General features: G+C 46.1%; 1 protein-coding gene and 1 long non-coding RNA gene across 2 annotated transcripts; both read right to left on the bottom strand.

The window, feature by feature from the left end:
* Nucleotides 1-29,664: 29,664 nt before the first annotated feature.
* On the bottom strand, nucleotides 29,665-30,761 carry LOC134983135 (uncharacterized). Its single transcript, XR_010191606.1, has 4 exons — nucleotides 30,730-30,761; nucleotides 30,225-30,323; nucleotides 30,006-30,119; nucleotides 29,665-29,887 (listed from the first exon to the last, which is right to left on the bottom strand). It is a non-coding gene; the product is annotated as an uncharacterized LOC134983135 (long non-coding RNA).
* Nucleotides 30,762-56,630: 25,869 nt separating this feature from the next.
* On the bottom strand, nucleotides 56,631-94,677 carry LOC134983120 (gastrula zinc finger protein XlCGF26.1-like). Its single transcript, XM_063948849.1, has 2 exons — nucleotides 94,589-94,677; nucleotides 56,631-59,345 (listed from the first exon to the last, which is right to left on the bottom strand). Exon 2 carries the CDS (start codon nucleotides 59,302-59,304, stop codon nucleotides 57,595-57,597), a length of 1,710 nt encoding a protein of 569 aa, XP_063804919.1. The 5' UTR covers nucleotides 59,305-59,345; nucleotides 94,589-94,677; the 3' UTR covers nucleotides 56,631-57,594.
* Nucleotides 94,678-144,179: the final 49,502 nt, after the last annotated feature.

Here is a 144,179-nt window from a genome sequence, read left to right as displayed (position 1 = left end):
TGGTGACCATCCCGGCTGGTGGATTGTAGCACCTTTGAATTGAGGCGCCATCTGTACACTTCTTTGTTTGCTAATTCCGTGACTTGCCCGCCCCCATCAGAGACATCCCCTGATGCCTAGCAAGGCTGGAACAGGTAGTGTGTCTCTCCTCATCCCCCTCTATCTCTCCCCCCCCTGCCCTCCCTCTCCCTCTCCCCCTCTCTCTCTCTCTCTCGCTCTCTCTCCCTCCCTTTCTCTCTCTCTCTCTCCATCTCCCACTCTCTCCTCTCTCACCCCTCTCTCTCCCTCTATCTCTACCCTATCTCCCTCTATTTTTACCTTTCTCTCTTCATCTCCCTATCGCACCGCCTCTCTATCTCCCCCCTCTCCCTCTATCTCTCCACTCTCTCTCCCTCTCTCTCTCCCCACTCTCCCTCTATCTCTCCGCTCTCTCTCCCACTCTCTCCCCACTCTCCCTCTATCGCTCTCCCTCTATCTCTCCCCTCTATCTATCTCCCCCTCTCTCTCTTTCCCCCCTCTCACTCCCTCTCCCTCTATCCATCTCCCTATCGCTCCCCCTCTCCACTCTCTCCCTCTGTCTCTCCCCTCTCTCTCCCTCTATTTCTCCCCTCTCTCACTCCCCTCTCTCTCCATCTCCCTATCGCTCCCCCTCTCTATCTCCCCCCTCTCCCTCTCTCTCTCCACACTCTCCCTTTATCTCTCTCTGTCTCTTCCCTCTCTCCCTCTATGACTCCACTCTCTCTCCCTCTATGGCTCCCCTCTCTCTCCCTCTATCTCTCCCATCTCTCTCTCCCTCTATCACTCTGCCTCTATCGCTCCCCTCTCTCTCCCTCTATCTCTCTCCCTCTATTGCTTCCCCCTCTCTCTCCCTCTATCGCTCCCCCTCTCTCTCCCTCGATCTCTCTCTCTCTCCCTCTCTATCTCTCTCCATCCTCTATCCATCTCCCCTCTCTCTCCATCTCTCCCTCCCCCCTCTCTCCTTCCCTCCCTCCCCCTCTCCCTCTCCCTCCCCCTCTCCCTCCATCTCTCTCACTCTCTCCTTCCCTCTCTCCCTCTCCCTCTCTCCCTCTCCCTCTCTCTCTCTTCATCTCTCTCTCCCATCTCTCTCTCTCCCTCCCCCTCTCTCTCCCTCCACCTTTCTCTCCCTCCACCTCTCTCTCTCCCCTCCCCCATCTCTCTCTCTCCCCCCTCTCTCTCTCGCCCCCCCCCCTCTCTCTCTCTCTCTCATTCCCTCTCTCGACAGAAAGAAACTCTTGTTGGGGCACTCTTGTCTATGAAAAAATGGATTTAGTTAAAACGTAACTTCCATTAGTTCTAATTAAAATAGATATACAATAGCCTCTGAGATACAGTTTTCATGGGGCATAACTCTAGAAAGACATTTCTAGTGTTGGTGAAAATATCAGGAATAATTTTAAGAAATTTGAGTTCAATTGCTCAATTCAAAACAGGGCACTGCAACAGGGCGCGCTGCTAACTCACTGCTCTTCATAGCTGCCCGCTCTTCCTTCCTTCTATCTGGTCACAGCTGCGGCAGGACCCGCTCACTGCTGTCCACTGTGACTATACAGCACACACAGCAGGCATCAGTGGCTCTCCAGAACCTCACCGGAACTTTGTTCTACCCCCTCTCTAGCTGTATTCCTCTCCTGTGACCACACCTTATCTCATCTCTCTACCTCTCCAATCCAAAGTGCTGTCATTGGATCATGTGTCAGCAGTGTCCCTGCACTGAATTTAATTAATTAAATTAATCAGGGACAATCTGACAATTTTTTTTCTAATAGCAGACATTCTATATAGCCCCGTCTCCTCTCTAGAGTGCCAGCTCTGCGAACACGGTCACTCTGTCACAACCCTTTACATGTGACAGAGCCGCAGCTGCCCTACAGAGCTCATACACCATGAGACCTTTTCTATCACCACTGAGTGTACCCATGCAGGGTTTTATGGATACTGTACATCACTGAAACTAAACTAATCAGTAATATTTTCACTGCTAGCTAACATATATTGTATCCATCTATGCGGCAGACTTATTTTGAACTGTACTTTAATGATTCTGATTTGTTTCTTTCATTACCCTTACACAGCAGTATTGTATCACATTAAGTTTTACATTGACACATTGTTAGCCAGTTCAGCAACACACTATTGTTTGTTACCATATAGAGGGAATCTGTTAGGTCAGTGGTTCTCCAACTCGGTCCTCAGGACCCCACACAGTGCATGTTTTGCAGGTAACCCAGCAGGTGCGCAGGTGTATTAATTACTCATTGACACATTTTAAAAGGTCCACATGTGGAGCTAATTATTTCACTTGTGATTCTATGAGGAGACCTGTGAAACATGCACTGTGTGGGGTCCTGAGGACCGAGTTTGAGAACCTTTGTGTTAGGTTATTGAGATGGACTGCATATGACACTCATGTATTTTGTGACTGCATGCATGTGTTACTAATTTATTGTGTGTGTGTGTGTGTGTGTGTGTGTGTGTGTGTGTAAATAGCTTCGGCCTAATATGGGTAGTCATTCCGAGTTGTTCGCTCGCAAGCTGCTTTTAGCAGCTTTGCACACGCTAGGCCGCCGCCCACTGGGAGTGAATCTTAGCTTCTTAAAATTGCGAACGATGTATCCGCAATATTGCGATTACAAACTTCTTAGCAGTTTCAGAGTAGCTTCAGACTTACTCGGCATCTGCGATCAGTTCAGTGCTTGTCGTTCCTGGTTTGACGTCACAAACACACCCGGCGTTCGCCCAGACACTCCCCCGTTTCTCCGGCCACTCCTGCATTTTTTCCGGAAATGGTAGCGTTTTTTCCCACATGCGCCCATAAAACGGCCTGTTTCCGCCCAGTAACACCCATTTCCTGTCAATCACACTACGATCGCCTGAGCGATGAAAAAGCCGTGAGTAAAAATCCTAACTTCATAGCAAAATTACTTGGCGCAGTCGCAGTGCGGACATTGCGCATGCGCACTAAGCGGAAAATCGCTGCGATGCAATGAAATTTACCGAGCGAACAACTCGGAATGACCACCATAGTGTCAGTCTGACCTATAATTGATGAAACTCCTTATATCGAAGCATCTGGCTTTTTATTATCTATATTTCAGGTTCTGGACAATTTTATAACAGTATCAGACTGTCATTATATTTATATAGGACTGCCTATATGTTTTGAATTGAGTCATTGAACTCCAATTTCTCAATATTATTCCTGATATTTTCGCCAACCCTAGAAATTTCTTTCTTGTGTTATGCCCGAAATTTATCTGAGAGCTATCATATATCTATTCTAATTCTAACTAATAAAAGTTAAGTTTTAACTAATTCAATTTTTTCATAGACAAGAGTGCCCCAACAAGTTTCTTTCTGTCTTTTTTCTGTTAATACTATATTTATTCTCTGGGTGCACCTCCACCTGCTATATGAAATATACGCTAGTTATTTGATGTCATTTTGATGTGGACTGTTCTTTGACCCCTTTCTAACTACTTTGACTTAAATTGCTGTGCTCATTGACGGTTTCCCAAAACCTCCCCTCTCCTTGGTTGACACCCTCTCTCTCCCTGATACCCACCCTCTCTCTCTCTCTCTCTCCCTGACACTCTCTCTCTCTCTCTCCCTGACACCCTCTTTCACTATCTCACTGTTCTCTTTCTCCCTGATACAGTCTCTCTCACTCATCCCCCACTCTCTCTCCCTTGCTCCACTCTCTCTCTCTCTCTCTCTCTCTCTCTCTCTCTCTCCTCCCCGTTCTGTCTTACAACCACCCCTCTCACCTTTCCTAGATGGAAAGAGGGTATTGGGAGGGGAGGGGGGGGGGGGGGGGGCAGTAGGCAGAAGTTTTGCCTAGGGTGTTGAGAATCTTTGCACCGGCCCTGTGTATCATAGAATATGGCAAGCCTATATTCATTGGTGTACCGGGAAAAAATTCAATCCGAGATCTTTTAAAATGTCTAGGATTTTGGATTTCCTCCAAGCAGGATTGGATAAAGGTTTGAAAGTTGCTTCCTTAAGAGTTCATGTTTCAGCGTTAACTGTATGGTTTCAGCAGAAGATTGCTGACCTACAGGATGTACGTACGTTTTTCCAAGGAGTAGTACATATTCAACCTCCATTTGTTCCTCCTGCAGCTCCCTGGGATTTGAATTTAGTTCTTAAATTTCTCCAGGGTCCTCTGTTTGAACCACTTAAGAGAGCAGATCTTAAAAGGCTAACGGCTAAAGTGCTTTTTCTACTGGCACTGACGTCAGCCAGAAGAGTGTCAGATTTGGGAGCGTTATCGTGTAAGTCTCCTTTCCTAGGTTTTTTTCCAGACAGAGTAGTTCTCAGAACGAGATCTAGTTATCTTCCAAAGGTGGTATCAAAGTTTCACCTGAATGAAGAGATTGTAGTCCCAGCTTTTCAGGTATCGGGACTGTCTGCGGGAGAAGCGTCGCTGGATGTGGTCCGAGCTTTAAGAATCTACATAGATCGTACTAGTGCCATCAGAAAAACAGATTCTCTCTTCATCTTCTACGGATTTCATAGAAGAGGATGGCCTGCTAGTAAACAGACGCTGGCGAGATGGCTCCGAATGGTAATATCAGAAGCTTATTCTCATGCAGATCTCCCTACTCCAGCTAATGTCTCTGCACACTCTACACGTGAGGTAGGTCCTTCCTGGGCAGCACAACATGGTGCTTCAACAGAACAGATTTGTAAGGCAGCCACATGGTCTTCCGTAAACAAATTCATTAGACATTATGCCTTGGATACTTTGGCCTCTCATGACGCAGACTTTGGGCGAAAGGTCCTCCTGTGCAATCAGGAGCATCCCCACCACTAAAATGGCTTTGGGAATCCCAATGTTATCCTGTGGATAATCCTGTGGACCCAGCCAGAGAAATAGACGTTATGGTAAGAACTTACCGTTGATAACGTGATTTATCTTATTTCCACAGGTATCCACAGGGATCCCACCCTGACGCATCTGATTTGAGGATCTTGACAATCACTAAACCTCTTCCTTCTTGTATGGAAGGGTGTGCATGTGTGTCTTATCGCCTAAACAGGTCTCTACCTGGTGTTCCTGCCTAAATCACTGTGGAAAGAACTGATTTGAGTGAGTCAGTGGGCGGGACTATATGGTGAAGGCCCCAATGCATCCTGGGAGGCCAGAAAGCTCGTGACCGTGTTAGTGCCATTTCCGCTGTCGCTCAACCATATCCCAATGTTATTCTGTGGATACCTGTGGACATAAGAGAAATCACGTTATATACGGTACGTTCTTACCATAACGTATATTTTGGCTCATTCTGTGTACTATAATGTGAATTTTGGCTCATACTGTGTGCTATAATGTGAATTTTGGCTCATTCTGTGTACTAAAATGTGAATTTCATCTTATACTGTGTGCTATGAAAAGGGGGAGTCCAAGGACAAAAGTGGGCGCTGATTAATAAGATTTTTCTTAAAAAGTAAGATAATATTAATACTTCAATTTTATATATATATATATATATATATTTTTGTATTAAAAAGAAAAGAAACGTATCACCCTTCTGGCTGCCCACAATGGTGGACCTGGGTATCCACCGTACTAAGCAGAAACAAGGAAGGAATATTGTGGGCGCTCGGAGGGGATCGTAATACAACGGCTGCTGGTTTTGTAAATATAAAATTTTGTTTATTGGTAAGAAAATTCTAACGAATAGACATTATAACATTATGGCTGAAGTGCCATTAGCAATTCATATACACAATTGAATAAGAAAAATATAAAAATCAAATTAAAACAATGATTAAAAAATAATAATGACTGTGTCCTGGGCCTCAGAACTTTGTTAATGCTTAGGTACCAACTCTGGTTATGTTAGTTCTCTTGCATGCAAAAGCCAGCTGTTATATTAATAAGAGTTAGTGCATATTTAGCTCATACTGCACTCTGCAGGAGAAAAGGCTAATTATTGAGTAAAGCCTGTTGATACTTCACCAAAAAGAGCTGATAGGTGTAGTCTTCAGTAGTATAACTGAGTGCAAAACGTGCCAATCCCACAACTGTCTCCTGTCCGTGAGGTAAATTTGATCCACTCACTGTTTAGATGGCGAGCCGCACAGCGGCGGTTCTCTTTAGCAGTGCCTGCAGTAGATGGTGTAGTGTGCAGTCATTAGCACTGTGCCTGAGCAGGAGCGGAGACAGGGAATCGCACGTGCAGTTCTGGGTAGCAGGGGACGCTGTGATGCCGTGATCCGCGGCTTCCGGGTTCGGGGCTTCCGGCTTCCGGTTGCGGTCCACCTGCGTTCCACAGTCATAACAGGTCACCTGACGCGTTTCTCCGCCTCCAAGGTGGGCGGTGTCATGTGAATTTCAACTCATTCTATGTGCAGTGAAATGTGAATAAGATTGTGCTACTGTGTGGCATAATTTGAATTGGGGGTACTGTTGTGTGATCACACTCCTCGGGAAACCATAATCCTTTTTTGCGGCTTTCGGCACACGCTCTCACTTTATTAACTACAGTATGAGAGAGAGGGCGCAAATTTATAGTTTGCAGGGGGGCACCAAACACCCTAGCACCCGCCCTTCTTGTATTGATACCCAGCTGTCATGACTGTATCCAGGGCCGGTTCCAGTGCCGTTGGCGCCCCAGGCGGGAAGTAGGGGGCGTGGTTCTGTGCAGGGGGCATGGTCAGTTACGCCCCCTGTTCAGAGTAGCGCTGCTGAAACGCTGTGCGGTGCGCGATGACGTCATCGCGCACCGCAAAGCAAAGGTCCTCTCCACGACGAGAAACTAGACGCGTAGCGTCTAGTTCCCTTCGTGGAGAGGACCTTTTCTGGGCGGTGCGCGATGACGTCATCGCGCACCGCACAGTAAAGGTCCTCTCCATGAAGGGAAACTAGACGCTACGCGTCTAGTTCCCTTCGGAGCGGGGAGCGGGCAGCAGCGGGTCGGAGAGGGCAGTAGCGGGGGGCAGCTGGGCAGTAGCGGATCTTGCCCTGGTGCGGCGCCCTCCGGATGGCGCCGGCGCTCTCCGGAAGACGGCGCCACCGGGCAAAAGTACTGCTTGCCCGTGGCAAGATCCGCTACTGACTGTATCAGTGATGTTTCTACATTATTATTCATCGATATTGTGAATGATGTGTCAGAACTTTTCTCTTCACCCTGTCCTGTGTCTTTTGTGGCACAGATCTCATACTTAATTATTTCCCTGGGGGAATGTGCTGCCAGAGGCCCCCCTCCCTGTGAGAGAATAAAGTGTGTCTTCTTCCAGGGGGTGGGGAATGCTTGTGTATCCTCACCATTGGCTAATTCCCCTCCTCCCCACCCTGTGTCCCCGAGGGCTTCCTCATAGGGTGAGGAGGGAACTGCAGGTAGGACTGAAGGGATGGGGTTCTCCTGCACTTCCTCATCCACATCACACTTAGCTATTTGCTTGGTATGTGAAACATCTCCTGGCTGCTTTTGTCAGACTATCCATCTTTGAATCAATTTCTCCATTGAGATACCATGAATCTCTGCCTTCCGCACACCAGCATTCAGTAAATCCTAAAACGTTCTTCCCTGTGACACTTTACACTGCTCAGACAAACCTTTCTGTGCTAATACAATTATCTCCTCATTAGCAATATCCACATTCAATGAATCAAAAAGTATTTGTTTCCCAGGTGTTTCATAATGGAAAGGGTATTAGCCTGACTTTTGTGTAACCTGTCCCTGATGGGTGGTATTTAGTATGCCGGCTGTTGGGATCCCGGCGCGCAGTATACTAGCACCGGAACCCCGACACCCGGCATACCGACACCTATTCAACCTCTTGGGGGTCCACGACCCCCAAGAGGTGGGAGAATAAATAGTATGGTGCGCGAAGTGCGCCACCGTGTCCGCAGCGTGGCGAGCCCGCATGGGGCTCATTTGTGCTCACCCAGCTGTTGGTATGCAGGCGGTCGGGATTCCGGCACCAGTATGCTGGCCGCCAGGATCCCAGGCACCGGCAGTAGCGGATCTTGCCATGGGCAAGCAGGACTTTTGCCCAGGGCGCCGCCTTCTGGAGGGCGCTGGCGCCATCCGGAGGGCGCTGCACCAGGGCAAGATCCGCTACTGCCCAGCTGCCCTCCGCTACTGTCCCCAGCTGCCCGCTGTGACCAACTGCCCGCTCCGAAGGGAACTAGACGTGTAGCGTCTAGTTTCCCTTCATGGAGAGGACCTTTGCTGTGCGGAGCGCTACTCTGAACAGGGGGCGTAACTGACCATGCCCCCTGCATGAAACCACGCCCCCTACTTCCCGCCCGGGGCGCAAACAGCCCTGGAACCGGCCCTTGCCACCGGCATACCATACTATACCCGTCCCCGATATGTTCTGTCACCACCCTTCTCCTGTTCACCTAGAGCTGCCAGATCCACAGACTTGCACACATGCAGCACTCTCTTTTGTTCTGCTTGCTCAGTGAACAATGGTACTTTTGTATACGGATACTCCAGATGTTATTTTTCACAAAATAACTAGTCATTATAGAGAAAGAAGAGAAGAATTGGATTTTAATGGGTGCACATTTTTTTTTTTCAATTATTCAAGTAAAACATAACTTTTATTGACCGTTTTGCATTAAAATATCCCAGCAATTCACATACTCTTAGCCTGGCTAGTGTGATGTTTTGTATTTACAAAATAGCCCACTCAGGGGTTAACTGGAGTGAAATATAAATTTAGTGTCAAGTGAATACAAAAATGTGTTTAGGGAATAAAGGAAAAAAATTAAAAATAAATAATAAATTATGAAAAAAATAAATAATTAGATGCGTCCTGTCTTTATTGCGTGGTTATTATATTGTCGTACATATTATGCAACTTGTCTATTCAATTTACATGGGCTTAATCAGCTCCAATCTAATATCACATTCACCACTGTCTTGGCTACAAATGGTTACACTTTAGAAAAGGGAAGGGATACCTAAAAATGTTTCTAGTCAGCCAAATGTATCTTTATTGGCTGCTCATGCTGTCAGAGGTTTCACTGATTCATGCACATTGGGATTTTATACCATAGCCATAATTAATGTGATGGTATTAATGTCTGCTCTGCTTGTTTGGAACATATCTATACAGATATTGTAGTTTGTGATACACACATATGCATTCTTTCCATATAATGTCCCTCATTCCGAGTTGTTTGCTCAGTAATTTTCTTCGCATCGCAGCGATTTTCCGCTAATTGCGCATGCGCCAAGTAAATTTGCTATGCAGTTAGGAATTTTACTCACGGCATTACGAGGTTTTTTTCTTCGTTCTGGTGATCGTAATGTGATTGACAGGAAGTGGGTGTTTCTAGGCGGAAACTGGCCGTTTTATGGGTGTGTGTGAAAAAACGCTGCCGTTTCTGGGGAAAATGCGGGAGTGTCTGAAGAAACGGGGGAGTGTCTGGGCGAACGCTGGGAGTGTTTGTGACATCAAACAAGGAACAAAACTGACTGAACTGATCGCAGTTGCTGAGTAAGTGTGGAGCTACTCAGAAACTGCTAAGAAGTGTCTATTCGCAATTCTGCTAATCTTTCGTTCACAATTTTACTATGCTAAGATTCACTCCCAGTAGGCGGCGGCTTAGCTTGTGCAAAGCTGCTAAAAGCAGCTTGCGAGCGAACAACTCGGAATGAGGGCCTATATCTGTTTGCTTTTATTTGATCACTTGCCACAATTATGATATGCAGTGGTCTGAATGCCTTTGTATGTGTACGTGCGCACCTTCAAGTTGTGGGAACTTAAATCTTTATGATATTTTTATATTTGGGTGTCCCCTATTCACAGATGATATATGTTCAATACCTGTTTTGATGTAAACATTTACAACCATCATTGCCATGAACATGCTTATTCATGGGAACTTACATCCTCGTGACGTACTTTCTAGGAATGTCTCATGAATCGGCAGTCTTATAATAAGGTAAACATCAGTGTCTTATCAGCATCTCATAGTACTTGTTTCCTATGCAGAAATCCTTTATTGTACTATATCATGGAGTGCTAGGGCATTTCACACTGGGCATTAATTGATAAACCTCGGTAACCTTCTGATTAATAGAATATGCACTGTGGCAATACTTCCTTAGTAATGGTTAAGTCAATCTATGCACTAGATAATTATTGCTTATCCCTATATACTGTTCCTGCAAACAGGGTGTGCGTCCCCTTCCTGTGGCAGGTAATGATTGATTACTTGGACAGCATTTAATCTGTACTGCCCGCTGGTGTCTTTTCTGCTATAGCTCCATGTGCTCTAAGCAGCACCGTAAATGCCTGTAAGTGCAATCGATTACAGAGTCTTCTTCCCTTATATATCTGACAGTTGCTAGTACATTATATATTGTTGTATTGATATACTATTTACAGGACGCATCATATGCCGATGCGCATTTCACTTATTATAAGCTTCCTCAGGGCTCATAGTCATTAGTCATGCATGGCGTTATTTCAGTACCACTCTGCACCAATTTCAACTGTGGATCAATGTTTTGTGCACATGCCCAGTATCGGACTGGCCCACAGGGGCACAGGGAAAATGCCCAGTGGGCCCCGATGCCTGAGTGCCCCCTCTACGGATCAGGTTCCAGATTGTGCATTTGAATGATACATTATGTATACAGTATATGTAGTGCACATGACTATAGTGCATTTTCTACAGTGAATTAATCTCACTAATTATCATGTAAGGAATATATTTATAAAGGGGCCCAGACCATACACTCTCTAATGGTTAGCCAAGCCTCAGTGTTGGGTACCCACCTCCTCTGGAGGCTGGCCACACCCCTTAGCATGGGACTTTACCACTGTATTCCTCCGGTGAGCCCTTCATGCCCTAAGTCAGACACTGCACATGCCTTCACACAATCACACTCAACCTCTGACTTGTAATCATCACCGCCGCACTGTCTCTCGGCCTGTGAGATCTGACATCCAACTTCAAACACGTCCTCTATTATACTGCATGCAGTTACACCATGACAAATCTCTCCGTAAGGGACAGAGCAGAGCTGCTGCACATGCCCAGATGCCCAGTGGTAGCAAATTCTTCTACCAAGTTTGCTGTGTGTGTGGATCTGAGTCCTCAATCAGTGCACTGGACCAAAGAGTAGCTACCATGAAGAAGAGACAGGAGCCTTACCATGAGGAGGGAGAATGTGTCCTTAGAAAGTGCAGTACTGGTTCTATTATGTTTGTGTATTTATTTATTATGGTATGTCTAACCTTTTCTGGACCACTTTGGTTGATACAGCCTATACTGTAGACCATCTATAGTGTTAAATATTAATATTGTATTCCATACAGTATCCAGTGTATAAAAAGACCAATGTTTACATTAATATCCAGGGTCATTACTAGGTTCTTCTGCCACTCCCCAGACTGCCGTCCTTGCTCCAAAGTTCTGCAGTGTGTGAGATTGTGAACTGACATCTGAAAATCCCCCTCTCAAAATCCTGCATTTGCCACTGGTTTCATGTATTCTCATTATTGAATCCTGCTTGCTGTACCATTGACATATGCATATCATCAGATTGACTTTCAGGTTCTCTTAGTGTAAATTCTCTATCAATTAATAGTCCCTGTGGAGTTTCAGTACTAAACTTCTCATTTCCCACACAGAAAACATTTTCCACTGTGTGTGTATCAACTTCTTTCTCATGAAAAATACCTCTGTTGGGTATGTCAAAAATCACAATTCTCTGCTTCATTGTTAACTGTTCACAATCCTGTGTTTCAACATTTTGCTGACATGTGGTTACATTATCTGATTGATATGATGCATCTCATACTTACCTACTTTCTGGCAGCTCTCTCCGGGAGAGAGCTGCCAGGTCGGCTCAGTGGAGGGGCTTGGCAGGACAATGACGAGAGGAGGGGGCGGGAAGGAGGAGGAATGGGGCATGGTGGAGACAGGATGGAGGCGGTACGAGGGCGGGGTTACATCATAACACCATTTAAGTCACGCCCCCACTTTGTATAACCGGCATTTTACAGCAGAGGGCGTGACTATGATGACGTTATTAAACAAGAATCACATAATTGACTGTCCGGACCGCCCACTTTACTCTCAAAGTGGGCAGCCGGGCAGATGGGAATTGAAAAATCGGGAGATTTGTCTGCTCTTCTGGGGGGCCGGGAGGGTCACCCGATTTTCGGGAGCCTCCCAGCCATTCCGGGAGAGTAGGCAAGTATAATGCATCTACACAAGTCAGATCATTTGCAGTAAATTGACATGACTTCACATAGAAATTCAACATATCGGACAGAAGAACTTTATCATCTTGGTGTTCCTTATTCTCAACAGTAAACCTTTCATCCTCTCTGCCTATATCAAAAAGCATTTGCTCTGATGTTACATTATTTTGTTTCTCACTCTTTAACCTTTAATTTTGCTCTCTGAGGGCAGAGTGTACTAAAGGAAAAATGTGGTAAACCCCCCTGAAAATGGGGGTTTTACCGCATTTTCAAATGTACTAAGACCCAACTGCCGGGTTTTCACTGTCCAGGGTATCGCAACCTATAGAAGCCTATGGGCTTCTTATCGCCGATGGCTGCAACCCGCCACCTCTGCCGCAGATGCCGACCCCCCTACCCCCCTGGCATACCTTCCTCCAGGCAGCCCTGGTACCGGAAGGTAATCTCCTCCCCCTAGCAATGCAGCCGGAGGTCCTTCCGGTTGCAGGGGGAGGAGGAGGCGCCGGGGACAGCCTGCTGCTGCATCCCAGTGTACGTCAGTGTGAAGACCCCTGGGAGGTGACGGAGACCCTCTGCAGACCACCTCACAGGTATCGTGGGGGGCATCCGTCACCGCATTACGATATTGATCGCATATGTTAGTACATATGCGATCAACATCGCTGCGATAAGCAGTTGTCAGGAATCGGCGCTCTGCTACGTCTCACCTACCAGCGCGCTGGTGTGCGGGCCTCCGGAGGTCATGGCCCCAGTTGCGGCTGCATGTGTGTATGGACCGCAAGCGTCATCTTCCGCTTTGCTGAGTACCTCTGAATCTGGTCCTATGTGCATTCTGCTGTGTGCCGGCGTCCTGCCTGTGAGGTCGTTGCCATGACTCCTGCACTCAGCTGATCCGGGCGTGCAATCCAGCACTGTGTCTCCACCCAGAGTTCAGTGACCAATCACTGCAGAGCCACGGGTATAACTCCCAGTCCGTGGCTCACTCACATTGCCTCAGACAACGAGTCACATTCAGTGTGCCTTGTCCTCCGGACTCCTGTGTTCCTGTTTCCAGCGATTCCCCGTGGTTACCTCCTGTCATCTCATCTCACTTCAGCTCTCCTGTTTTCTTCAGACTTCATCCACAGCCGGTTACCAGCTCATCAAGCCGTAAGAGACTCTCCTCAGGTGTTGCATTCCTTATTACCTGTGCACTGCTAATTGCATACCATCTGTGCATCTCTGCAAGTATACCATCTCATTGCATAGAGACTGTCTCCTGCTTGGGCCTAGTGTGGCCATAAAGACTTTGTTATACAGAGACTGTGTGTTTTTCAAGTTTTACCGGAGTTCTGTTTATTTCATTCACATTCAGCATCAAGTCACTTTATATTTCTGTTGCAAGAGACTTTTCAGTTGTTTTGGATTCAATTACCAATCACAGTTACTTTATTGCCTGGATTCAGTTTGTCATTCACTGCTATGCCATTTACTCTGTGATTCCTGTATAATAAACGTCAGCGCTTATGCGCCGGACTTTCATATTGCCTCCCCGCTTTGTACATTGCACCAACACTGACCCACTAGCACCCCCGCCGGGGACAGACAAACCCAGAGACCTGACAGTTTGTCTGAGGCCCATGGACCCGGACGGCGGTCAGAGTGTGGGGTCAGGGACACTCCAAGGCTTAGTGTCACGACTAGATGGTCAAGAGGCTGCGCAGCAGCAGATTATACAATTTCTGCAAGAAATGTCTTCTCGCTTAGATACTCTGCAACAGTCATTTCCAACCTCAGTCTCTTCAGTGTCCTCATCAGTTTCTGCTCCTGTTCCTAGTTCCACAGTTTCTAATTCTCCAGTTGCTCCTGTTCCAATGTCTCGCATCCATCTACCTACTCCAAGTAAATTTGATGGTAATGCTAAGATGTGTCGTGGATTTTTGAATCAATGCGAGGTTCATTTTGAATTGCAACCACAGAACTTTCCAACACCTAGAACAAAGGTTGCTTATATTGTTTCTCTTTTAGCCGGCTCTGCCCTGAACTGGGTCTCTCCGCTGTGGGAGCGAGCAGATGCTTTGTTGAATAACTATACCGAGTTTGTTGCCGCATTCCGACGCATCTTTGACGAACCTGGGCGTACGACCTTTGCTTCTTCAGACCTCCTTCAGATCCGCCAGGGAACACGTACTGTGGGTCAGTACGTTATCCAGTTCCAGACATTGGCATCAGAGGTGAAGTGGAACAACCAGGCATTGGTTGCCGCCTTCTGGCATGGTCTCTCTGATCGCATAAAGGATGAGTTGATTACCCGAGACTTACCAGAGCAACTGGAAGCCCTGATTTCCCTATGCGTCAAGTTGGATATACGTTTACGCGAGCGAGCCTGTGAACGCTCTCGAGGTGATCTTCGCAAGCACCGAGCTATGCCTCCTGTACAGTCTCTACCTATTATTGCTGATGAACCCATGCAGGTAAACAAGTTTCGTTTAACACCTGAGGAGCGGTCCAGAAGATTAAAGGAAAGACTGTGTCTCTATTGTGCTGCTGCTGGTCATCTGATTGCTTCCTGTCCTGCTCGGTCGGGAAAACGGCAGGTCCTAACTTGTAGAGGAGGAGTCAAGTTAGGGACCTTGAATAAAGCTCCTTCTTTTCAAGACCTTACATTACCTGTCACTTTGGAAATGCCAGATGGACTCCAGTCTCTGTCCGCCTTAGTGGATTGTGGTGCTGCTGGGAATTTTATCACACAAGCTGCAGTGGATAGACTTCATTTCCCAGTGTCTAAACTATGTCGTCCAATATATCTCACTGCCGTGGACGGAAGCCGTATTCCTGAAGGTTCCATCATTCAGCAAACCAAGCCAGTGGTTCTGGGAGTAGGCTTCCTGCATTCCGAGCTTATTGAGTTCCTGGTTATACCTAAAGCTGGCTATGAGATCGTACTGGGTATGCCTTGGCTTCAATATCACAATCCACAATTTGACTGGGCTACGTTACAGTTAACAGCATGGAGTTCCTCTTGTCATCAGTCATGTCTGGCTCAAGTATTTCCAATCAAGTCTTCAAGTATAAAGTCTCAGTCTGGTCTTCCGGAGGCCTATCAGGAATTCACTGACGTCTTCAGTGAGAAAGCAGCCGAGGTCTTGCCTCCCCATCGAGAGTGGGATTGTCCCATTGATTTGGTTCCAGGGAGCAAGCCGCCTAGAGGGCGTACATACCCTCTTTCAGTTCCAGAGACCCAAGCAATGAGTGTATACATTAAAGAAAATTTACAGAAAGGATTCATCCGTCCATCCTCTTCCCCAGCTGGTGCTGGATTCTTCTTCGTCAAGAAGAAAGATGGAGGACTTCGTCCCTGTATCGATTATCGGGGTTTAAATGACATCACGATTAAAAATAGCTACCCGTTACCTCTCATCACGGAGTTGTTCGACAGAGTTAGAGGTACGTCCATCTTCACGAAACTGGATCTTCGCGGGGCTTATAATCTTATCAGGATTCGAAGTGGTGATGAGTGGAAAACCGCCTTCAATACTCGTGACGGCCACTATGAATATCTAGTGATGCCCTTCGGCTTGAGTAACGCCCCGGCCGTGTTTCAAAACTTTGTCAACGAAGTATTCAGAGATCTCCTGTATAAATGTGTGGTAGTTTACCTCGATGACATCTTGATATTCTCTCGTGATTTAGTTTCTCATCGCCAACAAGTAAAAGAGGTTCTTCGACAGAATCATCTGTATGGCAAGCTGTCCAAATGCATATTTGAAGCTTCTTCAATACCTTTCTTGGGATACATTATTTCCGGAACAGATCTTCAAATGGACCCAGCTAAACTGGAAGCTATAGAGAGCTGGGCTCTTCCAACAACACTCAAGTCAGTTCAACGTTTCATAGGCTTTGCTAATTACTACAGAAAGTTTATTTAAGGCTTCTCTACGTTAATAGCTCCAATCACCTGCCTTACCCGGAAAGGGGGGAATCCTTCCCAATGGTCTGACGCTGCACTGTCTGCTTTTCATAAAATAAAACAAGCTTTTATTTCAGCTCCTGTGTTACAACAGCCGGATGTCAATAAGGCCTTCATCCTGGAAGTAGATGCCTCAACGGTTGGCGTGGGCGCAGTCCTGTCCAGGGTGGGCACTGATGGTAAGACTCACCCCTGTGGGTTTTTCTCTCGTAGGTTCTCACCCGCTGAAATTAACTATACCATCGGTGACCAGGAGCTGTTGGCAATCAAATTGGCCCTTGAAGAATGGAGGTATTTGCTGGAGGGTACGAGATTTCCTATTACCATCTACACGGATCACAAGAACCTTCTTTACCTGAAAGCTGCGCAGTGCCTGAATCCTCGGCAAGCAAGGTGGGCCCTATTCTTTTCCCGTTTTGACTTTAAGTTAATGTTTAGGCCTGGCTCACAAAACGTTAAAGCAGATGCTTTGTCTCGCTCTATGAGCTCAAATGAGGAATCTTCCGAACAGGCTGCTCGACCAGTATTAAATCCTGTGGTTTTCGCAGCTACAGGGGTGTCGCAAGTTCCACCTCCAGGCAAGATGTTTGTCTCTCCAGAGCTTCGTTCAAATCTCCTGTCCTGGGCTCATACGTCCAAATTTAATGGTCACCCTGGGGTTCTCAAGACTTTCAAGTTCCTGTCCCAAACGTATTGGTGGCCTCAAATGAAAATAGATATCCAAGAATTTATAGCTTCATGTCCCAAATGTGCTCAGCATAAAGTTTCTCGTCAAGCTCCCGCAGGCCAATTGTTACCCAATTCCATTCCCAAGCGCCCTTGGTCTCACCTATCGATGGATTTTATTTCAGATCTCCCTCCATCTAAAGGGTATGACACCATCTGGGTAGTAGTCGATAGATTTTCAAAAATGGCGCACTTCATTCCACTCATTGGGTTACCCTCTGCTCCAAAATTGGCACAGTTGTTTTGTCACGAAATATTTAGGTTACATGGTCTTCCAACAGAAATTATATCTGACCGAGGTGTACAATTTGTGGCCAAGTTCTGGAGGGCTCTGTGTTCTGCGCTACAAGTTAAACTAAAATTCTCTATGGCCTATCACCCTCAAACAAATGGGCAGACAGAGAGGGTAAATCAAGAGCTTGAGACCTATTTGAGACTGTATATCTCCTCTTCACAGGATGACTGGGTAGAATTATTGCCCTGGGCAGAGTTTGCTCATAATTTTCGTTATCATACTTCTACAGATACAACTCCTTTTTTCGCAGTTTATGGACAGCATCCTAGAGTACCTGATTTCCAAGAGTTACCCGTCATAGACGTACCTGCGGCTGCTTCTGCTCTTCAGCGGTTCGCTCAAATTTGGAAGAAGATTCATTTATCTCTTTAAAAAGTTTCTCAACGATATAAAATGTTTGCTGATCGAAAGAGACGAGCAGTTCCTAGTTTAAAACCGGGCGACAGAGTCTGGTTATCTACCCGAAATCTCCGTCTCAGAGTTCCATCAATGAAATTTGCTCCTCGGTTTATTGGGCCCTTCCCGGTGGAAAGTGTTATTAACCCAGTGGCTTATAAGTTAAAACTGCCTGCTTTTTTGAAAGTTCCCAACTCATTCCATATTTCTCTCCTCAGACCACTAATTCTCAATCGTTTCCAGAGAATGCTTCCAGCAGCTCCAAAAGTTCAAACTCATCGGGGCGTGGAATACGAGGTGGAAAAGATCTTAGACTCTCGACATCGTTATGGTCATTTGCAATACCTGATTGACTGGTCTGGATATGGTCCTGAAGAGAGAAGTTGGGTTAACGCCACAGATGTCCATGCTCCACGGTTGGTCCAAGCCTTCCACAGACTCTTCCCTGCCAAGCCTCATGGGTGTTCGGTGCCCACCCATAAAGGAGGGGGTACTGTCAGGAATCGGCGCTCTGCTACGTCTCACCTACCAGCGCGCTGGTGTGCGGGCCTCCGGAGGTCATGGCCCCAGTTGCGGCTGCATGTGTGTATGGACCGCAAGCGTCATCTTCCGCTTTGCTGAGTACCTCTGAATCTGGTCCTATGTGCATTCTGCTGTGTGCCGGCGTCCTGCCTGTGAGGTCGTTGCCATGACTCCTGCACTCAGCTGATCCGGGTGTGCAATCCAGCACTGTGTCTCCACCCAGAGTTCAGTGACCAATCACTGCAGAGCCACGGGTATAACTCCCAGTCCGTGGCTCACTCACATTGCCTCAGACAACGAGTCACATTCAGTGTGCCTTGTTCTCCGGACTCCTGTGTTCCTGTTTCCAGCGATTCCCCGTGGTTACCTCCTGTCATCTCATCTCACTTCAGCTCTCCTGTTTTCTTCAGACTTCATCCACAGCCGGTTACCAGCTCATCAAGCCGTAAGAGACTCTCCTCAGGTGTTGCATTCCTTATTACCTGTGCACTGCTAATTGCATACCATCTGTGCATCTCTGCAAGTATACCATCTCATTGCATAGAGACTGTCTCCTGCTTGGGCCTAGTGTGGCCATAAAGACTTTGTTATACAGAGACTGTGTGTTTTTCAAGTTTTACCAGAGTTCTGTTTATTTCATTCACATTCAGCATCAAGTCATTTTATATTTCTGTTGCAAGAGACTTTTCAGTTGTTTTGGATTCAATTACCAATCACAGTTACTTTATTGCCTGGATTCAGTTTGTCATTCACTGCTATGCCATTTACTCTGTGATTCCTGTATAATAAACGTCAGCGCTTATGCGCCGGACTTTCATATTGCCTCCCCGCTTTGTACATTGCACCAACACTGACCCACTAGCACCCCCGCCGGGGACAGACAAACCCAGAGACCTGACAGCAGTGAGGGGCGGCGATGTATCTTAATACATCCCGTCCTGAGCGTGTCACATTCAAGTTTCACTTCCTCAAACTGAATCTGAAGATCATTAACAGATTGGTAAAATTCTGAATCTTACTGACCATTTTCCTCTCTTTTTGTCTAAAAATAGATAAATCCACTTTTTGTAAAAAAAAAAAAAATCACAGACAGTATCATCATCAATACTTTGCATAACATCAATTGGATTCTCAACTTCTAAAGTCTGAATGTCTTTACAACACTCATCCATCAATGGTTGCAACCAGACAGGTCTCGCAAACCATGATGGATGTTTGGAGTTTTTTTTTAGAAGCTTCCCTAAACCATTTTTTAAGGGTATGGGTCGTTGGTACAACACAACTTAGGTCGACAGTCATTAAGACTGTATTTAACATGAGTTTGTTTAAAAAATGGGACACCACTTAGGTCGACATACATTAGGTCAACAGGTCAAAAGGTCGACATGAGTTTTATTACTTTTTTGGGTGTCCTTTTCTTAGTACAGTGACGGGGAACCCCAATTAGTGCACCGTGTCCCTTCGCATGACTCGCTTCACTTGCCATGCTTCAGGCAAGGTGCCTCGCTCTGCTACCGCTGCACTCAGCACAGGTTACTATTCCCAATCGTAGTCCACGTGGATCGTGAAGTATGAAAAAGTAACCAAATTTTTTTTAAACTCACGTTGACCTTTTGACCTGTCGACCTAGTACATATCAACCTAATGACCATGTCGACCTAGTGACCCCGACAACCTAATGTAGGTCGACCTAATGACCATATCCTATTTTTTAAACAAACTCAAGTTAAATACAGTCTTAATTGAATCCCTTGTATCCTACCACAGACTAAGCCAAAATGTTGTCGGATGAAAAACTCAAGCGACCAGGTTTTGGCACACAATGTGTTAAGTATGGAGACTGGCACAGGACATTTCATAAAGGATAAGCATTTATATCTCTAAGTTACAATAATGAAAACACACAAATAACAAGTTATACTCCGTTACAGTAATAACAAGAACAAATTAGAATACTCAGCTCTTATCTCAGATGTTTCAAGATCTGTCCCAGATGATGGTCATCGATTAAGTAGTTTAAATAATGAAGTCCAGTTGAATCTCCAGGGTCCCTCTTTAATAACTCTGTCTGAAATTATTTATAAAAGTCTAGGTCCGCTGCAGACAGACCCAGCTTCAATCGGAACTAATTGCTATGCATAATTCTCTAAGCTTTATACCCCTGCAAGGATAGGCTAACATTGTCTTACCAGAAATTACATTCAGGGTCTGTGATGCTGGGTGCAGTAATCATTCAGTATAACATCATTAATGTTATCCTAGACAACTGTCCCCTTTCACCCACTTATGAATACAAAACCCCAAACATCCTACTAGACAGTTTCCATCTGAAATACTGATAATAGAAACATATATTTATAATAATCAGCCAGCCTGAAAGCTGTGTATACTCTCTACTCACTATGTCTTTGATACTAGGTCAAAGGTGAAAGACAGCTGTGGAGCTTAACATAAGACTATATTTCTAACTGGTGCCTATATGTCTGCACAGCACTAATCCTAATAAGAAGTACATATATAAAGTAATGAGGTCATACATATACAAAATGGAGTTACACATTGACAAAACGGTGTATAGAAAGAAGTTAAAAAGATCACCCCATACAGGGCTGAAAACTCTGAAGACGAATGGATACTGAGTATTAGAAGACGTGGCTGAAGAACTTGGATATTCAAAGACGTGGCTGAAGAACTTGGATAGTCGAAGACGGGATGAAAAACTTGGATATTCGAAGATGTGGCTGAAGAGCTCTGAAGGGAGACTGGCAGACCCCACAGGGTCCAAGGGAACCCAAAGTACCAACCGGAGCACAGTTAACTGGGCGGTGTACTGGAGGGCTGAAGGATAGTATGCAGCGGTGGAAAGCAGGTATGCAAAGGGAGAGGAGTGGGAACCAAGACTACTTGGAGATATAGAATCTATATGTGGGAGCACAGAGCTGGGCTTTTGCTAGGCAACAACAAAGCACTGGCAGAGAGAAAGGTGGAAAGGCACTAGTATTGGCTGGACACTCACCCCGAGAAGCGTCATTGGTTCCTGAGCCATTTTGGTCTCCAATATGGCCACCTCCCATGCTGCAGACACAGAGGAATGCAGCAGCCTACCTGGTCTATCCACACATCACCGTCGCTGGCCACGCCATGTCCCTGCCCATCCACACAGCGCTTCCAGCAGCTGGATCGGCAGTGGACTCTGGACACCTTTGAGCCTTGGTAGGATTTTTGGCATGGAAGACCGGGATAAATTTTGGATCATGGACATCCTCAGCAAAGACACAAGACCTTTCCTCCGGACCACAACCCTTCAAATCTAGGAGGTCCTGGATACAACCATAACATCGACGGGAATCTAGAATTTCCTTAACTTCAAACTCCTCACCTTGTAGAGTTTGAACTTTAGGCATAGCCGCACGAAACGGATTGAGAATTAAAGGTTTAAGAAGTGACATATGAAAAGCATTGGGAATCTTGAGAAAGGATGGCAGTTTAACCTTATATGCCACAGGATTGAGAACCTTTTATATTGGAAAAGGACCAATAAACTTAGGAGCAAACCTTTTGGATGGAACTTTGAACTTGAGACTTGGTCCCCTACTTAGGAAATGGAAGGCAGTTCCCAATTACAATCTGCAAAAGATTTGTATTGGTTGGAAGATTTAATCAAATACTTGCGCACTTGACTCCAAATCTTAAGGCCCATACACACTGGGCAATTTTGAACTAAAAGCAGGTAACTTTTGGTGTTTTAAGCTGCTTTCAGCTCAAAGCTGCCCAGTGTGTATGCCCAAACGATGAGCGGTGAGCGCTGATGAGTGCTCCCGCCTCATCGCTGGCAGCTGCCGTTCATCTACTGGTATTACCAGTAGATGAACGGCAGGGTGAGCGGATATCCATAGCGTCCTGCTATGGAAAGCTGCTCACCCCCACTGACATCACTGAGCGCTTTTCAGCCCAGCGATGTCAGCGATCATCGCTGTTCATACACGCTTGGCAATAACGCCCAGTGTATATGGACCTTTAGAGAATTGCTTGAGATCCTGGTCTGCCACTGGAACCTCCTGAGCTGGAAGAGGTTGGAATTCTGGGACTCAAGGAAGGAAACCGAAATTAGTGTAGAATTGTAGATTCTGAGGAAGAATGAAAGAGGCTATTATGAGCGAACTCTGCCAGCGTGAGAAAGTCCAGCCAATCATCTTGACATGTACAGATATAGAAAACTTTCAAGATCCTGGTTTACTTTCTCAGTTTACTCATCTGTCTCAGGATGATAGGCGAAGGAAAAGTTCAACTTGATGTTTAGTGAAGAACAAAGGGACTTCCAAAACTTGGCGACAAATTGCATTCCGCGACTCCATAACAATCTCTTGAGGGAGACCATGCAATCTAATGATCTGAGAAATGAGCAGTCTAGCTAGTAATGGAGCCAATGGTAGTCCCGTTAATGGTATAAAATGCTCCATTTTTAAAAAATGATCCAACCCCACCCAGATGGTATTCTGTCCCTTATTTGGAGGTAAATCAGTCACAAAAATGGATGTAGTAAACCTGGTGGAGAACCCTTGGGATTCTTGTGTTGGGCGCATTTAGGGCAAGCGGCTATAAATTCTTGAACATCAGCTCTAAGATGAGGCCACAAGTAGGCTAATTGAATAAATTTAAGGGTCTTGATGACCCCAGGATGACCCATAAAAGATGAAGAATGAGCCCAAGTAAGTAATCTTTTTCAGAGATTAGAACTAACAAAAGTTTTACCAGGCGGAGGCATTGGAACTATAGAAATTTGAGTTGATAAAAAGGAGGTTGGACTTACAATGGCCTGTTTACTTGCATGATCATTAGCCTAAGAAGAATTGAAAGATCGAGAAAGAGCATCCGCTTTCTTATTTAAAGACCCTTATCTATGAGTTAGTTTGAAATTGAATTGGATGAAGAAAAGAGCCCAACTTGCTTGCCGTGGATTAAGACATTGAGTGTTTTGGAGATACAGAAGATTTTTATGGTCGACGTATACTTTGAAAGGATATTGAGCTCCCTCTAGGAGCTATCTCCATTACTTAAATGTCAACTTGATGGAAAGCAATTCTTACTCCCCAATAGCATAATTTTGTTCAGTGGGTAGGAATTTCCAGGAAAAATATCCACATGGATGGACTCTCTTATCCTCACATACCTGTGATAACACCGCCCCAACTGCTTCTGAGGATGCGTCCACCTCCACTTGTAATGGACAATTTAAATTGGGCTGACAGAGAATGGGTGCAGACATAAATGCATGTTTTAAGTCAGGGAAGGCTTTGGTTGCTTTGGAAGTCCAATTTGAAGGATTAGCTCCCTTACGTGTCAGGTCTGTGATGGGTGTGATGATCGAAGAATAATTCTCAATACATTTTCTGTAGAAATTAGGAAAGCAAAGGAAGTGTTGAATTCCTTTAAGAGTAGAAGGAGCTGACCAGTCTCGAATGTCTTGGACTTTAACGGGGTCCATTTGCAATTCCTATCCAGAAATGAAGTAACCGAGAAACGGTATAGATGTTACCTCGAATGTCCATTTCTCCAACTTACAATACAAATTATTTTTTCTCAGGTGAGTAAACATCTCCATAACTTGGACCCGATGGAACTCCAGATCTTTAGAGAATATTAGGATGTCATCCAAGTACACCACCAAACATTTATAAAGCAGGTCTCGAAAAAGTTTGTTCACATAACTTTGAAAGACAGCATCGCTGTTACACAGACCAAACAGCATTACAAGATACTCATAGTGTCTGTCCTGGGTATTAAAGGCCGTCTTCCATTCGTCTCCTGAATGAATGCAAATTAAATTATAGGCTCCCCATAGATCTAATTTCCTGAAAACTGTAGCCCCCTCCACTCAATCAATCTATTCTGGAATTAACGGGTGCAGGTACCGATTCTTGACAGTGATATTAATTCCACGATAATCTATACACGGACGCAAGCCACCATCTTTCTTTTTGATGAAGAAGAATCCCATTCCTGCAGGAGAGGAAGAGGGTCTAATAAAGCCTTTGAATAAATTCTCTTTTATATAGTCCAACATGGCCTGAGTCTCAGGAATGGACAAAGGGTAAATTTGACCCCTGGGAGGTGTTTTACCCAGCACCAAGTAAATTGGACAATCCCATTCTCGGTGAGGTGGCAAGGAATTAGCTCCTTGCTTACTGAAGACATCCACAAAAGGTCGGTAAACAGAAGGCAACTCGGAAACATGAGCTGTATGGAGAGGTTTAACAAAAGCTAAGCAGCCTTTGGAACAGGATTCTCCCCAGGAAAGGATCTTCATGGTTTGCCATCTGAGCTGAAGATTATGTTTTTGTAACCAGGGTAATACAAGAATAACATCATGAGAGGCTTTGGAAATCACGAGGATGGAGATACATTCAGAATGTAGCATGCCCACTTTCATTCTAAGGGGCACAGTAAGATGAGTGATTATACCTTTGGGAATTCAACTTCCATCCACCGCCATGATAGAAGTCCGAACTCCTAATTGCTTAACTAAGGCTGAAGAAATGAAGTTCTCAGCTGCCCCAGAGTCAAGTAATGCTGAAATAGTCACTAATGAAGACAGAACTTCTGAACAAATGGGCAAAGTTGTTTCCTTCTTGGAACATGATTGAAGGGTAACTCCTAGCTTAAACTCTCTAGAATAAGCTAGGAGCAGGAGTTTTCCAGCCAGAGTTTACAAGACTTGATGAAGTGGTCAGAGGAACCACAATACAAACATTCCTTCCCCTGCCGGCAACGAGTACGTGTGGAGGAAATGAGGAGGACGAAGATAGTTTCTTCTCATATACTTTAATGAGAGAACAACATACAGGTTTACGTATGATAGACACTCAAGAATGAAGGTCTGTGAAATGATTGAAGCAAGAAACAAAGGAGATTGTAAATGACTTGTAGAGTCTGCGTATTTAGATATAGTTCACTAGGAGTGAAGAAACTGAATGTGTAAAGATGGGGCTGAAAACTGTAGAAATATGGTTGCTGGATATCTGAAGACGTGGCTGAAGAACTCTGAAGAAATGTGGTGATTGAATATTTAAAGACGTGGCTGAAGAACTCTGAAGAAATATGGTGATTGGATATTTAAAGACATGGCTGAAGAACTCTGAAGACGAATGGATACTGATTATTAGAAGGCATGGCTGAAGAACGTGGATATTCGAAGACGTGGCTGAAGAACTCGGATATTCAAAGACGTGGCTAAAGAACTCTGAAGGGAGACTGGCAGAACCCACAGGGTCCCAGGGAACCTAAAGTACCAACCGGAACACGGTTAACTGTGGGTGGTGTACTGGAGGGCTGGTGGGTAGTATGCAGTGGTGAAAAGCAGGTATTCACAGGGAGCGGAGTGGGAACCAAGACTACCTGGAGACACAGAATCTATGTGTGGAAGCACAGAGCTGAGCTTTTGCTAAGCAACAAAGCACTGGCAGAAAGTGCAACAAGCTGCCCCATTTTAAAGGAGGAAAGGCACCAGTATTGGCTGTACACTTACCCTGAGAAGCCCCTTTGGTTCCTGAGCCATTTTGGTCTCCAACATGTCCACCTCCCATGCTGCAGACACACAGAAATGCAGGAGCTTGCCTGGTCTCTCCACCTCCCATCCTCCCGGAAGCCGCACATCAATGCTGCCATCGCGCCTTGTCCCTGCCCGTCCACTCATTGCTGCTAGCAGCCGGATCACCAGTGCCCAGATCCTGGTACAGCACTAAGTCTTTGGCTGTGCATGACAGGTGTGCAATAATGTGTAATGGGCATTACGGTGTGCAGAATAATGTCTAATGGGCATTACAGTGTGCAGCATAATGAGTAATGGGCATTACATGTGTCATGGGCATTAAGGTGTGTAATAATGTATAATGGACATTACAGTGTGCAGCATAATTTGTAATGGGCATTACGGTGTGTGATGTGTATTACAGTGTGTAATAATGTGTAATGGCCATTACGGTGTGCAGCATAATGTGTAATGGCATAACGCTGTGTAATAATGTGTAATGGGCATTATGGTGTGTAATAATGGGGGTAATTCCAAGTTAATCGCAGCAGGAATTCTGTTAGCAATTGGGCAAAACCATGTGCACTGCAGGGGAGGCAGATATAACATGTGCAGAGAGAGTTAGATTTGGGTGTAGTGTGTTCAATCTGAAATCTAATTTGCAGTGTAAAAATAAAGCAGCCAGTATTTACCCTGCACAGAAATAAAATAACCCACCCAAATCTAACTCTCTCTGCAAATGTTATATCTGCCACACCTGCAGTGCACATGGTTTTGCCCAATTGCTAAAATAATTACTGCTACGATCAACTTGGAATTACCCCCAATGTGTAATGGGCATTACGGATTTTTAATAATGTGTAATGGGCTTTACAGTGTGTAATAATGTGTAATGGGCATTACACATGAGTAATAATGTGTAATGGGCATTAGTGTGTAATAATGTGTAATGGCCATTATGGTGTGCAGCATAATGTGTAATGGGCATTATAGTGTGCAGCATAATGTGTAATGGGCATTAAATTGTGTGCAGCATAATATGTAATGGGCATTACGGTGTGTAATAAAGTGTAATGGGCATTACAGTGTGCAACATAATGTGTAAAGGGCATTACAGTGTGTAATGTGTAATGGGCATTACAGTGTGTAATAATGTGTAATGGGCATTACAGGGTGTAATAATGTGTAATGGGCATTACGGAGTGTAATAATGTGTAATGGGCATTACACACAATGGCAGTGTCCCCTTTTTACACATTACGGCAGACAGCGCCCCTTTTTACATATTACGGCAGACAGCATCCCACTTTTTACACATTACGGCAGACAGAATAGAGACAGACACTTACCATCTCTCCCCACTGGCTCAGACAGTCAGGCTCCTCGGAGCAGCTGCTGGCAGATCCCTGGCAGGGGAGGAGGGGGACTGGAGCTGCAGCAGCGCTATGTAATTGGTAGAAGCACCGCTGCAGCTGTCCCTCTGTTTCCGCATTGGCTGCCCGCTGCCGCTCTGATGCTGGGATGAGGGAAGCGCATCTCAGCATTCACAGCAGCGCCGGGCAGCAAATGCGGGAGGGACTGCTGCAGCGCCGCCGCGTGTACTAAAGGGCTGGACTTGCAAAAACTACGAGCAGGGGCGTGTTGTGGGCGTATGCAGATTTTAGATAGGCGGGGCAAACGCATTTTATGCAACTGAACGCACATTTATGGTGTGCAGTTTCTGAGTGACTACAGGTCTACCTTAAAATCTGCACAAGCTGACCTCAGTTGTACAATGTTTGATATATACTGCAATCATTGCTTCATTACACCCAGCTGATACACCTCACACTGCTGACCACAATTCAGTTTATTCAGCTGCATTGAAACTTAACATGTAAAGGAGCGTTAAACTATTTAACACACGTATTACTCTAAAATATATGTTAGTAACCTAATAATTCTTTAAGTTAATAACTATGCAGGTTTGTCAAGAACACACTTGTTTTTCTACAACCATGTACAATAACATTAACAGTACAAGCAAGTTTGTTTTTTTGTTTGGTTAATGGATTTTTGTTTAAAAGCCGAGTGTTTTTTTTATGATTTAAAGCAGAGGTTCTCAAACTCGGTCCTCAGGACCCCACACGGTGCATGTTTTGCAGGTCTCCTCACAGAATCGTAAGTGAAATAATTAGCTCCACCTGTGGACCTTTTAAAATGTGTCAGTGAGTAATTAATACACCTGTGCACCTGCTGGGTTACCTGCAAAACATGCACTGTGTGTGCCCCCGAGGACCGAGTTTGAGAACCACTGATTTAAAGCAACAATTATTATCTTCAAAAATCATACCCACATACATGTGTAAGGTTCCCCCCCTTGACAAAGAAACATATGTTCAATAACATCACCACACTAATTGTGATTTTGTGGATATTTTAATTCTGCACCACTTTATTTTTATTTTTTCACATTAAACAATGACATAAGGAATGTTAATAATAACAAAGAAACATTAATAGGTCATGAATTTAAACTTTCAACATTAAAAAAAGTTTTTTATCCTTTTGCCGCCTGCGTTTGTGGATTCACCAACGGAAGTAGCTCATCTTGTTGTTCGACGCATCCTGTCAGTAGGCATGTTATGTGTGGCTGATGTTAAATTGTGACATCAGAAATCTTTATGCAAAAACTGTGACTAAGTGTAAGTTTTTTTGGAAAAAATGCGAAATTTTAAATCTCATCGCAAAATTTGCAAATTTGACAAGTCCACTTTTTTGTAACATTAGTGTTGCAGATTTTGTTTGGGCGTGCTTTCGCAATTTTGCAGTTGGTTACAGTTTTTGTTAATTTGTACTTTTTACAATCCTTACTGAATAAGCCCCTATTTCTTCTTTACCCAATGTATGGTGGCAGCACTGATATTCTGTGGGATATGCCCGATTCCTCTACTGTTTACTGTTGGCATAGGTCTTGCTAAAAAGGCACTTGTTCTCGTGATAGAGTCAATAAATCCAGACCAGAATTGTCGATTTTCTACAATTTTTTTTTTACATATAAAGCATTTTGGAAAAAAACAAAAGTTTTTCTTGTTTGATTAATGATTGTTAATGCAAACGTCATTTTGTGTAACATATTTTTGTAAAAATCCGAGGGCCAGCGAGACGTTATGGAGCCAATGTATCATTTAATATTTGCTGCCAATTCCCCCAAAACAACTGTACCTCCTAAATGTAAGTAGAAGGGACTGCAGCAGGTATCTCCCATACCTTCATACATGTACATTTCCAGGCAGGGTCAGATATGTTTATTTTAAAAAACATCAACCCTAATTCACCTACAACCAGAAAGTTTGTACAGACATAATTTATTTAAAACAAAAATTACACACACACACACACACACACACACACACACACACACACACACACACACACACACACACACACACACACACACACACACACACACACACACACCCCCCCCCCCCCCCCCCCAATGTGAAATTGATTGTCAATCAGTGTTGCTTCCTAAGTGGACAGTTTGATTTCACATAAATGTGATTGACTTGGGAGTTACATTGTGTTAAGTGTTCGACACACACAATTTTGGTTCCCCTACTGAGATAATGACACATATACGTATATATTATACATCTACATATACACATAATATATGTAATTGTCTCAGTAGGGGACCCAAAAATGTGGGATTTTAAATAAGGGATACAATAGATAGATAGATAGATAGATAGATAGAAAAAAAATGTCTTCCACCCCGCGCTCAACCCACCAGCAGCAATATGGAGAAAGTCCCTGTTAGTGAACTTTCAAAAAATAACAAACAAAACAATAACCAATTGCGCTTGGTATAACTTTAAAACACTCAGATTTTAGTATTTCCAGTAGCTGTTCTTGCACGGTGTGGATTCTTATAACTGGTATCACCTGCAAGTATACCCTCACACCAGAGAACACACCCAAACAAAAAGACGGCCAGAATGGCCTAAATTAGATATGATACCAATTTGTTTTTATTAAAAAACATATAGAATTCCATAAATTCATATGAACATTGTTTACAGATAAAAGGTTCCATACATATAAACATTCTTAAAAGAAATACATCCAGATACAGTCAATAGGTTAACTGTTCAAGCCTTTAAAGAACACCCTCACCCTTATAGGTGTATATTCTGTGGGGTTTACTGATGAACTAGATAAGAGACCGTAACGGATTCGACCCAACGCATTTCGTCAGAACGACTTCATCAGGGGTTTCTGTATGGTATCACTAAAACATAAAACAGGTGATTGGATGGTCCTTTAAAATTTCTAGGATAATTTTTATATACACACATATATGCATATACACATAAGGAAGGAAAATGGAGAAGGAAATATATACATACCAAAAAAAGGAAGAAAGGCCTTCATGGATATAAAACATCCATAGCCCATATATATAGGACCAACTTTTAATAGAGATGGATAATTCACCCAGAATGGTTGTAGGATGGTAAAACCTATGGATATTATTACTTGGTTAGAAGTCCATAATTTTAATATTCAGACATATTTTTAATGGGTGCTATCAGGTATGGTGTCTTATCATATAATTTTATACATACCAAGCGTAAACGCATACGCCGTTAAGGGTATTCAGCTAGTTAATGAACCTGATAGCAGACTCTTTTCAGTTTGTATGCAGGGTCTGTTAAATTTGAACCCTAAAGAATATTTAACAACATTTCAGCTACATATACTTTAAAGTGCAATTATATCACAAACTCCAAAAAGTGAATAATAAACGGTGTGTTCAATAAATTTACATATAGTGAATAATTGCACCACTCAGTGTCGATTTCTATAACATAGAGCTAATTTCATATATAATACTAATCATGGTATCCAATCTCATTACAATTGTGTTTCTTTCAATACCACATAGTTGCATCATATCTAACTCGTTTTCATAATATCTATTTAATATTAATTCCATTCATAATTTTAATACATGATAATACAAAAAATCAGGTGCTCACTTAGATCACAATATCAGTGATTACAATTTAAACATACAAGTCTTACATATTAGACAAATACAGTCTAGTACAATGCATTCCAAATACTTACTGCAGCCACCAGGAAAGAGACACAAGTAACAGCCAAATCCAAAATGAACTGGCACAGCACTGAGACTGCTATTTATTAATCTCAGTGCAAGTCTCACTTCCTGTAATTAGTGGCTCTAATTATTCGTTTTTCCTGGATACTGCTCCTATTCTTAACATAATTCCACACTTAAAAGGATTAGAATAATCCCTAGAGTTAGGTGATCTTTTCAATTTGAAAGAAAAAAGTGAATTGTACTTAAAAACAATTTAAGTGTCTATGAACTACCTATCAGGTGTGTGGATACTGATTCCCTGCATGTGTTCCACTCAGCAAAGGCTGGAACGTATATGTAAGGAGACAAAAAAAAAAAAAAAAAGGGTTTAAATCCTATACTTCATTTATATATTGCTAATGCAAAAAAGCAAGTGTATGTGTTCAATATGCCTATTACCGCTAATCTTTATATCTCCATAGTAAATATCTAAATTTGGTATTGAAAAAGAATTTAGATCCTATCTTATTTATAATTTGCTAGAAAAAGTGTCAAAAACCAAATGTTCGTGCTCAAAATATATTTTACCACTAATCTAGGTGGAGCACTAGATAAACTATTCTTGTTTTGCAACAAATTCTACCATATGTATATATACATATACACATAAAATAATTATTCGAATGCAGAGCCCAAGGCTGGTACATTTATCCACATATTCTAACATGCTTTTAAAGACACAGTGATCGTATACTCCGTAATAAAACAATTTCCCCCCCCTCCTTATATATTGCATTTATTTTCACATCATAGTGCTATTTTACATACATAGGCCCTCATTCCGAGTCGTTCGCTCGGTAAAAATCTTCGCATCGCAGCGATTTTTCGCTTAGTGCGCATGCGCAATGTTCGCACTGCGACTACGCCAAGTAAATTTGCTATGCAGTTAGGAATTTTACTCACGGCTTTTTCATCGCTCTGGCGATCGTAATGTGATTGACAGGAAATGGGTGTTACTGGGCGGAAACAGGCCGTTTTATGGGCGTGTGGGGAAAAACGCTACCGTTTCCAGGAAAAAGGCGGGAGTGGCTGGAGAAACGGAGGAGTGTCTGGGCGAATGCTGGGTGTGTTTGTGACGTCAAACCAGGAACGACAAGCACTGAACTGATTGCAGATGCCGAGTAAGTCTGAAGCTACTCTGAAACTGCGACGAGGTGTGTAATCGCAATATTGCGAATACTTCGTTCGCAATTTTAAGATGCAAAGATTCAGTCCCAGTAGGCGGCGGCTTAGCGTGTGTAACTCTGCTAAAATCGCCTTGCGAGCGAACAACTCGGAATGACCCCCATAGTTTTCAAAATAGCCCCATGTAAAAGTAAAACAAAGAAAAAAAAGAAGAATGAGAGGGAGAAAAAAGGGAGGGAATATAATCTGGATCTTAGTTGGAAAGATAGAATCTATAAAATGATGGGAAACTATAGATCTCATAGGAAAGAGACTATATCAATGTTCTCAATAAGTCCCCCTGGTACCAACGTGTTTAAATTATAGATCCAGTACATTTCCCTTTTTGATAGAAGAAGGTCCCTATCTCCTCCTCTATCTCCTAGACATACACACTCAAGGATTGTAAATGAAAATCCTTTTAAATTTGAATTATGACATTCCAAGAAATGCCTCGGCAGGTTGTGACTTATTACCTTATTTTTAATGCTACGCATATGTTCTTAGATTTTAAGTTTTACTAACCGCTTCGTCTTGCCAATGTAGGACAAATTGCATGGACAAGTAATTCTATAAATGACATACTGTGAGTTACAGTTAACCACCTCTTTCAGTTTGTATTCCAAGCCATTATCCAATAGCCACACAAACGGTTTCTTTTCCATGTGTTTGCAGCAAATGCAATGTCCACATGGAAAACAACCTCCCTTTTTCTTCAGTGAAAGAAATGGATCTGGTCCAGATGTGGATACTTTAGTAGATTTAAGTTTGCTTAGGGCCAGAATGCTTTTCAAATTCTTTGCCCTTCTGAAAATAACTAGAGGTATTGGAGGGAGAGAGGGTCCCAACACTGGATCCTTTAACAGGATATTCCAATGTTTCTCCAATGTTTTTTTCACCATCCAATTTTCTTTGTTATATGAATGAATGGTCGACATTGAAATGTTTTTCTACTTTCTTTCTTGAATTATTTGATAGGAGACTTTGTCTATTTTGTTTCAATGCTCTATCAATCGCCTCCTCTATTTTTAAAGCATTGTAACCTCGTGACAGAAAGCGTTCTTTTAGAATCTCAGTTTGAACCAGAAAGTCGTTGACATTACTACAATTTTTCCGAAGCCTCAGGAATTGTGCATAGGGGACATTCTCAATCCAATTTTGATTGTGACAACTTGTAGATGGTATAAAACTATTAGCGTCCACATCTTTGAAAAAGGTTGAGGTCTTAATATTTTCATTTACTGTACTTTCCAATTTGATGTCTAAGTAATCAATTGTAATCGTGTCTGTTCTGAGAGTAAATTTCAGATTGAATTGGTTTTGATGGATAGCTTCTATAAAAGAGGCTATACTTTGTGAGTCACCATTCTATACAAAAATCAGATCGTCAATATAGCGCCTATAGAATCTAATATTTTCTGTAAAGAAAGGGGAACCATAGACAAACGTGTTCTCCCACTCCCCCATCAGCAGGTTCGCATACGATGGGGAGAATTTTGTCCCCATTGCAGTCCCCTGCTGTTGGAGGTAGTGGGCATCTCCAAACTGGAAATAATTGTGTCGCAGAATATATTCAATACTGTGTAGGATAAACTCAATTTCTCCCACAGTTTTGTCCAAATCAATTTCCAAGGTTTTCTTAACTGCAAGGACCCCCTTATCGTGCGGAATTGACGAATAGAGGGCTTGGACATCGATTGTAAGCCAAGTGTCCCCTTCTCTCCATATATAGTTTGCTAATTCCTGTAGTAAACTAGTAGTCTTTCAAAAAAGATGGCAACCTTTTTACATAGTGTTGTAGTTTGAGGTCTATATAGTGTGACAAATTTGAGGTCAAAGAGTCGATCCCCGAAATTATGGGCCTCCCTGGGAGACATTCACGATTTTTATGCACCTTTGGATGGTGATAAAAAATCAGTACTGTTGGATGTTTTACAAACAGATAATCATATTCCGTTTGGCAGATTACATTTTTTTTCCTAGCATCAAAGAGTAACATATAAAGTTCTTCCTGAAATTGTGCAGTGGGATCTGAACTTAATTTAAGGTAGGTTGATTCGTCATCCAGAATTCTACCCGCCTCAGCTAGGTATGAATCTCTTTCCTGGATGACTACACCTCCTCCCTTATCTGCACTGCGGATAACTAAGTTATCATCTTTCTTTAGAAGGGAGAGTGCTTTCTTTTCTTGAGGTTTCAAATTAGAAGTAAACTTGTCTGGTTTTACCTTTAATTTTTCTAAATTCATCCTTAACTGAATCAAAAAAGATTTCCAGATGGCTACCGCTTGATTCAACTGGATAGAATTTAGATGGAAGGGCCACTACAGGTTTTTGTTCAGTAGTTCTAGACATAGCAGAGGTTGGATTTAAAAAAAAATGCCTTTGCACTGTTAGATTTCTTATATATTTATTCAAGTCAATATAAAGATCAAATTTATTGACATGTGCGTCTGGAGCGAATTTTAGGCCTTTACCTAAAACCGTTGTTTGAGCACTCGATAATTGTCTTTTGGAGAGGTTGAAGAGTCCAACCTCTGATTCTCCACAAGATGAAAAAGTGGCCTTCTTCTCTTGTTGTTTGGTGAGTTTTCTCCCCCCTCTTTCCTCTCCTATAAGAAGACCTCTTTTTCGTCCCTGTTGTAAATCTTTCCGTGGACCCTCGTCAAAAAAAAGGTTGTCGAAAGACATTTGGGGACGGAGATCTCCCAACATCATGTCTTTTCCTATAAGACGGATATCTATCCAATGGTTTTGGTTCCATCTCTTTTTCTTCCATAATGGGGAGAATAGTTAGAGGACCGTCTCCTTCTATTTTGCCAATTATCCCTTTTATAATTCTCTGTATATATAGGAGCATGTCTATATTGATCACGTCTGCTCCTACGTTCAGGCTCTTCATTAACTCGTTTTGAAAATTGATTGACGAATTTGGAATCTGTATTTGACCAACTATTTTATTGTTTACATAATCATTTTTATCCCTAGAAATTTTTTGTTGTTTTCTATAGATAATTTCATCCTCAACTGCGTCTAGTTTCTCCTGTAGGTCAGTTACATCTTTTTTAAACTCCTCACTGTTTTCAAATTTAATAAGAGTAGTTTCTAATTGGTTAAGTTCCACTTCAAGTTTATTTAACTCCTTCTTATTTTCAGTTGCTAATAGAGTCATGAGTTTTATGGAACAGTCCTCCAAAATGGAGTTCCAGTTTTTCATAAAACCCTCATCAAGGTTACCAAAGGTTGGTGTTTTAATCATTCTTAGCCCCCTAGGGACTCGACCCACTTCTATGTATTTTTCTAGCGTTATCACATCGTACCAATTCTTAAGTTCTTTGATCGCTAGTTTCTCTATCAGATTTAATTGTGGATAATAATCTTCCGCATCCTCATCCATACCTCCTTCCACATATTCCTTTGAAAAAATATTTCTACATTTTTGTGGTCTTTTAGACCTATCCCTAAAAATAGGCATTATTTGTCAGCAGGAAAATACAACTAACAGAAAAGATACACAGATACAAAAAAATGTCTTCCACCCCACAAAAAAAGTCTTCCACCCCGCGCTCAACCCACCAGCAGCAATATGGAGAATGTCCCTGTTAGTGAACTATCAAAAAATAACATAAACAAAACAATAACCAATTGCGCTTGGTATAACTTTAAAACACTCAGATTTTAGTATTTCCAGTAGCTGTTCTTCCACGGTGTGGATTCTTATAACTGGTATCACCTGCAAGTATACCCTCACACCAGAGAACACACCCCATCAAAAAGATGGCCAGAATGGCCTAAATTAGATATGATACCAATTTGTTTTTATTAAAAAACATATAGAATTGCATAAATTCACATGAACATTTTTTTACAGATAAAAGGTTCCATACATTCATATAAACATTCTTAAAAGAAATACATCCAGATACAGTCAATAGGTTTTCTGTTCAAGCCTTTAAAGAACACCCTCACTCTTATAGGTGTATATTCTGTAGGGTGTACTGATGAACTAGATAAGAGACCGTAACGGATTCGACCCAATGCGTTTCGTCAGAACGACTTCATCAGGGGTTTCTGTATGGTATCACTAAAACATAAATCGGGTGATTGGATGGTCCTTTAAAATTTCTAGGATAATTTTTATATACACACATATATGCATATACACATAAGGAAGGAAAATGGAGGAGAAAATGGAGAAGGAAATATATACATACCAAAAAAAGGAACAAAGGCCTTCATGGATATAAAACATCCATAGCCCATATATATAGGACCAACTTTTAATAGAGATGGATAATTCACCCAGAATGGTTGTAGGATGGTAAAACCTATGGATATTATTAATTGGTTAGAAGTCCATAATTTTAATATTCGGACATATTTTTACTGGGTGCTATCAGGTGTGGTGTCTTATCATATAATTTTATACATACTAAGCATAAACGCATACGCCTTTAAGGGTATTCAGCTAGTTAATGAACCTGATTGCAGACTCTTTTCAGTTTGTATGCAGGGTCTGTTAAATTTGAACCCTAAAGAATATTTAACAACATTTCAGCAACATATACTTTAAAGTGCAATTATATCACAAACTCCAAAAAGTGAATAATAAACGGTGTGTTCAATAAATTTACATATATTGAATAACTGCACCACTCAGTGTCGATTTCTATAACATAGAAACCAGTTATAAGAATCCACACCGTGGAAGAACAGCTACTGGAAATACTAAAATCTGAGTGTTTTAAAGTTATACCAAGTGCAATTGGTTATTGTTTTGTTTATATATATATATATATATATATATATATATATATACTTAGAAACAAAGTCGGCGGCACTCAGGAGACAATAATGCGGTGAAACAAATGGGTCCTTTACTTCAACGTTTCGGGGTTCGAAACCCCGTCTTCAGGACACACACAGTGAAACCGTGAAAAATAACAATTTAAATACCTTACCTGGCGTCTCCCTGGCCGTCCTCACCGCGCCTCCGCTCGGTTTCCGGGATACAGGCTTCCGGTTCCGGCCGCGGTCACATGACCGGATACCCGCTCACCAGGCCGTCATCAGAGGACGTGGAGGAGTGTTGCCAGGATACACCTGACAACAAAACGTGCAAAGACATTATTATTTGCATAAATTACAGTGAAAAAAATGAAAACTGTTTTAAAACATCTATAAAACCATTATAAGACAGGCTAGCAATCACACAGCCTGAGTAGTAACAAACACTTAGTGTCAACAACATATTCTATTAACACTATTTATGTGACCATAATATAGTTGTGTTAATCTTTGTGATAATACGTGAACTAAAAACATGGATTAAAAACATTTTTGGCTCAGTGTTCCGTGACCATATAACTACATATTATCGGCTTGTAAAGCCTAACAGTGGTATTCTTAAAACTACTGGACACACAGCACATCCCCATCACTTAGATAATCCAATCATGAGACCGGAATATGCTACCTGTAGAGGAACTACTGTTCAATTAATTCTAAATACCTATTCCCTAGTCTGTCAACAAATGTACATATATTATCATGATTAATGACACTCAACTCTAGCCCCCTTGTTGGGACCCATGTATCCCCTGAGATGGATACCACCCATGTCCAGCAATCCTTCAAATAAAGTTGCTCATCCCTAGGGATTCATTAAGGCCCTTCAGACTGAGTGTATTAAGCATTAAAATCCACCTTGTTTCTAATTGGAGCAGATGTTTCGCCCTGTCCCCCCCTCTGATTGAAAAGGGGGCCTGGTCTATAATGCGGTATCTAAGTGTAGCCAGGCTGTGTTTAGCTACTGCAAAGTGCCTGGCTACTGGTTGCTCACTTGTACCTGTATTTATGGCCGCTCTAATGGCTGACCTATGTTGGGTCATCCTGACTTTGAAACTACATTCCGTTTTCCCAACATAATGCTGCCCGCAAGGACATTTAAGCAAATATACCACAAACTTGGAATTGCAGTTAACCGATACATGGATCCCAATCCTTTTCCCAGTATACGGATGCTGGAAAGAATCTCCGGGTATCAGAAAATTGCATGTGGTACACCCACATTTATAGCAGCCTTTTTTCTGTTTCAAAAAATGTGAAGCTGCGACAGTTTTTTTAGAGACATCAGATTTTACCAATAAACTCCTAAGATTTTTACTCCTGGTATAGCTAGGCATGAGTTTGCTGTTTTTGAACATCCATAATTCTGGATCAGTCTGAATAATAGGCCACAGCTCTTTAGCCTTTTTAGTGGTATATCTGCTGGCCGTATTATATTGATTGACCCATGGAAAAATATTTCCTTGGGCCTTCCTCTCTTTGCTTTCCAATAACTGATGTCGTGGTTTGCTCATTAGAATTAATTGAACAGTAGTTCCTCTACAGGTAACATATTCCGGTCTCATGATTGGATTATCTAAGTGATGGGGATGTGCTGTGTGTCCAGTAGTTTTAAGAATACCACTGTTAGGCTTTACAAGCCGATAATATGTAGTTATATGGTCACGGAACACTGAGCCAAAAATGTTTTTAATCCATGTTTTTAGTTCACGTATTATCACAAAGATTAACACAACTATATTATGGTCACATAAATAGTGTTAATAGAATATGTTGTTGACACTAAGTGTTTGTTACTACTCAGGCTGTGTGATTGCTAGCCTGTCTTATAATGGTTTTATAGATGTTTTAAAACAGTTTTCATTTTTTTCACTGTAATTTATGCAAGTAATAATGTCTTTGCACGTTTTGTTGTCAGGTGTATCCTGGCAACACTCCTCCACGTCCTCTGATGACGGCCTGGTGAGCGGGTATCCGGTCATGTGACCGCGGCCGGGACCGGAAGCCTGTATCCCGGAAACCGAGCGGAGGCGCGTGAGGACGGCCAGGGAGACGCCAGGTAAGGTATTTAAATTGTTATTTTTCACGGTTTCACTGTGTGTGTCCTGAAGACGGGGTTTCGAACCCCGAAACGTTGAAGTAAAGCACCCATTTGTTTCACTGCATTATTGTCTCCTGAGTGCCGCCGACTTTGTTTCTAAGTGTATGCACAGACTTTGCAGTCTGCCTGGAGGGCACCGGAGCATCGATTCACTTGCAGCCTTTTACCTACGAGTGCCGGACCAGTATTCTATATATCACTCCTGGATACTCTGCAGCAGCAGCGGACACAGGTTTGTGTCAAGGCACCGTGCTATAGCTTTATTATTGAATACCCTACTCAGGACGCTTCCTGGCTTTTGTGCAGCACGTCAGTTGCACAGTGTGAATCTCACACATGATCTTTTGAGCACAGTGTATGTGGCACACTACAAGGACTTGAGCACTTTTCTACACCAGCACATCTCAGCCAGACTCCGCTACCATGGCAGAAGGAGGTGCAGATTTGGATGAGGCTGCCTCTCTACTAATGCTGAGTGACAACTTTGAAATGTTCAGTTTTTCTGATGTTGAGGCTGAAAATATCCTTTACAGTGAACCTGCGTTTGCCATAGATGATGTAACCTCCAACGAAGATCTTTACAGGGAACTCTTCAAATTGAAGAAGAGGGAGATAGATTTTCTCTATCATGGAAAGACCCTCTCTGATTACTACCGAGCAAAACAGATACCCAGAGGATTTCGGATCCACAATATGCCTACCATAGGCAGACACAATGTGGTATTCTGCAAGCGCTGGATCTCCATTTTAAATAAATGCTCGATGGACTTAATCCTTCTGGTTATAGAAGAGTCCAAGAAAGAATTGAGCATCACCAGGGCCAGCATCAGCTCGTTTGAGACCCAGCACGGAACAAGCTTGATGTTTGATACTACCACCAAATGGATGGACAAACTTACCTCGCAAGTGGAACAATATCAGAGGGATTTGATACGATACAAGAAGCAGAAGCTGGCTCGTGTCCAGCAAGATTACACACAACATAGAGTATATGCGTGGCTGGGAGCCAAATCTCAAACACAACAGCAAGGCCCTAGGGGACAAGCGAGAAGGAGACGGACGGTCCAATTCTCCAGCACCTCGGCCAGTGATAATGAGGAGGGTACATCTACCCGGGGAGATCGAGCACAAGATGTCCCTTTAGGGACGCGCACCCGGGCCGACATCTCTGGCAAAAAAAGCAGCCCACGAGGAGGGGGGGCCAAAAGAGGCAGAGGGAGAGGAGCCGCATCAGACAAGAAACCTCCAAGAACGACACGCAAGTGATATTCAACCTCTCATCATTTTCACTAACTAAGGACATGACTGGGGTATTGAGCAAGGGTTTATCTTATGTGCCTACCCATAAGCCAGACATGGTACAATGGAAAATTGACACATATAGACTACAACGTAATTTGAAGCTCAAAGAATATTTTGGTAAACATCCCCCAGCAATTGGCGCAAGCAGCGAGTCCTCAGTACCGGATGCTTTAAGAAAAATTTCTTCCAAGTCTCATTTCGAGCCAGTATCCACCAACCCGTCCATTAAAACATTTAACCGGATGGTGGAAGCATCGATAGAGCATCCCAGTGAAAGAACACATTCGAATTTAACTAAAGGAGAACATCTGGCGCTTAAAGAACTAAGGGCTAGAGATGACATTGTCATACGCGGAGCAGACAAGGGGGGAGCCATTGTCATAATGGACTGGGACAAATATAAAACTGAATGTACAAGACTCCTTGGCGATACCTCCACGTATGCCCATCTAAACCAGGACCCCACGGCCAGGTTCCAGAAGGAATTAGATGGACTGCTATCAGAAGCCCTCGTTGAGGGCGTTATCACGATGGCAGTACATAAGGCATTGGGCAGAGTACATCCAGTGACTGTTAGGGTCTCATGCCCTGTGCTGCCACGTCGTCATGGCAACCGGGAGACAAGTGCTAGTGGAGTAACCTGAGCGCAGCTGATACTCCGGTTCGGGTCTTTTGCTGTGCAGTGGTTATAGGCTCTGTGCACGGCAGGGGATCCGTGCTGGTTTTTGTGCTCACAGTCTGTGAGGTCTGAGTGGGGCGTGGACAGCACCTGCTTTATAAGGCCTCTTTTCAGGGTAAGCAGATGCTGCTGAATCTTTGTTGGTTAGTCAGTTCATGAAAGTTAGCCAGTACTGTGTAGCTTTGTATTTGTTTGTTGCTTACTGCAAATAGGCCTGGGGATTTGGTATTACACTCTGCCAATCCAGACCTAGCAGTAAGACTGGAGTCAGTCGTTTAGCTTGCTGGGGTTCTGTTACTACTCTGTGAACTTAGCAAGTTTGCGGCTGTATTCTAAGACTTGCCTGTCTAATCCTGTCTCACTGTGCTAGGTGTCAGGGGTCAGTTTAGTGGCAGTAAGCTAAAACCTGTGCACTGCAAGTGAGAATTAGGATTGTGGAGACTCTCCTTGTGTCTATCATTCCATCTCTGACCAAGGAGTTTACTGCCACACCCGTTGGTAACCCTTTAGGGTTTTGCTGTTGCCCTTAGCAACAGCATTTCGGGTTCTCTACGTATTAAAACACAACATCTTGCTTTTTCCATCTGAGCAGTTCTAATACAAGGGAGATACCCAGTTCCTTAGCCTCTGGGCTTCTCTGTTCACTTTGTGTGTATTTTGTTACCCTATCACCTTCTGTGTACGTTATGTCATATTCCCCAGTTTGTCTGTGAGTCCATTTGTTTTGCATAACAGTTCAAACACCAGTACATTCCTGCAGACACTGGAGTGCATAACAGTTCTGACACCAGTACTTTCCTGCAGGCACTGGTGTGCATAACATATTCAGCAGCCTAATACTCCTGTTGAAATTTTGTGGGAATATGGAGCATACCCCTCAAAATACGTTGCAACAGGTGGTCGATCAGGTGCAGGTCCTGACTCGACAATTTAATGATTTGTCCATTAAAATGCACACCTCCCAGGCTGCTGGCGGAGCTCCCGCAGCAGCAGCACCTGCAGGGGTTAAGGAGCCGAAAGTAAATCTCCCGGATCGTTTTTCTGGAGATCGCTCGCAGTTCTTTTGTTTCAAGGAGAGCTGCAAGCTATACTTCCGGCTTAGGCCTCAGTCTTCTGGGTCGGAGATTCAGCGGGTGGGCATAGTGATTTCCTTGCTACAAGGAGACCCACAGGTCTGGGCATATGGGTTGCAGCCTGACTGTCCGTCGCTTAAAAGTGTTGATGCTTTTTTTACGGCACTGGGCATGTTGTATGATGACCCTGACAAGACGGCCTCAGCCGAGGCTCAGATTTCGATCCTTAAGCAAGGGCGAAGGCCAGTTGAGGTTTACTGTACGGAGTTTCGGAGGTTGGCCCATGATACCCAGTGGAATGACCCAGCCCTGAGACACCAGTTCCGAAGAGGTCTTTCTAACCAGATAAAGGACCAACTGGTACAATATCCCTTGCCTGATAGCTTGGATCAGCTCATGCAGTTATCCATCCGGGTGGATAGACGGCTGAGAGAGCGTAGGCTTGAAAGGGAGACTGAGATTTCCTTCCTTCCCAAGGGAACCTCAGACTCTGAGGAATTTTCTGAGGAGCCTATGCAGATTGGGGCTACCCGCCTCTCCTCGCGTGAGAAGACGCGGAGGAGACAGCAGGGGTTGTGTTTGTACTGTGGGAATAAAGGTCATGTGGTAGTATCATGCCCAGAAAAGCCGGAAAACTTCAGGGCCTGAGGGTGATGGGAAATATCCTGTCAGGCCAGAAGTCAGAATTTCCCAAGAAGACTTTTATCATTCCGGTGACCTTGAAGATCCTCGGTCAAACTGTCAAGACTGAGGCCTTTGTGGACAGTGGGGCCGACGGGGTTTTTATGGACCGCCAATTCGCCCTGAAACACTCTGTTCCCTTAGTACCCTTGGCATCGGAAATTGAGATTTGTGGGTTAAACGGGGAACCATTATCCCAAGGTAAAATTACCTCTTGCACTAGCCAGATTTCTTTGTTTATTGGAGCCACACACTCTGAAAAATTGTCCTTTTATGTGACTGTCTGTACTTTTGCCCCATTGGTGTTGGGGTTACCCTGGTTAAGGGCCCACAATCCTCAATTTGACTGGGTCTCTGGGGAGATTCTTAGTTGGGGTACTGATTGTTTCAGGAGTTGCTTGAGCCTTCCAGTCAGGCTCTCGCAGCTAAGTTTGCCAGGATTGCCAGGGTGTTATGCAGATTTTGCGGACGTGTTCTCCAAAAAAGTTGCAGAGGTACTACCTCCCCATCGCCCCTATGACTGTGCCATTGATTTGTTGCCAAATGCTAAGCTTCCCAAGAGCAGGTTGTACTCCCTGTCACGTCCTGAGACTCAGGCTATGGCAGAGTACATTCAGGAGAACTTGGCTAAGGGATTTATCAGACCTTCACAGTCTCCAGTTGGGTCGGGGTTCTTCTTCGTGGGTAAAAAGGACGGTTCGTTGCGACCCTGCATCGACTTCAGGGAATTGAACCGTATCACGATTAAAAACTCATACCCACTGCCTCTCATTTCGGTCTTGTTTGACCAGCTTCGTACTGCCACCATTTTTTCTAAGATTGACCTACGCGGTGCGTACAATCTAATCCGAATAAGAGAGGGGGATGAATGGAAGACTGCCTTTAATACCCACTCAGGGCATTATGAATATTTGGTGATGCCTTTTGGGCTCTGTAATGCCCCGGCAGTCTTCCAGGATTTCATGAATGATGTGCTCAGGGAATATTTGGATAGATTCTTAGTTGTATACTTAGATGACATCCTAATCTTCTCCCATTCCCTGGAGGAACATCGGAAGCATGTACGCTTAGTCCTCCAGAAACTCAGAGACCACCGGCTTGGGGCGAAGCTGGAGAAGTGCGAATTTGAAGTTCAGCAAATCGCATTTCTAGGATATATTATCTCCCCAGAAGGTTTCCAAATGGAGGGTTCCAAGGTACAGGCAGTCCTGGATTGGGTGCAGCCCACTAGTTTGAAGGCGCTTCAGCGTTTCCTGGGCTTTGCGAATTTTTATAGACGATTTATCGCTGGATTTTCGTCTATAGTGGCGCCCTTGGTGGCACTCACTAAGAAAGGGGCGGATGTTGCTCACTGGTCTTGTGAGGCTAAAGCAGCTTTTGCCCGTCTCAAAAGGGCATTTGTTTCGGCCAAGGTGCTGCGACACTCAGATCCAGAGCGTCCTTTTGTGGTGGAGGTGGATGCCTCTGAGATGGGTATTGGGGCAGTGCTTTCTCAGATGGGAGTGTCTGATAATCGCCTTCATCCCTGTGCTTACTTTTCCCGTAAATTTTCGCCTGCCGAGATGAATTATGACGTGGGTAACCGGGAATTGTTGGCTATTAAGGATGCACTCGAGGAGTGGAGACACTGGCTTGAGGGGGCTAAGTTTGTGGTCTCAATTCTCACTGACCATAAGAATCTGGCATATTTAGAGTCAGCGAAGCGTCTCAATGCCAGGCAGGCACGATGGGCTTTGTTTTTTGCTCGCTTTAATTTTTTGATAACATATCGCCCTGGGTCAAAAAACATCAAGGCTGATGCGCTCTCGCGGAGTTTTGCTCCAATCCAGGAGACCACCAAGGAGCCGTTGCCCATTGTTTCCCCATCATGTATTAAAGTGGGCATTACCCAGGACCTCTTATCATTAGTCCTTAGAGCACAGGAGCAGGCTCCTCCAGACCTTCCGGTAGGTCTTTTGTTTGTGCCTCCTAGGTTAAGACAGCGAGTGTTCCTGGAATTCCATGCCAAGAAGTCGGCAGGTCACCCGGGTATTGCCAGAACTCGGGAGTTGCTATCTAGGGCGGTGTGGTGGCCCTCGGTGGCTAAGGATGTGGATCAGTGGGTTCGGGCATGTGACATCTGTGCCCGAAATAAGACTCCTAGAGGGGTTCCTGTTGGCCCATTACATCCACTCTCTATCCCATCTAAGCCATGGACCCACATTTCAATGGATTTTGTGGTGGACTTGCCCAAATCCTCGGGGATGACAGCCATCTGGGTTGTCGTTGACAGGTTTTCGAAGATGGCGCACTTCGTTCCACTGGTTGGGCTGCCATCAGCCAGACACCTGTCTGAATTATTTATGCTGCATGTTGTGCGTCTCCACGGGTTGCCACTTGATGTGGTCTCTGACCGCGGATCCCAGTTTGTGGCCAAATTCTGGAGGGCATTTTGTTCCGATCTCCAGATTTCTGTCAGCTTGTCGTCAGGCTACCATCCGCAGTCTAATGGGCAGACTGAAAGGGTGAACCAGTCCTTGGAGCAGTTCCTCAGGTGTTATGTCTCCAAGTGTCAGACTGACTGGGTTGCTCATCTGTCCATGGCGGAGTTTGCCTATAACAACGCAGCTCACTCTGCTACAGGGATCTCTCCCTTCCTTTGTGTGTATGGGCATCATCCTAAGGCCAATTCTTTTGACCCCCTGGACTCCACGCCTGGTGGTTCCTCTGTGGTTTCGGTCCTTAGAGGTATTTGGCGGAAAGTGAAGAAAGCCCTTGTGTCTGTGTCATTAGTGACCAAAAGGGTTTTTGATAAGCGGAAAAGACCCTGCAGCTTCAAATTAGGAGACTTCGTCTGGTTGTCTACCAAGAATTTGAAGTTGAGACAGCCATCTCATAAGTTAGGGCCCCGGTTCATCGGCCCTTATAAGATCACCAGGGTTATCAATCCAGTGGCATTTCAGTTACATCTGCCCCGTTCTTTGGGTATCAATAAAACATTTCATTGTTCCCTTTTAAAACGGGCGATTAGTAATCCTTCTTCCAGTGGAAGACCTTCCCCTCTTCTGATACGTGGCCAGAGGGAGTTTGTTGTTGAAAGGATTCTTGACTCCAAGGTGGTTCGGGGTCGGCTGTCATTTTTGGTGCACTGGAAGGGGTATGGCCCGGAGGAGCGGTCGTGGGTGCGCAGTTGTGATCTTCATGCCCCCAGACTGATACGCTCTTTCTTCTCGCAGTTCCCCGATAAACCCGGTGGTAGGGGTTCTTTGACCCCTCGTCAGAGGGGGGGTACTGTTAGGGTCTCATGCCCTGTGCTGCCACGTCGTCATGGCAACCGGGAGACAAGTGCTAGTGGAGTAACCTGAGCGCAGCTGATACTCCGGTTCGGGTCTTTTGCTGTGCAGTGGTTATAGGCTCTGTGCACGGCAGGGGATCCGGTGCTGGTTTTTGTGCTCACAGTCTGTGAGGTCTGAGTGGGGCGTGGACAGCACCTGCTTTATAAGGCCTCTTTTCAGGGTAAGCAGATGCTGCTGAATCTTTGTTGGTTAGTCAGTTCATGAAAGTTAGCCAGTACTGTGTAGCTTTGTATTTGTTTGTTGCTTACTGCAAATAGGCCTGGGGATTTGGTATTACACTCTGCCAATCCAGACCTAGCAGTAAGACTGGAGTCAGTCGTTTAGCTTGCTGGGGTTCTGTTACTACTCTGAGAACTTAGCAAGTTTGCGGCTGTATTCTAAGACTTGCCTGTCTAATCCTGTCTCACTGTGCTAGGTGTCAGGGGTCAGTTTAGTGGCAGTAAGCTAAAACCTGTGCACTGCAAGTGAGAATTAGGATTGTGGAGACTCTCCTTGTGTCTATCATTCCATCTCTGACCAAGGAGTTTACTGCCACACCCGTTGGTGACCCTTTAGGGTTTTGCTGTTGCCCTTAGCAACAGCATTTCGGGTTCTCTACGTATTAAAACACAACATCTTGCTTTTTCCATCTGAGCAGTTCTAATACAAGGGAGATACCCAGTTCCTTAGCCTCTGGGCTTCTCTGTTCACTTTGTGTGTATTTTGTTACCCTATCACCTTCTGTGTACGTTATGTCATATTCCCCAGTTTGTCTGTGAGTCCATTTGTTTTGCATAACAGTTCAAACACCAGTACATTCCTGCAGACACTGGAGTGCATAACAGTTCTGACACCAGTACTTTCCTGCAGGCACTGGTGTGCATAACAGTGACTCCTTTATTTTACATCATCCCCAAGGTTCACAAGGATGTGAATAATCCCCCGGGCAGACCGATCATCTCTGCCAGGGGGTCATTATGTGAACCTTTAGCGGTTTATTTAGATTCCTTCCTACAGCCGTGTATACAAGCGACTCAGACGCATTTGAAAGATACGTCAGCCATGTTAAAAAGGTTGGAGGAGCTGAAAACCGTTCCAGCTTCCTCCATTCTGGCTACTATCGACGTCTCGAGTCTATACACGTGTATTCCACACCAGCAGGGAATACAGGCAGTGAGGAACCTTATCACCAATAATCCGCTATATACTGGCCCTGACCCAGATTTCTTTTTGTCATTATTAGAATTCACGCTCACACATAATTATTTTTTTTATGATAATGAATTTTATTTACAGCTCACAGGGTGTGCGATGGGGTCTTGCGTGGTCCCATCGTTCGCTAACACATTTATGTGGGAGACAGATAAGGATTTATTTTTGTCACAACCGATGATTTTGCAGTATCTGGTTTTATATACCAGGTACATTGATGATTTGTTGGTGATATGGTCAGGACCTAAATGTGACTTGGAGAATTTGATTAATGTACATAATGCATCTTTCAGCCCAGTTAAATTTACCATGGTCATGGATACCCAGCAGATCAATTTTTTGGATGTGAAGATAACTGTTGAGGAGGGCATGATTAGTACATCCATGTATATAAAAGAGACCGACCGCAATACCATATTACGGTTTGATAGTTTTCATCCTAAGGCCACTATATATGGTTTACCCTACTCGCAAATGTTAAGAGTATGCAGGATTAATAGTGACCCCAATATACGGGATAAACAACTTGATAGTATGACATCTAAATTTCTCGAAAGGGGGTATCCTATTGAGCTGTTACTTCAGGCACGGCATAGAGCATTGAGCAAACCACGACATCAGTTATTGGAAAGCAAAGAGAGGAAGGCCCAAGGAAATATTTTTCCATGGGTCAATCAATATAATACGGCCAGCAGATATACCACTAAAAAGGCTAAAGAGCTGTGGCCTATTATTCAGACTGATCCAGAATTATGGATGTTCAAAAACAGCAAACTCATGCCTAGCTATACCAGGAGTAAAAATCTTAGGAGTTTATTGGTAAAATCTGATGTCTCTAAAAAAACTGTCGCAGCTTCACATTTTTTGAAACAGAAAAAAGGCTGCTATAAATGTGGGTGTACCACATGCAATTTTCTGATACCCGGAGATTCTTTCCAGCATCCGTATACTGGGAAAAGGATTGGGATCCGTGTATCGGTTAACTGCAATTCCAAGTTTGTGGTATATTTGCTTAAATGTGTTATGCACACCAGTGCCTGCAGGAAAGTACTGGTGTCAGAACTGTTATGCACTCCAGTGTCTGCAGGAATGTACTGGTGTTTGAACTGTTATGCAAAACAGATGGACTCACAGACAAACTGGGGGATATGACATAATGTACACAGAAGGTGATAGGGTAACAAAATACACACAAAGTGAACAGAGAAGCCCAGAGGCTAAGGAACTGGGTATCTCCCTTGTATTAGAACTGCTCAGATGGAAAAGCAAAATGTTGTGTTTTAATACGTAGAGAACCCGAAATGCTGTTGCTAAGGGCAACAGCAAAACCCTAAAGGGTTACCAACGGGTGTGGCAGTAAACTCCTTGGTCAGAGATGGAATGATAGACACAAGGAGAATCTCCACAATCCTAATTCTCACTTGCAGTGCACAGGTTTTAGCTTACTGCCACTAAACTGACCCCTGACACCTAGCACAGTGAGACAGGATTAGACAGGCAAGTCTTAGAATACAGCCGCAAACTTGCTAAGTTCACAGAGTAGTAACAGAACCCCAGCAAGCTAAACGACTGACTCCAGTCTTACTGCTAGGTCTGGATTGGCAGAGTGTAATACCAAATCCCCAGGCCTATTTGCAGTAAGCAACAAACAAATACAAAGCTACACAGTACTGGCTAACTTTCATGAACTGACTAACCAACAAAGATTCAGCAGCATCTGCTTACCCTGAAAAGAGGCCTTATAAAGCAGGTGCTGTCCATGCCCCACTCAGACCTCACAGACTGTGAGCACAAAAACCAGCACCGGATCCCCTGCCGTGCACAGAGCCTATAACCACTGCACAGCAAAAGACCCGAACCGGAGTATCAGCTGCGCTCAGGTTACTCCACTAGCACTTGTCTCCCGGTTGCCATGACGACGTGGCAGCACAGGGCATGAGACCCTAACAGTACCCCCCCTCTGACGAGGGGTCAAAGAACCCCTACCACCGGGTTTATCGGGGAACTGCGAGAAGAAAGAGCGTATCAGTCTGGGGGCATGAAGATCACAACTGCGCACCCACGACCGCTCCTCCGGGCCATACCCCTTCCAGTGCACCAAAAATGACAGCCGACCCCGAACCACCTTGGAGTCAAGAATCCTTTCAACAACAAACTCCCTCTGGCCACGTATCAGAAGAGGGGAAGGTCTTCCACTGGAAGAAGGATTACTAATCGCCCGTTTTAAAAGGGAACAATGAAATGTTTTATTGATACCCAAAGAACGGGGCAGATGTAACTGAAATGCCACCGGATTGATAACCCTGGTGATCTTATAAGGGCCGATGAACCGGGGCCCTAACTTATGAGATGGCTGTCTCAACTTCAAATTCTTGGTAGACAACCAGACGAAGTCTCCTAATTTGAAGCTGCAGGGTCTTTTCCGCTTATCAAAAACCCTTTTGGTCACTAATGACACAGACACAAGGGCTTTCTTCACTTTCCGCCAAATACCTCTAAGGACCGAAACCACAGAGGAACCACCAGGCGTGGAGTCCAGGGGGTCAAAAGAATTGGCCTTAGGATGATGCCCATACACACAAAGGAAGGGAGAGATCCCTGTAGCAGAGTGAGCCGCGTTGTTATAGGCAAACTCCGCCATGGACAGATGAGCAACCCAGTCAGTCTGACACTTGGAGACATAACACCTGAGGAACTGCTCCAAGGACTGGTTCACCCTTTCAGTCTGCCCATTAGACTGCGGATGGTAGCCTGACGACAAGCTGACAGAAATCTGGAGATCGGAACAAAATGCCCTCCAGAATTTGGCCACAAACTGGGATCCGCGGTCAGAGACCACATCAAGTGGCAACCCGTGGAGACGCACAACATGCAGCATAAATAATTCAGACAGGCGTCTGGCTGATGGCAGCCCAACCAGTGGAACGAAGTGCGCCATCTTCGAAAACCTGCCAACGACAACCCAGATGGCTGTCATCCCCGAGGATTTGGGCAAGTCCACCACAAAATCCATTGAAATGTGGGTCCATGGCTTAGATGGGATAGAGAGTGGATGTAATGGGCCAACAGGAACCCCTCTATGAGTCTTATTTCAGGCACAGATGTCACATGCCCGAACCCACTGATCCACATCCTTAGCCACCGAGGGCCACCACACCGCCCTAGATAGCAACTCCCGAGTTCTGGCAATACCCAGGTGACCTGCCGACTTCTTGGCATGGAATTCCAGGAACACTCGCTGTCTTAACCTAGGAGGCACAAACAAAAGACCTACCGGAAGGTCTGGAGGAGCCTGCTCCTGTGCTCTAAGGACTAATGATAAGAGGTCCTGGGTAATGCCCACTTTAATACATGATGGGGAAACAATGGGCAACGTCTCCTCTGTGGTCTCCTGGATTGGAGCAAAACTCAGCGAGAGCGCATCAGCCTTGATGTTTTTTGACCCAGGGCGATATGTTATCAAAAAATTAAAGCGAGCAAAAAACAAAGCCCATCGTGCCTGCCTGGCATTGAGACGCTTCGCTGACTCTAAATATGCCAGATTCTTATGGTCAGTGAGAATTGAGACCACAAACTTAGCCCCCTCAAGCCAGTGTCTCCACTCCTCGAGTGCATCCTTAATAGCCAACAATTCCCGGTTACCCACGTCATAATTCATCTCGGCAGGCGAAAATTTACGGGAAAAGTAAGCACAGGGATGAAGGCGATTATCAGACACTCCCATCTGAGAAAGCACTGCCCCAATACCCATCTCAGAGGCATCCACCTCCACCACAAAAGGACGCTCTGGATCTGGGTGTCGCAGCACCTTGGCCGAAACAAATGCCCTTTTGAGATGGGCAAAAGCCGCTTTAGCCTCACAAGACCAGTGAGCAACATCCGCCCCTTTCTTAGTGAGTGCCACCAAGGGCGCCACTATAGACGAAAATCCAGCGATAAATCGTCTATAAAAATTCGCAAAGCCCAGGAAACGCTGAAGCGCCTTCAAACTAGTGGGCTGCACCCAATCCAGGACTGCCTATACCTTGGAACCCTCCATTTGGAAACCTTCTGGGGAGATAATATATCCTAGAAATGCGATTTGCTGAACTTCAAATTCGCACTTCTCCAGCTTCGCCCCAAGCCGGTGGTCTCTGAGTTTCTGGAGGACTAAGCGTACATGCTTCCGATGTTCCTCCAGGGAATGGGAGAAGATTAGGATGTCATCTAAGTATACAACTAAGAATCTATCCAAATATTCCCTGTGCACATCATTCATGAAATCCTGGAAGACTGCCGGGGCATTACAGAGCCCAAAAGGCATCACCAAATATTCATAATGCCCTGAGTGGGTATTAAAGGCAGTCTTCCATTCATCCCCCTCTCTTATTCGGATTAGATTGTACGCACCGCGTAGGTCAATCTTAGAAAAAATGGTGGCAGTACGAAGCTGGTCAAAAAAGACCGAAATGAGAGGCAGTGGGTATGAGTTTTTAATCGTGATACGGTTCAATTCCCTGAAGTCGATGCAGGGTCGCAACGAACCGTCCTTTTTACCCACGAAGAAGAACCCCGACCCAACTGGAGACTGTGAAGGTCTGATAAATCCCTTAGCCAAGTTCTCCTGAATGTACTCTGCCATAGCCTGAGTCTCAGGACGTGACAGGGAGTACAACCTGCTCTTGGGAAGCTTAGCATTTGGCAACAAATCAATGGCACAGTCATAGGGGCGATGGGGAGGTAGTACCTCTGCAACTTTTTTGGAGAACACGTCCGCAAAATCTGCATAACACCCTGGCAATCCTGGCAAACTTAGCTGCGAGAGCCTGACTGGAAGGCTCAAGCAACTCCTGAAACAATCAGTACCCCAACTAAGAATCCCCCCAGAGACCCAGTCAAATTGAGGATTGTGGGCCCTTAACCAGGGTAACCCCAACACCAATGGGGCAAAAGTACAGACAGTCACATAAAAGGACAATTTTTCAGAGTGTGTGGCTCCAATAAACAAAGAAATCTGGCTAGTGCAAGAGGTAATTTTACCTTGGGATAATGGTTCCCCGTTTAACCCACAAATCTCAATTTCCGATGCCAAGGGTACTAAGGGAACAGAGTGTTTCAGGGCGAATTGGCGGTCCATAAAAACCCCGTCGGCCCCACTGTCCACAAAGGCCTCAGTCTTGACAGTTTGACCGAGGATCTTCAAGGTCACCGGAATGATAAAAGTCTTCTTGGGAAATTCTGACTTCTGGCCTGACAGGATATTTCCCATCACCCTCAGGCCCTGAAGTTTTCCAGCTTTTCTGGGCATGATACTACCACATGACCTTTATTCCCACAGTACAAACACAACCCCTGCTGTCTCCTCCGCGTCTTCTCACGCGAGGAGAGGCGGGTAGCCCCAATCTGCATAGGCTCCTCAGAAAATTCCTCAGAGTCTGAGGTTCCCTTGGGAAGGAAGGAAATCTCAGTCTCCCTTTCAAGCCTACGCTCTCTCAGCCGTCTATCCACCCGGATGGATAACTGCATGAGCTGATCCAAGCTATCAGGCAAGGGATATTGTACCAGTTGGTCCTTAATCTGGTTAGAAAGACCTCTTCGGTACTGGTGTCTCAGGGCTGGGTCATTCCACTGGGTATCATGGGCCAACCTCCGAAACTCCGTTCAGTAAACCTCAACTGGCCTTCGCCCTTGCTTAAGGATCGAAATCTGAGCCTCGGCTGAGGCCGTCTTGTCAGGGTCATCATACAACATGCCCAGTGCCGTAAAAAAAGCATCAACACTTTTAAGCGACGGACAGTCAGGCTGGAACCCATATGCCCAGACCTGTGGGTCTCCTTGTAGCAAGGAAATCACTATGCCCACCCGCTGAATTTCCGACCCAGAAGACTGAGGCCTAAGCCGGAAGTATAGCTTGCAGCTCTTCTTGAAACAAAAGAACTGCGAGCGATCTCCAGAAAAACGATCCGGGAGATTTACTTTCGGCTCCTTAACCCCTGCAGGTGCTGCTGCTGCGGGAGCTCCGCCAGCAGCCTGGGAGGTGTGCATTTTAATGGACAAATCATTAAATTGTCGAGTCAGGACCTGCACCTGATCGACCACCTGTTGCAACGTATTTTGAGGGGTATGCTCCATATTCCCACAAAATTTCAACAGGAGTATTAGGCTGCTGAATATGTTATGCACACCAGTGCCTGCAGGAAAGTACTGGTGTCAGAACTGTTATGCACTCCAGTGTCTGCAGGAATGTACTGGTGTTTGAACTGTTATGCAAAACAGATGGACTCACAGACAAACTGGGGGATATGACATAATGTACACAGAAGGTGATAGGGTAACAAAATACACACAAAGTGAACAGAGAAGCCCAGAGGCTAAGGAACTGGGTATCTCCCTTGTATTAGAACTGCTCAGATGGAAAAGCAAAATGTTGTGTTTTAATACGTAGAGAACCCGAAATGCTGTTGCTAAGGGCAACAGCAAAACCCTAAAGGGTTACCAACGGGTGTGGCAGTAAACTCCTTGGTCAGAGATGGAATGATAGACACAAGGAGAATCTCCACAATCCTAATTCTCACTTGCAGTGCACAGGTTTTAGCTTACTGCCACTAAACTGACCCCTGACACCTAGCACAGTGAGACAGGATTAGACAGGCAAGTCTTAGAATACAGCCGCAAACTTGCTAAGTTCTCAGAGTAGTAACAGAACCCCAGCAAGCTAAACGACTGACTCCAGTCTTACTGCTAGGTCTGGATTGGCAGAGTGTAATACCAAATCCCCAGGCCTATTTGCAGTAAGCAACAAACAAATACAAAGCTACACAGTACAGGCTAACTTTCATGAACTGACTAACCAACAAAGATTCAGCAGCATCTGCTTACCCTGAAAAGAGGCCTTATAAAGCAGGTGCTGTCCACGCCCCACTCAGACTGTGAGCACAAAAACCAGCACCGGATCCCCTGCCGTGCACAGAGCCTATAACCACTGCACAGCAAAAGACCCGAACCGGAGTATCAGCTGCGCTCAGGTTACTCCACTAGCACTTGTCTCCCGGTTGCCATGACGACGTGGCAGCACAGGGCAGGAGACCCTAACAAAATGTCCTTGCGGGCAGCATTATGTTGGGAAAACGGAATGTAGTTTCAAAGTCAGGATGACCCAACATAGGTCAGCCATTAGAGCGGCCATAAATACAGGTACAAGTGAGCAACCAGTAGCCAGGCACTTTGCAGTAGCTAAACACAGCCTGGCTACACTTAGATACCGCATTATAGACCAGGCCCCCTTTTCAATCAGAGGGGGGGACAGGGCGAAACATCTGCTCCAATTAGAAACAAGGTGGATTTTAATGCTTAATACACTCAGTCCGAAGGGCCTTAATGAATCCCTAGGGATGAGCAACTTTATTTGAAGGATTGCTGGACACGGGTGGTATCCATCTCAGGGGATACATGGGTCCCAACAAGGGGGCTAGAGTTGAGTGTCATTAATCATGATAATATATGTACATTTGTTGACAGACTAGGGAATAGGTATTTAGAATTAATTGAACAGTAGTTCCTCTACAGGTAGCATATTCCGGTCTCATGATTGGATTATCTAAGTGATGGGGATGTGCTGTGTGTCCAGTAGTTTTAAGAATACCACTGTTAGGCTTTACAAGCCGATAATATGTAGTTATATGGTCACGGAACACTGAGCCAAAAATGTTTTTAATCCATGTTTTTAGTTCACGTATTATCACAAAGATTAACACAACTATATTATGGTCACATAAATAGTGTTAATAGAATATGTTGTTGACACTAAGTGTTTGTTACTACTCAGGCTGTGTGATTGCTAGCCTGTCTTATAATGGTTTTATAGATGTTTTAAAACAGTTTTCATTTTTTTCACTGTAATTTATGCAAGTAATAATGTCTTTGCACGTTTTGTTGTCAGGTGTATCCTGGCAACACTCCTCCACGTCCTCTGATGACGGCCTGGTGAGCGGGTATCCGGTCATGTGACCGCGGCCGGAAGCCTGTATCCCGGAAACCGAGCGGAGGCGCGGTGAGGACGGCCAGGGAGACGCCAGGTAAGGTATTTAAATTGTTATTTTTCACGGTTTCACTGTGTGTGTCCTGAAGACGGGGTTTCGAACCCCGAAACGTTGAAGTAAAGGACCCATTTGTTTCACCGCATTATTGTCTCCTGAGTGCCGCCGACTTTGTTTCTAAGTGTATGCACAGACTTTGCAGTCTGCCTGGAGGGCACCGGAGCATCGATTCACTTGCAGCCTTTTACCTACGAGTGCCGGACCAGTATTCTATATATATATACACACACACACTGGAAATCAGAAAATCACATTATTTAATTGCAGCTTCCTGTCAGGCCACTGACCCCTCCACATAAATGCACTGATTTAAAATGTCTGTCACTATTTATTTACACAGAAAGAGTCCCGCCCCCTGTAATGTCATCCCATTATTCAAATGAGCTGTCAAAATCGGACATAGCTAAAATCGCGGCGTGTGTACCCACCTTTACACACCAGATGAGATATTTATAAACAGAAACATTGATATTATGTGGACACAAAAGTAACAATACAGTAGACACATTAACAGGAAATTGTTTCTGTCAACATAGCGACAATTATCTGATATTTCATCTTTAATATACATATTTTTGTCTATCTATATTTTAAACTTAAAAAATACTTTATGCACAAGATGGATAAAATATCCTTTAAAGCACAGAAGCAATTCAAGTTACGTGTTAGTATTGCAGGTAAGTAAAACAGATACATATCAGGAGAGCCAAAAGCCTATAGGGGTCATTCAGGCCCAGACGCAATAGCGGCCCGCAGCGTAGTTTGCTGGTGGTGACAAAATGCACATGTGCAGCGGCCGCGCAGACACACACACTGCAGTCACATCCGTGATGGGTGAATGCGGGCGGGCCAGGACCATTTTCTGGGGTCTGCCTGATGTCACATCTGCGTTCACCTTTGATTAACCCCCTATAAGCTTCCAGAGTGGACCTCATATCTTATCTTTTCCAAGATAATTCAAATGATTTGAGGTCGGTAGCACAACTACTTTCAGGATTATTACAAAGAACACACATAAAGGCTGACACAGCAAATAACAATAAATTAACACATACTAGGGATTAATTAGAAATAAGGAAGCATAATCATCATTAAGTCTAATTATCAACTGGTCCTGTGCGGGACCCATACACCTCTTTACTGCCTCCAGCAACACCTGGTACTGCACTGCGGCCATCTGCCCAGTCTCCCCACACAACTGCCACCAGCCCCGTCTCCCCCCACTACTGCCACCTGCCCCTCCCCCCCCATCACTGTCACCCACCCCGTCTCCGCCCTACTGCCACCCACCCCATCTCCCTCCACTACTAAAACTGCCGTCTCCCCCCACTACTGCCACCTGCCCTTTCTCCCCTACTACTGCCACCACTCTGTCTCCCCCCACTACTGCCACCCACCCTTTCCCCCCCACTACTGCCACCTGCCCTGTCTTCCCCTCTAACATCTTAGTGCTGCTTGGGGATATTACCCAGACAGTGCCTCTGGCAGCCCCTGCTACAGCACTAGTGCCACCCACCCTGTCTCCCCTGCCATCTCAGAACTTCTTGGGGATTCTTGGTACTGGTAACAGTCCTTCATCTGCAGATAGAAGTAACCAGGGCAGTAAGGATGCAGAAGCTGCTTCTGGTACCTTGGACCCTGGTCATGTAGGGCTAGGAGAGTCAGTATGTAGATTATGTAATAGAGTCACCATCTTACAGGCAGCCAGTGAAGGGAGTAGAGAACAGGTGTTATGCGGCAGGAATGAGCTGGTTAGGTAACAGACTGGCTGCTGCATTCTGTACAAGCTGCAATTCTTTTGTTGGGAGACCCAGGTAGATCTATGCGTGATGATACAAGTGCATGTATGACTGTAGGTAGATCATCTGAGGGAAATAAGTGCTGGAGTCTGGCTATGTTCCCCAGATGAGGATCTGATTGCGGCAGATACCTGATGTCTAAGTGTCACTTCACCATCCAGGACACCAAGATTCCGCACATGATCAGCATTTTGTAACTGAATCTACAAGCGTGTCTGGTTGGTTTGCAAAGCTGAGCTGTAGCCCTGCCCTTTGTTCGTGAGCTTCTATCATAAGGACCTGTTTCACCAGGACTGAGTCAAAGCCAACTGTCATCACCCATACCTGGAGCTCAGCTAGACAACCATTTAGGATTGGTACTGGGTTCTCAGTACCTGGAGCAAAAGGCAGGTCATCTGCATAGCAGTGGTAGATGAGGGTATGACATCTGATTATTTCACCCAGTGGTAGCATGTATATTGCAAAAAGCATACGAGATAGAATAAGAACATTGAAGAACAGAGCATGGCAATGATAAGTATACTCCAGAAGATTAAAATGGTTTCTCACCTGAGTAATGTCTATCATGTGCAACAAGAGCTGATTTATTCAGAGTATGGAAATGGCTTCTCACCTGTGTGACTTCGCTGATGTGTAACAAGATGTGAATTCTGTGTAAAACATTTCCTGCACTCAGAGCAAGAAAACGGCTTCTCACCTGTGTGACTTCTGTGATGTATAACAAGATGTGATTTACTTAAACAACATTTCCCACACTCAGAGCAAGAAAATGGCTTCTCACCTGTGTGACTTCTGTTATGTCTAACAAGATCTGATTTGTGTGCAAAACATTTCCCACACGCAGAACATGGAAATGGCCTCTCACCTGTGTGACTTTTTGTATGTCTAACAAGATCTGATTTGTCTGCAAAACATTTCCCACACTCAGGACATGGAAATGGCTTCTCACCTGTGTGACTTCGCTGATGTGTAACAAGTTGTGATTTCCGTGTAAAACATTTCCCACACTCAGAGCAAGAAAATGGTTTCTCACCTGTGTGACTTCTGTGATGTAAAACAAGATGTGATTTACTTAAACAAAATTTCCCACACTCGGAGCAAGAAAATGGCTTCTCACCTGTGTGATTTCTGTTATGTCTAACAAGATCTGATTTGTGTGCAAAACATTTCCCACACTCAGAACATGGAAATGGCTTCTCACCTCTGTGACTTCTGTTATGTCTAACAAGATCTGAGTTGTGTGCAAAACATTTTCCACACTCAGAACAAGAAAATGGCTTCTCACCTGTGTGACTTCTCTGATGTGTAATAAGAGCTAATTTCCGTGTAAAACATTTCCCACACTCCGAGCAAGAAAATAGATTCTCACCTGTGTGACTTCTGTGATGTCTAACGAGATCTGATTTGTGTGCAAAACATTTCCCACACTCAGAACATGGAAATGCCTTCTCACCTGTGTGACTTCGCTGATGTGTAACAAGTTGTGATTTCTCTGTAAAACATTTCCCACACTCCGAGCAAGAAAATGGCTTCTCACCCGTGTGACGTCTGTGATGTCTAACAAGATCTGATTTGTGTGCAAAACATTTCCCACACTCAGAACATGGAAATGGCTTCTCACCTGTGTGACTTCTCTGATGTGCAATAAGCTCTAATTTCCGTGTAAAACCTTTCCCACACTCAGAACATGGAAATGGATTCTCACCTGTGTGACTTCGCTGATGTGTAACAAGCTGTGATTTCCAGGTAAAACATTTCCCGCATTCAGAGCAAGAAAATGGCTTCTCACCGGTGTGACTTCTCTGATGTATAACAAGATTTGATATGTGTGCAAAACATTTCCCACACTCAGAACATGGAAATGGCTTTTCACCTGTGTGACTTCGCTGATGTGTAATAAGATCTGATTTCTGTGTAAAACATTTCCCACACTCAGAGCAAGAAAATGGCTTCTCACCTGTGTGACTTCTCTGATGTCTAAAAAGATCTGATTTGTATGTAAAACATTTCCCACACTCAGAACATGGGAATGGCCTCTCACTTGCCATACCTGTCTGTGGGTTAATAGGCTTTGTGTTCTGTGTAAAACATTTGGCATCTATAGAACAGGGAAACACTGTATCTACTGTCAGAGCTGTAACAGATGCACCAATATCAGAGTGATCAGGAGAACATTTCCCAGGATCAGAGGGACCAGCTGATAGAGCTGGATGTATAATTGGGGTAATGGGGTTAGCCCCTGGAGAAACCTGTCTACTGTCAATTTCTTTTATTTCACAATCCAGGGATAACATTAGATGTCCTTCTGAGATATTCCTGCTTGTGTGTCCATCTGCTGGAAATAAAATACATTATGGAAATATTAAATTTTCTGTAACAATATTAATCTTGCAAACAATAGGAGAAGCCGACTCTCTGGGACACTTAATAGTAAATGTGTGTTTGTGTGTATTAAAACATAACTTTTAATGAAGGCTTTATAATATTGTGTCTCAGACTATCATTGTGTCCACCCTCCTGAGAACACTCAAAATAACAAATGTAATATTATAATAAGCCTTAGATATCTGTATCTCTTGTACTGGTAACTAACCATGAAGTATAAATGGAGATGTAGTCACTCGCCAAGTCCTGTGTCAGCACCAATGTAAAACAATGGATGGGGAACATATCGTATGAATTGGAGATTCTGGATGATCAATAACGTCAGTCATATGAGCTGATGGATCAGAGAAATGTCTCCTAACGTTAGTCCTGGAAGCATTTGTAAGGTAGCATTCCTTTATGTGTGTGCTCATATGCTGGTAAGCCTGTACATGTGTTACTAACCCTTATATAAGGTATATTGCTACAGCAGAGTAGGTGTAAAACAAGGTATTTTACATGCAATACACCATATAATACACTGCAATCATCATCATCATCTGCTAGGTTATAATCCACTGTTACATCCCCATCATCAGTGTCTTATCGCTATACTCTAATAGTAATAAAGATTATGTGTGTACGGTAAGTATAATACAGAGAATTACATATCGGAATCTATACAGCTGCAGCCATACTTCTGCTTCTCATACGTGTGCTACTGGCAGCAGTGAACACATGGGTGAGAGTTCAGGGAAGACAGCAGAGTCTGATGAGAAAGAGATTGAATCTGCCTTTGCAGGGATGTACCACACCTGTCACCCCTTTGAGTTGCATTACATACATCATGTTTACTTGAAATTTTGGCTCGGATACCCCCATCACCCCGACTAAGAATGTAATTTTGAACAGAGTCATCTTGATGTAACCGCTTGACAGCATACTACTGCTCCTTTTATTTATAGATCGTTTGTATTTTCCTATCTCTGAGAGGTCAATCTCTTTGTAGCCGGCTTACCACGCCTCCAAAAAAGGTTAAAAAGGTACCAAATTTGCCGCACCTGTCCATCTCTTTGGTACCTCAAATTCAGGTGGTCCTTCTGAGACCGCTACAACATCATATGCTTCTTCTTGTCAGACACACAGCCCGGCTGTAATGGCTGAAGACATCTTAAGACACTCTAGATGGTCCTGTTACTCTACGCTCTATACATTCTATGTTATTTACATTTAAGGACGAAATAACCTCAGAACTTAACTGTAATATTCAAGCTTTGAGGTCCACTATCAGTGAGATTGGCACTTGTACAGACTAAGTTGAAAGAGATTGTTGCGTCTCACGGAGATCTGATTTCAGCACGACACCCTTCAGGAAGACATGGGCCAAAATTTACTAATATTCGTGTTTTAGCCGTTTTTAAGGGTGTTTGAACTCGAATGGTATCGGGTGCATTTTACTGCAACTTTTTGAATCCTGATGCGGTCATTTACTAAGCTGCCGAGTTTTCCACATTCGTTTTTTCCCATGTCGATGTGATTCGTAATGTCAGGCAGTGTTTTACGGGAGTGATGAGTAAAACACTGCCTGACAAAACACAAGGAATCCCGGCCGGATCTGTGAGATCCATGCAGGGCTTCATTGTGTACCTTTAAAAGGTGTTTAAAGTGTTACAAATTATGTAAAACTTGCGTGGGGTCCCCCCTCCTAAGCCAAACCAGCCTCGGACTCTTTGAGCCGGTCCTGGTTGAAAAAATATGGGGGGAAAATTTACAGGGGTTCCCCCATATTTGAACAACCAGCACCGGGCTCTGCGCCTGGTCCTGGTGCAAAAAATACGGGGGACAAAAAGTGTAGGGGTCCCCCGTATTTTTTGAACCAGCACCGGGCTCCACTAGTCAGAGAGATAATGCCACAGCCGGGGGACACTTTTATATAGGTCCCTGCGGCCCTGGCATTAAATCACTAACTAGTCACCCCTGGCCGGGGTACCCTGGAGTGGGGACCCCTTAAATCAAGGGGTCCCCCCCCTCCAGCCACCCAAGGGCCAGGGGTGAAGCCCGAGGCTGTCCCCCCATCCATGAGGTGCGGATGGGGGGCTGATAGCCAAGTGTAAAATAAAAGAATATTGTTTTTTGCACAAGAACTACAAGTCCCTGCAAGCCTCCCCCGCAAGCTGGTACTTGGAGAACCACAAGTACCAGCATGCGGGGGTTAAATGGGCCCGCTGGTACCTATAGTTCTTCTGCAAAAAAAAAATACCCAAATAAAAACAGGACACACACACCTTGAAAGTACAACTTTATTACATACATTCCGACACACACATACTTACCTATGTTCAGATGCCGACTCGGCCCACGTCTCGACGTCGATTCCAGGGTACCTGAAAATAAAATTATACTCACCTAAATCCAGTGTGTCGTGCCCTTTTTTTATAATCCACGTACTTGGCAAAAAAACAAACCGCATACCCGATCCACGCACTGAAAGGGGTCCCATGTTTACACATGGGACCCCTTTCCCCGTCTGCCGGGACCCCCCCTGACTCCTGTCAAAGAGGGTCCCTTCAGCCAATCAGGGAGCGCCACGTCGTGGCACCCTCCTGATTGGCTGTGACCTCCTGTAGTGTCAGTGAGGCTGTGCAGTGAAGATACAATGTAGCGCATAGGCGCACCATTGTATCCAATGATGGGAACTTTGCGGTCAGCAGTTGACCGCGAGTAACCTCAACCGCTGACCGCAAATTTCCCATCATTGGATACAATGGTGCGCCTATGCGCTACATTGTATCTTCACTGCACAGCCTCACTGACACTACAGGAGGTCACAGCCAATCAGGAGGGTGCCACGACGTGGCGCTCCCTGATTGGCTGAAGGGACCCTCTTTGACAGGAGTCAGGGGGGTACCGGCAGACGGGGAAAGGGGTCCCATGTCTAAACATGGGACCCCTTTCAGTGCGTGGATCGGGTATGCGGTTTGTTTTTTTGCCAAGTACGTGGATTATAAAAAAAGGACACGACACACTGGATTTAGGCGAGTATAATTTTATTTTCAGGTACCCTGGAATCGACGTCGAGACGTGGGCCGAGTCGGCATCTGAACATAGGTAAGTATGTGTGTGTCGGAATGTATGTAATAAAGTTGTACTTTCAAGGTGGGTGTGTCCTGTTTTTATTTGGGTATTTTTTTTGCAGAAGAACTATAGGTACCAGCGGGCACTTTTAACCTCTGCATGCTGGTACTTGTGGTTCTCCAAGTACCAGCTTGCGGGGGAGGCTTGCAGGGACTTGTAGTTCTTGTGCAAAAAACAATATTCTTTTATTTTACACTTGGCTATCAGCCCCCCATCCGCAGCCCATGGATGGGGGGGACAGCCTCGGGCTTCACCCCTGGCCCTTGGGTGGCTGGAAGGGGGGGACCCCTTGATTTAAGGGGTCCCCACTCCTCCAGGGTACCCCGGCCAGGGGTGACTAGTTAGTGATTTAACGCCAGGGCCCTATATAAAAGTGTCCCCCGGCTGTGGCATTATCTCTCTGACTAGTGGAGCTCGGTGCTGGTTCAAAAAATACAGGGGACCCCTACGCTTTTTGTCCCCCGTATTTTTTGCACCAGGACCAGGCGCAGAGCCCGGTGCTGGTTGTTCAAATATGGGGGAACCCCTGTCAATTTTTCCCCCATATTTTTTCAACCAGGACCGGCTCAAAGAGTCCGAGGCTGGTTTGGCTCAGGAGGGGGGACCCCACGCATTTTTTTTTTACAAGTTTTTACAGTAAACAGACCCTTTCCCATAGATAACCATGCACAGATCTCACTGATCCGTGCATGATTATCCAAACTCGCCTGGAAAAAGCAGGTCTATTTTTTTGCAGCTTTTTTTAACGAATCGCAAAAAAAATACACCCGCACTTGAGTACTCAGAGACTAACACCCAAATACGAATGAATAGTGAATACTCGTGTTGTATGAAATAACAGCCACGTTTGACCGATGGTCTATTCATTCGTATTTCTGAACTTTGTCATTCAAACCATTATGAATAGTCCAAACACTGCCGAGATTTGTGCTTAGTGAATTCCCGTGTTGGGACTTAGAAAAAAAAACACAAATCGGACAAACTCGATTTTTTAGTAAATATTGGCCCTGGTCTCTGTTCGTGATAAAGTCACTCATTTAGAAGACTGCTCTCGGGGAAATAATATCAGCATAATGAGCATTAAAGGATTCTGTCACAAATGCTGAGTTTTATGATTATGCCACGGACCTCTTTTCAGAAACTTTCACCGAAGGCTTCTGCCGTGGACCTTCTTATTGAGAGGATCCATAGACTCCCAAAGTCCAAAGCACCAAGGGACACTCTGCTCAGGGTCCACTTTTTTCATATTAAAGAAAGCATTCTACAGGCTGCTTTGTCTTCCTCATCCACAACGGAGTGCCTGGATAATCTGCAGCTATTTCTAGATAGTTCTCCTGTGATGCTGGCCAAAAGGCGTCTATTCCACCCAAGGAAATGTGCAATACAAATGGGGCTTTCCTACTAAGATCATTGTAATGCAAAATGGCACCTTCACAGTGATACATTTCACCCGAGGATGGCCGTGGTATTCTGAAAAAGTGGGATATTCCTGCGGACAGTCCTTCATGACACTTCACCTTAACCAATCCCGGAGGAGTTGTCTTCCGTCTCGAAGTAATATGCTAAAGGAGTAAGACAGTTGCAGACACTCTGAGGGTTTGTTTCCTACTGTAATATGTGCCAACTGGGACTAAGTTACTGGGCAAGGATCTGTTTTTGGCCCAGATTTATTTGCTCTTGCTATAGGTTTAAAACGTATCTTTATTTCCTGTGCTATTTAATTGCTATATTGTATATGGTCTGATATTCTTTTCCCTGTTACATTTCATAATACCTTTCTAGAATGTTTGGGTGTTCAGGCAAAGCATGACTGATTTGTCTAACATCCTGTTGCCCTTGTAACTGTATTGGTAGTACCTAAATTGGATAACAGACCAGGTTCTTGGCCTTTACCTCCTTTGGATACATTGGTTACACTGAGATTTGATATTTCTTTGTACAATTGTTACTATGATGACTAGATTTTGCACTCTCATATGGCTACTTGGGGTAGTCGGTGAGTTTCCCTTTTAGGCCCGACTGCCACCATTTTCCACCTTTCTGTCACAGTACCCTAGTGACGAAATCTCTAGCTCCTTTATGGACGCTATTTCTGTTTGTCTCCCATTTTGTTTCCTATTTTATTATTTTTTTTCTGTTTTTTAAAGTATGCACACGCCCTACAGACTCTATTGGACTTTACACAGATGATCCTAGATGTTTCATACCATGATCTGATCTCTCTCTCTATTACTGTGAAGTTTTTAAGTCTTAATGTAAAAGGTCTCAATTCTCCTCGTAAGAGATGTCTTGCAATAAAATATTTAGCTGACCAGAAGGCGGCGGTGGTAGCCATTCAGGAATCACATGTTCCATTGCACTCTCCCCCTCAGTTTACCAATAACTACCCAACATGCTACATCTCCTGTGGTGTAGCCATCCTTTCTAATAGATCCTGCTTCTTTCAACTGGAAAGCAAGTGGGTGGAATGCAATGGTAGATATTTGATTCTAGTTGGGAAAATTCATTATAAATATGTCACCCTCACTTCTCTCTATGCCCCTCATGCCAGATAGCCAGGATTTCTTAAATATTTATTTTTCAAAAGCTACAAGAAATTGTACTTCTCCTTATGGGAGATTTTAATCTTGCTCCAGACCCTCATCTTGATAGATCCTCCACTACTGATGAACAGACCAGTAATACTGCCCGTTCCTTAGCTTCCTCATGCTCCCTTTACTAGCTGAATTTGACCTCTATAATACTTGGAGAATTAGACATCCAGGTGTGTGTGATTATACTTATTACTCTGCTATACACAGGTCATATTAGAGAATAAACCTTCTTCTAGGTCGTTACAATTGATCCCTCGCATTGATATATTTCTGTATGGGGTGATATTTTTAACTACTTTTTAGATGCCATTGTGTCCATGTGTCCCTCCATTTTGTATTATGTATGACTTCATTGCTTTATATATGTACATTTTATTAGGATTTGTGCTTTAGGCACCAGTTAGAAATATAGTCTCATGTTAAGCTCCACAGCCGTCTCTCACCTTTGACCTAGTGTGAAGGACATAGTGAGTGGGAAGAATATACACAGCTTTTAGGATGTCTGATTATAATATATGTTTCTATTACAGGTTGAGTATCCCTTATCCAAAATGCTTGGGACCAGAGATATTTTGGATATCGGATTTTTCCGTATTTTGGAATAATTGCATACCATAATGAGATATCATGGTGATGGGACCTAAATCTAAGCACAGAATGCATTTATGTTACATATACACCTTATACACACAGCGTGAAGGTCATTTTAGCTAATATTTTTTATAACTTTGTGCATTAAACAGTGTGTCTACATTCACACAATTCATTTATGTTTCATATACACCTTATACACACAGCCTGAAGGACATTTAATACAATATTTTTAATAACTTTGTGTATTAAACAAAGTTTATGTACATTGAGCCATCAGAAAACAAAAGTTTCACTATCTCATTCTCACTCAAAAAGTCCGTATTTCGGAATATTCCGTATTTCGGAATATTTGGATATGGGATACTCAACCTGTATCAGCATCTCATATGGAAACTGTCTAGTAAGATGTTTGGGGTATTGTGTTCATAAGTAGGTGAAAGGGGACAGTTGTCCAGGATAAGATAAATGTTATACTGAATGATTGATTACTGCACCCAGCATCACAGACCCTGAGGGCGGGATGTACTAAAGGGAAAATTTCGAAAACCCTTGTTTTCGAGGGCGTTACTGCATTTTCATATGTACTAAGACCCAGCCGCCGGGTTTTCACCGCTAAGGGTATCACCATCTTTTGATGGCGATACCATATAGAAGCCTATGGGCTTCTTTCACACCTGCCGCCACGGAGCGCCGCACCCACAGACCATCCCCCTTACCTGTGTCCTGGTGCGGCTGAACGATCCCCCAGTTCCTTCTCCCCTGCAGCACAGCCATTTGTCCTTTGCGGCCGCAGGGGGGAGGAGGAGGAGGAGCCTGGGGACTCCCAGCACACGTCACCTCCCGGGGCTAGGAGGGACCCCACACCATCTGAACGGTATCGTGGGGGGCCTGTCACCGTATTGCGATGTTAATTGCATATGTTAGTACATATGCAATATGCATCGATGCGGTGGGCGGCGATGTATGTTAATACATCTCGCCCTGAATGTAATAGCTGGTAAGACAATGTTAGCGTATCCTTGCAGGGCTATAAAGCCTAGAGACTTCCACATAGCAGGTTAGTTCCAATTGAAGCTAGGGTTGTCTGCAGCAGACCTAGACTTCTATGAACCCACCTCAGTTTCATAAAATAGGATTTTAATAACCTACCGGTAAATCCTTTTCTCGTAGTCTGTAGAGGATGCTGGGGTCCATTTTAGTACCATGGGGTATAGACGGTTCCGCAGGAGCCTTCGGCACATTAAGACTTTTTAATAGTGTGAACAGGCTCCTCCCTCTATGCCCCTTCTCCAGACCTCAGTATAGGAACTGTGCCCAGGGAGACGGACATATTCGTGAGAGGATTTACTAATAAACTTGTGTCGAGATTCACACCAGCTCACACCATACACAAGAAACATGTTGGCTAACATGGCCTTTAACATAACTCATGCCAACCAGCATGTGTAACGTAACAGCAACAGCTGTCAACATCTAAACATAAGTTAATTAGCAGGAAAATTGGAGCACTGGCGGGCGCCCAGCATCCTCTACGGACTACGAGAAAAGGATTTACCGGTAGGTTATTAAAATCCTATTTTCTCTTTTGTCCTAGAGGATGCTGGGGTCCATTTTAGTACCATGGGGATATACCAAAGCTCCCAGTACGGGTGGGAAAGTGCTAATGTTTCTGCAGAACTGACTGACAAAATTTTAGGTCGTCAGCAGCCAAGGTGTCAAACTTCTAAAACTTAGCAAACGTGTTTGCACCTGACCAAGTAGCAGCTCGGCAGATTTGCAATGCAGAGACACCCCTGGTAGCTGCCCAGTACGAACCCACTTTCCTTGTAGAGTGGGCTTTTACAGAAATCGGTAACGGCAATCCTGCCATGGAATGAGCGTGCTGAATTGTACCTCTGATCCAGCGCGCAGTAGTCTGCTTAGAAGCAGGACCCCAAATCTTATTGGGGTCATAGAGGACAAAGATTCTGTTTTCCTTATCCTAACCGTTCTTGTGACATAAGTCCTCAACGCTCTGACGACATCCAAAGACTTTGGGACGGCTGAGGTGTCAGAAAGCACTGGCACCACCACTGGTTGGTTGATATGAAAAGAAGACACAACATTTGGAAGAAAGTGCTGACGTGTTCTCAGTTCAGCCCTATCTTCATAAAATATTAAGTAAGGACTCGTGTGACAGAGCTCCTAACTCAGACACTCGTCTGCCTGAGGCCAAGGCCAATAGCATTACCACTTTCCAAGTGAGAAACTTCAACTCCACCTCTTGTAGAGGCTCAAACCAGTCCGATTTAAGGAACTGCAACACTACATTAAGATCCCATGGCGCCGCAGGAGGCAAAAAGGGAGGTTGGATGCGCAGAACCCCTTTCACGAAGGTCTGGACCTCAGGAAGAGAAGCCAATTGTTTCTGAAAGAAAACTGACAAGGCCGAAATTTGAACCTTGATAGATCCTAATCTCAGTCCAGCATCCACACCCGCCTGTAGAAATAGAAGTCGTCCTAATTGAAACTCCACCGCAGGAGACTTCTTGGAGTCACACCAAGATATATATTTTCTCCAAATCCGATGGTAATGTTTGGACGTTACCCCTTTCCTGGCCAGAATAAGTGTGGGAATTACTTTACTGGGAATACTCTTACAGGCTAGGATCTAGCGTTCAACAGCCATGCCGTCAAACGCAGCCGTGGTAAGTCCTGATAAACTAACGGCCCCTGTTGAAGCAGGTCCTTGCGAAGAGGAAGAGGCCGAGGATCTTCCAGTAATAACTCTTGAAGAGCTGGATACCAAGCTCTCCTTGGCCAATCTGGAGCAATGAGAATTGCTTGAACCCTTGTTCTTCTGATGATCTTGAGAACTTTTGGTATTAGGAGCGAAATTCTGGCTTTTGCTGACAAGATTATCTTTTGATGCAAGTGGAGGAATGCGACCTGGACCACTTGTCCAGTAGGTCCCACTGGAAGACCCTGGCATGGAATCGGCCATATTGTAGCGCCTCGTAAGCCGCTACCATTTTCCCCAACAGGCGAATGCACTGATGAATTGATACTGTTCTTGGTCTCAAAAGTTGTTTGACCATGCTCTGGATCTCCTGAGCCTTTTCCAGCGGTAGAAATACTCTCTGTACCTCGGTGTCCAGTATCATTCCCAAAAATGATAACCTCATTGTCGGTTCTAACTGAGATTTTGGCAAGTTGATGATCCAACCAAGCTGTTGAAGTACCGTCACGGATAACTCTATGTTCTGGATTAGCTTGTCCCTGGATCTCGCTTTTATGAGGAGATCGTCCAGGTATGGAATTATGTTGACTCCTTGTTTGCGAAGGAGAACCATCATCTCCGCCATCACCTTGGTGGATATTCTCGGAGCCGTGGAGAGCCCGAACGGTAATGTCTGGAATTGGTAGTGGCAATCCTGAACTGCAAACCTCAGGTATGCTTGTTGTGGCGGGTAAATGGGGACATGCAAGTAAGTATCCTTGATGTCCACTGACACCAGAAATTCCTTTTCTTCCAAGCTGGAAATCACCGCTCTCAAGGATTCCATCTTGAATTTGAATCTTTTTAAATAAAGATTCCGAGATTTTAGGTTTAAAATCGGCCTGACCGAGCCGTCCAGCTTCGAAACCACGAAGAGGCTTGAATAAAACCCTTTCTTCCTGTTGTGACAAGGGTACCAGTACAATGACTTGATCCTGACATAATTTTTGAATTGCAGCTGATACTACTTCTCTGTCCGGAAGAGAAGCTGGCAAGGTCGATTTGAAAAATCGGCATGGGGAGACGTCTTGAAACTCCAGTTTGTATCCATGGGACCCTATTTGCAAGACCCATGGGTCCAGGCCCGATTGAACCCAGAGCTGACTGAAAAGTTTCAGACGTGCTCCCACCCGAGCGGACTTCCGCAAGGGAGCCCCAGCGTCATGCTGCAGATTTGGCAGAAGCAGGGGTTGATTTCTGATACTGGAGATGGTGCAGACTTGTTTCCTCTTCCCCTCCCTCTACCTGCAAAGAAAGGGGAACCTTTACCCTTTTTGTATCTGTTGGGCCGAAAGGACTGCATCTGAGATTGATGTGACTTTTTCGCCGGCGCAGTAGCATAAGGCAAGAATGTCGACTTACCTGCGGTAGCCGCAGAGACTAAAGCATCCAGCCCATCTCCAAACAAGGCCTCACCTTTATACTGGAGAGCCTCCATATTTCTTTTGGAATCTGCGTCAGCATTCCACTGGCGAACCCACAACGCCCTTCGAGCTGAGACTGCCATGGTAGCGGCTTTTGAACCCAAGAGCCCAATATCTTTCATGGCTTCTAGTATGTATGCAGCAGCGTCTTTGATATGACCTAATGTTAGGAGTATCTCTTCTCTATCTATTGTGTCAATTTCAGATGACAAATTGTCCGACCATTTCTCGATAGCACTACTCACCCACGCACAGGCAATGGTGGGCCTGAGTAGCGTACCATTGGCCACATAAATAGATTTTAACGTAGTCTCTAACTTGCGGTCTGCTGGTTCCTTTAGTGAAGCCATCCCAGGTTCAGGAAGAATCACCTTTTTAGTTAATCGTGACAGAGCACTGTCTAAAACGGAGGGTGACTCCCATCTTTTCCTGTCCTCTGCCGGGAAAGGATAAGCAACCTGAATTCTTTTGGGAATCTGAAACTTCTTTTCAGGGTTTGCCCAAACTCCCTCAAAGAGAGTATTTAGTTCGTGAGAAGGAGGGAAAGTTACATTTAATTTATTTTCCTTATAAAAAAATAAGCCTTCTCCTGAGGTAAAGGAGGGGCTTCCGTAACTTCCAAGATCTCCTTTATAGCAACAATCATGTATTGAATGCTTTTTGCCAATTTAGGATCTATTCCCCTGGAATCACTAGTGTCGACACAGGAATCAGAGTTCGTGTCGGTATCAGTTTGTACTATTTGTGCAAATGGTGTCTTATGTGACCCAGAGTTGTCTCCTGTGGATGAAAAGGCAGAACTATGAAAAATCACATCTTCCACTGATTTTCTCCAGTTTTCTGCATGAGACTCAAGACTTATCCAATCTCTTACTGATATGATTCACACTATCACGTAATTCTTTCACCCATTCAGTCTCGCGGTGTGCCGGTAGCGCCACCACATTACAACACTGTGTCCCTAAAATGGCTCCCTCAGGGGAAGAGCTCCCTGCCTCAGACATGTCACACACGTGCACAACCACACCACAGACACTCCGGGACTTATAGGGGACAGACCCACAGTAAAATCTGTCAGAAGGACACAGATAGGATTTGCCAGTTCACAACCCAGCGCCAGTTATAAAAATCCTGTGAAACACAAAATGCCCACAGACCTATAGCACTTTTAAATTGATAAATTCACAATATAGCACCAAATTACACTGTGCCCCCCCTTGTTTTGCACCCTGATACTTGGTTCAGAAGTGGAGGAGGACCAGTGTTCTACTCTGCAGCTTGCTAGGAGAGAAAATGGCGCTGAGCAGTGTGCTGGCTGCCTAAGGAGGAAGCCCCGCCCCCGTAGGAGATTTTAAACTAGGAGGAGGAGATTTTAAACTAGGAGCCTGGGGGGAGGGTTTAGCTAGAAACTACGGGTCATGCAGTGAGAATAGTGGGGATGGCGGTAGTAAACGAAATGGGGGAGAAGTTGGGGGGAGGGTAAGAGCAGGCGGTAAGGTTACTAACATGGGTACTAAAAGAGATTTTACCAAAGCACTAACCAATGACGATTACAGGTCATCATTGCTACATAAGGTGAAAGATGTCCCTAACGCAAGGGAAAATACTTATCTTAGTTGTATGTATGTAAACGCCAGAAGCATTACTGGTAAAAAGGGTGAACTAGAAATACTTGCAGCAAGCAAACAGTATGATATTATAGGCATTACTGAAACTTGGTGGGACGAATCTCATGATTGGACAGTCAATCTAGAGGGCTATACACTGTTTAGGAGAGACAGACTAAATAAAAAGGGTGGAGGGGTGTGTCTTTACGTAAAGCCGTTTTTAAAACCTGATATACGGGAAGATATTCAGGAGGGGACTGTAGACACTGTCGAGACATTATGGGTAGAAATTGCATGCGGGGAAAAAGGAATAAAAAAAGTTAGTATTGGGTGTATGCTATAGGCCGCCTGGTATCAACGCATCTGATGAGGAATTGTTACTAAAGCAAATTGAAAGAGCAGCAGGAGTAGGAGACATAGTAGTGATGGGAGATTTTAACTATCCAGAGATAAACTGGAAAAACGATTCATGTGATACTGCTAGGGGCAATATGTTTTTAAACACACTTAATGATAACTACTTAGTTCAACTAATTGAGGAACCAACTAGGTACAATGCAATCTTAGACCTGGTATTAACAAACAATGGGGATTTGGTATCAGGTATTATAGTAGCCCATAGGAAACAGCGAGCTCAATATGGTCACATTCAATATCAGTTTCCATAAACAGCCCTATACTGGATCAACTAAGACTCTAAACTTTAGCAAAGCAAATTTTGATAAGATGAGGGAATTTTTCAGGGATATTGAATGGGAAGGTTGGTTTTTAGGAAAAAATACTACGGAGAAATGGGAGGTACTAAAATTCCTGCTAGCTAAAAATACACTCAAATTTATTCCTACGAGCAGCAAAAAAAGGAATAAAAATCATAAACCGATGTGGCTTAACAAAAAGATTAAGGAACTTATGGGCAAGAAAAGGCGAGCAGTTAAAAAATACAAATCTGACGGGGAAGCAGAGTCATTTCAGCACTATAAGGAATGTAACAAAATTAGCAAAAAGGAAATAAGAGCGTCTAAAGTAGAAACTGAAAAACTAGTAGCAAAAGAAAGCAAAGCGAATCCCAAAAAATTATTTAAATACATTAATAGCAAGAGATTAAAGAAGGAGAGTATAGGCCCTTTAAAAGACAAGTTGGGAGTCTTAAGCAAAAATGATAATGACATAGCGGACACACTAAATTAGTTTTTTTCAACAGTATTTACTAGAGAGGACCCAATTCAGGGACTAACATATAATCTCAATAATGAGAATATCCCACTGATAGGTACTTATTTAAGCGAGGAAGTAGTCTGTGACCGATTAAAACATTTAAAGATTAATAAGTCACCAGGTCCCGATGGTATTCACCCAAGGGTTCTAATGGAGCTTAATTCTGAACTTGCAAAACCGCTATTTTTGATCTTTAAGGATTCAGTAATATCAGGTATGGTTCCCAAAGACTGGCGTATAGCGGAAGTAGTGCCTATATTCAAAAAGGGAAGTAAAGCTGAACCAGGTAATTATAGACCAGTTAGTCTTACATCTATAGTGGGGAAAGTATTGGAAGGTATTCTAAGAGATAGTATTCAGAAGTTCCTTGAAGTCAATAAGGTCATTAAAAGGAATCAACATGGGTTTATGAAGGACAGATCCTGTCAAACCAACTTACTTGGCTTTTATGAAACAGTAAGCGCAAACCTAGATCAGGGTAAAGAGGTGGATGTAATCTTTTTAGATTTTGCCAAAGCGTTCGATACTGTACCACACATGAGACTTATCTACAAACTACAAGAATCAGGGCTAGGAAGCACAATATGCACTTGGGTCAAAAACTGGTTAGATAATAGGGAGCAGCGCGTTGTGGTTAATGGATCTTTTTCAACTTGGACTGAAGTGCTAAGTGGTGTGCCGCAAGGCTCAGTATTAGGACCGCTATTGTTCAATATTTTCATTAACGACCTAACAGAAGGTCTAGAGAGCATGGTTTCAATTTTTGCAGATGATACTAAATTATGTAAAGTTATAAATGCGGAGGGGGATGCTGAGTCGCTTCAGAATGACTTAGTTAAATTAGAAGCTTGGGCAGCGAAATGGAGAATGCGCTTCAATATAGACAAGTGTAAGGTAATGCACTGTGGTAACAAGAACAAAAATAACACCTACCTGCTAAATGGGGTAAAATTAGGGGATTCTGTACTGGAAAAGGACTTAGGTGTCCTCATAGATAGCAAACTAAACAGTAGTACCCAAAGTAGGACTGCAGCAAAGAAGGCTAATAAGATATTAGCATGCATAAAACAGGAATTGATGCTAGGGACGAGAGTATTATACTCCCGTTATATAAATCACTTGTGAGGCCACACCTTGAATACTGTGTACAATTCTGGGCACCTTACTACAAAAAGGATATCCTGGAGCTAGAAAAGGTTCAAAGGCGGGCGACCAAACTAATTAAGGGTATGGAGACGCTGGAATACAAGGAAAGGCTTGCAAGACTAGGTATGTTTACACTGGAAAAGAGGAGATTAAGAGGGGACATGATCAACATTTACAAATATATAAGGGGACAATATACAGATCTTGCGCAGGACCTGTTTTTGGTTAGATCAACACAGAGAACTCGTGGACATTCGCTCAGGTTAGAGGAGAGGAGATTCCACACAATACGGCGTAAAGGCTTTTTTACGGTAAGGACGATACGTGTTTGGAATTCCCTGCCTGAGGGAGTTGTCATGGCCAACTCAGTCAACACCTTTAAGAATGGGTTAGATAAATTCCTAATGGATAAGGATATCCAGGGTTACGGGGCATAGTCACGCACTATGGTTATTATAAAAAAGAGGGGTTAATCGGAACGGCAGTCAGCAACTTCAGTCAAAATTTGATACAAAATAATCGTGCATAGGAGACCACAAATAGGTTGAACCCGATGGACAATTGTCTTTTTTCAACCTTAGATACTATGTAATGGCGCGTTTCCTCTCAGATTTTTTAATACTAATTTTTATACTGGCAGGGGTAGGACTGTGCCTCAGCATCTTATGTCCCCTTATCTGCCAGTTTTGAGTAGGTTACATGCTGCCCAGGGCGCCCCCTCGCGCCCTGCTGTGCCTGTGTTACTGGGTAGCATGGCGCGCAGCGTTCCTGCCCGCTGCGCGGTACCTTTTAGCCGTCACGATGAAAGATCCTTCTTCTTATACACTCACCTGTCTTCTGACTTCTGGCTCTGCAAGGGGGTTGACGGCGCGCTGTGGGAGTGAGCACATAGCCGCAGCTAGCGTTCAGTACCCTTCAGGAGCTAATGGTGTACTGTCAGCCAGAAGCAGAGCCATGAAACTATTCAGGAAGTTGGTTCCTACTTCTGCCCCCTCAGTCCCACGAAGCAGGGAGACTGTTGCCAGCAGTTCTCCCTGAAAATAAAAAACCTAACAAAGTCTTTCAGAGAAACTCAGTAGAGCTCCCCTGGAGTGCATCCAGTCTGCCTGGGCACATTTTCTAAACTGAGGTCTGGAGGAGGGGCATAGAGGGAGGAGCCAGTTCACACCCTTGAATAGTCTTAAAGTGCCCATGGCTCCTGCGGAACCGTCTATACCCCATAGTACTGAAGTGGACCCCAGCATCCTCTAGGACGTATGAGAAAAATGTATTACAGGTTGAGTATCCCATATCCAAATATTCCGAAATACGGAATATTCCGAAATACTGACTTTTTTGAGTGAGAGTGAGATAGAGAAACCTTTGTTTTTTGATGTCTCAATGTACACAAACTTTGTTTAATACACAAAGTTATTAAAAATATTGTATTAAATGACCTTTAGGCTGTGTGTATAAGGTGTATATGAAACATAAATGAATTGTGTGCTTAGATTTAGGTCCCATCACCATGATATCTCATTATGGTATGCAATTATTCCAAAATACGGAAAAATCCCATATCCAAAATACCTCTGGTCCCAAGCATTTTGGATAAGGGATACTCAACCTGTATATACCTAAGGTGACGGTAGCAAGACTCAGATGCTGCCAACTCAGTAACAGGAGCCGTTCATTAGACAATTCCCTGAGGCCGGATGTTACAGGAGCATGTGGATACGGGACGGGCTGTGGCAGATATTTCCTAAGCATTGAACCCCGAGCCTGTGCCCCAGCTGCACCATGCCAGAAATAAGTGGTTTTTATATATACAGACTGGCGTGTGCTAGTAGTGACACTCTCAAGGCATGTAATACCATAGCCAGAGGTACTGCTAGCACACAGTATTGCTGCTGGTGATGCACAGTGACATGATGTGAGGTGGAGGAAAGTAGGAGTATAATAGAAGCAGATGGCTCCTGATGTATGAGATACACCAGAGAGTGTGGGGAGGAGACTGGTCAGATCTCTGGGCTGGTAGCACACAGTGACATGTTGTAAGGGGAGAGCAGGAGTATAATAGGGGCTGATGGCTCCTGATGTATGAGATACATCAGAGAGTGTGGGGAGGAGACTGGTCAGATCTCTGGGCTGGTAACACACAGTGACATGATGTGAGGGGAGAGCAGGAGTATAATAGGGACTGATGGCTCCTGATGTATGAGATACACCAGAGAGTGTGGAGAAGAGACTGGTCAGATCTCTGGGCTGGTAACACACAGTGACATGACGTAAGGGGAGAACAGGAGTATAATAGGGACTGATCGCTCCTGATGTATGAGATATACCAGAGAGTGCGGGGAGGAGACTGGTCAGGTCTCTGGGCTGGTAACACACAGTGACATGATGTGGGGGGGGGCTTTAGCAGGAGTATAATAGGGGCTGATGGCTCCTGATGTATGAGATACACCAGAGAGTGTGGGGAGGAGACTGGTCAGATATCTGGGCTGGTAACACACAGTGACATGATGTGAGGGGGAGAGCAGGAGTATAATAGGGGCTGATGGCTCCTGATGTATGAGATACACCAGAGAGTGTGGGGAGGAGACTGGTCAGATCTCTGGGCTGGTAACACACAGTGACATGATGTGAGGGGGGAGAGCAGGAGTATAATAGGGACTGATGGCTCCTGATGTATGAGATACACCAGAGAGTGTGGGGAGGAGACTGGTCAGATCTCTGGGCTGGTAACACACAGTGACAGGATGCGAGGGGGAGAGCAGGAGTATAATAGGGGCTGATGGCTCCTGATGTATGATATACACCAGAGAGTGTGGGGAGGAGACTGGTCAGATCTCTGGGCTGGTAACACACAGTGACATGATGTGAGGGGGAGAGCAGGAGTATCTTAGGGGCTGATGGCTCCTGATGTATGATATACACCAGAGAGTGTGGGGAGGAGACTGGTCAGATCTCTGGGCTGGTAACACACAGTGACATGATGTGAGGGGGAGAGCAGGAGTATAATAGGGGCTGATAGCTCCTGATGTATGAGATACACCAGAGAGTGTGGGGAGGAGACTGGTCAGATGTCTGGGCTGGTAACACACAGTGACATGATGTGAGGGGGAGAGCAGGAGTATAATAGGGGCTGATGGCTCCTGATGTATGATATACACCAGAGAGTGTGGGGAGGAGACTGGTCAGATCTCTGGGCTGGAAACACACAGTGACATGATGTGAGGGGGAGAGCAGGACTATCTTAGGGGCTGATGGCTCCTGATGTATGAGATACACCAGAGAGTGTGGGGAGGAGACTGGTCAGATCTCTGGGCTGGTAACACACAGTGACATGATGTGAGGGGGAGAGCAGGAATATAATAGGGGCTGATAGCTCCTGATGTATGAGATACACCAGAGAGTGTGGGGAGGAGACTGGTCAGATGTCTGGGCTGGTAACACACAGTGACATGATGTGAGGGGGAGAGCAGGAGTATAATAGGGGCTGATGGCTCCTGATGTAAGAGATACACCAGAGAGTGTGGGGAGGAGACTGGTCAGATCTCTGGGCTGGTAACACACAGTTACATGAGGTGAGGGGGGGAGCAGAAGTATAATAGGGGCTGATGGCTCCTGACTCCACACTGGGAAAAAATAGGATTTTAATACCTACCGGTAAATCCTTTTCTCTTAGTCCGTAGAGGATGCTGGGGACTCCAAAAGGACCATGGGGTATAGACGGGATCCGCAGGAGACATGGGCACTTTAAGACTTTAAATGGATGTGAACTGGCTTCTCCCTCTATGCCCCTCCTCCAGACCTCAGTTATAGGAACTGTGCCCAGGGAGACGGACATTTCGAGGAAAAGGATTTTTCTCTAACGTCCTAGTGGATGCTGGGGACTCCGTCAGGACCATGGGGAATAGCGGCTCCGCAGGAGACAGGGCACAAAAGCAAGCTTTTAGGATCACATGGTGTGTACTGGCTCCTCCCCCTATGACCCTCCTCCAAGCCTCAGTTAGGTTTTTGTGCCCGGCCGAGAAGGGTGCAATCTAGGTGGCTCTCTTAAAGAGTTACTTAGAAAAAGTTTTTAGGTTCTTTATTTTCAGTGAGTCCTGCTGGCAACAGGCTCACTGCATCGAGGGACTTAGGGGAGAGATTTTCAACTCACCTGCGTGCAGGATGGATTGGATTCTTAGGCTACTGGACATAGCTCCAGAGGGAGTCGGAACACAGGGCTCGCCCTGGGGTTCGTCCCGGAGCCGCGCCGCCGACCCCCCTTGCAGACGCTGAAGATGAAGAGGTCCGGAACCAGGCGGCAGAAGACTCTCAGTCTTCATCAGGTAGCGCACAGCACTGCAGCTGTGCGCCATTGTTGTCAGCACACTTCACACAGCGGTCACGGAGGGTGCAGGGCGCTGGGGGGGGGCGCCCTGGGCAGCAATGTATAATACCTGTATGGCGAAAAATACATCACATATAGCCCTTGAGGCTATATGGATGTATTTAACCCCTGCCAGATATCTAAAACTCCGGAGAAGAAGCCCGCCGAAAAGGGGGCGGGGCCTATTCTCCTCAGCACACAGCGCCATTTTCCCTCACAGAAAGGCTGGTGGGAAGGCTCCCATGCTCTCCCCTGCACTGCACTACAGAAACAGGGTTAAAACAGAGAGGGGGGGCACTGATTTGGCGATATGTATATATATTAAAATGCTATAAGGGAGGAACACTTATATAAAGGTTGTCCCTGGATAATTATAGCGTTTTGGTGTGTGCTGGCAAACTCTCCCTCTGTCTCCCCAAAGGGCTAGTGGGTCCTGTCCTCTATCAGAGCATTCCCTATGTGTGTGCTGTATGTCGGTACGTGTGTGTCGACATGTATGAGGAAAATATTGGTGAGGAGGCGGAGCAAATTGCCTGTAATGGTGATGTCACTCTCTAGGGAGTCGACACCGGAATGGATGGCTTATTTATGGAAATTACGTGACAATGTCAACACGCTGCAAGCCGGTTGACGACATGAGAGGGCCGGCGAACAAATTAGTATCTGTCCAGGCGTCTCAAACACCGTCAGGGGCTGTAAAATGCCCATTTACCTCAGTCGGTCGACACAGACCCAGACACGGACACTGATTTCAGTGTCGACGGTGAAGAAACAAACGTATTTTCTTTTTAGGGCCACACGTTAAGGGCAATGAAGGAGGTGTTACATATTTCTGATACTCCAAGTACCACAAAAAAGGGTATTATGTGTGAGGTGAAAAAACTACCTGTAGTTTTTCCTGAATCAGATAAATTAAATGAAGTGTGTGATGATGCGTGGGTTTCCCCCGATAGAAAATTATTGGCGGTATACCCTTTCCCCGCCAGAAGTTAAGGCGCGGTGGGAAACACCCCTCAGGGTGGATAAGGCGCTCACACGCTTATCAGAACAAGTGGCGGTACCATCTACGGATAGGGCCGTACTTAAGGAGCCAGCTGATAGGAGGCTGAAAAATATCCTAAAAAGTATACACACACATGCTGGTGTTATACTGCGACCAGCGATCGCCTCAGCCTGGATGTGCAGAGCTGAGGTGGCTTGGTCGGATTCCCTGACTAAAAATATTGATACCTTTGACAGGGACAGTATTTTATTGACTATAGAGCATTTAAAGGATGCATTTCTATATATGCGAGATGCGCAGAGGGATATTTGCACTCTGGCATCAAGAGTAAATGCGATGTCCATATCTGCAAGAAGATGTTTATGGACACGACAGTGGTCAGGTGATGCAGATTCCAAACGGCACAAAGATGTATTGCCGTATAAAGGGGAGGAGTTATTTGGGGTCGGTGCATGGGACCTGGTGGCCAGGGCAACTGCTGAAAAATCCACCGTTTTTTACCCTAAGTCACATCTCTGCAGAAAAAGACACCGTCTTTTCAGCCTCAGTCCTTTCGTCCCTATAAGAGTCATATCTGCCCAGGGATAGAGGAAAGGGAAGAAGACTGCAGCAGGCAGCCCATTCCCAGGAACAGAAGCCCTCCACCGCTTCTACCAAGTTCTCAGCATGACGCTGGGACCGTACAGGACCCCTGGATCCTACAAGTAGTATCCAAGGGGTACAGATTGGAATGTCGAGAGGTTTCCCCCCTCGCAGGTTCCTGTAGTCTGCTGTACCAATGTCTCCCTCCGACAGGGAGGCAGTATTGAAAACAATTCACAAGCTGTATTCCCAGCAGGTGATAATAAATTTACCCCTCCGACAACAAGGAAAGGGGTATTACTCCACACTATATGGTGGTACTGAAGGCTAGGTGAGACCTATTCTAAATCTGAAAAATTTGAACACTTACAAGGGTTCAAATCCAGATGGAGTCACTCAGAGCAGTGATAGCAAAGAACAAGGGGACTATATGGTGTCCCGGGACATCAGGGATGCTTACCTCCATGTCCCAAAATTTGCCTTTTCTCACCAAGGGTACCTCAGGTTCGTGGTACAGAACTGTCACTATCAGTTTCAAGACGATGCCGTTGGATTGTCCAAGGCACCCCGGGTCCTTACCAAGGTAATGACCGAAAGGAGGATTCGTCTTCAAAGAAAATGGACGACCTCCTGATAAGAACAAGGTCCAGAGAACAGTTGGAGGTCGGAGTAGCACTATCTCAAGTAGTTCTACGACAGCACGGGTGGATTCTAAATATTCCAAAACCGCAGTTGTTCCGACGACACGTCTGCTGGTCCTAGGGATGATTCTGGACACAGTCCAGAAAAAGGGTTTTCTCCCAGAGGAGAAAGCCAGGGAGTTATCCGAGCTAATCGGGATCCTCCTAAAACCAGGAAAAGTGTCAGTGCATCATTGCACAAGAGTCCTGGTAAAAATGGTGGCTTATTACGAAGCGCTTCCATTCGGCAGATTTCACGCAAGAACTCTTCAGTGGGATCTGCTGGACAAATGGTCCGGATCGCATCTTCAGATGCATCAGCGGATAACCCTATATCCAAGGACAAGGGTGTCTCTCCTGTGGTGATTACAGAGTGCTCATCTTCTAGAGGGCCGCAGATTCGGCATTCAGGATTGGATGCTCGTGACCACGGAGGCCAGCCTGAGAGGCTGGGGAGCAGTCACACAAGGAGTGTGATCAAGTCTGGAGAATTCTCTCCACATAAATATACTGGAGCTAAGAGCAAATTTATAATGCTCTAAGCTTAGCAAGACCTCTGCTTCAAGGTCAGCCGGTATTGATCCAGTGGGATAACATCACGGCAGTCGCCCACGTAAACAGAAAGGGCGGCACAAGAAGCAGGAGGGCAGTGGCAAAACTGCAAGGTTTTTTCGCTAGGCGGAAAATCATGTGATAGCACTGTCAGCAGTGTTCATTCCGGGAGTGGACGACTGGGAAGCAGACTTCCTCAGCAGGCACGACCTCCACCCGGGAGAGTGGGAACTTCATCGGGAAGTTTTCCGCATGATTGTGAACCGTTGGGAAAGACCAAAGGTGGACATGATGGCGTCCCGCCCGAACAAAAAAATGGGACAGGTATTGCGCCAGGTCACGAGACCTTCAGGCGATAGCTGTGGACGTCCTGGTAACACCGTGGGTGTAACAGTCGGTGTATGTGTTCCCTTCTCTGCTTCTCATAACCAAGGTATTGAGAATTATAAGACATAGAGGAGTAAGAACTATACTCGTGGCTCCGGATTGGCCAAGAGGGACTTGGTAACCGGAACTTCAAGAGATGCTCACAGAGGACTAATGGCCTCGGGAGCTAAGAAGGGATTTGCTTTCAGCAAGTACCATGTCTGTTCCAAGAGGAACCGTGGCATCGGCCTTTAAGAAAGGACCTGCTCCAGCAGGGACCTTGTCTGTTCCAAGACTTACCGCGACTGCGTTTGACGGCATGGCGGTTTGAACGCCGGATCCTAAGGGAAAAGGCATTCCGGAAGAGGTCATACCTACCCTGGTCAAAGCCAGGAAGGAGGTGACCGCACAACGTTATCACCACATGTGGTAAAAATATGTTGCGTGGGTGAGGCCAGGAAGGCCCCACGAAAAAATTTCAACTAGGTCGATTTCTGCACTTCCTGCAAACAGGAGTGTCTATGAGCCTCAAATTGGGGTCCATTAAGGTTCAAGTTTCGGCCCTATAGATTTTCTTCCAGAAAGAATTGGCTTCAGTTCCTGAAGTCCAGACGTTTGTCAAGGGAGTATTGCATATACAGCCCTTGTGTGCCTCCAGTGGCACCGTGGGATCTCAACGTAGTGTTGGGATTCCTCAAATCATATTGGTTTGAACCACTCAAATCTGTGGATTTGAAATATCTCACATGGAAAGTGACCATGCTGTTGGCCCTGGCCTCGGCCAGGCGATTGTCAAAATTGGCAGCTTTGTCTTACAAAAGCCCATATTTGATTTTCCACTCGGACAGGGCGGAACTGCGGACTCGTCCCCAGTTTCTTCCTAAGGTGGTGTCAGCGTTTCACCTGAAACAACCTATTGTGGTGCCTGCGGCTACTAGGGACTTGGAGGACTCCAAGTTGCTAGACGTTGTCAGGGCCCTGAAAATATATATATATATATAATTCCAGGACGGCTGGAGTCAGAAAGTCTGACTTGCTGTTTATATTGTAGGCACCCAAAAAGCTGGGTGCTCCTGCTTCTAAGCAGACTATTGCTCGTTGGATTTGTAGTACAATTCAGCTTACACATTCTGTGGCAGGCCTGCCACAGCCAAAATCTGTAAATGCCCATTCCACAAGGAAGGTGGGCTCATCTTGGGCGGCTGCCCGAGGGGTCTCGGCTTTACAACTTTGCCGAGCAGCTACTTGGTCAGGGGCAAACACGTTTGCTAAATTCTACAAATTTGATACCCTGGCTGAGGAGGACCTGGAGTTCTCTCATTCGGTGCTGCAGAGTCATCCGCACTCTCCCGCCCGTTTGGGAGCTTTGGTATAATCCCCATGGTCCTGACGGAGTCCCCAGCATCCACTAGGACGTTAGAGAAAATAAGATTTTACTTACCGATAAATCTATTTCTCATAGTCCGTAGTGGATGCTGGGCGCCCATCCCAAGTGCGGATTGTCTGCATTACTTGTACATAGTTATTGTTACAAAAAAATCGGGTTATTATTGTTGTGAGCCATCTTTTTTAGAGGCTACTTCATTGTTATCATACTGTTAACTGGGTTAAAATCACAAGTTGTACGGTGTGATTGGTGTGGCTGGTATGAGTCTTACCCGGGATTCAAGATCCTTCCTTATTGTGTACGCTCGTCCGGGCACAGTACCTAACTGAGGCTTGGAGGAGGGTCATAGGGGGAGGAGCCAGTACACACCATGTGATCCTAAAAGCTTGCTTTTGTGCCCTGTCTCCTGCGGAGCCGCTATTCCCCATGGTCCTGACGAAGTCCCCAGCATCCACTACGGACTATGAGAAATAGATTTATCGCTAAGTAAAATCTTATTTTTTTAACCAAGGGTGAGATACATACCAGCTCACACCACAACACACCATACAACATGGCATTTAACTAAAACCAGCTAACAGCATGAACCAAAGAATCAGCAACAGGCTGATCGAAACCAAAAACACAACCTTTGTGTAACAAAAGCAATAACTATGGACAAGTACTGCAGATAGAGTCCGCACTGAGACGGGCGCCCAGCATCCTCTACGGACTAAGAGAAAAGGATTTACCGGTAGGTATTAAAATCCTATTTTCTCCTTCGTCCTAGAGGATGCTGGGGACACCAAAAGGACCATGGGGTTTATACCAAAGCTCCAGACCAGGCGGGAGAGTGCGGATGACTCTGCAGCACCGATTGAGCAAACAAGAGGTCCTCATCAGCCAGGGTATCAAACTTGTAGATTTTTGCAAAAGTGTTTGAATCCGACCAAGTAGCTGCTCGGCAAAGTTGTAGCGCCGAGACTCCCCGGGCAGCCGCCCAAGATGAGCCCACCTTCCTTGTAGAATGGGCCTTTACTGATTTCGGTAACGGCAATCCAGCCGTAAAATGAGCATGCTGAATTGCATTACAGATCCAGCGTGCAATAGTCTGCTTAGAAGCAGGAGCCCCAATCTTGTTGGAAGCATACAGGACAAACAGAACTTCCGTTTTCCTAACACAAGCCATCCTGGCTACATAAATTTTCAAAGCTATGACCACATCGAGAGACTTTGAATCAGCCAAGGCTTCAGTAGCCACAGGTACCACAGTAGGTTGGTTCATGTGAAACGAAGAAACCACCTTTGGCAGAAATTGTTGACAAATTCTCAACTCCGCTCTATCCTTGTGGAAAATCAAATAGGGGCTTTTATGAGACAAAGCCGCCAATTCCAACACCCGCCTTGCGGACGCCAAGGCCAATAGTATGACCACTTTCCAAATGAGAAATTTCAACACAACCGTTTGTAAAGGTTCAAACCAATGTGACATAAGGAACTGTAACACCACGTTAAGGTCCCATGGTGCCACTGGGGGCACAAATGGAGGTTGGATGTGCAGCACGCCTTTCACAAAACTCTGTACTTCTGGAAGCGAGGCCAATTCTCTTTGAAATAATATTGATAAGGCCGAAATCTGCACTTTAATGGAGCCTAACTTCAGGCCCGCATCCACACCTGCTTGTAAAAAATGGAGAAACTGACCCAGCTGAAATTCTTCCGTAGGAGCCTTGTTGGATTCACACCAAGACTCATATTTTCTACAAATACGGTGGTAATGCTTCGCCGTTACCTCCTTTCTAGCTTTCAGTAGAGTGGGGTGACCTCACGGGGAATACCCTTTCGAGCTAGGATTTTGCATTCAACCGCCACGCCGTCAAACGCAACCGCGGTAAGTCTTGGAACACGCACGGCCCTTGTTGTAAGAGATCCTCTCTTAGAGGAAGAGGCCAGGGATCTTCTATGAATAATTCCTGAAGATTCGGATACCAGGCCCTCCGTGGCCAATCTGGAACAACGAGTATCGCCTGAACCCTTGTTCTTCTTATGATCCGCATCACCTTTGGGATGAGTGGAAGTGGAGGGAACACATAGACCGACAGATACACCCACGGTGTCACTAGGGCGTCCACTGCTACTGATTGACGGTCCCTCAACCTGGAACAATATGTCTGAAGTTTCTTGTTGAGGCGAGATGCCATCATGTCTATTTGAGGAATTCCCCAACGACTTGTCACTTCTGCAAAGACCTCTTGACGAAGACTCCACTCTCCTGGATGGAGATCATGCCTGCTGAGGAAGTCTGCTTCCCAGTTGTCCACGCCTGGAATGAAGACCGCCGACAGAGCGCTTGCCTGTTTTTCTGCCCAGCGAAGAACTTTTGTGGCCTCTGCCATCGTGGCTCTGCTCCTGTAGAAGGCCCTTAATTCCAGAATGTTTATGTGCAGACAAGCTTCCTGGCTTGACCATTTTCCCTGGAAATTTTGTCCCTGTGTGACTGCTCCCCAACCTCGGAGACTTGCATCCGTGGTTACTAGGATCCAATCTTGGATCCCGAACCTGCGTCCCCCTAGAAGGTGAGAACTTTGGAGACACCACCGGAGAGAAATCCTGGCCCTGGGAGATAGGCTTATCTTCCGGTGCATGTGTAGGTGAGACCCGGACCAGTTGTCCAACAGGTCCCACTGAAAAACCCTGGTATGGAAACTGCCAAACGGGATGGCCTCGTAGGCCACCACCATCTTCCCCAGCACTCGAGTGCATTGATGAATCGACACTCTTGCCGGTTTCAGAATCCCCTTGACCATGTTCTGTATTTCCAGAGCTTTTTCCATCGGGAAAAAAATTCTCTGCAGTTCCGTGTCCAAAATCATGCCCAAGAACGACAGCCGTGTTGCCGGAATCAACTGTGACTTTGGCAATTTTAGGAGCCAACCATGTTGTTGCAGAACTGACAGTGAGAGCGTAACGTTTTTTAATAACTGCTCCAGAGATCTCGCCTTTATCAGGAGATCGTCCAAGTTCGGGATAATTGTAACACCCTGCTTGCGCAGGAGCACCATAATTTCCGCCCTTACTTTGGTGAAAATCCTCGGGGCCGTGGAAAGACCAAACGGCAACGTCTGAAATTGGCAATGACAGTCCTGTACAGCAAAACTCAGGTAAGCCTGATGTGGAGGATATATGGGGACATGTAGGTAAGCATCCTTTATGTCGACTGACACCATAAAATCCCCCCCTTCCAGACTGGAGATCACTGCTCGGAGAGATTCCATCTTGAATTTGAATCTTTTCAAATATAGATTGAGGGATTTTAAGTTCAGAATCGGTCTGACCGAGCCATCTGGCTTCGGGACCACGAACAGGCTTGAATAAAACCCTTCTCCCCGTTGTGACGGGGGTACCGTGACAATGACATGCTGTTGACACAGCTTTTGTATTGCAGCGCACACTACTTCTCTTTCCGGAAGAGAAGCTGGCAAGGCCGATTTGAAAAATCGGTTGGGTGGCATGTCTAGTTTGTATCCTTGGGCCACAATTTATTAGACCGAAAGGACTGCATCTGATACTGAGGCGTTTTCTTTTGCTGTGGAGGGACAAAAGGTAGAAAATGAACGTTATGGTAAGAACTTACCGTTGATAACGTGATTTCTCTTATGTCCACAGGTATCCTCAGGATAACATTGGGATATTGTCGAGCGACAGCGAAAATGGCACCAGCACGGTCACAAGCTTTCTGGCCTCCCAGGATGCATTGGGGCCTCCACTATATAGTCCCGCCCACTGACTCAGTCAGATCAGTTCTTTCCACAGCGATTTTAGGCAGGAACATTAGGTAGAGACCTGTACAGGCGATAAGAACACACATGCACACCCTTCCATACAAGAAGGAAGAGATTTAGTGATTGTCTAGATCCTCAAATCAGATGCGTCAGGGTGGGATCCCTGTGGATACCTGTGGACATAAAAGAAATCACGTTATCAACGGTAAGTTCTTACCATAACGTTCATTTCTCTGGCTGGGTCCACAGGATTATCCACAGGATAACATTGGGATTCCCAAAGCCATTTTAGTGGTGGGGACTCTCCTGATTGCACAGGAGGACCTTTCGCCCGAAGTCTGCGTCATGAGAGGCAAAAGTATCCAAGGCATAATGTCTGATGAATGTGTTTATGGAAGACCATGTGGCTGCCCTACATATCTGTTCTGCTGAAGCACCCTGTTGTGCTGCCCAAGAAGGACTTACCTTACGTGTAGAGTGTGCAGAGACATTAGCCGGAATAGGGAGATCTGCATGAGAATAAGCTTCAGATATTACCATTCGGAGCCATCTCGCCAGCGTCTGTTTACTAGCAGGCCATCCTTTTCTATGGAATCCGTAGAGGATGAAGAGGGAATCTGTTTTCCTGATGGCACTAGTAAGATCTATGTAGATTTTTAAAGCCCGGACCACGTCCAGCGACGCTTGTCCCACAGATAGTCCCGATACCTGAAAGGCTGGGACTACAATCTCTTCATTCAGGTGAAACTTTGATACCACCTTTGGAAGATAACTAGATCTCGTTCTGAGAACTGCTCTGTCTGGAAAAAAACCTTAGGAAAGGAGACTTACAAGATAATGCTCCTAAATCTGACACCCTTCTGGCTGACGCCATTGCCAGTAAAAAAAGAACTTTAACCGTTAACCACTTAAGATCTGTTCTCTCAAGTGGTTCAAACAGAGGACCCTGGAGAAATTTAAGAACCAAATTCAAATCCCAGGGAGCTGCAGGAGGAACAATTGGAGGTTGAATATGTACTACTCCTTGGAAAAACGTACGTATATCCTGTAGGTCAGCAATCTTCTGCTGGAACCATACTGTCAACGCTGAGACTTGCACCCTCAAGGAAGCAACTTTCAACCCTTTATCCAATCCTGCCTGCAGGAAATCCCAAATCCTAGCTACTTTAAAAGATCTCGGATTGTAATTTTTTCCAGTACACCAATGAATATAGGCTTGCCATATTCTATGATACACACGAGTCGAAGAAGGCTTTCTTGCTCTAAGCATGGTTTGGATTACTTGTTTGGAAAATCCTTTAGCCTCTAAGATAGAGGTTTCAGCAGCCACGCCGTCAAAGATAGACGGTCCAGATGACTGTGACAACAAGGACCCTGCATTAACAGATCTGAACGTTAAGGGAGCAGTATCGGTGCTTCCATGGAAATTCTCAACAGATCTGTGTACCAATGCCTTCTTGGCCAAGCTGGAGCTATTAGAATGATTGCTCCTTTTGCCTGCTTTATCTTTCTCACTACTGTGGGTAACAGAGATATTGGAGGGAACAGATATGCCAGCTGAAACCTCCATTCTACTGACAGTGCGTCTACCAGGACCGCTCCTGGGTCCCTTGTTCTTGATCCGTACCTCGGAACTTTGTTGTTTAGACGAGACGCCATAAGGTCTATCTCCGGTAGACCCCATCTGTTCACCAGTGTCTCAAACACTTCTGGGTGTAGTGCCCATTCGGTTTCCTGAATGGTGTGCCGACTGAGAAAATCCGCTTCCCAATTTAGTACACCCGGGACAAATACTGCCGACAATGCCGGGAGATGGAGTTCTGCCCATTTTAGAATGGGGGTTACTTCCTCCATCAGACTCTTGCTGTGAGTTCCTCCTTGATGATTGAGGTATGCTACTGCCGTTGCATTGTCTGAGCGGATCTGGACTGGTCTTCCTTGTAGATTGTCCTTTGCCTGAACCAGAGCCAAGTAAATGGCTCTTATTTCTAACAGATTTATCAGCAGGCGACTTTCCCTTGCGGTCCATTTTCCTTGGAACCATAGGCTTCCGAGTACCGCCCCCCAGCCTTGCAGGCTGGCATGTCGTCAGGACTTGCCACTCTTTTATCCGAAAGGGTCTCCCCTTGTTTAAATGGTCTGTCTGTAGCCACCACGCTAGAGACCTTTTTACATTTACTGGAATCTTTATCATCTGTTTCTTTATCGTTTGATGATTTCCGTTCCATTTGGTCAAAATGAGATGCTGCAACGGTCTGGAGTGGAATTGCGCATATTCCACCATGTCGAACGTTGATACCATCAGACCCAACAGTCGCATTGCTGCATGGACTGACATTGTCTGGGCTTGCAACGCTTCCTGAGCCATGACCTGCACCTTGACTATCTTCTTCTCTGGTAAGAGAACTTTCTGTAGGTCTGAATCCAATATGGTCCCCAAATGAACCATCCGCTGTGACGGATTCAGGGACGACTTCTCCCAATTTATGAGCCACCCGTGTCTCTGTAAACAAACTATCGTCTGTTGGAGATGGCTCAACAGTAAATCTTGCGACTGTGCTAAGATTAACAGGTCGTCTAGGTATGGGAATATTCTTATCCCTTGTTTGCGCAGACAAGCTGCCATAACCACCATGATCTTGGTAAACACCCTGGGTGCTGTAGCTAGCCCGAAAGGCAGAGCTAGGAACTGGAAATGTTCCTGGAGGATGGCAAACCTGAGGTAACACTGTGCTATAGGCACATGTAGGTAAGCATCCCGTACATCCAGAGATACCATGTAGTCTCCCAGTTCCATAGCCAACATTATGGAGCGTAACGTCTCCATGTGGAACTTCGGGATCCATATGTAGTTGTTCAACATTTTTAGATTTAGAATTGGTCGATATGACCCATTTGGTTTCTGGATTAGAAATAGATTGGAGTAATACCCCTGTCCTTTTTGTGATGGAGGTACTGGGACAATCACACCTGACTGCAGTAATTTTTGGACTGCTTCTTGCAGGGCATTGGCCTTCGACTCTATACGAGACGGGCTGGTGCAAAAAAATCTTTGAGGAGGCTGCCTCCTGAATGGGAACCCATACCCCTGAGATACTACCTTCTGCACCCAGGCATCTGTTGTTGACTGTTTCCATATGTGTGCAAATTGCAGGAGTCGGCCCCCAACCCTGGAATCCTCCAGGCGGAGGCCCGTCTCTTCAGGCTGAGGGTTTCTGTTCAGGTTTGGAAGCTGGCTTCTTGCTAGCCCACTGCTTCATACCCCTGGATTTAAACTGGGGTTGCTTAGGCTCCTCTTTAGCTTTCGCTTTACTCTGCCAACGAAAAGAGCGAAATTTTAAACCCTTGGACTTAGGGTTATAAGCAGCCGGAAATCTGACCTTTTTCGATTCAGCCTCTGATTCTAGGATATCCGATTAAGGTTTTCCAAATAATATATTACCCACAAAAGGCAATGCTTCCAATTCCTTCTTGGATTCCGCATCTGCCTTCCAGGTCCGTAGCCAAACTGCTCTGCGAGCGACTACTGCCAAGGCTGAAGCTTTAGAAGCAACAGTGCCTACATCAATTGCTGCTTCTTCTAAATACTGGGCAGATTGTCTTAAACGGCAAAAACGATCCTCTTGCTCCCTAGTAGGAGAGGGGATGTCATTCTCTAGTTCCTTTATCCATTCGCCCATTGCCTTTGCTACCCAGGCCGAAGCCATAGCAGGTCTTACCATTGCTCCTACAAGAGAAAAAATATTTTTCAATAGGCTCTCTACCCTTCTGTCTGTGATATCATTCAAAGAGGTAGATGACAGTGGTAAAGCATATTTGTGCACGAGTCGCAGAACATGTGCATCTACTTTTGGAGGAACTTCTCTCTTCGAACAATCCCCAGCAGGAAATGGATAATAAGAATCCCATCTCTTAGGAATCTTATACTTTTTACTGGGCGCTGCCCAAGACTCATCCATCATTTCCATAAACTCATCTGACGCTGAAAATTCAGCTTTCACTGACTTTGTTCGTTTGAATACAGGTGCTTTTGCTTTTAACGCTGTCTTGGCTGGTTCTTCCAGAGAAAGCACAGCCTTCACTGCATTAATAAGTTCAGCTACATCTTCTGAACTAAAGCTCTGCGACTGATCATCATACGGAGTTGAATCTATTGTTTCCGCATCATCATCCGATGTATCATCTTGTGTTGTCTGCCATACAGACGTATCTGTCTTAGTCTTACCTGCCCCTTGGTTGCTTGTAGAGGCTACTGGAACCAAACCATAGGAAGGGAGCTGCATGTATGGGTTCATAGTGTAACCTAACCCTTGAGGTGGCGCTACCGAAGCTAACCTGTCCGCTATTGAAGACAGAGTCTTTGCGAACATATTCCATGGTGGCTCTACTGGAGGTTGAACTAACTCCTGTTTTTTACTTCGCTGAAAAGCGAAACAGTTTGCACACAAACCCTCATAAGTGACCAATTGATTCAAATCAATTACCCCTGCCTTACAAGATAAGCATGTAGGGTTATAGGAGTGCTTGGTAAATTCTCCTCATCACTTTTGCCGCTCATAGACATGGTATCAACCTGTTATCGACTACACACTTTGTGACTGAAAAACACCCTATATGTCAGTATATAGAGGTGAGATCAATCTGACCACAGTGCACCTGATTTGAGGGTCAGAACAGGGCTGACATTACACAGAAAAGTCAGCACACATACTAGCAGTCAGTCACATGTTAAAGCATTAGACATTGTCATATGAGAATACAACCTCCATAATAACTTATACATAAGTAGGAAAATTGTACTTCTGTTTTAACTGGTTCTATTTTCAACATAACATGCAGAAAACACAGTAATATACAGGTCTCATATGCAATAGGTACTAAAAATTAACAATGTATACTAAAAAGTAGAAGGAATTTTTAGTACTGTATACCCTGCCTCCAGAGAGCGGGATACAGGGAGACTCACCACACTTCCATATCCAAGCAAATACGCTCGTAAGACGCTGAGTGGATTCAGACGCTACTGGTGTACACTGCTGCTCTTGGTAACTGATAACGGACACGGACGCTCACCAACGGACACGGACGCTGAGCGACTTCCACGTGTATGCAGACGCTAAAGGCCTGCGACTCGGTCTGGGCGGGTTTATATCCAGTGTACACAACCGCAGCGTCTAAGCTGCGACCGAGTACCCTCGTGGTAGCGTCTGAGACGGAAGTGAGGTCATTCAGTTCATGAAACGAGAGACACGCGGGAACTGGCCATGAACTCGGAGGAGGGGCGGCCAAGAGAGCGTCTGAATCCCCCTGTTGACAAACTCCCAGGATCGCGGCCTCTACCTAGTCCTGGCGCCTATGATCCCCGGAGCGTAGCGCTGTCACACTCGAGATGTTCGGCGCATCAACACACTGTTTGTAGTCTCCACCAAATCAGTGTAGCTGTGTCCTGACCCCTCTAGTAAGAGGAAGTCCATAGACTCACCGTCTCCCCATGCTCCGGCCACAGCCTGGTTACGTCTGCTAGACCTGCTAGAACATCCGACACAGACGCCCGTCGAGACAGCACTGTACCGCGGAGGTAAGCATTGTTGCGACCCGGTGGGGAGTTGTTGGAGCGACTCTTTCTAATATGCGTTTAAGACGCTGTTAAGAGAAGTCGCTCTAAAAAACATTATAGTAAGTCAATAAAAATAAAGTAATGAAAACTTGAGGCTGCTTTCACAGCAGCCCTGTGACCATGCGGCTTCCTGCCGCATCAAGCAAAAAACTGATCTGACTCAGTCAGTGGGCGGGACTATATAGTGGAGGCCCCAATGCATCCTGGGAGGCCAGAAAGCTCGTGACCGTGTTGGTGCCATTTTCGCTGTCGCTCGACAATATCCCAATGTTATCCTGTGGATAATCCTGTGGACCCAGCCAGAGAAAGATGACTTACCCGCGGTAGCTCTAGATACCAGTTCCGCGAGGCCTTCGCCAAACAAAACGCCACCTTTGTAGGGCAGATCCTCCATAGCCTTCTTAGAGTCAGCACCACCATTCCATTGATGAGTCCACAACGCTCTCCTACCCGAGATTGCCATGGCATTGGCCCTTGATCCCAAGAGGCCAATATCTCTCACAGCCTCCGTTAGATAGGCTGCAGCGTCCCTGATATGACCCAGCATCAAAAGCACGCTATCTCTATCCAGGGTGTCCATTTCAGATGACAAGTTATCGGCCCACTTTTCAATAGTGCTACTCACCCATGCCGCTGCCACGGCAGGTCTGAGCAGCGTACCTGTAGTGACATAAACAAATTTCAAGGTAGTTTCCTGCTTACGATCCGCAGGATCCTTTAGGGCTGCCATGTCAGGGGACGGAAGCGCCACCTTCTTGGACAACCGTGCTAGAGCTTTGTCCACCGTGGGCGTCGACTCCCACTTTACCCTATCCTCAGAGGGAAACGGATATGCCATAGAAATTCCCTTGGGAATCAGCAACTTCTTGTCAGGAGTATCCCAAGCCTTTTCAAAAAGAGTGTTCAGGTCATGAGAGGGAGGAAACGTTACCTCAGGTTTCTTTCCTTTATACATACAGACCCTAGTATCAGGAACAGCAGGGTCTTCAGTGATATGTAACACGTCCTTAATTGCCACAATCATGTACTGAATGCTCTTAACCAGTTTAGGATTCAATTTGGCATCACTATAGTAGACACTGGAGTCCGAACCCGTGTCAGCTATCTGGGTAAACGTACGTTTCTGTGACCCTGAGGGGGTCTGAGTTTGTGACAAAACATCTTCCATGGATTGTCTCCATGCTTGGTTCTGTCTAATCTCTTATGCAACGAAGCCACACTTGCATTTAAGACACTCCACATATCTACCCAATCAGCAGTCGGCGGTGCCGACAGAGTCACTCCCACATTCTGTTCTGCCCCCACACCAGCCTCCTCCTGGGAAGAGCATTCAGCCTCAGACATGTCGACACATGCGTACCGACACCCACCATCACACTGGGCTATAAGGAACAGACCCACAGTAAGGCCCTTCAGAGAGACAGAGAGGGAGTTTGCCAGCTCACACCCAGCGCCTCACCCGGTCTGAAGGAATTAAATAATGCCCCAGACCTGTAAGCGCCTTTATACCAAGTAATCAACACCAAATTTTCGTGCCCCCCCCTCCTGTTTTTGCACCCTGTTACTTGTGACAGAAGTGAAGGGCCAGGACCAGCGTCTCTGCAGCTTGCTGTGAAGAGGAAAAATGACGCTAAGAGCTGGAAGGACGAAGCCCCGCCCCCTAAATGGCGTGCTTGTGTCCCGCTTATTTTTATACTGGCGGGGGTCTGTATCCTGTATACCTCTGTGCCAGATCTTAAAAGAGGTTTTATTGCTGCCCCCTGCACCCGTGTAGTGTCGTTTGTGAGCGGGAGCAATGGCGCGCAGCGTGACTGCTGCGCGGTACCTCCGAGACTGATGTCTTCTGCCGCCTTCACTGAAGTCTTCTTTGCTTCGGTTACTCACCCGGCTTTTTTCTTCTGGCTCTGTGAGGGGGATGACGGCGCAGCTCCGGGAACGAGCAGCTAGGCTATACCAAGTGATCAGACCCTCTGGAGCTAATGGTGTCCAGTAGCCTAAGAAGCAGAGCCTTTAACTCACAGAAGTAGGTCTGCTTCTCTCCCCTCAGTCCCATGAAGCAGAGAGCCTGTTGCCAGCAGGTCTCCCTGAAAACTATAAACCTAACAGAAAGTCTTTTCTAGAGAAACTCTGTAGAGCTCCCCTAGTGTGTGTCCAGTCTCTCTGGGCACAGAATCTAACTGAGGTCTGGAGGAGGGGCATAGAGGGTGGAGCCAGGTCACACCAATTTAAAGTCTTAAAGTGCCCATGTCTCCTGCGGATCCCGTCTATACCCCATGGTCCCTTTGGAGTCCCCAGCATCCTCTAGGACGAAGGAGAAATACATATTACTCATTAGTTTGTACTGACAGATGAGGGTGTAGTATAAGAGATTGCTGTAGTGACTGAGCAAGAAGAATATGTGACTCTTTTCTGTAATAAGTGTTTATTACTCACCTGTGCTGATATCTGTAGGGATTTCCTCCTCCTTACACTGCTGATAACCCCTCACATACGTCTCTTCTTCTCTCTATATATCTTCTGCCTTTATATCAGTCACATACGTCTCTTCTTCTCCCTCTATATCTTCTGCCTTCATATCAGTCACATACGTCTCTTCTTCTCCCTCTATATCTTCTGCCTTTATATCAGTCACATACGTCTCTTCTTCTCCCTCTATATCTTCTGCCTTTATATCAGTCACATACGTCTCTTCTTCTCCCTCTATATCTTCTGCCTTTATATCAATCACATACGTCTCTTCTTCTCCCTCTATATCTTCTGCCTTTATATCAGTCTCATATTTCTCTTCTTCTCCCTCTATATCTTCTGCCTTTATATCAATCACATACGTCTCTTCTTCTCCCTCTGTATCTTCTGCCTTTATATCAGTCACATACGTCTCTTCTTCTCCCTCTATATCATCTGCTTTTATATCAGTCACATACGTCTCTTCTTCTCCCTCTATATCTTCTATTTTAATATCAGACAGAAATTCTACCTAAAAAAAAAAAAAAAGAACACTATAATGACATTTGCATACAGATTAAACTGAGGTGAAACAGTATAATATCAGTGTATAAGACGCACAGGTCCTCTACAGATCATATAGTGATGGTCACTTTGGTATATTGGAGAGACCCTAAATCCTACCTACCTGACCCTCCTGTGGGATCCTGTGACTCTCCCCTGTACAATCCTGGGAATACAGAGGACGGGGACATCTCTCTGGGGTATATCTGTTACTGGGCCCATCTGTAGGAGACACACAGTGACTGAGTACATTGTATACAGTATATGTGATTATCAGGTGATGTGTGTTTATAGGGGTCCCCCATACCTGCTCTCCCCTGTTGAATACATGACAGTCTCCTCTTACCCAGTGATGTGAGGGGCCGGTGATTCTCCATCATCACGTCCTTGTACAGACCCTTCTGTTCTTCTATATACTCCCCCCTCCTGCATGGAGACATAGACAGTGACATCCTGACACCTGACACACCCAATGACACAGTCATCACCCAGAGACATCCCCCGGTGTTACTGTATAATGTCCCATTCCCAGCAGTCACCTCTCCAGTCACCACCCGGACACGTCCCCTGGTGTTACTGTATAATGTCACATTCCCGGCAGTCACCACCCGGACACGTCCCCTGGTGTTACTGTATAATGCCCCATTCCCAGCAGTCACCACTCCAGTCACATCCCCCGGTGTTACTGTATAATGTCACATTCCCAGCAGTCACCTCTCCGATCACATCCCCCGGTGTTACTTTATAATGTCCCATTCCCAGCAGTCACCTCTCCTGTCACATCTGCTGATGTTACAGTATAATATCCCATTCCCAGCAGTCACCTCTCCGGTCACATCCCCCGGTGTTACTGTATAATGTCCCATTCCCAGTAGTCACCTCTCCGGTCACATCCCCCGGTGTTACTGTATAATGCCCCATTCCCAGCAGTCACATCCCCCGGTGTTACTGTGTAATGCCCCATTCCCAGCAGTCACCTCTCCAGTCACATCCCCCGGTGTTACTGTATAATGCCCCATTCCCAGCAGTCACCTCTCCAGTCACATCCCCCGGTGTTACTGTATAATGCCCCATTCCCAGCAGTCACCTCTCCAGTCACATCCCCCGGTGTTACTGTATAATGCCCCATTCCCAGCAGTCACCTCTCCAGTCACATCCCCCGGTGTTACTGTATAATGCCCCATTCCCAGCAGTCACCTCTCCAGTCACATCCCCCGGTGTTACTGTACAATACCCCATTCCCAGCAGTCACCTCTCCAGTCACATCCCCCGGTGTTACTGTATAATGCCCCATTCCCAGCAGTCACCTCTCCAGTCACATCCCCCGGTGTTACTGTATAATGTCCCATTCCCAGCAGTCACCTCTCAAGTCACATCCCGTGGTGTTACTGTATAATGCCCCATTCCCAGCAGTCACCTCTCAAGTCACATCCCGTGGTGTTACTGTATAATGCCCCATTCCCAGCAGTCACCTCTCCGGTCACATCCCCCGGTGTTACAGTATAGTGTCCCATTCCCAGCAGTCACCTCTCCTGTCACATCCGCTGGTGTTACTGTATAATGTCCCATTCCCAGCAGTCACCTCTCCAGTCACCACCCGGACACGTCCCCTGGTGTTACTGTATGATGTCACATTCCCGGCAGTCACCACCCGGACACGTCCCCTGGTGTTACTGTATAATGCCCCATTCCCAGCAGTCACCATTCCAGTCACATCCCCCGGTGTTTCTGTATAATGTCACATTCCCAGCAGTCACCTCTCCGGTCACATCCCCCGGTGTTACTGTATAATGTCCCATTCCCAGTAGTCACCTCTCCGGTCACATCCCCCGGTGTTACTGTATAATGCCCCATTCCCAGCAGTCACATCCCCCGGTGTTACTGTATAATGCCCCATTCCCAGCAGTCACCTCTCCAGTCACATCCCCCGGTGTTACTGTATAATACCCCATTCCCAGCAGTCACCTCTCCAGTCACATCCCCCGGTGTTACTGTATAATGCCCCATTCCCAGCAGTCACCTCTCCAGTCACATCCCCCGGTGTTACTGTATAATGTCCCATTCCCAGCAGTCACCTCTCAAGTCACATCCCGTGGTGTTACTGTATAATGCCCCATTCCCAGCAGTCACCTCTCAAGTCACATCCCGTGGTGTTACTGTATAATGCCCCATTCCCAGCAGTCACCTCTCCGGTCACATCCCCCGGTGTTACAGTATAGTGTCCCATTCCCAGCAGTCACCTCTCCTGTCACATCCGCTGGTGTTACTGTATAATGTCCCATTCCCAGCAGTCACCTCTCCTGTCACATCCCCCTGTGTTACTGTATAATGTCCCATTCCCAGCCATCACCTCTCCGGTCACATCCCCCGGTGTTACTGTATAATGTCCCATTCCCAGCAGTCACCTCTCCGGTCACATCCCCCGGTGTTACTGTATAAGGGGGGTAATTCCAAGTTGATCGCAGCAGGAAAATTTTTAGCAGTTGGGCAAAACCATGTGCACTGCACGGGGGGCAGATATAACATGTGCAGAGAGAGTTAGATTTGGGTGGGGTGTGTTCAATCTGCAATCTAAATTGCAGTGTAAAAATAAAGCAGCCAGTATTTACCCTGCACAAAAATAAAATAACCCACCCAAATCTAACTCTCTCTGCACATGTTATATCTGCCTCCTCTGCAGTGCACACGGTTTTGCCCAACTGCTAAAAAATTTCCTGCTGCGATCAACTTGGAATTACCCCCAATGTCCCATTGCCAGCAGTCACCTCTCCGCTCACATTCCCCCGGTGTTACTTTATAATGTCCCATTCCCGGCAGTCGCCTCTCGAGTCACATCCCCTGGTGTTACTGTATAATGCCTCATTCCCAGAAGTCACCTCTCCGGTCACATCCCCCGATGTTACTGTATAGTGTCCCATTTCCAGCAGTCACCTCTCCGGTCACATTCCCCGGTGTTACTGTATAATGTATTATTCCCAGCAGTCATCTCTCCAGTCACATCCCATGGTGTTACTGTATAATGTCCCATTCCCAGCAGTCACCTCTCCTGTCACATCCGCTGGTGTAACTGTATAATGTCCCTTTCCCAGTAGTCACCTCTCCGGTCACAGCCACCGGTGTTACTGTATAATGTCCCATTCCCAGCAATCACATCCCCGGTGTTACTGTATAATGCCCCATTCCCAGCAGTCACCTCTCCGGTCACATCCCCTGGTGTTACTGTATAGTGTCCCATTCCCAGCAGTCACCTCTCCTGTCACATCCCCCGGTGTTACTGTATAATGTCCCATTCCCAGCAGTCATTTCTCCAGTCACATCCCGTGGTGTTACTATATAATGCCCCATTCCCAACAGTCACCTATCCTGTCACATCCCCGGTGTTACTGTACAATGTCCCATTCCCAGCAGTCACCTCTCCTGTCACATCCGCTGGTGTTACTGTATAATGTCCCATTGCCAGCAGTCACCTCTCCTGTCACATCCCCCGGTGTTACTGTATAATGTCCCATTCCCAGCAGTCACCTCTCCTGTCACATCCCCCGGTGTTACTGTATAATGTCCCATTCCCAGCAGTCACCTCTCTTGTCACATCAGCTGGTGTAACTGTATAATGTCCCATTCCCAGCAGTCACCTCTACTGTCACATCCGCTGGTGTTACTGTATAATGTCCCATTTTCAGCAGTCACCGCTCCATACACATCCCCCGATGTTACTGTATAATGTTCCATTCCCAGCAGTCACCTCTCCTGTCATATCCCCCGGTGAAACTGTATAATGTCCCATTCCCAGCAGTCACCTCTACTGTCACATCCCCCGGTGTTACTGTATAATGTCCCATTCCCAGCAGTCACCTCTACTGTCACATCCCCGGTGTTGTTGTATAATGTCACATTCCCAGCAGTCACCTCTCGAGTCACATCCCCCGGTGTTACTGTATAATGCCCCATTCCCAGCAATCACCTCTCCAGTCACATCCCCCGGTGTTACTGTATAGTGTCCCATTCCCAGCAGTCACATCCCCTGGTGTTACTGTATAATGCCCCATTCCCAGCAGTCACCTCTCCAGTCACCCCCCCCCCGGTGTTACTGTATAACGTCCCATTTCCAGCAGTCACCTCTCCGGTCACATCCCCCGGTGTTACTGTATAATGTCCCATTCCCAGCAGTCACCTCTCCGGTCACATCCCCCGGTGTTACTGTATAATGTCCCATTCCCAGCAGTCACCTATCCGGTCACATCCCCCAGTGTTACTGTATAATGTCCCATTCCCAGCAGTCACCTCTCCAGACACATCCCCCGGTGTTACTGTATAATGCCCCATTCACAGCAGTCACCTCTCCTGTCACATCCCCTGGTGTTACTGTATAATGTCCCATTCCCAGCAGTCACCTCTCCGGTCACATCTCCCGGTGTTACTGTATAATGTCCCATTCCCAGCAGTCACCTCTCCGGTCACATCCCCCGGTGTTACTGTATAATGTCCCATTCCCAGCAGTCACCTCTCCGGTCACATCCCCCGGTGTTACTGTATAATGTCCCATTCCCAGCAGTCATCTCTCCAGTCACATCCCCCGGTGTTACTGTATAATGTCCCATTCCCAGCAGTCATCTCTCCAGTCATCTCCCGTGGTGTTACTGTATAATGTCCCATTCCCAGCAGTCACCTCTCCCGTCACATCCCCCGGTGTTACTGTATAATGTCCCATTCCCAGCAGTCACCTCTCCAGTGTTACTGTATAATGTCCCATTCCCAGCAGTCACCTCTCCGGTCACATCCCCCGGTGTTACTGTATAATGTCCCATTCTCAGCAGTCACCTCTCCGGTCACATCCCCCGGTGTTACTGTATAATGTCCCATTCCCAGCAGTCACCTCTCCAGTCACATCCCCCGGTGTTACTGTATAATGTCCCATTCCCAGCAGTCACCTCTCCTGTCACATCCGCTGGCGTTACTGTATAATGTCCCACTGCCAACAGTCACCTCTCCATACACATCCCCTGGTGTTACTGTATAATGTCCCATTCCCAGCAGTCACCTCTCCTGTCACATCCGCTGGTGTTACTGTATAATGTCCCATTTCCAGCAGTCACCTCTCCGGTCACATCCCCCGGTGTTACTGTATAATATCCCATTCCCAGCAGTCATCTCTCCAGTCATATCCTGTGGTGTTACTGTATAGTGTCCCATTCCCAGCAGTCACCTCTCCAGTGTTACTGTATAATGTCCCATTCCCAGCAGTCACCTCTCCTGTCACATCCCCCGGTGTTACTGTATAATGTCCCATTCCCAGCAGTCACCTCTCCGGTCACATCCGCTGGCGTTACTGTATAATGTCCCACTGCCAGCAGTCACCTCTCCATACACATCCCCCGGTGTTACTGTATAATGTCCCAGTCCCAGCCGTCACCTCTACTGTCACATCCCCCGGCGTTACTGTATAATGTCCCATTCCCAGCAGTCACCTCTACTGTCACATCCCCCGGTGTTACTGTATAATGTCCCATTCCCAGCAGTCACCTCTCCAGACACATCCCCCCGGTGTTACTGTATAATGTCCCATTCCCAGCAGTCACCTCTCCAGTCACATCCCCCGGTGTTACTGTATAATGTCCCATTCCCAGCAGTCACCTCTCCAGTCACATCCCCAGGTGTTACTGTATAATGCCCCATTCCCAGCAGTCACCTCTTCGGTCACATCCTCCGGTGTTACTGTATAATGTCCCATTCCCAGCAGTCACCTCTCCGGTCACATCCCCCGGTGTTACTGTATAATGTCCCATTCCCAGCAGTCACCTCTCCAGTCACATCCCCAGGTGTTACTGTATAATGTCCCATTCCCAGCAGTCACCTCTCCAGTGTTACTGTATAATGTCCCATTCCCAGCAGTCACCTCTCCGGTCACATCCCCCGGTGTTACTGTATAATGTCCCATTCCCAGCAGTCACCTCTCCGGTCACATCCCCCGGTGTTACTGTATAATGTCCCATTCCCAGCAGTCACCTCTCCGGTCACATCCCCAGGTGTTACTGTATAATGTCCCATTCCCAGCAATCACTTCTCCAGTCACATCCCCCGGTGTTACTGTATAGTGTCCCATTCCCAGCAGTCACCTCTCCAGTGTTACTGTATAATGTCCCATTCCCAGCAGTCACCTATCCGGTCACATCCCCCGGTGTTATTGTATAATGTCCCATTCCCAGCAGTCACCTCTCCGGTCACATCCCCCGGTGTTACTGTATAATGTCCCATTCCCAGCAGTCACCTCTCCGGTCACATCCCCCGGTGTTACTGTATAATGTCCCATTCCCAGCAGTCACCTCTCCAGTCACATCCCCAGGTGTTACTGTATAATGTCCCATTCCCAGCAATCACTTCTCCAGTCACATCCCCCGGTGTTACTGTATAGTGTCCCATTCCCAGCAGTCACCTCTCCAGTGTTACTGTATAATGTCCCATTCCCAGCAGTCACCTATCCGGTCACATCCCCCGGTGTTACTGTATAGTGTCCCATTCCCAGCAGTCACCTCTCCAGTGTTACTGTATATTGTCCCATTCCCAGCAGTCACCTCTCCAGTCACATCCCCTGGTGTTACTGTATAATGCCCCATTCCCAGCAGTCACCTCTCCGGTCAGCAGCTGAATGATCTTGCTGGTGAGTATAAGGACAATCTTGCCTGTGATGAGAATCTGACTAATCCTCCTGACACACAGGGATGACTCCCATGTATCTCACATTCATGCCCGTAAGACTTCTCCACATGTGCCTCAGACCGCACCCTTAAATGCCCATTATACTTCACCTGATGCCAGTAAGATTGTGGCATACTGGAATGTTAGGAGACAAGATATATTGGAAAGTTCCAAAAGCCATTTAATTCTTATCAGTGAGTGGGGGAGTTTTATGGCCCCAAAACCAGTTCTGGCAGACCCTGCAACATCTAGGGAGTTAGGACAGGAAGTGCAGGAGGATTTTATCAAAAGGAACAAAGCACAGGACAGTTCAGTGTGAGCTGAGGACTGAAATGGAGGGCACAGGCTAGTGTCCAGGAGAAACGCAGTCTGGGGACTGTGGAACAAGCATCTATAACTCCACAGTCCCTGGCATTATGGAACAGCATGTAGGTGCTGCTAGGAAGAGCAAGAGATATCCAGATTTGCAGTGTGAGAGCAGCTACAGCATGAACAATCAGTGGAAGAAACAAAGGGGATCCCCACCTTCAGGGGTACCCCAGAAGCAGGATGGGAGGTGTGAGTCTGCGGGAGAGGACGAGCTGGGTGAGTGGTAGGAACCACGTTTGGCGGAAGGCCCCCAGTAACGTGTCCATGAGAGATCCCGTTTAGATAGAGCCCCTAGCGAATGGGGGAGAGCACACTGAAATCAATCTCAGTTTGCGGAAGCTGCACTACTGATTCCCAGAGACTGCGCTGGTATGTACTGTACTGTAATGCTGCCACATCACTGTAAATGCTGTTATTGCCAGTGAAGCAAATGAAAGGAGATGTAACCTGATGTAACCCATATGAATATTGTGCTGGAGAGAAGAAAAATAAGTTAAATGTTACTGTCGTGATAACCCTGTCTGAACTGTGAATAAACTGCTTGCTTATGTGATGACACGGCCTGGCGTGACAATGCTTTTTAATATGACTGATGGATCTGCTGCTGCCCGGCTATCACAAGATCACTAGCTATGCCCCATCATACATCTCTATATGCCAAGTACAAGACTATGAGACCTTCCCTCACCCACTGCCCATCAGACAACCCCCAGATGCCACTTATCCCCCCGTTAGACCTTCTCCATCTTCCTATCAAACTTCCCCTCCATATGGGCACCGGAGCTTCCCACATGCTGCTTACACGCTAGGCAGAGCCGGCCCTAACCAATATGATGCCCTAGGCAAGATTTTGGCTGGTGCCCCCTAGCACCACCACTGGTTCTGTCTTTGACCTTGCACCTCTTTCCCAGCACCATCACCCCTCACCCATAGCAGTCCTTGTACCCCCTATATTTTAAATAGGAACAGTTCACACATTTGACGCACAGCCCAAAAAGGGGCATCTTCTTGCTGGGAAGGGGCATGGCCACACAATAGTAACCCCAATTTCAATTACGCCACACAGTACTACAACTTTATTCACATTTTATCTTGCAATAGTGTCCATAATTCATATTACATCCCACAGTAGTATCACTTTACCTTATAAACGTTACTCCTCACAGTAAAGCCCCTTATTCACATTACATCACAATGAATTGCTCCTTATTCACATTACACCACACCTTATTGCTCTTTATTCACATTAGACGACACAGTAGTGCCCTTTCTATATGCAACGCCACATAGTAGAGCACCTTATACACATAATGCCACACATTAGTAATGCATTTATACACAATTCCACACAGTAATGCCACTTACACATATGAGACACATTAATGTCCTTATAAACATAATGCACCTTACACATTATGACAACCTTTGTTAATGCCCTTTTACAATTAATGTCCCTTACATATATGCCGCACATTATGAATGCCCTTATACACATAATGACACACATAGTGCCCCCTACACATTTGCTGCACATTATTAGTGCCCCTATACACATAATGACACACATACAGTAGTACCCTGTTACACATATGCCGCGCATTATTAATGCCCTTATACACATAATGACACACATAGTGGCCCTTTACACATAGGTTGCACATTATTAATGCATTTTTACATGACACACATAATGCTCCTTACACATATTCTGAACACTACTGCACAACCAACCCACTCACATGCACACAGCACTCACACTGCCACTAACACTGTGACCTCTGCATGGATACAGACAGGGCCGGTGCTAGGGTGTTCAGCGCCCCCCTGCAAATTCTAAATTTGCGCCCTCACATATTTTTATAAAGGGACAGTGCGTGTCGAAAAAAGGGGTGTTGTCTCACAAGGAAGGGGTGTGGCCACACAATAGTACCCCCATTTCAAATGTAAACCTTCCCCAGTCTCCTACCCTTCTTACTGTACCTATTAATATAATGAGATTATTTTTATCCCACACAATAACCATACTACCTGGCCACTTTAATGATATCCCTCTGATACCCACATCAGTTGGTAAAAAAAACTAGGGGGCACCAATACTTTAAAAATAAGAATTTACTCACCGGTAATTCTATTTCTCGTAGTCCGTAGTGGATGCTGGGGACTCCGTAAGGACCATGGGGAATAGACGGGCTCCGCAGGAGACTGGGCACACTATAAGAAAGATTTGGTACTACCTGGTGTGCACTGGCTCCTCCCTCTATACCCCTCCTCCAGACCTCAGTTAGGATACTGTGCCCGGAAGAGCTGACACAATAAGGAAGGATTTTGAATCCCGGGTAAGACTCATACCAGCCACACCAATCACACCGTATAACTCGTGATATTAAACCCAGTTAACAGTATGAAATATAACTGAGCCTCACAACAGATGGCTCAACAATAACCCTTTAGTTAGGCAGTAACTATATACAAGTATTGCAGACAATCCGCACTTGGGATGGGCGCCCAGCATCCACTACGGACTACGAGAAATAGAATTACCGGTGAGTAAATTCTTATTTTCTCTGACGTCCTAGTGGATGCTGGGGACTCCGTAAGGACCATGGGGATTATACCAAAGCTCCCAAACGGGCGGGAGAGTGCGGATGACTGCAGCACCGAATGAGAGAACTCAAGGTCCTCCTCAGCCAGGGTATCAAATTTGTAGAATTTAGCAAACGTGTTTGCCCCTGACCAAGTTGCAGCTCGGCAAAGTTGTAAAGCCGAGACCCCTCGGGCAGCCGCCCAAGATGAGCCCACCTTCCTCGTGGAATGGGCTTTCACTGATTTAGGATGCGGCAATCCAGCCGCAGAATGCGCCAGCTGAATTGTGCTACAAATCCAGCGAGCAATAGTCTGCTTAGAAGCAGGAGCACCTATTTTGTTGGGTGCATACAGGATAAAAGGAGAGTCAGTTTTCCTGACTCCAGCCGTCCTGGAAACAAAGTTTCAAGGCCCTGACTACGTCCAGTAACTTGGAATCCTCCAAGTCCCTTGTAGCCGCAGGCACCACAATAGGTTGGTTCAAGTGAAAAGCTGATACCACCTTAGGGAGAAACTGGGGACGAGTCCTCATATGGAAAATCAGATAAGGGCTTTTACATGACAAAGCCGCCAATTCTGACACACGCCTGGCCGAAGCCAAGGCCAATAACATGACCACTTTCCACGTGAGATATTTCAGATCCACGGTTTTAAGTGGTTCAAACCAATGTGATTTTAGGAAACTCAACACCACATTGAGATCCCAAGGTGCCACAGGAGGCACAAAAGGGGGCTGAATATGAAGCACTCCCTTTACAAAAGTCTGAACTTCAGGCAGTGAAGCCAGTTCTTTCTGGAAGAAAATCGACAGAGCCGAAATCTGGACCTTAATGGAACCCAACTTTAGGCCCATAGTCACTCCTGACTGTAGGAAGTGCAGAAAACGACCCAGCTGAAATTCCTCTGTAGGGGCCTTCCTGGCCTCACACCACGCAACATATTTTCGCCAAATACGGTGATAATGGTTTGCGGTTACTTCTTTCCTGGCTTTTATCAGCGTAGGAATGACTTCCTCCGGAATGCCCTTTTCCTTTAGGATCCGGAATTCAACCGCCATGCCGTCAAACGCAGCCGCGGTAAGTCTTGGAACAGACAGGGCCCCTGTTGTAGCAGATCCTGTCTGAGCGGTAGAGGCCATGGGTCCTCTGATATCATTTCTTGAAGTTCTGGGTACCAAGCCCTTCTTGGCCAATCCGGAACCACGAGTATCGTTCTTACTGCTCGCCTTCTTATTATTCTCAGTACCTTTGGTATGAGAGGCAGAGGAGGGAACACATAAACCGACTGGTACACCCACGGTGTCACTAGAGCGTCCACAGCTATCGCCTGAGGGTCCCTTGACCTGGCGCAATATCTCTTTAGCTTTTTGTTGAAGCGGGACGCCATCATGTCCACCTGTGGCCTTTCCCAACGGTTTACCAACAGTAGGAAGACTTCTGGATGAAGTCCCCACTCTCCCGGGTGTAGCTCGTGTCTGCTGAGGAAGTCTGCTTCCCAGTTGTCCACTCCCGGAATGAACACTGCTGACAGTGCTAAGACGTGATTTTCCGCCCATCGGAGAATCCTTGTGGCTTCTGCCATCGCCATCCTGCTTCTTGTGCCGCCCTGTCGGTTCACATGGGCGACTGCCGTGATGTTGTCTGACTGGATCAGTACCGGCTGGTTTTGAAGCAGGGGTTTTGCCTGACTTAGGGCATTGTAAATGGCCCTCAGTTCCAGAATATTTATGTGCAGGGAAGTCTCCTGACTTGACCATAGTCCTTGGAAGTTTCTTCCCTGTGTGACTGCTCCCCAGCCTCGAAGGCTGGCATCCGTGGTCACCAGGACCCAGTCCTGTATGCCGAAACTGCGGCCCTCTAGAAGATGAGCACTCTGCAGCCACCACAGTAGAGACACCCTGGTCCTTGAAGACAGGGTTATCAGTTGATGCATCTGAAGATGCGATCCCGACCTGCTGTTGTAGCACTTCCCGAGATAGTGCTACTCCGACCAGTAACTGCTCCCTGGACCTCGCCTTTATAAGGAGATCGTCCAAGTACGGGATAATTAAAACTCCCTTTTTTCGAAGGAGTATCATCATTTCTGCCATTACTTTGGTAAACACCCTCGGTGCCGTGGACAGTCCAAACGGTAGTGTCTGGAATTGGTAATGGCAATCCTGTACCACAAATCTGAGGTACTCCTGGTGAGGAAGGTAAATGGGGACATGCAGGTAAGCATCCTTGATGTCCAGGGATACCATGTAATCCCCCTCGTCCAGGCTTGCAATAACCGCCCTGAGCGATTCCATCTTGAACTTGAATTTTGTTATGTAAGTGTTCAAGGATTTCAAATTTAAAATGGGTCTCACCGAACCGTCCGGTTTCGGTACCACAAACAGTGTGGAATAGTAGCCCCGGCCTTGTTGAAGTAGGGGTACCTTGACTATCACCTGCTGGGAATACAGCTTGTGAATGGCCTCTAGCACAGCCTCCCTGCCCGAGGGAGTTGTCGGTAAGGCCGATTTGAGGAAACGGCGGGGGGGAGGCGCCTCGAATTCCAGCTTGTACCCCTGAGATACTACTTGAAGGATCCAGGGATCCACCCGTGAGCGAGCCCACTGATCGCTGAAATTCTTGAGGCGGCCCTCCACCGTACCTGGCTCCGCCTGTGGAGCCCCACCGTCATACGGCGGATTTGGAAGAAGCGGGGGAGGACTTTTGGTCCTGGGAACCTGCTGTGTGTTGCAGCTTTTTCCCCCTTCCTCTGCCTCTAGACAGAAAGGACCCGCCTTTGCCCCGCCTGTTTTTCTGGGGTCGAAAGGACTGTACTTGGTAATACGGTGCTTTCTTAGGCTGTGAGGGGACATGGGGCAAAAATGCAGACTTCCCAGCTGTTGCTGTGGAAACAAGGTCTGAGAGACCGTCCCCGAATAACTCCTCACCCTTATAAGGCAAAACTTCCATGTGCCTTTTAGAATCTGCATCGCCTGTCCACTGCCGAGTCCATAAGCCTCTCCTAGCAGAAATGGACAATGCACTTATTCTAGATGCCAGCCGGCAGATCTCCCTCTGTGCATCTCTCATGTATAAGACTGAGTCTTTTATATGCTCTATGGTTAGCAATATAGTGTCCCTGTCTAGGGTGTCAATATTTTCCGACAGGGAATCTGACCAAGCAGCAGCAGCACTGCACATCCAGGCTGAAGCAATAGCTGGTCTCAGTATAACACCAGTGTGTGTATATATAGACTTTAGGATAGCCTCCTGCTTTCTATCAGCAGGTTCCTTTAGGGCGGCCGTATCCAGAGACGGTAGTGCCACCTTTTTAGACAAACGTGTGAGCGCTTTATCCACCACCTTAGGGGGAGTTTCCCAACGTGACCTATCCTCTGGCGAGAAAGGGAACGCCATTAGTAATTTTTTTTTTTTTTTTAAATCACCAATTTTTTATCGGGGAAAGCCCACGCTTCTTCACACACATCATTCAATTCCTCAGATGGGGGAAAAACTATTGGTAGTTTTTTCTCCCCAAACATAATACCCCTTTTTTGAGGTACCTGGGTTTATATCAGAAAGGTGTAATACCTCTTTCATTGCCTCAATCATGCCACAAATGGCCCTAGTGGACATTAAATTTGACTCATCGTCGTCGACACTGGCATCAGTATCCGTGTCGACATCTGTGTCTGCCATCTGAGGTAGTGGTCGTTTCAGGGCCCATGATGGCCTTTGAATAGTCTGGGCAGGCACGAGCTGAGAAGCCGGCTGTCCCGCATTTGGCATGTCGTCAAATTTTTTATGTAAGGAGTCGACACTTGCACGTAATTCCTTCCATAAGTCCATCCACTCAGGTGTCTGCCCCGCAGGGGGTGACAACACATTTATAGGCATCTGCTCCGCCTCCACATAAGTCTCCTCATCAAACATGTCGACACAGCCGCACACACACAGGGAATGCTCTTAAAGGAGACAGGACCCCACAAAAGCCCTTTGGGGAGACAGAGAGAGAGTATGCCAGCACACACCAGAGCGCTATAATAATGCAGGGACTAACTGAATTATGACCCTTTATAGCTGCTTATTGTATTAAACTGCGCCTACATTTAGTGCCCCCCTCTCTTTTTTACCCTTTCTGTTGTAGACTGCAGGGGAGAGTCAGGGAGCTTCCTTCCAGCGGAACTGTGAGGGAAAAATGGCGCCAGTGTGCTGAGAGAGATGGCTCCGCCCCTTTTTCGGCGGACTTTTCTCCCGCTTTTTTTCTGTATTCTGGCAGGGGTAATTACCACATATATAGCCTCTGGGGCTATATATTGTGGTTATTTTGCCAGCCAAGGTGTTTTTATTGCTGCTCAGGGCGCCCCCCCCCCAGCGCCCTGCACCCTCAGTGACCGGAGTGTGAAGTGTGTATGAGGAGCAATGGCGCACAGCTGCGGTGCTGTGCGCTACCTTGGTGAAGACTGAAGTCTTCTGCCGCCGATTTTCCGGACCATCTTCATGCTTCTGGCTCTGTAAGGGGGACGGCGGCGCGGCTCCGGGAACGAACACCAAGGACGGGTCCTGCGGTCGATCCCTCTGGAGCTAATGGTGTCCAGTAGCCTAAGAAGCCCAAGCTAGCTGCAAGCAGGTAGGTTCGCTTCTTCTCCCCTTAGTCCCTCGTTGCAGTGAGCCTGTTGCCAGCAGGTCTCACTGTAAAATAAAAAACCTAAAATAAACTTTCTTTCTAGGAAGCTCAGGAGAGCCCCTAGTGTGCATCCAGCTCGGGCCGGGCACAGAGATCTAACTGAGGTCTGGAGGAGGGGCATAGAGGGAGGAGCCAGTGCACACCAGCTAGTACCAAATCTTTCTTATAGTGTGCCCAGTCTCCTGCGGAGCCCGTCTATTCCCCATGGTCCTTACGGAGTCCCCAGCATCCACTAGGACGTCAGAGAAAATGGAATACTGCCCATAGCCTCTAGCTAGTGCCCAGCAACGCTGCTTAGCCTTATACAGACCTAGGGCCAGTCGCAGTCAGCCATGTCCAGCCAGTACACCCTGTTGCTGAGGATGATCTGCAGCTGCTGGGCAGGAGCTTATCTTTCAGCTGCTGGAGGCTGATGTCAGCGCCGGCAGCTCGGGCACAGAGACAGAAAGATGTTCCGGAGGCTGGAGGCGGGCAGGATCTCGGAGGGGGAGTCCGCCTACAGGGGGTTCATCCACGGCAAACAGCCGGCACCCACGACGCCCTATGCCTGCGTCCAGCTTAGCTGGTCTGGTGATGTCCGGATAATCATGTCTCCCATCAGAACGGCATAGGTGAGGGCGGCGCGGGTGCTGGGTGGACAGGAGCAGCGGACGCGAGCGCGCACCAATCAGATCTGCTCCTCCTTAAAGTCATTCCAGCTGCACAGCTTCCGCAGGTCGGAGCGGCGAGGTTGCCGGCAGAGAAATACCGCAAAGCCTGAAAGCTCCGGTCAGGAAGTGTGGATGATTTGTTCTGCTGCAGGGTAAAGGCTGCCCTGCAGATTCCGGCTTCAAGCTGCCGTGGCCTGTCACATCGACAGACGCAGCAGCGAAAGAGACAGGGGCAGCAGCGGGGATGCAGAGCAGGTAGAGCGCCTCTCCAGTCCGGCGCCTACCTGCACTGCATCCCTTTGCTGAGCGGGTAGCGCCGGGCCTGGATACAGATGTGCCCTCACAAATCTTGCATCAATGCTAACGTCGGGCACCTTTTTTTAATGAAAATGCATCTTATTTGCATTGCTATGTGGCTAGGATGCACAAGCAGCTTCTGCTGATTAAACGGATATGCAGCATGCCTATATACTGTGTGAGACTGTGGCTGTATCTGCATATGAAATGCTACACACAGAATATAGGCATGCTGCATATCACTTTAATCAGCAGAAGCTGATGATGCCCCTAGGCATATCAATTGCCTAGTTTGCCTATGGCCGGCTCTGACGCTAGGGATGGCCGCCGCAGGAACGCCGGCTGATGGTTAGACCATCGATGGTTACCGAGTGCACAGGTGTAGTGGGGCCCTGCTGCCGGCACTGCTCCAGGGTGTCCTCAGCTGTATTGTTATAATGAGCCATTGGGATCAAGTATATGATGGTGGCAGCCATCACAAACCCGACATTTAATGGGGGAAAGAAATCCATTAAATTTGAGAGCATCATTGGCAGCGAGCCGGAACACTGCGGCAGGGCATGCTGGGCTATGTTGTACCACAGGTCCCCTGCCCCTGATGCACAGTATGATTGAGATAAGAATCCGCACACGAGATCAGCGCCGATAACACAGGACATTACCTGCTGCTGCCAGTAACAGGGAGCAAACAGTTATGGGTTGTAAGGGCGGAAGTTCGCTCCTGCCCTCTACTTATGTCACTTCCTGATCACGAAGAGAGTATATAGTTACCGAGAGGAGGCTGTGTTCCCTTCGTGGCAAGCACCACTCTTCCTGTGTGTGGAATGGAATGCAGTGACCGGAAGTAAGGTGAAACGCACTGGCCGGAAGTAAGGTGGAACGCACAGAGCGGAAGTAGGGAATGATTGGCACAGGCTGCATCCTGCTGACTGGCATCTGCCTTCCTACACCCCGCCCATAGCACCGCACTCTGTAATTGTTATTACCATACATGTCCTCAGTGCAGCAAGCCGGCGGCCATTTTCTTGTAGACCAGTCCGGCTGCTGCAGTAGATTCCTTGGCCGTGTAGTGACGTCATGAGCGGGGGTATTTTCCCCTGGTTGATGCTAGATCCCATTTTCCCCTGCTCTGAGTTCCGCCTTCTATCATTCCCACAAGGGAGCAGGAGCAGATAGCAGCCATTGCTGTGTCTGGCAGCAGGTAATTCTATTATTATTATTATTCTATAGGCTGAGCAGCTCTGGTGTCAGGTTGCTGTTCTACAGTGCCTTGTTATAGTGCAGCTGGGGCAGCCTCTGGTGCTGCATTATCCCTGTACAGGTGGCTGATACTCTAGTGTCCCAATCCTCCCAACATGACCCTCTCCAGGAGGGACAGAATGCTCTGCTCCTGGACTTTTCTCCTAATTTGTGATTGCCATCACCTGTTTTGAACAGGTTCATGGATAAGAAAGGTGTCTCACCACAGGTGATGGCAATCATACATTAAGAGGGAAGTCCAGGAGCAGAGCATTCTGTCCCTCCTGGAGAGGGTCAAGTTGGGAGGTATGGTGTCCTATTCATACGTCCCAACATGACCCTCTCCAGGAGGGACACAATGCTCTGCTTCTGGACTTTTCTTTTAATTTATGATTACCGGCACCTGTGTTGAACAGGTTAATGCATAAGAAGAGCATTCTGTCCCTCCTGGAGAGGGTCGTGTTGGGAGGTATGTCTATTACTGTAATGAGGGTGGCGCACACCCCGCCGTTACCATAATGCAGGTGGCGCAGAACCCGGTGTTACCCTAATACAGTTGGCGCAGACCCCGACGTTACCCTAATACAGGTGATGCACACCCCGCCATCACCGTAATACAGGTGGAGCGCACCCTGCCGTTTCCGTAATACAGGTGGAGCAGACCCCGCCGTTGCCGTAATACAGGAGGCGTGGACCCCGCCGTTACCGTAACAGGTGGCGCGGACCCCGTGGTTACCGTAATACAGGTGGCGCGGACCCCGCCGTTACCGTAATACAGGTAGCGCATACCCCGCCGTTGCCATAATACAGGTGGCGCAGACCCCGCCGTTACCGTAATACAGGTGGCGCAGACCTCACTGTTACCGTACTACAGGTGGCACAGACCCTGCCGTTACCGTAATACAGGTGGCGCAGACCCCGCCGTTACCGTAATACAGGTGCCGCAGTCCCTGCCGTTACCGTACAACAGGTGGCGCATACCCCGCTGTTACCGTACTACAGGTGGCGCAGACCTCGCCATTACCGTAATACAGGTAACATATTAAATGAGGTTGAAAAGAGGCAAAATGCCCATCGGGTTCAACCTGTATTCTGTATTAAGCTGTGCACATTGTAATGCACCAGCTGAAGTAATGGTTTCGTACCAATTAACAACTATAATTCTTACCACTCCCAGATCCTTATTGACAATATATTAAATGCTATAGCCCTGGATACTTTTTTTCAGCTCGAAAACTGTCCAATCCGTTTTTAAATGCATTTACAGAGTCCACCATTATTACCTTCTCCGGCAGGGAGTTCCAAATCTTTATTGCCCTTACAGTGAAGAACCCTTTCCTACATTGTGTATGGAATTTTCTCTCCTCTAGCCTCAGTGAGTGCCCACGCGTTCTATACAGAGTTCTTTTCATAAACAAATCCCCTGCTAACTCCTTGTAATGACCGTTTACATATTTGAAGATATTGCTAATGTCTCCTCTTAGTCTCCTCTTTTCTAGTGTATACATATTTTACCTAGTAAGCCTTTCCTCGTACTCCAGTGTCTCTAACCCTTTAATCAGTTTAGTAGCACGCCTTTGAACTCTTTCGAGTTCCACGTTATCTTTTTTAGAATATGGTGCCCAAAACTGAACACAATATTCCAGGTGCGGACGTACCAATGATTTGTACAGTGGCAGGATTACATCCTCGTCCCTTGTATCAATGCCCTGTTTTATGCACGCAAGCACCTTACTTGCTGCACTCTGACATTGTGTACTGTTATTAAGAATATTATCTATGTGCACCCCCAAATCTTTTTCCAATACTATTACCCATATATTTCTCTTACGTCCTAGAGGATGCTGGGGTCCACTTCAGTACCATGGGGTATAGACGGTTCCGCAGGACCCATGGGCACTTTAAGACTTTTCAAAGGGTGTGAACTGGCTCCTCCCTCTATGCCCCTCCTCCAGACCTCAGTTTTAGAAATGTGCCCAGGCAGACTGGATGCACTCCAGGGAAGCTCTACTGAGTTTACCTGAAAAGACTTATGTTAGGTTTTTTATTTTCAGGGAGATCTGCTGACATCAGACTCCCTGCTTCGTGGGACTGAGGGGGCAGAAGTAGGAACCAACTTCCTAAAGAGTTTCATGGCTCTGCTTCTGGCTGACAGGACACCATTAGCTCCTGAAGGGCTCACAGAGCCAGAAGTCAGAAGACAGGTGAGTGTTAGAAGAAAGGATCTTCAATCAAAGTGACGGCGGGAGCGCAGCGCGCCATGTTGCCAACACATACACAGGCACTGCAGGGTGCGGGGGGGGGGGGGGGGGGGGGGAGACATGTTAGGGACACAGAGGTGTAATATGACACCAAGAGCCTGACTGGGTGAAAGGTTACATGATAGTGTGAATCATATCAGTAAGAGGTTGGACTGAATCTCATGCAGAAAACTGTAAATAATCTGTTGAAGATGTGATTTTTTAATAGTTCTGCCTTTCATCCACAGGGACCCTCTGGGTCACATACAAATTTGCACAAGTAGTACAAACTCATACCGACACGGACTCTGATTCCTGTGTCGACACTAGTGATTCCAGGGGAATAGGGCCTAAGTTAGCGAAAAGCATTCAGAACATGTTTTAGCTATAAAGGAGGTGTTAGAAGTTACGAAGCCCCCTCTTTTACCACAAGGAGAGGGTTTACTTTAGTAAAGAAGTAATGTAATTTTCCCTCCACCTCAGGAGTTGAACAGTCTCTAGGAGGGAGTCTGATTTAACCAGAAAATAAATTTCAGATTCCCAAAAGGAATTCAGGCAGCTTACCTTTTTCCAAAAGGTGGGAGTCATCCCGCATTTTAGACAGGGCCCTGTCATAAAAGAGAAAAGGTGTTTCTCCCTGCGCCTGGAATGGCTTCACTTAAGGAGCCGACAGACCGCAAGTTAGTGAGGTGATCTATTGATGTGGCCAATGGGACACTACTCAGGCCTACCATTGTCTGTGCGTGGGTGAGTAGTACTATTGAAAAGTGGTCAGAAAACTTGTCATTAGACATTGACACAATAGATGGAGACAAGATACTCCTAACGTTAGGTCATATCAAAGACGCTGCTGCGTACGTGCTAGAAACCATGAAATATATTGGTCTCTTGGGATCAAGAACCGCTACCATGGCAGTATCGGCTCGGAGGGCGTTGTGGAATGCTGATGCATATTCCAAAAGAAATATGGAGGCTCTCCCGTATAAAGGTGAGGCCTTGTTTGGTGATGGTCTGGATGCGTTAGTCGCGGCGGCTACTGCAGGTAAGTCAACATTCTTGCCTTATGCTCCTACACCAGCGAAAAAGACACATCACTCTCACATGCAGTCCTTTCGGCCCAACAAATACAAAAAGGCCAAAGGTTCCCCCCTTTTTTTGCAAAGGGGAAAAGGAAAGAAATCCGCAGCGTCTCCCGGATTGCAGGAGCAGAAGTCCACCCCTGCTTCTGCCAAATCTGCAGCATGAAGCTGGGGCTCCCTTGCGGGAGTCCGCTCGGGTGGGAGCACGTCTGAAACTTTTCAGTCAAATCTGGATTCAATCTGGCCTGGACCCATGGGTCTTACAAATAGTGTCCCATGGGTACAAACTAGAGTCTCAAGACGTCCCCCATGCCGATTTTTCAAATCGACCTTGCCAGCTTCTCTTCCAGAAAGCGAGGCAGTAACAACGGCAATTCAAAAATTATGTCAGGATCAGGTCATTGTCCTGGTACCCTTGTCACAGCAAGGAGAAGGTTTTTATTCAAGCCTCTTTGTAGTTCTGAAGCCGAACGGCTCGGTCAGACCGATTTTAAACCTGAAAAATCTGAATCTCTACCTGAAAAGGTTCAAGTTCAAGATGGAATCCCTGAGGGCAGTGATTTCCAGTCTGGAGGAAGGGGACTTCATGGTGTCAGTAGACATAAAGGATGCTTACTTGCATGTTCCCATTTATCCTCCTCACCAAGCTTATCTGAGATTCGCAGTACAGGATTGCCATTACCAGTTCCAGACGTTGCCGTTCAGACTCTCCACGGCACCGAGGGTATTCACCAAGGTGATGGCGGAGATGATTGTCCTCCTTCGTCAAAAGGCATCAATATAATTCCTTATCTGGACGATCTCCTGATAAAAGCGAGATCCAGGGAACAGTTGGCGCAGAACATTGCACTCTCCCTGTCAATACTCCAACAACACGGTTGGATCATAAATTTTCCAAAGTCGCAGTTGGAACCGACGTCAAGATAGTCCTTTTTAGGGATGATTCTGGACACAGAAGTACGGAGAGTATTTCTTCCAGTGGAAAAGGCTCTGGAAATCCAGAAAATAGTCAAATATTGAAACCAACAAGCGGGTCGATCCATCAATGCATTCGGTTGTTGGGGAAAATGGTAGCGGCCTACAAGGCCATACAGTTTGGCCGATTTCATGCCAGAGTATTCCAGTGGCACCTGTTCGACAAGTGGTCCGGATACCACCTACACATGCACCGGAAAATAATCCTGTCCCCCAAAGCCAGGATTTCGCTCCTGTGGTGGCTACACAGTTCTCACCTACTAGAGGGACGCAGGTTTGGGATTCACGACTGGGTCCTAATAACCACGGATGCAATTCTCCGAGGCTGGGGAGCTGTCACACAGGGGGAAAGTGTTATGCACACCAGTGCCTGCAGGAATGTACTGGTGTCAGAACTGTTATGCACTCCAGTGCCTGCAGGAATGTACTGGTGTTTGAACTGTTATGCACACCAGTGCCTGCAGGAATGTACTGGTGTCTGAACGGATAGGTATGCAAAACAAATGAACTCACAGACAGACTGGGGAATATGACATTACGTACACAGAAGGTGATAGGGTAACAAAATACACACAAAGTGAACAGAGAAGCCCAGAGGCTAAGGAACTGGGTGTCTCCCTAGTATTAGTAATGCTCAGATGGGAAAAGCAAGATGTTGTGTTTTAATACGTAGAGAACCCGAAATGCTGTTGCTAAGGGCAACAGCAAAACCCTAAAGGGTTACCAACGGGTGTGGCAGTAAACTCCTTGGTCAGAGATGGAATGATAGACACAAGGAGAGTCTCCACAATCCTAATTCTCACTTGCAGTGCACAGGTTCAGCTTACTGCCACTAAACTGACACCTGACACCTTGCACAGTGAGACAGGATTTAGGCAGGCAAGTCTTAGAATACAGCCGCAAACTTGCTAAGTTCACAGAGTAGTAAAAGAACCCCAGCAAGTTAAACAACTGACTCCAGTCTTACTGCTAGGTCTGGATTGGCAGAGTGTAATACCAAATCCCCAGGCCTATTTGCAGTAAGCAACAACAAATACAAAGCTACACAGTACTGGCTAACTTTCAGGAACTGACTAACCAACAAAGATTCAGCAGCATCTGCTTAACCCGAGAAGAGGCCTTATAAAGCAGGTGCTGTCCACGCCCCACTCAGACCTCACAGACTGTGAGCACAAAAACCAGCACCGGATCCCCTGCCGTGCACAGAGCCTGTAACCACTGCACAGCAAAAGACCCGAACCGGAGTATCAGCTGCGCTCAGGTTACTCCGCTAGCACTTGTCTCCCGGTTGCCATGATGACGTGGCAGCACAGGGCAGGAGACCCTAACAGAAAGCTTCCAAGGAAAATGGTCAAGTCAGGAAGCCTGCCTTCACATAAACGTTCTGGATTTGAGAGCCATTTACAACGGCCTTCTACAAGCTGTACGTCTTCTTCAAGATCATCCCATGCAGATCCAGTCAGACAATGTAACAGCAGTCGCGTACATAAACAGGCAAGGCGGAACGAAAAGCAGAGCGGCAATGGCAGAGGTGACAAGGATTCTCCTCTGGGCAGAAAGACATGTAAGAGCTCTGTCAGCAATTTTAATTCCGGGAGTGGACAACTGGGAAGCAGACTTCCTCAGCAGACATGATCTCCATTCAGGAGAGTGGGTCCTCCACCAAGAAGTCTTCGCAGAGGTGACAAGTCTTTGGGGAGTTCCTTAAGTAGACATGATGGAATCTCGTCTAAACAAGAAGCTTCAGAGATATTGTTCCAGGTCGAGAGACCCTCAAGCAATAGCAGTGGATGCACTGGTGACCCAGTGGGTGTTTCGGTTGGTATATGTTTTCCCTCCACTTCCACTGATTCCAAAAGTTCTCAAAATAATAAGTAGAACAAGAGTTCGAGCAATCTTCATTGCCCCAGACTGGCCAAGGAGGGCTTGGTATCCAGATCTTCAGGAGTTGCTCATAGAAGATCTTCGGCCTCTTGCTCCTCGAGAGGACCTACTGCAGCAGGGGCCGTGTGTGTATCAAGACTTACCGTGGCTACGTTTGACGGCATGGCTGTTGAGCGCCGGATCCTAGCCCGAAAGGGTATTCCCAAGGAAGTCATCCCCACTCTTATTCAGGCCAGGAAAGGAGTAACGTCTAAACATTACCACCGTATTTGGAGAAAATATGTGTCTTGGTGTGAATCCAAGAAGGCGCCTACGGAAGAGTTTGAGTTGGGACGTTTTCTCAATTTTCTGCAGGCTGGTGTGGATGCGGGCCTTAGATTGGGGTCAATCAAGGTCCAGATTTCGGCCTTATCAGTTTTCTTTCAAAAACAATTGGCCTCCTTTCCAGAAGTTCAGACGTTCGTGAAAGGGGTTCTGCACATCCAGCCTCCATTTGTGCCTCCAGTGGCATCATGGGACCTTAATGTGGTGTTGCAGTTCCTTCAATCAGATTGGTTTGAACCTCTGCAGGAGATAGAATTGAAGTTTCTCACTTGGAAAGTGGTGATGCTTTTGGCCTTGGCATCTGCAAGGCGGGTGTCTGAGTTGGGGGCCTTGTCTCACAAGAGCCCTTACCTGATCTTCCATGAAGATAGGGCGGAGTTGAGAATTCACCAACATTTTCTTCCAAAGGTGGTTTTATCTTTCCACATAAACCAACCTATTGTGGTGCCAGTAGCTACTGACACTTTCACTGAGTCAAAGTTTCTAGATGTGGTTAGAGTTTTGCAGATTTTTGTCGCAGGAACAGCTTGGATATGGAAAACAGAGGCTCTGTTTGTCCTGTATGCTCCCAACAAGATTGGGTGTCCTGCTACTAAGCAGACTATTGCGCGCTGGATCAGAGGTACGATTCAGCACGCTCATTCTACGGCAGGATTGCCGATACCGAAGTCGGTAAAGGCCCATTCTAGTAGGAAAGTGGGCTCATCGTGGGCGGCTGCCCGGGGCGTCTCGGCTTTACAACTTTGCCGAGTGGCTACTTGGTCAGGGTCAAACACATTTGCTTAATTTTATAAGTTTGACACTTTGGCCGATGAGGACCTCAAGTTTGGTCAGTCGGTGCTGCAGGGTCACCCACACTCTCACGCCCGTACTGGAGCTTTGGTATAACCCCATGGTACTGAAGTGGACCCCAGCATTCTCTAGGACTTATGAGAAAATAGGATTTTAATACCTACCGGTAAATTTGTTTTCTCCTAGTCCGTAGAGGATGCTGGGCACCCGACCCAGTGCGTACTTTACCTGCAGTTTGTTCATTATAGTTACACAAGTTGTGTTACTTTTGTTTTCAGCATGTTGCTGCAAATGGTTCATGCCTGTTGGCTTGTGTTTTGTTGAATTCCATGTGTGCGGCATGGTTGAGGTGTGAGCTGGTATGAATCTCACCATTAGTTTAAAAGTAAATCCTTTCCTCGAAATGTCCGTCTCCCTGGGCACAGTTCCTATAACTGAGGTCTGGAGGAGGGGCATAGAGGGAGGAGCCAGTTCACACCCTTTGAAAAGTCTTAAAGTGCCCATGGCTCCTGCGGAACCGTCTATACCCCATGGTACTGAAGTGGACCCCAGCATCCTCTACGGACTAGGAGAAATGGATTTACCGATAGGTATTAAAATCCTATTTTCTCTAACGTCCTAGTGGATGCTGGGAACTCCGTAAGGACCATGGGGAATAACGGGCTCCGAAGGAGGCTGGGCACTCCAGAAAGATTTATGACTACCTGGTGTGCACTGGCTCCTCCCACTATGACCCTCCTCCAAGCCTCAGTTAGATTTCGTGCCCGGCCGAGGTTGGATGCACACTAGGGGCTCTCCTGAGCCCTTAGAAAGAAAGTATAGATTTAGTTTTTTTATTTTCAGTGAGACCTGCTGGCAACAGGCTCACTGCAGCGAGGGACTAAGGGGAGAAGAAGCGAACTCGCCTGCTTGCAGCCGGATTGGGCTTCTTAGGCTACTGGACACCATTAGCTCCAGAGGGATCGACCGCAGGCCCAGTCCTTGGTGTTCGGTCCCGGAGCCGCGCCGCCGTCCCCCTTACAGAGCCAGAAGCAAGAAGAGGTCCGGAAAAACGGCGGCAGAAGACATCAGTCTTCACCAAGGTAGCGCACAGCACTGCAGCTGTGCGCCATTGCTCCTCATGCACACTTCACACTCCGGTCACTGAGGGTGCAGGGCGCTGGGGGGGGGGCGCCCTGAGCAGCAATAAAAACACCTTGGCTGGCAAAAATACCACAATATATAGCCCCAGAGGCTATATATGTGGTAAATACCCCTGCCAGAATCCAGGAAAAAGCGGGAGAATAGGCCGCGGAAAAGGGGCGGAGCTATCTCCCTCAGACACACTGGCGCCATTTCTCCTTCACAGATCCGCTGGAAGAAAGCTCCCTGGCTCTCCCCTGCAGTCTACACTTCAGAACAGGGTAAAAACAGAGAGGGGGGGCACTAAATTTAGGCGCAATATATATAATATAAAAAGCAGCTATAGGGGACATAACTCAGTTAGTCCCTGCATTATATAGCGCTCTGGTGTGTGCTGGCATACTCTCACTCTGTCCCCCCAAAGGGCTTTTGTGGGTCCTGTCCTCATTCGGAGCATTCCTTGTGTGTGTGCGGTGTGTCGGTACGGCTGTGTCGACATGTTTGATGAGGATAATGATGTGGAGGCGGAGCAGATGCCTTTAGAATGGATGTCACCCCCTGCGGGGCAGACACCTGAGTGGATGGGCTTATGGAAAGTAATGAGTGCACGTATAGACTCCTTATATAAGAAAATTGACGACATGCCTAATGTGGGACAGCCGACTTCTCAGCTCGTGCCTGCCCAGGCGTCGCATGGGTCGTCAGGGGCTCTAAAACGCCCGCTACCACAAGCAGACCCAGATGTTGACACTGATACTGACACCAGTGTCGACGACGATGAGTCTAACCTAATGCCTACTAAGGCCATTCACTGCATGATTGAGGCAATGAAAGAGGTGTTACAAATTTCTGATATAAGTACAGGTACCACTAAAAAGGGTATTATGTTTGGAGAGAAAAAACTACCCGTAGTTTTTCCCCCATCAGATGAATTAAATGAAGTGTGTGAAGAAGCGTGGGCTTTCCCTGATAAAAAATTGGTAATTCCTAAGAAGGTACTAATGGCGTTCCCTTTCCCGCCAGAGGATAGGTCACGTTGGGAAACACCCCCTAGAGTGGATAAAGCGCTCACACGTTTGTCTAAAAAGGTGGCACTACCGTCTCCGGATACGGCCGCCCTCAAGGAACCTGCTGATAGAAAGCAGGAGGCGATCCTGAAGTCTGTGTATACACACACAGGCATTATACTTAGGCCAGCTATTGCGTCAGCTTGGATGTGCAGTGCTGCCGCTGCGTGGTCAGATAAACTGTCAGAAAATATTGACACATTAGACAGAGACACGATCCTGTTAACCATAGACCATATAAAAGACTCAGTCTTATATATGAGAGATGCACAAAGGGAAATCTGCCGACTGGCATCTAAAGTAAGTGCATTGTCCATTTCTGCTAGGAGAGGCTTATGGACTCGCCAGTGGACAGGAGATGCAGGTTCAAAAAAGCACATGGAAGTGTTACCATATAAGGGTGAGGAATTATTTGGGGATGGTCTCTCGGACCTAGTTTCCACAGCAACGTCTGGGAAGTCAGCATTTTTACCCCATGTCCCCTCACAGCCTAAGAAGGCGCCGTTTTATCAGGTTCAGTCCTTTCGGACCCAGAAAAACAGGCGTGGAAAAGGCGGGTCCTTTCTGTCCAGAGGCAGAGGTAGGGGAAAAAGGCTGCAACAAACAGCAGGTTCCCAGGAGCAAAAGTCCTCCCCCGCTTCTTCTTCCAAGTCCGCCGCATGACGGTGGGGCTCCCCAGGCGGAGCCAGGTACGGTGGGGGGCCGCCTCAAGAATTTCAGCGATCAGTGGGCTCGCTCACAGGTGGATCCCTGGATCCTTCAAATAGTATCTCAGGAGTACAAACTGGAATTCGAGGCGTCTCCACCCCACCGGTTCCTAAAATCTGCCTTGCCGATTGCTCCCTCAGACAGGGAGGCGGTGCTAGCGGCAATTCACAAGCTGTATTCTCAGCAGGTGATAATCAAAGTACCCCTACTTCAACAAGGCCGGGGTTACTATTCCACACTATTTGTGGTACCGAAACCGGACAGTTCGGTGAGACCCATTTTAAATTTGAAATCCTTGAACACATACATAAAAAAATTCAAGTTCAAGATGGAATCGCTCAGGGCGGTTATTGCGAGCCTGGACGAGGGGGATTACATGGTATCCCTGGACATCAAGGATGCTTACTTGCATGTCCCCATTTACCATCCTCACCAGGAGTACCTCAGATTTGTGGTACAGGATTGCCATTACCAATTCCAGACGCTGCCGTTTGGACTGTCCACGGCACCGAGGGTATTTACCAAGGTTATGGCGGAAATGATGATACTCCTTCGAAAAAAGGGAGTTTTAATTATCCCGTACTTGGACGATCTCCTAATAAAAGCGAGGTCCAAGGAACAGTTGTTGGTGGGAGTAGCACTATCTCAGGAGGTGCTGCACCAGCACGGCTGGATACTGAATATCCCAAAGTCACAGCTGGTTCCGACAACACGGCTACTGTTCCTGGGTATGATTCTGGATACAGTCCAGAAAAAAGTGTTTCTCCCGGAGGAAAAAGCCAGGGAGTTGTCATCTCTAGTCAGAGACCTCCTGAAACCAAAACAGGTATCAGTGCATCGCTGCACGCGGGTCCTGGGAAAAATGGTGGCTTCTTACGAAGCAATTCCCTTCGGCAGGTTCCATGCCAGAATCTTTCAGTGGGACCTGTTGGACCAGTGGTCCGGATCGCATCTTCAGATGCATCGCTTGATAACCCTGTCTCCAAGAACCAGGGTGTCGTTACTGTGGTGGCTGCAGAGTGCCCATCTTCTAGAGGGCCGCAGGTTCGGCATACAGGACTGGGTCCTGGTGACCACGGATGCCAGCCTTCGAGGCTGGGGGGCAGTCACACAGGGAAGAAACTTCCAAGGACTATGGTCGAGTCAGGAGACTTCCCTTCACATAAATATTCTGGAACTAAGGGCCATCTACAATGCCCTAAGTCAAGCAAAATCCCTGCTCCTACACCAGCCGGTGCTGATCCAGTCAGACAACATCACGGCAGTCGCCCATGTAAATCGACAGGGCGGCACAAGAAGCAGGATGGCGATGGCGGAAGCCACAAGAATTCTCCGATGGGCGGAAAATCATGTACTAGCACTGTCAGCAGTGTTCATTCCGGGAGTGGACAACTGGGAAGCAGACTTCCTCAGCAGACACGACCTCCACCCGGGAGAGTGGGGACTTCATCCAGAAGTCTTCCAGATGCTGGTAAACCGTTGGGAAAAACCACAGGTGGACATGATGGCGTCCCGCCTCAACAAAAAGTTAAAAAGATATTGCGCCAGGTCAAGGGACCCTCAGGCGATAGCTGTGGACGCTCTAGTGACACCGTGGGTGTACCAGTCGGTTTATGTGTTCCCTCCTCTGCCTCTCATACCAAAGGTATTGAGAATAATAAGAAAGCGAGGAGTAAACACCATTCTCGTGGTTCCGGATTGGCCAAGACGAGCGTGGTACCCGGAACTTCAAGAGATGCTCTCAGAGGACCCGTGGCCTCTACCGCTCAGACAGGACCTGCTACAACAGGGGCCTTGTCTGTTCCAAGACTTACCGCGGCTGTGTTTGACGGCATGGCGGTTGAACACCGGATCCTAAAGGAAAAGGGTATTCTGGAAGAAGTCATTCCTACGCTTATTAAGGCCAGGAAAGATGTTATGGCAAAGCATTATCACCGCATATGGCGGAAATATGTTGCATGGTGTGAGGCCAAAAAGGCCCCAACAGAGGAATTTCAACTAGGTCGATTTCTGCATTTCCTGCAAGCAGGAGTGATTATGGGCCTAAAATTAGGCTCCATTAAAGTACAGATCTCGGCTCTGTCGATTTTCTTTCAAAAAGAACTAGCTTCAGTACCTGAAGTTCAGACATTTGTGAAAGGAGTGCTGCATATTCAGCCCCCATTTGTGCCTCCTGTGGCACCTTGGGATCTCAACGTGATGTTGAGTTTCTTAAAATCACATTGGTTTGAGCCACTAAAAACCGTGGATCTGAAATATCTCACGTGGAAAGTGGTTATGTTATTGGCCCTGGCTTCAGCCAGGCGAGTATCAGAATTGGCGGCGTTATCATGTAAAAGCCCTTATCTGATTTTCCGTATGGATAGGGCAGAATTGAGGACTCGTCCCCAGTTTCTCCCTAAGGTGGTGTCAGCGTTTCACCTGAACCAGCCTATTGTGGTGCCTGCGGCTACTAAGGATTTGGAGGACTCCAAGTTGCTAGACGTTGTCAGGGCCCTGAAAATATATGTTTCCAGGACGGCTGGAGTCAGAAAATCTGATTCGCTGTTTATCCTGTATGCACCCAACAAGCTGGGTGCTCCTGCTTCTAAGCAGTCTATTGCTAGCTGGATTTGTAGTACAATTCAGCTTGCACATTCTGTGGCAGGCATGCCACAGCCAAAATCTGTAAATGCCCATTCCACAAGGAAGGTGGGCCCATCTTGGGCGGCTGCCCGAGGGGTCTCGGCTTTACAACTTTGCCGAGCAGTTACTTGGTCAGGGGCAAACACATTTGCAAAATTCTACAAATTTGATACCCTGGCTGAGGAGGACCTGGAGTTCTCTCATTCGGTGCTACAGAGTCATCCGCACTCTCCCACCCGTTTGGGAGCTTTGGTATAATCCCCATGGTCCTTACGGAGTTCCCAGCATCCACTAGGACGTTAGAGAAAATAAGAATTTACTCACCGGTAATTCTATTTCTCGTAGTCCGTAGTGGATGCTGGGCGCCCATCCCAAGTGCGGATTGTCTGCAATACTTGTAAATAGTTATTGTTAACTAAAGGGTTATTGTTGAGCCATCTGTTGAGAGGCTCAGTTGTTTTCATACTGTCAAACTGGATATAGTATCACGAGTTGTACGGTGTGATTGGTGTGGCTGGTAAGAGTCTTACCCGGGATTCTAAATCCTTCCTTATTATGTCTGCTCATCCGGGCACGGTGTCCTAACTGAGGCTTGGAGGAGGGTCATAGTGGGAGGAGCTAGTGCACACCAGGTAGTCATAAATCTTTCTGGAGTGCCCAGCCTCCTTCGGAGCCCGCTATTCCCCATGGTCCTTACGGAGTTCCCAGCATCCACTACAGACTACGAGAAATAGAATTACCGGTGAGTAAATTCTTATTTATACTTTTCACTTTTTCACAAACATCTGAATTCTCAGCTGGACCAATGTCACTGTGCCTGTATACACCTACTAAAGAAGTTAGGTATGAAATGGGGGCGGCTGAGATGCTAGCGGTCACATGACCGACTGCGCCATCCCAACACCATATTTTACCTCTCTCTCTAATCCTTGATTCCTCCTTCTCCTTCAAACCACACATTGAGTACCTTGCAGTCCTGCCACTTCCATCTCAAAAATATTCCAGCATCAGACCCTTTCTCACCCTGGATGCTACTAAGACCCTCATCCACTGGTCATAGCCAGATTGGACTACTGTAATCTCCTTCTTTCTCTGACGTCCTAGTGGATGCTGGGAACTCCGTAAGGACCATGGGGAATAGCGGCTCCGCAGGAGACTGGGCACAAAAGTAAAGCTTTAGGACTACCTGGTGTGCACTGGCTCCTCCTCAGTTAGATTTTTGTGCCCGGCCGAGAAGGGTGCACACTAGGGGCTCTCCTGAGCTTCTTAGTGAAAGTTTAGTTTTAGGTTTTTTATTTTCAGTGAGACCTGCTGGCAACAGGCTCACTGCATCGAGGGACTAAGGGGAGAAGAAGCGAACCTGCCTGCTTGCAGCCAGCTTGGGCTTCTTAGGCTACTGGACACCATTAGCTCCAGAGGGACCGAACACAGGCCCAGCCTCGGAGCTCGGTCCCAGAGCCGCGCCGCCGGCCCCCTTACAGAGCCAGAAGCAAGAAGAGGTCCGGAAAAATCGGCGGCAGAAGACATCAGTCTTCAACAAGGTAGCGCACAGCACTGCAGCTGTGCGCCATTGTTACTCAGGCACACTTCACACTTCGGTCACTGAGGGTGCAGGGCGCTAGGGGGGGGGCGCCCTGAGCAGCAATGTAAACACCTTGGCTGGCATAAATACACCACATATAACCCCCAGGGCTATATGGATGTATTTTAACCCCTGCCAGAACTCACCAAAAAGCGGGAGAAAAGGCCGCCGAGAAGGGGGCGGAGCCTATCTCCTCAGCACACGGGCGCCATTTTCCATCACAGCTCCGCTGGAAGGACGTCTCCCTGACTCTCCCCTGCAGTCCTGCACTACAGAAAAGGGTAAAAAAGAGAGGGGGCACTAATTTGGCGCAGTTTTGATACTAACAGCAGCTATAAAGGGAAAAGCACATTTTATAGTGGTATTCCTGTCTATATATAGCGCTCTGGTGTGTGCTGGCATACTCTCCCTCTGTCTCCCCAAAGGGCTAGTGGGGTCCTGTCCTCTATCAGAGCATTCCCTGTGTGTGTGCGGTGTGTCGGTACGATTGTGTCGACATGTTTGAGGAGGAAAATGAGATGGAGGCGGAGCAATTGCCTATTATAGAGTTGTCACCCCCTAGGGAGTCGACACCTGAGTGGATGAGCTTATGGAAGGAATTGCGTGACAGTGTCAGCTCTTTACGACAGACAGTTGACGACATGAGACAGCCGGCTACTCAGCTTGTGCCTGTCCAGGGGTCTCAAACGCCATCAGGGGCTTTAAAACGCCCGTTACCTCAAATGGCAGACACAGACACGGATACTGACTCCAGTGTCGATGATGAGGAGACAAACGTGACTTCCACTAGGGCCACACGTTTGACAATGCTAAATTCCTTTGTCGTATAAACAACCCTTTATGAAGCTAAGAACACTGTACGCTGTTTACTGAAGAAGTACCGTAATGGTACGCTAGTTGCGTAACGATCGCTCAGCCGTAGGCGAGACGCTCAAGCGTCACGTTCGCTCACGGCCCAGCGATCACAGGACACGTTATTGGTTATGTCTAGGGGAATGATTCGCTGTAGCGTAGCATACGCTCGAGACCACGAGGAGGTCACCAGCGATGCAGATGCTTACAACACTATACCTTTATGTTAAAACCTTATACCAATGAAATACACTGAATACCTTAATGTGAGTACAGGGTGTAAGTGCAACCTTGTGTAACCTGACTATCTACAAAGCTGCTTGAGCGTCACCGACGCTCAAGTGAACACTTAACACTATAGAAAATGCACAGATACTGGTTTAGGTTCCAAAGCCTATTAACTGTATTATTTCTAATATACTTGTAAAAGGGGATAACAGTACAAATGATACACTACAATATAACAGAGACTTCCTAACCACAGATCTAAACAATAAATACAAAAAGACAATACTACACTGACCTAAATGCAATACAATACAATACTATCTTATACAATACAATACTAGCCTAGTCTAGGGGAGATGTGAGAGAACAGAACAGAGAGAGAGAGAGAGAGAGAGAGAGAGAGAGAGAGAGAGAGAGAGAGAGAGAGAGAGAGAGAGAGATATTGGCTCACAGAAAGACAATGATAACGGAGAGAAACTTACGCACAAAGGGTATGATCGCCAGCGCCTCGATATCCAGCTCCCGGCTATCAGCAGATAACCGTTGATGAGAGAGTGAGCTGGATGTGGTCGGCCTGCCTATTTATGCTACTCACACAATGCAATCTATTGGTCCCTACAGTCTCACTGTCCATTGGACGCAGGAACTCGGCTTCGCATTATAACAAAGGTCACAAGTTGATTCATATCAGTGGCCCTGGTTATGCAAAACAATGGGTGATAACTAACACATTCCTGTCTTCTGGAGGGGGTATTGTTTGGCGAATACAAAACAGAATCCTGTCTGGGTTCTGTTCTATATTCATGATGTCCACTTTCAGTTGAGACAATGACATCTCAGCCCTCATTCTCCTGTATACAAATCCAGCCCCATTTGTAAACACAGGTGTTGACCCTCCTCATTGAGTCTCAAAAGCTCAGTGTAATTAAAGACTATTGTACTCCGTCTGCGGGAAAGATACTGATTTGGAGTACAATTGATCTTCAATTACTATTCCTGTGTTTACCTTATGCATGTGTAGAGATGAGGCCCTCTTAACATGCAAACTATTGTTTGGGGGATCTCTGAGGTCAAAGAGACATTTGAGACCTACTGATGCCTGTCTCCAACTGTTCAGATGCATGACTAAGTAAGGACAAATAAATAAATGGACATAACTTCTTATGTCCATAACTATTCGCACGAGCAATTAATCTGCTCCAAACCAACACCGGAATATTGCTATTTAAATACTCTTCCGATAGGTACCAAACACCACTGTCTGACTCCTGTTAGACCCTTCGCACAATACAAAGAGGGATTCCTCCGTTCAGGGACATTCTATATTAACCAAACTTTCAGAATCTATCAAAGGGACCATAATCTATAAACTACATTAATTGTGAACATTTGTAACGAATGAGTCGCACGCTACGATCACATAAACTCTACCGTAAATGCGCACACCGCGCCTGCGTGTGCACGCTATTGCGGGTATGCGCCTCCACGGGAGAGCGTACGCACGCGCAGCACGGACCAGTGTGCGGTGCAAATATGGCAGTGTGCATTGAGACATTTTTCTGACTTCGACAGTCTACCCTTTGGCAGTCAATAATAACTGCCACAAAACTTTTAAGGAGAAAAATGTAAGTCAGGGGTTAATTGATTTCCATGGTGGGGTAAGGAAGGAGAGAGGAGTAGGTGTGAAAAGGGTATGACCTAGTGAGAAAGTAGAAGCATGTGTGTATGAGTCCATGTTTGGGGGGTCATGTATCATCGTGCCGTACGTGTGGTAAATCAAGCTTCGAGGTATTGCGAAGTATACATTTGAATTCCTTCTTATCCTGTGGCACAGGTCTGTGGATGGGCTGTCAAACTTTACCGAGCTCATTTCGGATTTTGAACAAAATGGGGAGCACATTTTAGTTGATGATACATGAATGGGGGAGGTATGTGGTTGCTGATATCTGTGCCTGTATTCCCTATCGTCTATGTGTGTCGTTACCTGAGGGTTGTAGAGATGAAGATAAAGAACACTTACGAAAAATGCAATGATATTCTATGTCAGGGAAATGTACATCTGTCGTCGAAGTTGTTTTCGGTATCTGTTGAGAGTCGTCTTCTTTGCGCTGTATTGCTCCTTAGGCATGAGCAAATAGCTTTGTCAGTGCCATCAGATTTACAAAAATGTTGGGCTAGCGTGAGTTTAAAAATACTAGGGAAACTGGGGATCCATGGCAAAGTTCATCAAGTGTCCATATTTAAAGTTGTCAAATCTTCTTCTTCGGTGCTTGTCTGTTGTCTGTATACATCTCGTCTCGTCAGCTTCCTCGTCCAAGGGGGTCTTTGTATCTTGGAGAAAAGCAGAAAAACAGGTGAAAGAAACGGACCGTATAATCGCATTTTCATCACATTCTGGTTTCTATCATTGGGTCATAAATCAAATCCAGGTTAATTACAGTTTCCTCACTCCTCAAGCTCATCACTTTTGTACTTTGTTTGCACCTCATTAAAGCCTGCCCGCATCTAAATATCAATCCAATCGATATAACGACACCCAAGATACATAGCAGAAACTTTCCAACATCCATTATGACTCCTTGAGCCCAGTCTCCTAAACCGGAGAACCAATTTCGCGGGTTCAACCATGACACCCAACCAGTCAGCTCATTACCTACAGCAGCAAGGGTGAGATTGTGTTTTCGACGAAATTCCCACTTCAATTGGAGAATATCGTCCATCTTTTGGTCTATGACCTCTACCGGATCCTCGGTGCTATTTGTGATATACGTGCAACACTTTATGCCGTACTGTGTTGCCAATGTAACACAATATCCGCCTGTTACTGCTGTAAGGTAATTAAGAACCATCCTATGCTGAACTAGTTCTGTTTTGTAAGCTTGAAGTTCTCTTCCAGTGTATCTAAACGTGTCATCATACATTTCAGTGATATTATCTAACAAATTGGCGAGTGCGGAAATGTATTTATAATTCATCACTCCTCGAGCGGTACGAGTGAAATCTAACGCTACCAGAACCTGAATCCCGGTGGATTCATGGATAAGATCAGAGGCCGGATGCTCTAACCTTTCTGACAGTTGTCTTTTAACCCGGTGCTCGTAGTGAGTGTGAGTATAAGGAGCTTGGGCACCACGGTGTATGTCCTTCATTTTGTCATGTGTAACAGTCATCACTTCAGGCAATACTTTTCCAATATAACACAATCCTTCAGAGTTTGGGGCTAGCCACTTGTACGCCTTTCTCCCGCATATGAAATATGCGTCATCGGGGAGAACATAAGGGACGGAGAAGGACATGACCATGTTACAAACCTTCCAGGTGAAATCTCCTGACCCTAATTCTTCCAACTGCTTAATGCACGTATCGGTTTGTACGATATGTGCACAGTATCCTGGTGATACCTCTCCAACTCTAGTAATCCTATTTCCTAAGGTATATCGATACCGGAAAGATTTTCCTCTACTGGCTATGTGGCGTACCAGCTCTGTATCTGTAGGCATTCTATCTGCTCTGTGTGAAAAGGTCATGGTAAGGTTGCTCCATGACACTTCCCAATTTCCCGGCTTACGGGGGTTGGAGATATTAAAACATAAGAGGGACCTATCCACATGGTATTGGTGGAGCTTCAAACTAGGAGGGCTGGAGATGTTAAACCTCCGGTCCACCGGTCTCCCACCACTTAGCTCAAGTACCTCCCCTAACGTTAAAGGAAATGGTACTAGCCCTGATTTGCTGTGACCCTGAGGTACTTGAGAGCGTACCCAACAATCTGTTTGGTTTAACACGTTACCCACTAAGGAGTGATAGTCACTCAATGGATGCCGGTCCATATGGATATTAAAACTGGATTGGCATTATTGTTACCGAGCCTACAGATACAGTTTTCTTTTTAACTAACAATCCTTCACAATTGTTTACAAATAACATGGTTGTTAGATCGTGCCCGGTACTCGCCTTTGCTTGGTGATTGGGTTGCTATTGGAAATTTACACCTCCGTCTCAGTCATCAGGACCTTTCTGGATCCTTTCTCGACCTCACTGGTACTCTCACCGAAACAGACTGCTCTGGTCAACATCATGGTTAACGGGAAAATCCATATCACAGTCTCTTGGGGCAAGTCCATCTTACAGGAGGAGAAAAGAAGAAATTTGTAAAGGGGGTATAAGAAAATCAGTTTGAGGGGGAGAGAACTCGTTACGATAATAAGTTCTCTCGTTTTGTTGTTCTTCTTGTTCTGCTGTCCTCTCAAAAGGTGCTGTCTCTTCAGTCTTCCGAATGAACCTTCTGGTGATGTAATCTTTCTTCCTAACTAGCGATCTTTCTGTGTGGAGCAAAAATCTGGCATTACCATTGGTTAACACTTAGGGGTGACATACCATCTTTAAATCATGGAAACATGAGTGAGGAGAGAGAGAAAATAAAAAAACAAAAGAGATAGAGAGCAATTCATGTGCATATATACATTACATAACTCGACAATAACCATCAATAAGAGAAGAGAAACAAAGCATTTTTAAACATTGTCAACATTAAGAAAACATTGTCAGACTATTAGGCTGTCGTATCTACGTGTCTAATGGTTTCCTTGAGCAGTCCCTCCCCACCAGCACTTGCATTATTCCACTGTCTGTATCTGGCCAGAATACATTGTGGTGGATAGGTCATGCTGGGGTTTGGTAGACTTCTGCAAGGACCAAGCGAATATGCAATGTTTGAATTCTTACCAATAATCGTCAGAGATGGGGATAGAGAGAGAAAGAAAAAACATTTTTCACAAATACATTTACAACGTTTAACCTGGTCATTCCTGTGTCTTCAGTGAATGACCTCCCAATTTACTAACCATTACCTCAGGCTTACCATCCGTCGTATGATCACCTTTCTTGACTACCTATCATGGGTGTGGCTCAAAATTCCTCCTATCTGATCTCTGATTATAATGGTGTGTATTGTAATTTTGCTCATTTCTTGGTCTAGGGGGTCTAACTTTATGTGGGTTATTACAGTTGTTGGCATAATGCCCTTCTCTTCTACAATGGTAACAAATCCTTGGCTTTCTCCATGTGCTAGGGGCCTGGGGTTCCGGTCGACTTGATGCATCCTCTAGTGCTTGGATGTTCAGTGTCATCAACCGCTCTCCCTGCGCTTCCCTGGTTCTTTGGATATTTCGGTCATGCTCGATAGCGGACTCTCTTAATGCCGCCACCGAGATACCTCTCCAATGAGGTATTGAAGTTTGTACCCTAATTTTTAGTGTATCTTTTAAGTTGTTCGCTAATACGGACACAGCTACCTCTCTGTGGTGTACATTAGTTTCAATGTCATCTATACCAGTGTACCTAGCCATATCCTGCAGAGCCCGGTGAAAATACTCTTCTGCGGATTCACCTTCTTTTTGTCTTATTGTATAGATTTTATTCCACTTTGCTACTGTAGGAAAATATTCTTTCAACTGTAGATTGATTCTTTTTACATTATCTTGGTTATACTTGTTTGTTAGTGGCACTTCCTCATCTAGCTTACAATCAGTGATAAATTTCAATGAATCAACATCGGGGGGTAAACATGCCCTCAAAACTGTCCTCCAATCTTTGTTATTTGGCTCTGCAGTATGTCCTAGCACTCTAATGTATCTTTGACAAGCAACTAAGTCTTTCCTGGGATCAGGAAATTCAGACAGAATTGCTCTTAATTCTGTTCGGGAAAAAGGGCAGTACATGGCGATGTTCCTGACAGGAGTGATTCCTGAAGAGTCAGTTTCCCCATTTGGTACTGCAATTACCCTAACAGGATTAAGTCCAGTAATGTCATTCTGAATTGATTCTATGATATAAGGTACATTTGTTTGTGCGTGATGTATAATACCATACATACCTGTGGACACGACCTCACCTGACCCTCCATTAGGGGGTTTGATTACAGTTTTTACTGACTGGGTCGCGTCCACCTGGACGTCTTGTGTGATGGCTTCTGGAAGAGGTGCCGACATCGTTCTGGGTTCACTTTCTGGTTGGTGTTCCTGAGGAAAGTTTAACATGGGGTGCGACTTGCATGGGTTAATAGTTGTACATTCAACAGTATTACAATTATCTTTGTTACATTTATTACACTTATTCTTATAATCTATACTACAGTTGCTAAGAGCGTTTATATTGTTCACCCCTGTGTCTTTTCTCTCCGCAATCATAATTCTCCCTGCTGCCACGTTTCTCCTCTCAAGATGAAAGTTAGGTATGTAAGTTACATTTCTCTGTATTTCACCTTCCTGTAGCCATAACTGCAAACAATCATCATGTTTAACCCGTAGTTTCAAGTATTTTATGAGACAGATCCTCCGCCTTAAATTATGCAACACCTCTAAGTCAAAACTACCTATCCCGGGAAATGGTACCTTATCCCCCGCAGTCATTCGTGTCCATTCATCACAAAAGGTCTCAGAGTGGGGACCATATTTCCCCCACATTACTAACCGAGCAGACCCTCGGGGTCTGCAAGCCTCTGGAGTCTGAATCCTGACCTCCGACCGTCTCTGTATTGTGCACTTGGCTGCCATTGTGGACCTTTTTAACACAGAAAAAAACTTCCTAAAATGCACCAAACACAGAACTTCGTTGGAAATCCTTAAAGCTCTTCCACTGAACTTCTTCTGCTCCGGGTATCTCCGTTCCGCCTTCTAGCAGACACGTGTAGCCGTTGCAGGCCCTATTTTTTAGAGATTTTCCTGAGAAAATTCCCTTCCTTTTTCTTTACACAAATCACGCTTGCATGTGCTCCCTACAACACGTATGAGGGCAAGATTTACGCATGGATATACGACCTCATATCACGTTGCGTTATTGGTCACACATACAACCGTGCGGTCCAATCGTACCACTTATAGACACTTGTTGCCCATAAATGGTAGGATCATTGGAGTCTCCCTACTGTGCTCCAAAACAGCCAGAGCGTAATACAACGAAAACTTTATCACACTCTGTTGCACGTTTTCACTCAGATCGTGCTCATCACGTTCCACATAGATCACACAGATCACAAAGTCCACAAAGCGGAATTCAATACCGTTTTATCACATAGATCACAAAGTCCACAAAGCGGGATTCAATACACTCATACCGTTTTCAACCCACTATCATTCTTATAGTTTTCTGATCAGAAAAATCATTTCCCGTAGTCTGATAGCTCTCCCCAGAGGTATTACAGTAAAGTAAGGTATTTAAACTAAGTTTTGGAAAGCTGAAATCAATTTGTGCTATTTATCGCTTTGCGTTATTTACCGCGTTGCGCTACTTATTGCTTTGCGCTATTTATCGCCTTTTAATTATAACATTTGTGATTTGTTACATGAGCGTACACGGACGCTCCGTTGCGCTGCGTGCGTCGGCCTTTGGGTTGCGTACGCAAGTCTCAGTCTTTTGTTAGAGACACGTGTACGCACAGCAAAGATCCACCGTAACACGATATATTTTTATCAATGTAAATGATCCCTGATCATCTACCGCGCACCACACTGACCTTGTCTCTTGGCAAAGCTGTGTGTTTGTCTATATTTTAACTATGTTGCTTCTACTTAAATTATTGAAATAGCGACAAATCTCTCTCAGCACATTTATTAACTATAAAACTGGCAAACAGGATAGTGATATACGAAAAAAAATGAAATACACGGATGGAAAAGAAATGCAGATATATATGTATACGTGCGTATATACGCAAGACAGAAGAAAAATACAGTTTTAAAAGACACAAGCGTTTTGTTCTTACCTCCTGGTCTCCGGATTCCTTCAGCACTCTTTATCTAAGCGAAGCAGACGCTTATCCCATCAGCACTGCGAGACAACCTCCCGCCCTTTGCTGGGGGATAATGTCTGCTGATCTACCTAGTGCAGATGTGAGAAGTATAGGACGAGCCCGCAATTGACAATGCTAAATTCCTTTGTCGTATAAACAACCCTTTATGAAGCTAAGAACACTGTACGCTGTTTACTGAAGAAGTACCGTAATGGTACGCTAGTTGCGTAACGATCGCTCAGCCGTAGGCGAGACGCTCAAGCGTCACGTTCGCTCACGGCCCAGCGATCACAGGACACGTTATTGGTTATGTCTAGGGGAATGATTCGCTGTAGCGTAGCATACGCTCGAGACCACGAGGAGGTCACCAGCGATGCAGATGCTTACAACACTATACCTTTATGTTAAAACCTTATACCAATGAAATACACTGAATACCTTAATGTGAGTACAGGGTGTAAGTGCAACCTTGTGTAACCTGACTATCTACAAAGCTGCTTGAGCGTCACCGACGCTCAAGTGAACACTTAACACTATAGAAAATGCACAGATACTGGTTTAGGTTCCAAAGCCTATTAACTGTATTATTTCTAATATACTTGTAAAAGGGGATAACAGTACAAATGATACACTACAATATAACAGAGACTTCCTAACCACAGATCTAAACAATAAATACAAAAAGACAATACTACACTGACCTAAATGCAATACAATACAATACTATCTTATACAATACAATACTAGCCTAGTCTAGGGGAGATATGAGAGAACAGAACAGAGAGAGAGAGAGAGAGAGAGAGAGAGAGAGAGATATTGGCTCACAGAAAGACAATGATAACGGAGAGAAACTTACGCACAAAGGGTATGATCGCCAGCGCCTCGATATCCAGCTCCCGGCTATCAGCAGATAACCGTTGATGAGAGAGTGAGCTGGATGTGGTCGGCCTGCCTATTTATGCTACTCACACAATGCAATCTATTGGTCCCTACAGTCTCACTGTCCATTGGACGCAGGAACTCGGCTTCGCATTATAACAAAGGTCACAAGTTGATTCATATCAGTGGCCCTGGTTATGCAAAACAATGGGTGATAACTAACACATTCCTGTCTTCTGGAGGGGGTATTGTTTGGCGAATACAAAACAGAATCCTGTCTGGGTTCTGTTCTATATTCATGATGTCCACTTTCAGTTGAGACAATGACATCTCAGCCCTCATTCTCCTGTATACAAATCCAGCCCCATTTGTAAACACAGGTGTTGACCCTCCTCATTGAGTCTCAAAAGCTCAGTGTAATTAAAGACTATTGTACTCCGTCTGCGGGAAAGATACTGATTTGGAGTACAATTGATCTTCAATTACTATTCCTGTGTTTACCTTATGCATGTGTAGAGATGAGGCCCTCTTAACATGCAAACTATTGTTTGGGGGATCTCTGAGGTCAAAGAGACATTTGAGACCTACTGATGCCTGTCTCCAACTGTTCAGATGCATGACTAAGTAAGGACAAATAAATAAATGGACATAACTTCTTATGTCCATAACTATTCGCACGAGCAATTAATCTGCTCCAAACCAACACCGGAATATTGCTATTTAAATACTCTTCCGATAGGTACCAAACACCACTGTCTGACTCCTGTTAGACCCTTCGCACAATACAAAGAGGGATTCCTCCGTTCAGGGACATTCTATATTAACCAAACTTTCAGAATCTATCAAAGGGACCATAATCTATAAACTACATTAATTGTGAACATTTGTAACGAATGAGTCGCACGCTACGATCACATAAACTCTACCGTAAATGCGCACACCGCGCCTGCGTGTGCACGCTATTGCGGGTATGCGCCTCCACGGGAGAGCGTACGCACGCGCAGCACGGACCAGTGTGCGGTGCAAATATGGCAGTGTGCATTGAGACATTTTTCTGACTTCGACACGTTACATGATTGGAGCAATGAAAAATGTATTGCATATCTCTGATAATACAAGTACCACTAAAAAGGGTATTATGTTTGGTGAGAAAAAAAAAACAAAAAAACCTGCCTGTAGTTTTTCCTGTATCCGAGGAATTAAATGAAGTGTGTGATGAGGCGTGGGTTTCCCCCGATAAAAAACTGATAATTCCTAAAAGGTTATTGGCATCGTACCCTTTCCCGCCAGAGGATAGGGCACGTTGGGAAACACCCCCTAGGGTGGATAAAGCGCTCACACGCTTGTCTAAACAGGTAGCACTACCCTCTCCTGATACGGCCGCCCTAAAGGAACCTGCCGATAGAAAGCTGGAGAATATCCTAAAATGTATATACACTCACACGGGTGTTATACTGCGACCAGCAATCGCCTCAGCCTGGATGTGCAGTGCGGGCCTGGCGTGGTCGGATTCCCTGACTGAAAATATTGATACCCTAGATAGGGACAGTATATTACTGACTATAGAGCATTTGAAGGATGCATTTCTATATATGCGTGATGCACAGAGGGATATTTGCCGACTGGCATCAAGAGTTAGCGCGCTGTCCATTTCTGCAAGAAGAGGTTTATGGACGCGGCAGTGGTCAGGTGATGCGGATTCTAAAAGGCACATGGAAGTATTGCCTTATAAGGGGGAGGAGTTATTTGGGGTAGGTCTATCAGACCTGGTAGCCACGGCAACTGCTGGAAAATCCACATTTTTACCCCAGGTAGCTTCTCAACCTAAGAAGACGCCGTATTATCAGGCGCAGTCCTTTCGGCCCCATAAGGGCAAGCGGGCAAAAGACGCCTCATTTCTGCCCCGTGGCAGAGGGAGAGGAAAAAGGCTGCAACAAACAGCCAGTTCCCAGGAACAAAAGCCCTCTCCCGCCTCCGCAAAGTCCTCAGCATGACGCTGGGGCTTTACAAGCGGACTCAGGCACGGTGAGGGCCCGTCTCAAGAAGTTCAGTGCGCAGTGGGCCCACTCGCAAGTGGACCCCTGGATCCTTCAGGTGGTATCTCAGGGGTACAAATTCGAATTCGAGACGTCTCCCCCTCACCGTTTTCTAAAGTCTGCTTTACCGACGTCTCCCTCAGACAGGGAGGCAGTATTGGAAGCCATTCACAAGCTGTATTCCCAGCAGGTGATAATCAAGGTACCCCTCCTACAACAGGGAAAGGGGTACTATTCCACACTATTTGTGGTACCGAAGCCGGACGGCTCGGTGAGACCAATTTTAAACCTAAAATCCTTGAACACTTACATACAACGGTTCAAATTCAAGATGGAGTCACTCAGAGCAGTGATTGCAAACCTGGAAGAAGGGGACTATATGGTGTCTCTGGACATCAAAGATGCTTACCTACATGTCCCAATTTACCCTTCTCACCAAGGGTACCTCAGGTTTGTGGTACAGAACTGTCACTATCAGTTTCAGACGCTGCCGTTTGGATTGTCCACGGCACCCCGGGTCTTTACCAAGGTAATGGCCGAAATGATGATACTCCTTCGAAGGAAGGGAGTTTTAGTTATCCCTTACTTGGACGATCTCCTGATAAGGGCAAGATCCAGGGAACAGTTGGAAGTCGGGGTAGCACTATCTCAGATAGTGCTGCGCCAGCACGGTTGGATTCTCAATATTCCAAAATCGCAGCTGATCCCGACGACACGACTTCTATTCCTAGGGATGATCCTGGACACAGACCAGAAAAAGGTGTTTCTCCCGGAGGAGAAAGCCAGGGAGTTATCCGAACTAGTCAGAAATCTCCTAAAACCAGGCCAAGTCTCAGTGCATCAATGCACAAGGGTCCTGGGAAAGATGGTGGCTTCTTACGAAGCGATCCCATTCGGCAGATTCCACGCAAGAACCTTCCAGTGGGATCTGCTAGACAAATGGTCCGGGTCGCATCTTCAGATGCATCAGCGGATACTATTGTCACCAAGGACAAGGGTGTCTCTCCTGTGGTGGTTGCAGAGTGCTCAACTTCTAGAGGGCCGCAGATTCGGCATTCAGGACTGGGTCCTGGTGACCACGGATGCCAGCCTGAGAGGCTGGGGAGCAGTCACACAGGGAAGAAATTTCCAGGGCTTGTGGTCAAGCCTGGAGACATCACTTCACATAAATATCCTGGAGCTAAGGGCCATCTACAATGCTCTAAGCCTAGCAAGACCTCTGCTTCAAGGTCAGCCGGTGCTGATCCAGTCAGACAACATCACGGCAGTCGCCCACGTAAACAGACAGGGCGGCACAAGAAGCAGGAGGGCAATGGCAGAAGTTGCAAGGATTCTTCGCTGGGCGGAAAATCATGTGATAGCACTGTCAGCAGTGTTCATTCCGGGAGTGGACAACTGGGAAGCAGACTTCCTCAGCAGACACGACCTCCACCCGGGAGAGTGGGGACTTCACCCAGAAGTCTTCCACATGATTGTGAACCGTTGGGAAAAACCAAAGGTGGACATGATGGCGTCCCGCCTCAACAAAAAACTAGACAGGTATTGCGCCAGGTCAAGGGACCCTCAGGCAATAGCTGTGGACGCTCTGGTAACATCGTGGGTGTACCAGTCAGTGTATGTGTTCCCTCCTCTGCCTCTCATACCCAAGGTACTGAGAATCATAAGAAGGAGAGGAGTAAGGACTATATTCGTGGCTCCGGATTGGCCAAGAAGGACTTGGTACCCGGAACTTCAAGAGATGCTCACAGAGGACCCGTGGCCTCTACCTCTAAGAAGGGACCTGCTCCAGCAGGGACCCTGTCTGTTCCAAGACTTACCGCGGCTGCGTTTGACGGCATGGCGGTTGAACGCCGGATCCTGAAGGAAAAAGGCATTCCGGATGAAGTCATCCCTACCCTGATCAAAGCCAGGAAGGATGTCACCGTACAGCATTATCACCGTATTTGGCGTAAATATGTTGCGTGGTGCGAGGCCAGGAAGGCCCCTACAGAGGAATTTCAACTGGGTCGTTTCCTGCATTTCCTGCAAACAGGACTGTCTATGGGCCTAAAATTAGGGTCCATTAAGGTTCAAATTTCGGCCCTGTCGATTTTCTTCCAGAAAGAACTGGCTTCAGTTCCTGAAGTTCAGACGTTTGTCAAGGGGGTACTGCATATACAGCCTCCTTTTGTGCCTCCAGTGGCACCTTGGGATCTCAATGTAGTTTTGGGGTTCCTAAAATCACATTGGTTTGAACCACTCACCACTGTGGACTTAAAATATCTCACATGGAAAGTGGTAATGCTGTTGGTCCTGGCTTCGGCCAGGCGTGTGTCAGAATTGGCGGCCTTATCCTATAAAAGCCCTTACCTGATTTTTCATACGGACAGGGCAGAATTGAGGACTCGTCCTCAATTTCTCCCTAAGGTGGTTTCAGCGTTTCACCTGAACCAGCCTATTGTGGTACCTGCGGCTACTAGGGACTTGGAGGACTCCAAGTTGCTGGACGTAGTCAGGGCCCTGAAAATATATGTTTCCAGGACGGCTGGAGTCAGAAATTCTGACTCGCTGTTTATCCTGTATGCACCCAACAAGCTGGGTGCTCCTGCTTCTAAGCAGACTATTGCTCGTTGGATTTGTAGTACAATTCAGCTTGCACATTCTGTTGCAGGCCTGCCACAGCCAAAATCTGTAAAAATAAGAATTTACTTACCGATAATTCTATTTCTCGTAGTCCGTAGTGGATGCTGGGGACTCCGTAAGGACCATGGGGAATAGCGGCTCCGCAGGAGACTGGGCACAAAAGTAAAGCTTTAGAACTACCTGGTGTGCACTGGCTCCTCCCCCTATGACCCTCCTCCAAGCCTCAGTTAGGATACTGTGCCCGGACGAGCGTACACAATAAGGAAGGATTTTGAATCCCGGGTAAGACTCATACCAGCCACACCAATCACACCATATAACTTGTGATCTAAACCCAGTTAACAGCATGATAACAGAGGAGCCTCTAGAAAATATGGCTCACTACAGCAATAACCCGATTTTTTGGTAACAATAACTATGTACCAGTATTGCAGACAATCCGCACTTGGGATGGGCGCCCAGCATCCACTACGGACTACGAGAAATAGAATTATCGGTAAGTAAATTCTTATTTTCTCTAACGTCCTAAGTGGATGCTGGGGACTCCGTAAGGACCATGGGGATTATACCAAAGCTCCCAAACGGGCGGGAGAGTGCGGATGACTCTGCAGCACCAAATGAGAGAACTCCAGGTCCTCCTCAGCCAGGGTATCAAATTTGTAGAATTTTACAAACGTATTTGCTCCTGACCAAGTAGCTGCTCGGCAAAGTTGTAAAGCCGAGACCCCTCGGGCAGCCGCCCAAGATGAGCCCACCTTCCTTGTGGAATGGGCTTTTACAGATTTTGGCTGTGGCAGGCCTGCCACAGAATGTGCAAGCTGAATTGTACTACAAATCCAACGAGCAATAGTCTGCTTAGAAGCAGGAGCACCCAGCTTGTTGGGTGCATACAGAATAAACAACGAGTCAGAGTTTCTGACTCCAGCCGTCCTGGAAACCTATATTTCCAGGGCTCTGACAACGTCTAGCAACTTGGAGTCCTCCAAGTCCCTAGTAGCCGCAGGCACCACAATAGGTTGATTCAGGTGAAACGCTGAAAAACCACCTTAGGGAGAAACTGAGGACAAGTCCTCAATTCCGCCCTGTCCGAATGGAAAATCAGATGAGGGCTTTTACAGGATAAAGCCGCCAATTCTGACACGCACCTGGCCCAGGCCAGGGCCAACAGCATGACCACTTTCCATGTGAGATATTTTAACTCCACATATTTAAGTGGTTCAAACCAATGTGACTTTTGGAACCCAAAAACTACATTTAGATCCCAAGGTGCCACTGGAGGCACAAAAGGAGGCTGTATATACAGTACCCCTTTCACAAACGTCTGAACTTCAGGGACTGAAGCTAGTTCTTTTTGGAAGAAAATTGACAGGGCCGAAATTTGAACCTTAATGGACCCCCATTTCAGGCCCATAGACACTCCTGTTTGCAGGAAATGTAGGAATCGACCTAGTTGAAAATTCCTCCGTCGGGGCCTTACTGGCCTCGCACCACGCAACATATTTTCGCCAAATGCGGTGATAATGTTTTGCGGTTATATCTTTCCTGGCTTTGATCAGGATAGGGATGACTTCATCCGGAATGCCTTTTCTCTGACGTCCTAGTGGATGCTGGGAACTCCGTAAGGACCATGGGGAATAGCGGCTCCGCAGGAGACTGGGCACAAAAGTAAAAGCTTTCTGACTAGCTGGTGTGCACTGGCTCCTCCCCCTATGACCCTCCTCCAAGCCTCAGTTAGATTTTTGTGCCCGGCCGAGAAGGGTGCATGCTAGGTAGCTCTCCAGAGCTGCTTAGAGTAAAAGTTTTAAATAGGTTTTTTTTATTTTCAGTGAGACCTGCTGGCAACAGGCTCACTGCATCGTGGGACTAAGGGGAGAAGAAGCGAACTCACCTGCATGCAGAGTGGATTGGGCTTCTTGGCTACTGGACATTAGCTCCAGAGGGACGATCACAGGTTCAGCCTGGATGGGTCCCGGAGCCGCGCCGCCGGCCCCCTTACAGAGCCTGAAGAGCGAAGAGGTCCGGAAAAATCGGCGGCAGAAGACGTTCCTGTCTTCAATAAGGTAGCGCACAGCACTGCAGCTGTGCGCCATTGCTCTCAGCACACTTCACACTCCGGTCACTGAGGGTGCAGGGCGCTGGGGGGGAGCGCCCTGAGACGCAATAAAACATGTTTTAAACCTTATATGGCTAAAGAAATGCATCACATATAGCTCCTGGGCTATATGGATGCATTTAACCCCTGCCAGTTTTCCTAAAAAAAGCGGGAGAAAAGGCCGCCGAAAAGGGGGCGGAGCCTATCTCCTCAGCACACAAGCGCCATTTTCCCTCACAGCTCCGCTGGAAGGACGGCTCCCTGACTCTCCCCTGCAGTCCTGCTACAGAATCAGGGTAAAACAAGAGAGGGGGGGCACTAATTGGCAGAAAATACATATACAGCAGCTATAGAAGGGAGAAACACTTATATAAGGTTATCCCTGCATATATATAGCGCTCTGGTGTGTGCTGGCAAACTCTCCCTCTGTCTCCCCAAAGGGCTCGTGGGGTCCTGTCCTCTATCAGAGCATTCCCTGTGTGTGTGCTGTGTGTCGGTACGATTGTGTCGACATGTATGAGGAGGAAAATGATGTGGAGGCGGAGCAATTGCCTGTAATAGTGATGTCACCCCCTAGGGAGTCGACACCTGACTGGATGGTAGTATGGAAGGAATTACGTGACCGTGTCAGCACTTTGCAAAAAACTGTTGACGACATGAGACAGCCGGCAAATCAGTTAGTGCCTGTCCAGGCGTCTCAAACACCGTCAGGGGCTCTAAAGCGCCCGTTACCTCAGATGGTCGACACAGACCCAGACACGGATACTGACTCCAGTGTCGACGGTGACGAGACAAACGTAATGTCCAGTAGGGCCACACGTTACATGATCACGGCAATGAAGGAGGCTTTGAACATTTCTGATACTACAAGTACCACAAAAAGGGGTATTATGTGGGGTGTGAAAAAACTACCCATAGTTTTTCCTGAATCAGATGAATTAAATGAGGTGTGTGACAAAGCGTGGGTTTCCCCCGATAAAAAACTGCTGATTTCTAATAAATTATTGGCATTATACCCTTTCCCGCCAGAGGTTAGGGCGCGTTGGGAAACACCCCCTAGGGTAGATAAGGCGCTCACACGCTTATCAAAACAAGTGGCGTTACCGTCTCCTGATACGGCCGCCCTCAAGGAACCAGCTGATAGAAAGCTGGAAAATATCCTAAAAGGTATATACACACATACTGGTGTTATACTACGACCAGCAATCGCCTCAGCCTGGATGTGCAGCGCTGGAGTGGCTTGGTCGGATTCCCTGACTGAAAATATTGATACCCTGGATAGGGACAGTATATTATTGACTATAGAGCATTTAAAGGATGCATTACTATATATGCGAGATGCACAGAGGGATATTTGCACCCTGGCATCAAGAGTAAGTGCGTTGTCCATTTCTGCCAGAAGAAGTTTATGGACACGACAGTGGTCAGGTGATGCGGATTCCAAACGGCATATGGAAGTTTTGCCGTATAAAGGGGAGGAGTTATTTGGGGTCGGTCTGTCAGACCTGGTGGCCACGGCGATGGCTGGGAAATCCACCTTTTTACCCCAGGTCACCTCTCAGCAGAAAAAGACACCGTCTTTTCAAACTCAGTCCTTTCGTCCCCATAAGGGCAAGCGGGCAAAAG

This window comes from Pseudophryne corroboree (genome assembly GCF_028390025.1).
Source record: "Pseudophryne corroboree isolate aPseCor3 chromosome 3 unlocalized genomic scaffold, aPseCor3.hap2 SUPER_3_unloc_1, whole genome shotgun sequence".
NCBI lineage: Eukaryota > Metazoa > Chordata > Amphibia > Anura > Myobatrachidae > Pseudophryne > Pseudophryne corroboree.
The sequence above is the reverse complement of the archived record's forward strand: the minus strand, read 5'-3'. Positions and strand labels throughout refer to the sequence as shown.

Bases quoted from the DNA above. Each gene is read 5' to 3' on its own strand.
- LOC134983120 (XM_063948849.1), bottom strand. From the start codon at position 59,304: ATGTTATCCCTGGATTGTGAAATAAAAGAAATTGACAGTAGACAGGTT.